The sequence below is a fragment of the Canis lupus genome, chromosome 27 (assembly GCF_011100685.1).
Source record: "Canis lupus familiaris isolate Mischka breed German Shepherd chromosome 27, alternate assembly UU_Cfam_GSD_1.0, whole genome shotgun sequence".
Taxonomy (NCBI): Eukaryota; Metazoa; Chordata; class Mammalia; order Carnivora; family Canidae; genus Canis; species Canis lupus.
The window spans coordinates 38,772,684-38,916,862 of NC_049248.1; the positions used below are offsets into that span (position 1 = coordinate 38,772,684).

The window sequence follows — 144,179 nt, forward strand, 5'->3', positions numbered from 1 at the left end:
AGAGGCAGGGGGTTGTCAGTGGGAAATTCTGGCTCACCTGGGGTTCTTACAGCTGTTATCTGCTTTGTTTTCCTGCACTTCAAGCACAGTTGGATTTAAAAAGGCTGTTTGATGGTCTTTTTGTCCGCACGTGCTTGCTTATGTTTTCCTTAGCTGTGACCAGCCCAGATGGACACCGTGTGCAGAGCTCTCCACCTCTGAGATAGCAATATTATTTCTCTTTTTTAATTTAAATTCAATTAGTCAACATATAGTACATACTTAGTTTCAGATGTAGTGTTCAATAATTTATTAGTTGCATGTAGCACCTCGTGCTCATCACATCACATGCCCTCCTTAATGCCCATCATCCAGTTACCCCGTCCCCCCTCCTCTCCAGCAACCCTCAGTTTGTTTCCTATAGTTAAGAGTCTCTCATAGTTTTTCTCCCTCTCTGATGACCTCCCACTCAGTTTTCCCTCCCTTACCCTGTGATCCTCTGCACTTTCTTATATTTCAAATATGAGTGAAACCATATGATAGTTGTCTTTCTCTGATTGACTTATTTCACTCAGCGCAGTACTATCTCTTAAGTCCCTTCAAAGGAGTGTTTTACAATCTCTGCCCCTCAGCGTTTGAATGTGAGGAAATGACTATTTTAAACAAGCATTGCAACAGACCTCAAATTTGGCACCTGCTTTGTTAGATGTACCTTACGAGTAAACAGGATGGCAGAGTGGGAGACTCTCAACAAGAAGAGCCATTAAAAGAGCTTGATTCAAGGATATGTCCTGATGTTTGCAAACCTTGTCCCTTACAGGGAGGTATATACTTCAGAGTGTAAGTTCTTCAACAATGTTGATACCCATAAATGACTTGCAGCCAAGCAAGGATCCAGCTGTTTTCTCCAACTCGAGTGTATTGCATCCAGCATAGTCAGTGTAACTGACCGATGACTACCTTGTGGGTAGGATGTCCACATATCTCCATTTTCCAGGACAGTCCTGGGTTATGCATATTGTTGTACATTAATCCAGTTAATTGTCCCATTCAATCTCAAGCATGTCTAGGTTTGGATGATAAATTTTATGGATGATAGAGTTTATTTTTAAACAAGAGGTCAGGAAAAAGTTACGCAGGATACACAGCATCTGCTCATGCTCTGTAGAGTTTCTGGAGCCCTGATAAATTGTGGGGATTCATGCTAGTTGAATTGGGACCTTAATGGAAACTTCAGTGACAATGGGGGCCCCTCCTTCCCACTGATCCATACCTTTCTGATTGCTGTGTCCTCCCTCTGGCCTTCCCTTAAAACTGTACAAGAGAATTGGCATTCATTAGCTCCTCTTTACCCACCCCCCCACCTTCCTCTCCATCTCCTAGCTGCTACAACTGTTGTTCCAGATTGTTTTTAAATTACATTTTATTTTTTATTTTTTTATTTATTTTTATTTTTATTATTATTTTTTTACATTTTCTTTTTTAAAAATATTTAATTTACTTATTTGACAGAGAGAGAGAGAGACAGAGAGAGAGAGAGCCAGAGAGCACAAGCAGGGGGAACAGTAGAGGGAGAGGGAGAAGCTTGATCCCAGGACCCCAGGATCATGACCTGCGCCAAAGGCAGATGCTCAACCGGGTGAGCCCCCCAGGTACCTCTACATTATATTTTCTGTGTTGAGACACTTTGCTGAACAATTTCAATGCATATTACAGTTGTCCTATAAGAAATTATTTCTCTTAATTATATGCTGTACTGGTTACTTGTTCATTTCTTCTAGTCTTGTTCTATTCCTTGTGTCCTTTCTTTCTTGGATTGCATTTTTATTTTGAGTAGTATTTTCAGAAGGTTATGTGGGTGGCAAAATTTCTAAATTGCTTGCATGCTCAAAATCCTCTTCATTTTGCCTTCATAGTTGAATGCTAATTTGGCTGGAAAAAGTTTCCAGATCCTTTCTCCTCAGAGTATTTTCGCTATTCCTTTATGACTTTCTGGCTTTTCCATTTGCTAGTCTGAAGTCTGGCGCCAGATTCGCTCTAACTCCTTTGTAATTTTTCCTTTCCTTTCACCCCCTTTCTCTGTTTTTGAAAGTTTGTAACACTTTTTTTATCCTTGGAATTCATAAAAATCACAAAGGTGTTGTTTCTTAATATTTGCATAAAACATATGCATGTCCTTCTTCAGCATATGGAAATTTCTTCCATTATTTGATTTTATTTACCCACTCACCTTAGTGGGTAAATACTAGATCTCTGGATGTAGCTCCATGTTTATTAACTCCTTCATAGTTTCATTTCTTTTTTGAACTGTTCTTGGAAAAGTCCTTCGCTCAACTTCTGGGTTGCTCAGAATGTCTCTTGTCCTCTCTCACCTTCTATTCAATTCTTCTACTGAGTGTTTATTTCAGCAAGCCTTCCAGGAGTTATTTAGTATTCCCATGCTTAAATTCCATACTATCCCTTTCTCATTTAATGGCTATGATTTTCTTGAATTTTCAGACCTTAAAGGTTTTATTTTTAAGATTTTAGTTTTCTTGCATTAATTATGCTTCCCTTGAAGACAGTCCTTCTACTTATTCTATTTATTGGCTTTTCCCCCTCAAATATTGGGGCCTGGCTCTCTATTGGGTAGGTTTGTGTGATGGGTGGGCTTCTTCTGAATGCCAGAGAAGCCCATCTTTGGGGTAGAGGGCTCTATGTCCACAGTGAGGGTGGAAATAATCTGGGGCCTTACCTTTCTCCTCTCTCTACCTCCAGGGCTCATGCTGGGCATTCTCTGAAAGTAAACTCCATTATTCTGAGAGGTATTCTTTGAACGGTAGACTGGGAGTAAATGCTATTGGCAATGGCTGGAAAGTGGATTTCCGCACTCTGTCAGGTTTTGCCAATATTCAAGTCCATTTGCTTCATATTATTCATTCAGAAATTCCTTAATATTTTGGTCTGCTGATGACCTAGCTTTTGGTTTTTCAGTGGTTCTATGGGGTTTTGTTGATGTTGTTCTGATATTTTGGAGAGAGAAATAAGTAGTCCATCCATTTTGAGCTTTAAGTAATACCAATTCAACTATTTTAATCCCATGGAGGGTTTGCCCATTCTGAACTGTATGGACTTTATAGTTGGTAAAAGTGACTGTAAAGCTTCTGTTTATCCTTTCTAATGGTGTCTCCGATCTTATGATTTTTCTAAATTCTAATTCCTATTGAAGGAAATCCTGTCATATCCCACAACATGGATGACACTTGAGGACATTATAATAAGTGAAATAGGCCAGTCATAAAAAGAGACATGCTGCATAATTCCTCTTATATTTAAAGTAGCATCTAAAGTATGGAAACCTTAAAAGCAAAGTAGAGTGGCAGTAGCCAGGGATTGTGTGAAGGGGGAAAGAATTGTTTAATGGATATAGAGGTTTAGTTTTATAAGATGAAATTCTACAGATCTATTTTATAGCAAGTTGCTTATAGTTAAGGCTATAATTTTAAAAAAATGGTTAAGATGGTAAACTTTATATGTTTTTAATAATAATAATAATAATAAACAGAGCTTTAAATCAATTTGAGAGAAGCATTACATAGAACTACTGAACTACTCCAGGAAGAAGGAAACAATTGGCTGAAATTTGGCTGTAGCTGTAAGTGCCTGGTATCAGACCCTAGTCTAACAGCCGTTTCACAGCAGCAAGGATAGTAGAGAGCTTGAATCTCTGGGGCTTTTTTTTTTCTTCTTTGGGGCTTTTGAAAGGGCAGGGTGCACACATGAGATGTCAACAGGTCAGACAAATGCCAACTGTTACACAGTAAAGTCCATGTTCTGAAGGTGAGTGGGGAACAATTAGAGATTCAGCAATGCAAGTTTCATCGGTAGATCACATTCCTACAAAACTTTTGGGGAGTCAAATAATGCTTGGGAGATAAATTTCTTGTGGAAACCTATGTGTAGTTCATGAAGTTATGAGCGTGTTTTGAAGGTTATGTTGTATATGTGAATGTGCTGTGAAAAGCTAAAAATACACAAGGTAGGTATTAATCATAATGAAATCAGCAACAAGAAATTGTTTTGAATAGATGCTGGTGAGGGTGTAGAGAAAAAGGAATGCTCATGCACTGTTGGTGGGAATGCAAGCTGGTGCAGCTACTGTGGAAAACAGTATGGAGGTTCCTCAAAAAAATTAAAAATAGAACTAACCTATGATCCAGCAATGGCACTACTGGATATTAACACAAAAGTTACAAAACACTAATTCAACAGGATACGTGCACCTCTATGTTTATAGCAGCATTATTTACGATAGTCAAATTATGGAAACAGCCCAAGTGTTTATCAATTGATGAATGGATAATAAAGAGGCGATGTATATAAATAAACACAATTGAATATTCAGCCATAAGAAAGAGTAAAATCTTGCCATTTGCAACAACGTGGATGGAGCTAGAGAGAATAATACTAAGTGAAATAAGTCGGAGAAAGACATATCATTTCACTCGTATGAAATAAGAATTTAAGAAATAAATGAGCAAAGGAAAAGAGAGAGAGACAGAACAAGAAACAGACTCTTAACTACTGAGAACAAAGTGATGGTTACTAGAGAGGGAAGGGGAGATGGGGGGAATAAGTGATGGGGATGAAGGAGGGCAATTGTGACGAGCACCGTATGGGTAATGTATGGAAGGGCTGAATCATTATACCATACACCTGAAGCTAATACAATACTATGTATTAACTAACTGGAATTAAAATAAAAACTTAAAAATAATAAAAATGAGCAGATGATTTGGTCTTGCTATTTTTACACCTCTATTTTGACCCTGCTATCTTGACTTAGACATTTTATCTTGGAGAACTTGGATCATACAAAAAATTTTTTTGATTCTGTGCTTCATAAACACTGAAATCAGAAAAAAGAAGAAATTGTTTTGACCTGCTTTTCTTTTTTATATAACCATTTGCCTAACTTGCTAAAAGCTAAACTTAGACTTAATTGTCCTCCCTATTGCAGGACAACTCTTCATGCTGCTGTTCTCAGTGCACGGTTCCCATTTCATGGTAATAACACCACACTAAACATTAAGGAGAAGTCATAAAATATCCAAGTTCCAAGGAACTAACTAATGTATGAAAATTAGGAGATACTAATGTGATCATTTGATGGAAAATCATGAAAACAAAAAACAGATTTTTTTTAAAAGAATTTAAGAATTTAAGAATTTTTAAGCTGTAACTTTATTTGGAATGGGAGATTTTCCTTACACAATGGTTTTTAAAACCTCCAGAAAACTATTTTAAAAGTAGCCTTTTTAAAAAGAAAAGTAACCTTTTATTTTAGAAGGGTGTTGCTTACATAGTTTTCTATCCTCCTATCTTCTCATTATTAATACTTTTTTTCACAAATATATTATCCCTTGTAATCAAATCAGGTGGCTAAATTACTACCTATACTAAGATATGCGAGATCAGAAGCCTTTGTTCAGGTCACTTTTAATTGTCAAAATACTTATTTTAGTTACAACCATGAAAATACAGGTAGACTTGATGAAGCATTTTTAAATCCACAAAATCCTAGACCGTACATTGTAATACAGATTCATTGCTCTGGGCTTCAAGAAATGTTTGTATGCAGGTCTTCCTCTCCAACACCCCCATCCTCCATTTCACCTGTCCCCTGACCCACCTCCCTTCTGGTAACCATCAGTTAAGAGTCAGTCTTTTAGGGTGCTTGGCTGGCTAGGTCAATTAAGCATCTGCCTTTGGCTCTGGTCATGATCCCAGGATCCTGGGACTGAGCCCTGAGCAGGGCTCCCTACTCAGCAAGAGTCTGCTTCTCCTTTTCCCTCTGCCCCTGCCCCCACCCCACTTATGCGTGCTCTCTCTCTCTCTCAAGTAAAAACAAAAAAAATAAAGGGTCTGTTTCTTGGTTTGTCTCTTTCCCTTTGCTTGTTTGGTTCCTTAAATTCCACATAGGAGTGAGGTCATATGGTATTTGTCTTTCTCTGACTTATTTCACTTAGCATTATACTGTCTAGCTCCACCTATGTCATAGCAAATGGCAAGATTTCATTTTTTTATGGATGAATAATATTCCATTGTATATATATATATGTTGGTTGTTGGACATTGGGGCTGTTTCCATAGTTTGGTTATTGTAGATAATGCTGCTATAAACATAGGGGTGCATGTAGCCCTTTGGATTAGTGTTTTTGTATTTTTAAAAAAGATTTTGTTTATTCATAAGGGACAGAGACAGACACAGGCAGAGGGAGAAGCAGGCTCTTCGCAGGGAGCCTGATGTGGGACTTGATCCCAGGACCTGGGATCATGACCTGAGCCAAAGGCAGATGCTCAATCACTGAGCCCCCCAGACCCCCAGTGTTTTTGTATTCTTTGAGTACCCAGTAGTGTGAATACTGAACTATAGAGTAGTTCTATTTTTGTTTTTTTGTTTTGTTTTTGTTTTTGTTTTTGTTTTTGTTTTGAGGAGCCTCCATACTGTTGTCCAGAGTGGCTACACCAGTTTACTTTTCCATCAACAGTGCAAGAGGGTTCCTTTTTCTCTACATTCTCATCAACGCTCATTGTTTCTTGCAGTTTTTATCTTATCCGTTCTGACAGGTATGAGGCGATATTTCATTGTAGTTTTGATTTGCATTTCTTTGAGTGATGTTGAGCAGCTTTTCAAGACTCTTTCTTGGGCTAATGGGGAAATAAACTGGTTAGACTGAGATTATTCCATCTATTAGTTTTAAGGCACTTTTGTAAAGTGGGCCTTATTTCTCTTGTCCGTTCATACTGGGAGAAATTATTAAATAGATAGAAACCGACCTGGATTACTCCGGTCTGAACTCAGATCACATAGGACTTTAATCGTTGAACAAACCCTTAATAGCTACTGCACCATTAGGATGTCCTGATCCAACATCGAGGTCATAAACCCTATTATCGATATGGACTCTTGAATAGGATTGCGCTGTTATCCCTAGGGTAACTTATTCCATTGATCAAAAATTATTGGATCAATAAATTATATAGTATTTTGACAGGTCAGTCTAGATTTTTATCACTCGGGAGTTTTTTTATTTTCCGAGATCACCCCAACCTAAATTGTTAACCCATAAAAATGGTGATACATTATGCCTAGTAGCTTAGTTATATCCATGTATTTGGGTTAATTAATTAAGGCTCCATAGGGTCTTCTCCTCTTATTGTTTTATTCCCACCTCTTCACCAGAAGGTCAATTTCACTGATTGGAAGTAAGAGACAGTTAAACCCTCGTGTAGCCATTCATACAAGTCCTTATTTAGAGAACAAATGATTATGCTACCTTTGCACGGTCAGGATACCATGGCCGTTGAACAGATGTCACTAGGCAGGCAGTGCCTCCAATACTGGAGATGCTGGAGGTGATGTTTTTGGTAAACAGGCGGGGTTTGTGTTTGCCGAGTTCCTTTTACTTCTTTCAATCTTTCTGTGGATGCATCCCTGTGTTGGGTTAACAATGGAATTGATAAAATTAATCCAAAAATAAAATACTTATCTTGTTAACTATCAGTGGATTATCTGTTTCTAATATAAGCTTATGCAGGGAGAAATAATTTTTGTTACTCATATTAGCATTGTTGTTTCTATATTTAAATAGATTAACCCAGTATAAAATTAGGAGTTGATTGAATATTGTTGGAATCAAGTGAGATTGATTGTTGAGCTTGAACGCTTTCTCAATTGATGGCTGCTTTTAGGCCAACTATGGTAATATTGATATTTACTCTCTAAGGTTGTATCCCTTTTCTAAAAAGCTGTACCTTTTTAGATTATATTTTAAATTTACATTAAAATTATAGGGTTTTTTTAGGTAAATTTAAAGTTGAACTAAAATTCTGTTTTCGGGTAACCAGCTATCTATCACCAGGCTTGTTAGGCTTTTCACCGCTACCTATAAATCTTCTCACTATTTTGCGACATAGATAAGTTGATCCTGTAGATTGTTCATAGGTAGCTCGTCTGGTTTCTGGGGGGCTTAGTTTAAGTTCTTTTTGTTAAGCTATTTCTAGCTAATTATACAAAAGGTAAAACGGGTAATCCTTGCTGTTTTGTACTTTTAAAATGTTTTTCATCATTCCCTTATGGTACTATCTCATAGCTCCAATTAAAATTTCTACCTCCTATACCTTTGTGATTTAACTAAATGTTTTGTTTCAGAGTGATAAACTAATGTACTTTAATAATACAGTGATTTATTACACTATTAATTAGTTTAATAATAAACTAATGTGCTTCAAACTAATGTACTTTAGTTTGAAGTTTGTTGGGCTAGCTTTTGTTCAAAGCGGTCATAGTGCATGAAATCTGGGTGTAAGCCAGATGCTTTAGTTAAGCTACACTTTGGTTGATCCAAGCACACCTTCTGGTATGCTTACCTTGTTACGACTTATCTCCTCTTGTGTTTTACTGTCGTTAATATGCATGGAGTTTTTACTTGAGGGGGGTGACGGGCGGTGTGTGCATGCTTCATGGCCCTATTCAATTAAGCTCTCTCTTCTGGACTACTAAATGCTCCTTCAGTTTTTCATTTCATAGAAACTTTCATAAAGTTGTTCTTAAAATAGGAAATGTAGCCCATTTCTTCCCATCTCATGAGTTACACCTTGACCTAACATTTTTATGCGACACGATTGTGTGTACTACTCTTCCTTTGGAGGGTTTGCCGAAGATGGCAGTGTGTAGACTGTATTAGCCAGGGATGGGGAGGTTTATTGGGGTTTATCGATTATAGAACAGGCTCCTCTGGAGGGGTATAAAGCACCGCCAAGGCCTTTGAGTTTTAAGCTGTTGCTAGTAGTTTTCTGGCGAATTATTTTGTTAATGGAATGATTTACGTTTAGGGCTGAGCATAGTAGGGTATCTAATCCCAGTTTGGATCTTAGCTATCGTGTAGTCAGAAGTTTTAAAGTCACTTTCTTAGTTTATTTTATGGTAACTGTAGCTTTTTATGACTTAGTTAACTTTTAACTGTAGTATAATATCATCTTAAACACGCTTTACGCCGTGGGCCTATTAGTTTGGGTCAATCGTATGACCGCGGTGCTGGCACGAAATTCACCAACCCTCTTTAGTAGAGCTTAGTGGGGCTGTGGCTTAGCAAGGTGTCAGGAGCTACTTTAGAGTGGGCTTGAGGGTGCTACATGGGTGGCCCACCATGTAGCACCTGCCTTCGGCCCAGGGCGAGACCCCGGAGACCCGGGATCGAGTCCCACCACGAGCTCCCTGCGTGGAGCCTGCTTCTCCCTCTGCCTGTGTCTCTACCTCTCTTGCTCTCTCACTGTGTCTCTCATGAATAAATAAAATACAATCTTAAAAAATAAAATAATAAAGTGTGCTTGACCCCCCGCTCCTTGAACTGCTAGTGATGCTGGGGGCGTTCTCACTGGGGTGTGGAGACTTGCACGTGTAATCTTACTAAGGACTCACAGGAGGCCTAGGACCACACCCTTGTGTTTATGGAGTCTTATGGCTCACCTGGGCACTTTCAGTGCCTTGCTTTATTAATTAAGCTACGTTAACTGATAGTCTTATGATAGTGTGTATTATGTTGTGGGAATAGAAGTGTGAATTTATTGTGTATTGAAGGGAGGGGTGAAGTCAAGGAAGTCCTACCTATAGATAGATTGCAGATTTAAGCATTGAGGTTGTTTTGTTAGATTAACTTGAGTGACAGGATGACCATGTGAAGTTGAAATACCTTATGTACGTTACATTTACTTAGTCCTGTTTTGGGGGTTTGGTGGGACACGAATAGGTATATTGTAAACATTATAAGTTTATGGGGGAAACGGGGGGTTGGTTGAGTTAATGTCTCATGTGTACGCATTACATGTACGTGTATACCTGTACATATGTACGTGTACATGTGTATGTGTATGTGTGTGCGTATACATGTACGTGTGTGTACGTGTGTACATGTATGTGTGTACGTGTCTATTGCTCATCTGTATGTCTTCTTTGGAGAAGTATCTGTTCATGTCTTTTGTCCAGTTTTTACTTGGATTATTAGTTTTTTGGGTATTGAAATGATTCAGCTCATTATATATTTTGGATACCAACCCTTTATCAGATCTGTCATTTGCAAATGCCTTCTCCCATTCAGTAGGTTACCTTTAGCTTTGTTGACTGTTCCTTTTGCTGGGCAGAAGCTTTTTAGTTTAATACAGTCCCAATAGTTTATTTTTGATTTTATTTCTCTTGCCTCAGACACATCCAGAAAAATGTTGCTAAAGCAGATGTCAGATTACTGCCTGTGCTCTCTTTAAGGATTTTTAACATTTCAGGCCTCACATTTAGGTCTTTAATCCATTTTGAGCTTATTTCTGTGTATGGTGAAAGAAAGTGGTCCAGTCTCATTCTTTTATCTGTGGCTATTCATTTTTCCCAGCACCATTTTTTGAAGAGACAGTCTTTTTTCCCATCATACGTTCATTCCTCCTTTGTCAAAGATTTAACTGACCATCTAATTGTGAGTTTATTTCTGGGTTTTCTGTTTATTCCATTGATCTATGTGTTTATTTTTATGCCACACTATTTTAATTACTATCACTTCGTAATAAACTTGAAATCTGGAATTGTGACACCTCCAGTTTTTTTTTTTTTTTTTCAAGCTTACTTTGGCTATTTGAGGTCTTTTGTGATTCTGTAAACATTTTAGGATTGTTTGTTCTAGTTCTGTATTGGTATTTTGATAGGGATTGCACTAAATCTGTAGATTGCTTTGGGTAGTATGGATATTTTAACAATACTTGCTCTTCCAAACTGTGAGCATGGAATGTCTGTCCATTTCTTTATGTTGTCTTCAACTTCTTTCACCTTTATTTTATAGTTTTCAGAATACATTTCTTTCACTTCTTTGGCTAAATTTATTCCTAGATTTTTTATTGTTTTGGTGCATTTGTAAATCGGATTATTTTCTTAATTTCACTTTCTGCTGCTTCATTATTAATGTATAGAAATGTAACAGACTTTTTTTTTTTTTTTGTAACAGACTTTTGTACATTCATTTTGTATCCTGTGACTTTCCTGAATTCATTGATCAGTTCTAGTAGTTTTTTAGTGGAGTCTTTTGGGTCTTCTGTATATAGTATCATGTCACCTGAAAATACTGAGAGTTTTACTTCTTACCAATTTGGATGCCTTTTATTTCTTTATTTTGTCTAATTTCTGTCACTAGCACTTCCAGTACTATATTAAATAGGAGTGGTGAGGGGATCCCTGGGTGGCTCAGCAGTTTAGCGCTGCCTTCAGTCCAGGACATGATCCTGGAGACCCAGGATCGAGTCCCATGTCAGGCCCCCTGCATGGAGCCTGCTTCTCCCTCTGCCTGTGTCTCTGCCTCTCCCTCTGTGCCTCTCATGAATAAATAAATAAAATCTTTAAAAAAATAAAAAAATAAATAGGAGTGGTGAGAGGAAGGCATCTTCCCCTGACCTTAGGGAAAAAGCTCTGTTTTTCCCCATTGGATATGATGTTGGCTGTGGGTTTTTCATATAAGGCTTTTATTATGTTGAGATATGTTCCTTCTACACCTACTTACAGAGGGTGTTTTATCATGAATGGGTGTTGTAGTCTGTCAAATTCTTTTTCTACATCTATTGAAATGATCATATGATTTTTATCCTTTCTCATATGGATGTGACCTATTATGTCGATTGTTTTGCAAATATCAAACCACCCTTGTATCCCAAAAATAAATCTCACTTGATCATGTGTCTGACGTTTAATATATGGTTGGACTTGGTTTGCTAACATTTTGTTGAGGATTTTTGCATCTATGTTCATCAGAGAGATTGTCTTGTAGTTCTCCTTTATTGTGATGTCTTTATCTGGTTTTGGAATCAGGGTGATACTGGCTACATAGAGTGAATTTCGAAGTTTTCCTTCCTCTTGTATTTTTTGAATAGTTTGAGAATAGGGATTAACTCTCTGAATGTTTGGTAGAATTCACCTTGAAGCCCTCTGGTCCTAGACTTTTTTTTGGTGAGGGTAGTTTTTTGATTACTGATTTAATTTCATTGCTGGTACTTAGTTGGTTCAAATTTTCTATTCCTGTCTCAATTCTGGTAGATTATGTTCAAGTTATTTTAAACTCACATTAGCAGAGTGTGTGTAAGAAACTGTTAATATAGATTAATAGAAAAACAATTCTAAAAAAATTGTAAAGGATATAAACAAGCAACTTTCCAGTGATGAAACAGTGGTTACAAACATATTTCTGAATATGTATAAACTTCAGATTAATTAAAACAAAATACTGTATTTCCCCATCATAAAGGCGACTAATAAATAATGACAATATTAAGGAGTTATCAAATTATAAGGAGATGAATATTGTCTTATACTACCAGTAGAAGAATAAATTGATAGTTATTTTGGAGAATAATTTGACAGCTTCTATTAAAGTTGTATGTGCTATTTGGCCCAGCTAGAGAAACACCTGCTAATGTATATAGGTAGATGTGAATTATGATCTGCAGAATTTTTGTAATAATGAAAGAATTGCAAACAATAAATGACTATGACTTGAGGAATAGTTAAGTATGCTATATTAAACAGTGGGGTTATCTTAGTTAAGGCAATAAACCCAATCTACGTGAATCAATGAAAATTTCAAAAAATTATACTCTTAAAAAGTTATAGAATAAATATAGTATATAAATTTATGTTTAAAAATGATACAAAACAGTTTTATAGTTTTGTCTATGACAAAGGTCTGCAAAGATATGTAGCAAACTCTTAATACCAACTCACCCTGAGAGTGTGGAAGTAGAAACTCCCAGGCCTCTTAAAGAACTGGCATAGGATCATTTCATCTACATGTTTTTGGTCAGATCAAGTCTCAAGACCAGCCAAATTCAAGGGCACTTCATCTCTTGATGGGACAAGTGGCAAGCATATGGGCAGAGCTGGTGCTGGTGGGATTGACGGCAACCATCTTTGTAGACTGAATACCATTTTCCTTCCCTTATTTCAGGCAATTAATATCCTCCGGCTCTTGGTTCTTTTGCCCACTCCTATATCAAAGCTTGCTTTTAAGGGAAGATTTTATAGGATTTTTTTACTTTAATTGAGAATTTAAAACAGATAGACCATTCTAACAGGACATTTATATTTTATCTCTCTCTCTGATCGTGGCAAGAAATAATTTATCTCTTAGGGCAAGTTCAGGCATTAATAAGTGGGTGAAGTGTTTTTCAGAGCCTTGCTTTTGAGTCACACTTCATAGTTTTCTAAGTGCTTCACCTCTTCCACCCTCTTAAAAACTGGCTGGGGATAAAAAGGGAATGTCACCCTGGAGGGCCTGAGCTCTCCATTCACAGATGCTGCCCAGAGCTTGGCTTTGAGCCTCTGAAGAGGTATTCATTGCCTGGAACAGAGGTGTCTTTAACCATGTTTTGTCTGGGCCATAGTTGGTGGCCATGTCAGATATCAGGTAGGCAGAGGGGGACAAGAGGAAACTATCCATTCAAAAATACGTGGTGAGGACCATGTAGCCAGATACTACACAAGATGCTGGATGCACCAGTAGTGAATGAGATGGGCTGAGTCTGCCCTTATAGAACCTGTAGTCTGCTGGACTATATATAGACAAGGAACCAGCAAGTATAATATGCATTAAGTACGATAGAGGGAGGTTATTACAGGAACCTACAGAGGGGTCTAAAAAACTAGACTGCTGCTAAGTCTTTAACAACTGGCTTTACCAATAAAACAAAACAAAACTAAAAGGAAACCCCCTGATTTGCCCGATTTGCCAATTCTCATGGTGTAAAGATGCCCCATCAGTTTCATGCTGCCAACATGATCTCACTGAATGGAGTTATTAAGAGAGTTGCAGCCCTAGCAAGCCAGCACAAGCCAACTGGACTACCCCAGTGGATCTAAACAAGTAGCCCAAATACTTTCATAAAGCTCTACTAAACAGCACTTCATCTCACAGCAGGAATTATATTGAAAATGAACCATGTGATGAACATCCTTCACAGGTAAATTATTTGACAAAATAGTCCATTTTCTTTTCATTTTCCTACACAGCAAGATTATTGCCATCTTAGCAGCAGCTATACTCCTCCAGCAATGGCTGGACTTCAGCAGCTGGCCAAGATGTATACTTTTAGGAAAAGAGCTAAATGCAAAATGGCAACTGGTTTTAGTTCTCCTCAAATTGCTGAGTTTGCACAGGTTGAAGGAAATGCTGATTACCCATCTGGGAACAGAGTTTTGGGCTGCAGACCAGGTTTAGACAATCTCTTACCTAGTAAAACTGGATGACTTTCCAAAATTTTAAGTTCTAAAGCTGGCAGTAATAAAATAAATATGCCTATCACTTTCTGGAGCACAAATTTTCCTTTGAGAATACCAGCAACCAGAGCATAAAATAATCATTCTTGAGTAGCTTATTCACAAGTGATCCTGATAAAATGCTCTGTGATCCAGTGCCAGGGAAGCTGAGCCATGATGGACAGGGAAGAACTGGGTTTCTGTCCTGCTCCCTGTACTTCCCAGGGCTGGTAGAAAAACTTCAGCTTAGGGACACTTATCCTGAATGTCCAACTAAGGGTAAAGATGGCTGTGTAGTCGCCTTATTGCTAGAGCTACACACTGCCTGAGCCAGACTTAGGACTTAGAGACTAGAAAGGCCGGTGCAAAGGTGGTTTTATCACCCAGGGTATGATCTACCTTGGTAAGTGTTCCCTGCCTGCTTGTGGGGATGGGGGTGGGGGAAACTGTGCCACTGGGGTGGAGCATTCTATATGTATCAATTAGAATCTTTTGGTTGATTGTATTCCTCATATGTTCTTTATCTTTGTTGATTTTCTGTCTAGTAGTTCTATCAGTTTCTGAGAATTGGGTGTGGAAGTCTGCAACTAAATTGCAGATTTATCTTTCTCTGGTCAGTTTTCATTTCATGTCTTTTGAGGCTCTGCTTTTTGGTGTGTGTGTAAATTTAGGGTTAGTATGTCTTCCTGGTGGATTGCCCCTGGCAGGTACATAATAAAAGGACCAAAGGAACACCTTTATATCTCTAATAATTATCTTTTCGCAGAAGTCTACTTTATCCAATGTGAATATAGCCACATCTACCTTTTTATTTTTTATTTTTTGCATGTATGTCTTTTTATACCCCTTTGCTTACTTCCAAACTACCTGTGTCAGTGAATTTGAAGTGAGTGTCTTATCAATGTATAGTTAGTTGGGTCATGATTTTTATTTATTCTTTTAATCTATTTTTATTGGTCTACTTAGACCATTTACATTTAAGGTAATTATTGATGTTATTGCTTAAGTCTGCCATTTTATTATTGTCTCTTTGTTTTTCCTGGTTCTCATTCCTGTTTCTCTTTCTTAGGCTTCCAGTGGGTTGTTTAAACATTTTTGAGAAATTCATGTTTAGTTATAGCATTTCTCAGTGTATCTCTTTGTATAGTTTTTGTAGCAGTTGCTCTGAGTATTGTAGGATACATATATGACTTATCACACAGTCTACTGGTATTGACATATTACCATCCGGAGCAAATTGTGAAAACCTCATTTCCATAAGTGCCTTTTACTTTTTCCACTTAAAAAAATCATTGCGTTGAGTATTAGATGATAATGTTTGTTTTAATCATAAAATGTATTTATGAAGCTCATGAAGAAAAGGATAGTCTATTGTATGTACCCATATTTCTGGTCTTTCCTTTGTTCTTTCCTGATTTTCTAATTTTTTTTTGTCATTTTCTGTTTGAAAAACGTTCTTTAGTGCATTATTATGGGTAGGCCTGGAACCATTCACCTGGTTTTCCTTTTTCTGAGAACATTGTTGTTTCTGCTTTATTCTTGAAGGATAGTTCTGCTGGATATAGAATTTACTGTTGAAACTTTTCTCTCAGCACTTAAAAAAATGTGCTGGTTCTTTGTAACTCCATGTGTTTTGATAAGAAATCCTCAGACACTCAAGTGAGAGTTCCCCTATAGGTACTGTGTTTCTTGCAGGATGCTTTCAAGATTTTTTCCTTATCTTTAGTTTTCAGAAATTTTGATGATTATTTGCATGGATTCTTTGGGTTTTCTTTTTGAGAATTCACTGAGCTTTTTAAGTATGTAGCTTGGTATCTCTCAACAAATTTGGGAAGTTCTCAGCCATTATTTCTTCAAATTGTCTTTTAGCTTTAATTCATCTCTTTTCCTTCTGGGACTCTGATAATACAAATGTTGACTTTGTTTTTGTCCCATGGGTCTAGAGCCCAGTTCTGTTCTATTCTTTCCTTTTCTAGTCTCTTTCCTATTTTTTGTTCAAATTGGATGGATTCTATTAATACTTAGGTATGTTGATTCTATTCTCCATTTCCATTCTACTGAGCACATCCAATGAATTTTTCTTTAAATTTCTCTTATTACATTTTTCAGCTTATAACTTCCAGTTGGTTCTTTTTATAAACTTTAGTTTCTTTGCTGGAATGTTCTATTTTTTCATTTGGTTCAAGACAATTTATAGTTGAAGCATTTTCAAGATGGCTACTTTAAAATTCTTGCTAGGTATTTGAACATCTAATTCCTCTCCGTGTTCATGTCAGTTGATTATCTTGTTCAGGTTGTAATTTTCTTGGTTCTCGGTATGGTGGGTGATTTTCAATTGTGTATGAAATTTTCTATTAAAATCTCATTGTAGCAAGTGGTCACTCTTTAGATTTGGCACATAGATCTTGGCCTACTTTGTGGCTGTAGTACTAATCGGTTTAATTTTAAGAATCTTTGTTGTTTTATTTGGTCTACTTGCTTTATGATTTTGTTGGGGCTTGTACCGATTCCTGTTGGAGCTTCTCATAAGATAATGAAATGTGTTTTAAATTACTAAGTGTGTGGTAATTTGTTATAGGAGCAAAAAGAATCTAATACAGATTATGTGAAAAGTGTATGCATACATATGGGTGTGTATGTGTGGAGTGCAAAGCCAATGGAGGAATCATTTTTTTTGTGTATGCTGCTGTGCTTCTTCATCTTTTTTCCTGACAACTTCAATGTCTCCTTTAGAATTCAATGCAACGGGCATCTGCTGCTAGAAATCTGACTACTCTCCCCAAGCTTGACCTGGGCATTCCCCTTAGAGGCTCCATGGCATATGGATATATATGGTATATAGTAGAGCATTTTCCATTTTATATTATAACTATTTGTATACATGTGCCCCTTCCTCTATACTGTAAGCTCCTTAATAGACAAAGACTAATTTGTATTTTTGTGCTTAGGACAGTATCTGATGCATGGTCTTCACTGAATAAATGTTTATCCGTTAATTTATTCAACCTGAGTGGCAAGGTGGAGTAGTCCCCAGAAACATTTGACTGAATCTAACTCATTTTCAGGATCACGCTGCAGAAATCATTGTTGCAAGATATGCTTTGGAGCTCCCCAATGACCTCTGATTTATTGACTGTCAAGCATTTGTTGTAGAGATATGACTGTGCTATAAGGACTTTCTGATTTCCAGTGATCACAATCTAAATCATCTTGGCGATTGCATTACACAGAAATTATACCAACGGAAATGAAAAAACTGAAGCTCAATAAAGTTAAATGACTTGCCCAAACCATGGATTTGAAATCCTGGTCTACTGGCTATGCTATATCATCTTGTTTAAGTCCTTTTCATGTTCCACCTCTGGCAAAGGTCTGCCCCATCCTTCCAACTTCTGCTTCAGTCACCAATAACTATTCCCCAATTGTGAATTGTACTCTCATCCAATTCTGCCTTTAGAGTCAGCTGAAAATACAAAAATGTATAGAAATTGGCAGCACGTTTTATTTTTTCCCAGAAAATATAAAGTGATAGAAAAATGTTTCTCTAAGTTCTTTTTTTACAACTATAAAAAATACAACTATAAAAAATACATAACCTCTGTAGGAAATTTAGAAAATGACAAATATTAGGAGATGAAGACTAACATCAGTTATTACCTTGCTACCTATGATATCTTTTATCATATATGTCTATTTCCTTTTCTTCCTATTTCCTATCTTTCTATTCTATGCATTTTTAATATGTAAAATTGGTATAATAAAGCATTTATTTTGTTTTTTTTTTCCACTTTAATGTCATACCATAGTTTTTCATTTTTTTGGTGATTATTCAAAAACATTTTTAATCACTATGTCCTATTCCAGCCTATGAAGGTCCTAGAATTTATTCAATCATTCCACAGTTTTGGACATTTGGAATGCTTAAAAAATGTAGCTCATTATATGAGCATACATATATGTCTACATTATAGACAGAAGTGAATTTACTTCTCTGATTTCTTCCTCGGAATAGATTCTTAGAAAAGAATTATTGTGGGGCACTTGGGTGACTCCGTCAGTTAAACATCTGCCTTCAGCTCAGTTCATGATCTCAGGGTCCTGGGATCAAGCCCTGCATCAGGATCCCTGCTCAGTGGGGAATCTGTTTCTCCCTCTCACTCTCCCTCTGTGTTAAATAGATAAAGTCTTTAAAAAAAAGGTTAGTGGATCAAAAGACATGAACGTTGCGTTTCCTAGTTTTCTATTGCTGTAACAAATTTCACAAACTTAGCAGCTTACAACAATGCTCCTTTATTACTTACAGATCTGGAGGTCAGAAGTCTGGCTGGCTCAGCAGAGTACTTTGCTTAAGGTCTCTTGAGCTTCAGATTGAAGTGTTGGTGCTCTGGGCTCCTAGCTGGAGACTCAGGAGGAGAACCATTTTCTTGGCTCATTTAAGTCGGCAAAACTCCTTTCCTTCTGTTTCCACATGGTCTCTTCTATCTTTAAGCCACCAGCGGCAGTTTGAGTCCTTTTCATGCTTTGACTCTTTCTGACTTCAGGTGAAGAAAGTTCTCTGATTTTAAGCGCTCATCTGATTAGATCTTTGTGGGGAGCTCTTCTGCCGGCTACACACATCCTTAGGTATCTTTAAGTGTTGCCAGCATGGTTTCCAGAGAAGCTGAGTCAAGATTTCTGCCACCAACGTTGAATGAATGTTCAGCTCCCTACCCTCACCAGCACAAATGATTACCTTTTCTTTCTTAGTAATATGACAGACAAAACAATTGTACTTGTGTAGTTCTTTTTTTTAAGACTTTATTTATTCATGAGAGACACAGAGAGAGAGAAAGGCAGAGACACAGGCAGAGGGAGAAGCAGGCTCACCATAGGAAACCCAATGCGGGACTCCATCTCGGGACTTTGGGATCATGCCCTGAGCTGAAGGCAGACACTCAATGGTTCAGCCACCCAGGCGTCCCTGTACTTGTGTTTTTACTTGCAGGTCTTTGACTCCTAGTGAGGTCAAACTATGTATTTTTTCCTTCTGTGATCTCATGTCCATTGCTCATTCTTCTATTAGTTTCTTAGTAGTTCCCTTATTGGTTTTTATTATCCATTCATTCATACATTAAGGATGTATTGGTCTATATTTTATAGGAGTTGGTGTTTTGTTAATTGCTCTTTCATGCACTGCTATATGATCAACGGTCCATCATTGCCCTTGTAATTTCCTCCACTGCGTCTTACTTCCCCAGGCAGCTGTCACGTTGTTCTTCCTAAAATGCCATTGCTTCTATATTGCCTTATTGCGTTTGTCCACTTTGGTGTGTGGTGTGAAGAAAGGCTCTAAACTGATTTTATTTTCCAGGCAGTTTCTTCAATATGGTCTACTGAATAATTAGTACCCAATATTTTCTGGGAAAAGACAGTCACAAGAGTACATGCCATAGAAGCATAGGCTCTGCAAAACTGCTTCTGCACGTGAATGGAAACACAGAATCTAGAGGAAATGGCATGACTTCCAAGCTGGTTAATAAGAACCACATGAAGTGATTTCTCCTGTTTCATCTGTACGTGCCTATAAGAAAGGGCTGAAAAAACTAATGAAGTTGATTACAAGCAGCCAGAAAGGGTTTTTGATGTCCTGGGACTATCTAAGTAGTACTAGGTCTCCTAACCAAGAGTCAAAGTGACTAGGCAAAGGTTATTCTTAGTCAATTACCTATAACAAAACAAGAACTATATTCAATAAAGCCCACTACAAGACAAGAAAACATACTACCCACCTTCACCCCCCCAAAAAAGAGAAAAAGAAAACTTACTCTCCACATTTGAAAATCTTAGCGTTAATTATAACAATACCATCCTAATTAATTTTATCTCCATAAGACAGGAATTGCAGAGCCTCAAGCTATAAAGACAGGCCCCAGAAAGATAGAATTAAGATACCTTTAGGCAAATGAGTAGGCATGTCATAGATCGAAAAAGGTGTTTGCCATCTGACAAAGGACGTGTGTCTAGAATGTATAAAGAACTGACAAATCCACAATAAAAAGACAGACAACCTAATTCTTAAAATGGGTGAAGGATTTGAATGCACACTTCATAAAAGGAAACCTGAATGGCCATTAAACACATGGAGAATTTTCAATACTCATCACCAGGAAAATGAAAATGGAAATGAAAATCCCAAAGAAATACCATTTCCCACCCACTTGAAAGGCTATAAAGTACAATGCCTGGGGTTGGCAAAGCTTTGGAACAACTGGAGCTCGTATATATTCTGAGTGAAATGAAAATGGTAGAAACACTTCAGAGAACTACCTGGAAGTTTCTTAGAAAGTCAAACACACCACTTAGCACAGGTCTTGTCTCTCCCACCAACTGTTGATTTCTACCCAATCCTCTGCACTCCCATGTTGCTTTCTTTCTTTCAGATCTTCCATGTCTTTATTTTACTATTTTCATATTTCTTCTATTCTTTTTCCATCCCAAGCGAATTCTCCCTAATTAGCCATAAAGAACACATTTTCCCACATCCATTCTAGGAGGTATATATGTGATGATATAAATGAAAATGACTTAGATTAGCTGTGTATTTTGCCAAAATAAGATGGCAACTATTTTTTTTGACAGCTATAAATGTTAGTTACGTGTCAAGAGTAACAATGAAAATGGAACATATACCAATAGACAAAAGACAATATTTAGACTTAAAATGTTTTTCACATGCAAATAATTTATAGCCTTCAAGAATAGAAAGAAATTCAAATCATAATCATTTGAAAAGTTCATTTATTATATACCAATATACACTTTCTGTAATAAAAAAAGCCTCCCAGTACATTGAACCATCTTATAAATGAAATAAGAAAATAAAATTTTCATCTGTTCATAAATGGGGTTAAATTAACCAGTACAAGATACGATATGTAAGTCTGCCCTGCAGTCTATATGAGCTCTAATCCTGAAAATGGCCATGAGAAAAAAAATGGTGCTTCATTATTTGGCACTGTAGTATTGCTCTTGAATATCTGTATAATTACAGAGGTTGATATTTTCAAGTTAGTTATTTCAAAGGTGTAAAACATTCAAAATATATACAGATTTTATGCTTTCCCAATTTTTAAAATTAATCTTTGATATTTACATTTAAATACATTCAGATTAAACTTTTTTTTTAAACACATAGAAGGTGCCTTTTTCCACTTTCTATTTTGGTACACTCTTTAGGTGAATGTAAATGGAAACGTATCTTGAAGATGCTATCTGGCAAATATTTTCCAATAATAATGACTCAAAAGTTATGATAGTTTCTAGTAATGCTCAATTTCCATAACAAAGTGCACCATTTGACAGTATTATACCTCCAGAAAACACTACATAAAACAAATGTGTATTTTCTTAAGGCACATTTTAAAGCAACTATTGAAATACGATTTAATATTATACTTAAATGATAGTTGTATTTCATACTTGGCTTTATACTAAAATATAAAAATATGCAATAAATGTTCTTGCTACTGATTTGGGGGTAAAAAAAGGTGGCACATTCCAGAAATTCTGGGCAGTGAGTGCTGGTTTTTAAATCCATTTCATGTAAGCGTGTTGTAGAAGTGAGCAAGAATAATAGTTTGCTTCTCTCTGTAGTGTTAGCACTTCCGGTTTTGTGGAGAACCATTTAACATAGTGTTAAATGGCAAATGAATGTCAGCATACTCCCGTGCAAGCCAAAATGAACTAAATCCTATCTTAGACATGCTAAGTTAAAAGAATAACCTCAGTATTGATAATTATTTGCAAATAAGGAACTTATTTTCTTGTAGATGATTGTGTTATCATTGTAAACATTGAAGAGCATTACTGAACTATATATAACTTAGGTTTCAAATTTAAAATATTCCTAATAGACAGATCCATACAAATGGATTTTTGAGCCCATCAACTTAATTCCCTGCCCCACCCTCAATAATATAAACGTTTTGACTGTGAAGAGAGAAAACTACACATGTAAAAAATAAAAATCAAATGTACCATACGTTAAAATTCTGATGACTACAGAATAAGATTATATACATAAACATATAAGCAATCACAGTTTCCTGCACTGAATGTTTATCAAATAAAAATGTATCAAACAATACTGGGTAATGTAGCTCCACACGAATCGTGGTCTATCTAAAAATTCTGAATGACAATGGAAGACGAGAGGGAGAGCATTGTTCAATGACAAAAGCATGACAAGAGGACTAGGAATAATATTGAAAAGCAGATGCTTCCAGAACAGGCAGTTTAGCAATAAGCATTATTTTTGTTGTTGCTCTATAATTTAAATAAAGCCCCTCTCTCTGTTTAGTAAGATGTTTTAACGTTTATCAAAAAAAAATATTGAACGAAGAAGGCATTCATTCAATGTCACAAACAGAATGGGCAAAACATTCCTTTACTGTTGACACTAAGGTGTTCTAGCCTGGTGTCTGTTCATTCATGTATGTACCTTACAGGGACAGTTCATAAGACATGCAGGCATACCCCGGAGATCGCAGGTACGGTTCCAGACCACCACAATAAAGCAGACATTACAATAAAGCAAGTCAAATAGATTTTTTTTTTTGGTTTCCCGGTGCATATACAAGTTATGGCTACACCATAGTCTACTAAGTGTGTAATACTATTATGTCTAAAAAAATGTACATACCTTAATTGAAATACTTTATTGCTAAAAAATGCTAACCATATCTGAGCTTTCAGCAAGTCTTAATCACTGATCACAGATCACCATAACAAATATAATAATGAAAAAGTCCAAAGTCCTGTGAGAATTACCAAAATGTGACACAGAGACACAAAGGGCAGACGTTGTGGGAAAAAATGGTGCTTAAGGCAAGGTGGCTGCAAACCAATTTGTAGAAAAACAAAAACAAAAACAAAACTTCAGTATCTGCTGAGCACAATAAAGCAAAGCGCAATAAAACGAGGTATGCCTGTGTTTAGTAAGCTGTTTTAACATTTACCAAAAATCTATTGAAGGAAGAAGTCACTATTTCCACGTCACAAACAAAATGGGCAAAATATTCCTTTACTGTTGAGAATAAGATGTTCTAGCCTGCCGTCTGATTATTCATGGACAGTTCAGAAGACCTGCCTTTTGCCTCTGTTATTAAATAAACCCAGAGAATTTGGTGCTGGATTGGGGGAACGCATTAAGCAGTGATAGCTTTGCCACCAGGGCATTTTTGTTTGATGTTCTCAGAATACAAGTATTTGGTACTTTGACGAGGGGAGGAAGGGTATTATCTGATGACCATTACATGCAGCTACCCTTATTCTGCTTGTACAACAGCAAAAATACATCCTCTCACACTGCTCTAGGAAAACCTGGGTAGAAATGCGCACCACAGATTTTAAACATATAAACAGCCATTCTTGACAAAAATGATGCCTTTCCTCTTCTGCAGGTGCCTGGTGATGTTACTATAAACATCTTTGGAATCTTCCTGTTATTTCCTATGAATAACATTCCAATCAATAGAACTCAAACGTCTCTTGCAGCATGATTTGCAACCATTTCCAATAGAAAAAGTATTTTTCCTTGGGTTAGTGATGCTTGGAATTTGGGGGATTGTAAATCCAGTCAATTATAATGAGAGCCATGCTTCCAATCATGAAGATGATTCCAACCACAAGGAAAATTAAAGCCTGTAAGTCAGAGAGAACTTGTTAGGGGACACAGAAACCATGTTTAGCACGGTTTGCTCTTATAAGTTGTTTACTTATAACAACTGGGCAGCGATCTGATTAGCATATTGAATTGTATTATGCTTTTAGCTCAGATGTCTGTTCCTAGCAGTTCAGTGAATTTAGAACCCAAGAAATGGTTGATTTGATACATTGAAATAATGGAATATCCTGTAATCCTGTAAAAATCAAGTGACAGAAAAGATCTAATGATATTGAGTGTACTCGCAATGTTTTAGGCGAAAAAGGACCGGTCCTAAAAGGGCATATCATAGTATATTTAATAGGATTAAATTTTATAAAGCAAACAAATAAGAACAAGAGCCTAATCTATGTTGTACATTTCTTTTAAAAAGCGTGTGTGTGTGTGTGTGTGTGTGTGTACACACACTAGAAGAGGCCTTATATATTACCACTTAGCCCAACCTCCTCATTCTATTTATGAGGGAGCAACAACAGCTAAAAAATTTTTTTTCACTAGAAAGGATCTAGGAGAGAATTGTACTCATTTTTATGTCTGGTCAAACTCAGAATGGGTCACAAACAGGACTAGTAATCTGCCAAGGTCACACTGCTGTGAAAGTCCAAGCAAGATGGACCAAAGAGGGTAGGAATTCGGGGGTGAGATGATGGGAGGAGCTTTTGATACCAAGTTCCTGAAGTCCCTGAACAGCCTTGAGGGGTGAATGACTCTCCAGAAAAATTCAGTGTAACTCGGCAAGAGGCATTGTTTTTAAGCATTAAGTGTCAGACTTTATTAAAAAGTCATTGATAATATTTAATTATCAGAAAAACAATTATTTCTGGCATATGTTTCCATAGAATCATTTTGGAAAATAACTATGCTCTAGTTTAATCAGATTATATTTTGTATCTAGAGAGGTCAACTGGAAAAGGAGTGGTTCTGTCCTGGATCTCCGTCCACACCAGGGTATTATGGAGGGGGAAACAAAGCAGCATCTTTTCTTTTGGCCTTACACACCTAACGGATATGACTAAAGTGTTTAAATTATTTCTTAACACTGCTAGGGAGCCTAATACCTTCCCACAAAATTTCCCGTAGACAGTGCTATGGTCTTGGTGGTGGAAACTGGTATACATGCATGCCTGCGGAAAACTCCATTAGTGTTGGGCAAATAGAAAGAACTCAACACGAGATCTTTGACAATATGGAAGGAAGAAATCCAGGAATCCTCACCGTACCCGAAATCCACCCCTGTTTCTCTCCATTACAGTTCCAGCTCATCTCTGATGTTTGGTTCTTGTTCATCAATTTTTTGAATCACATGTATTTTCTGCTTTACTGTAAGTAGCCGAAGAGCAACTTATAATGGGGGGAATTGCAAACCTTACTTACCCCAACCTTCTGTGGTGACCTGAAAGGTTCTTTCTTGACAAGTTTAAGATAAAACACTGCTGGAAGAATGAAGATCAGCATAGTGGCAGAAGAAGCCCCTGAGGAGAGAAGCACAGGTCAATGTCTTATTCAGCAAGGCAGAGACTCAAGGTCTTGCACTTTAAAGAACCAAATCCAGGGCACCTGGGTGGCTCAGTGGTTGAGCATCTGCCTTTGACTCAGGTCATGATTCTGGAGTCCCTGGGATCGAGTTCCGGGTCAGGCTCTCTACAGGGAGGCTGCTTCTCTCTCTGTCTATGTCTCTGCCTTTCTCTCTGAATCTCTCATAAATAAGTAAATAAAATCTTAAAAAAACAAAAAGAAACTAAATCTATCATTCCTCTAATCTTTGCACTAAAAACTAATATATATTCACTCATCTTTGTTGCTTATGCAAAGATGATATGTTTATGAGAAAATTAAAATATCCCTAACATCACAGTTGTATAGCACGTGCACATAGCACACAATAAATAACAAAAAGGCAGCCTATTAACAATTCATAGGAAATTGAAAATATAACACCCATTAAGGAAGCTGAACTCATCACACACCCTTCTTATCCACTTTAAACTTTCCAAGTTGCTTACACCTAATCTTTAAAAAATTTTATAGTATATTTAATATTTGAGTAATCCCTCAAATCAGGAGATGAATACTAAATTATTAGGCTACACAGTCAGGAGGATATGCTTTATGAGACCAATCTCCTTCACCTCCAAAGGTGGCCGTCAATGCTCAGCAGATCCTGACAGACTTGAGGAAGCATCCTGAGGGTAAAATCTATCTTCCTCACTTTTTGATTCAGATTTAAGACCTAAATCTAAGTCACAGATCTATTCCAAGTCACTGATATTCTCCAATTTTGAAAGTTCATGTTATGCCAGTTTGCTTTGGGGAAGACCTAGATTAGTACCTATTTTTGCTAATTGGAATCTGAGGAGGATTTTTGCCTTTCAAAAAAAAAAAAAGGGCAACAAGTGAAAATAGCATTCAGAATTTGCTGCACAGTAAGCATGAATAGAGGGGAGCCCACCCTGAGCTGTGAGACTGAGTCACCAGATTCTTTGCCTGGGAGCTGCCCTCCAACTCAGCAGTAAGCTGTCATAGCTTTTGAACGATGTCTGAATATCTGTGTTTTATCTCCATGTATTTTCTGCATTTGTTACCAATACGTATCCTAAGGTATCAGGAAAGCCCAAGGAGTTTATTTTTTTATGTCTGGGATGCTCAAATATTTTCCCATATAAATGGATGGTAAATTGCTTTGGTTTATGCCTTTTAGGCTTACAAAAGGTCTCATAGGAATGTTCGACTTTTGGATGGGGGATGGTGGAGAAGCTGTAGATGACTTCTGTGGGCTCAATTTCCTCATCTGTCAGAAAAGGCAGCTGGACTAGATGACCTCTAAGGTTTTTTTCTGATCCTATGAATAACTTCCCGAGTCACCCGCAAGGGAGGGGAGGTGGCCAGCTGGAGTCCTGTTGGGCTAATAAGAATCCCATGAGCCTAAGATGGACCAGGGATCCCTGCCCTCCCATCCACCAGCTCCCTGTCTGCCATTTAAGGAGGTATCAGCTTGAGTTGACTAAATAAAAGCTTTTCTCAAACTTACCTATGAATCCAAAGATGTATTTTATAGTTGGCACAAGGATGACCAGAACATTATTGAGTGCAAGAAGTATGGCTGCAATTAAGAAATGTCTTATCCAACTGAAGGGTCTTTTGGGAAATAAGAGTGTGGTCACTGATGTACGAATCTGCAACAAGAAAGTTCAAAGTTGATTTTAACTACAATTTCAGATATCCTTGTCACTCTAAAGCATCTTCTGTGTTTTTTCCTTTTCCTCTCAGAAAATATCTCGGCGCTGATTTAGCTTTCAAACTTTCAGTACCGTGGCAAAAAATGCAGAACATTTACCATCTTACCCATTTTTAAGGGTACACGTTGGTTATTAAGTACATTAATATTATTGTGCACCCTTGATTCTGACATTTGTTTGAGAGGGTATTTTCCTTGTGCTCACCTCAGCTTTCAGATTTTTTTCTTCAAAATTGTCTCAGAAAGATATAAAATAACAGATAAGACACAGAATTCAGGGTAAAATCCTTGTTGATTCCTAAACACATCTTTTAGACTGGATTAAGTATTAAGGGCAAGCATTGCGTTGATTTATATACTGCTCATGAACAGAATTTTTACAAATCTGTTTTTTTTTTTAAACTTGGCATTCATTGTATTTAGCATTTTTGCCACATAATGTTTTTTTAAAAGATGGTATTCTTGGTATTTACTCCTCTCTTTTTTTTTTTCCCTTTTCCCTCCCCCCTTCCCAATTCTAGATTATAAATGTACAAGAAGCAAAGAGTAGGACCTAATAGTTTTAACATTCTTTAAAGTTTCCATTCGGTGTCTTGCACGCAGCAGGCACTCAATAAATGTTGAATCAAACTGAACGGAACAAACCCCTTCCCTCCCTTCAGGAGCCTTATAGACTTCAGCCCTATTTCAGCAGCTACAATAAGTAGGTGAAGAGTCAAGAGAGGCTCCATCTGTAGCAGCCTTTCAAGTTACTGTGCTGTAACCGGATCAAAAGATCCTTGTGGGCAGAGGGAATGCCCTGCATGTTTGAACAGCTTAACAAAGTAGAAAATACTCTTATCTTTGGAATCTTTTAGAGGATACTTTTTGACTTAGTGGAATTAGTCTCTTGGCTTTTCAATAAGTGAGCACTTTAGGTAGGCTAGGACTTCACATTCTTAGAAATGCCGGGATTGATTTTTCACTTAAAATTTTACTTCTGAAGACTCTGGTGGAGAGATGGGAACTCATTTAAGACAGAAAATGTAAAATACAGTTAGAAACACATGTAGGAACGACAAAAACTTCGAGCCGGATTGCTTACAGTGTCTAATGTGACATTCCTTTCATACCACTCCCCCCGAAATTAAAGCCATCTGTTTAGGTTTCAAAAGCAATTTCATTTCCAGAATGGCAAACCAGATAGTCTCTGGAAATGGTTTAAGGGTGACTTTGTAAAGGATTTTAAAAATTGGATTAGTGAAAATTACGAAACTCGCTCTGAAAAGTAGGCTTGAAGGAAGCAAATGGTTTGATTACATTTCCCCCAGCTGCCCATACATTCTACATAATGATCCACAGTTCGTGCTTCCTCAGTATCGTCCAAACTGGTCTTATTAGGCTCAAATATGAGCTTTCTCTGGCACATCCACATGGCTTAAGGATCTATTTGTCTGAAAGTGCTAAATTTATAGAGCGAACAAGTAGGATGCAGGTTATTAACAGGCAGAGGTGATACGTATGGGATTTTGCCTTTTGTTAAAATAATACTCCTTTATTCAATAGGTTGAGTTAGAGGTAAACCTATTCGTACAGGGTCCCTGAGAGTGAATGCAGTTTGCTAAGGTCTCATGGCTCCCAGAAAGACCGAGGTTTGGCCTGATGATGTAAGAGTACAGAAGGTTTACAGGAATCGAGGTCAGAACGAGTGGTGAAAACTTGCTCCTCACAGCAAATAAAGAATAGCAAAATCCCAAACCGAACTGAAGGCATACGGAATTGCCAGTGCATTCCTAGGAAGGATAAGAGGGCCCACAGGGAGATAGCAGGCTGCTGCTGGTGGGAGGCGGTGGTGGAAAGGAGTAGAAGAAAACTGCTGGTCATTCTATGTTAAAATGCCACCTTGGGAGGTGAGCCTGGATCAATAGGTCCTCAGCAGTTCTGTTTACCCTATGTCACCCTGTTACCCACAAAGCACTGCCTCCTGTTCCACTTATCTAAGTGCCTTTTCTCTACTGACACAAACTGATAAGAACCTGGAAATGTGGGTCAGATGCTGTGCATGGAGGGGGGGAGGAAGTCCATAGCAACAGCCATGGCCTCTGACCCAGTATGATTCTGGAAAGGTCCTGGGCAGCTCTAGAAAAAAACATCTGTTATTTCCAGAGAGAGTGTTTGGAATAGGAATCTGTTGGGGGGTTGGGGAGGGGGCTATGTTCTACTCTGGGGACCCAATGAGGGGCAGAGTAGAAAGTGGGAACTTTAGGTCTGAACTCTTAAAAAAAAAATCAATCCTATTGTTTAGAAGTGAATCACAGCTTCACTTTCTAAGATTGCTTAGGACAAGAGTGTTGGAAATATCTGCGGATCACTGGAGGATCGCTACTCTATTCCAGTCCATGGCAACATCTGCCATATTTCTATGTCTATATCTAAGAGGGGGTCTGAAGGCAGCATAAATGTAAAGAATGATTTCACTATCAGAAGATAAAATAGAAGCAGCTAGAGAATCTGAGATGTGATCTTTGGTTTTTTTTTTAAGATGTGGCAAATGGAATGTGAGTCTGTGTTCTTGATAAACTCATCAGGATTATCTGGTTTTCTGTTTTTCATGGTGATGTGTGAACTTTACTGCATAAAGGGAAGTACAAGCTGAAAATGGTATTAATAGTCTTTGGGAAGGAGGTACAGCACCGTAATGGACAGCCCTGCCCGTACCACCCCACCCCAACGATGGAAACAGAAATGTTGGGATACGAGTGAAAAAGTAATTCACTTCATTTATTCATTTGTTCGATAATCATTTTTGCACTCAATATGTGTCTTTTATTAAGAAGGGAAACACTGACCTAACTGGAGAAAATAAAGAAAATAAATGGAATCATCAAAGAAAAATCCATCCAACCACCCAAGAACAGCAACACCCTTGTCGTCTCTTCTTGGACTTCTAAGAAAAAGAGACACTTGACATTTGTTGAAAGAAGTAGAATATAAAATTATTCCTAAACTTGAGAGGTTTTAATCCTAATAGATTAGGTTTTATTTTTATTTTTTTTATTATTGGTATGTGGGGATGTCAAAGCAAAGTAAATAAACTTCTTATTGGTCAAGAGTTTCTTAATTCAAAGAAACCACCGGGAGAACCCTGCTGTGTGTGACTCAGTGTTGGGCATGTTGAAAATGTGGCTGTAAATCATAAGGAACAAACACGCCACTAACAACTTCTCTCACCTTAGGGGGAAAGTGTTTGAAGGCAGCCTTGTGGTTTTGACTGGGGCAAGGAGGCTTTTTTCTCCTCCATGTTCACTTTTATGTCCTCCATCATACCCATGGCGGCTTGGTTCATTTAGCCCAGATCCTCACCCAAACTGAAGTTCATGGCAAATGTTCAAGGGGAACAGCCTGTGCTTTTGCCAGAAAAGGCAGTTTGTCCTCCTAAGAATAGGCAAGATTCATTCGGAGACCATTTCTCTTGGCAACCATTGTTGATCTCCTGAGCCAGTCACCATGCACATCCCTAACCTCCAGGACTTTTAATCCAGGGGACAAGGTGGACCCTTACATAGTTCATCTCAATGTAACATTGTAAGGTCAAAGACAGAATTATGTGCAAATGTTTCATAAATGCTAATGTTGGGTGAAAAAACTGTTAAGGATAACAAACAGTTTTTCTGAAATTTGGTTCTCATAGTCAGTTTTGATACTAAGGGCCATCAAATGGGAGATGTTTCCTGATAGTCAGAGTTATACCAGTGTCTTAATTGTCATGAGAGAAAGAACTTCTTTTTTTTTAATTTATTGTTTTATTTTATTTTATTTTTTTTAGAGAAAGAACTTCTATGGGGAGATCTAGGTTTTAAATGTTGAAGTGAAATTACCATCAGTAAATGAAAGGCTAACTTCCACTTCCCATTATCTTGACCCCAGCCATCCGTGTCCTGCTGTGAGCACTGCATGAGTCAACTGTGACTGACTAACTACAAGACCAAGGCCAAGTCCATTAATCTGAGATCACAACATGAAAGCGCTATATTTAGGGTTTATGAATAAAACAATACAGAAGCACGTAACAGATTTCTTTTATAAATTACTTTGATTCAATAATGATGTGAGTGCATATTGTGCGCCAAAAATTAATGAGTGATATCTTTACACAGAAAAAAAGGGCTTTCAACATTCTTTCCTCAGAGACACTGTTTGCTTGGAAATTTTACCCTCTGGTACACTTTCTGTCTACAGCTGTCTTGTGCCTTGTACCCATGATGGAGCTGATTTTAGGCTAAAGCTGTGTGCATGTCATTTGAAATACTTGGAGACATATGAGAGGCAAGATATTATTTAAGAGTAAAATATTAGCCCTCCTGGTAATAAGGATCCGATTTCATGCACTCATGAAAAAGGAATGTGTCAAAAAATATTTTGGCACACAAGCTGCATTTAAAGTGACCACAGTGTCATTATAGGAGTAGTCCTCACATGCTGGGCCCTGTATGGAACATTCTGTACAGGATGGTGCTGGTTACCATGTCGCTTATTTTTCCCCCTAAAATGAATGAGTAAATTCAGTGTTTATGAAAGGAGAAGAGTTGGCAGGAGAAGGTAGACCTGTGTTTATCCATAGGTGGTGGTTTTAACTCACGCGGCCCAAATCTCTTCAACCAGCCCTGCTCTGTGATCTCAGAACAAGTGACGCCAAAGGCAAATGCCAGGAAGGGGAGATCCCAGTATGAGTCTGGTAGAGCGTATATCAGTTTTAGGGATCGTAAAAAAGATATATGATGGATAATATAACTGTTTTTCAAGAAATTTAGCTCTAGCATGTAATTTCCTTAAGAGGATTCCCCTTCTCATTGGTCTTCAAGGAATCAGATTAAGTGACTTTCGAGTGTCACTGCAACTCAACAAACCAAAGGTGGGGGGAATTAAATACCTTCAAAACTGGTGAAAATGCAATGAATTGAAAAGTAATGTAGTTTTGCTTTCATGTTTCAGTAGCTCTGTGAAATCCTACTCATTTCTACAAACCCACAAGATAGAAACCCAGGATCCACTTTTCGAATTTGAGCTTAACAATGAATTTTCATCTCAATAAAGCTGGAAAATATAGAAATATACTTTGTGACTTTTTGCCCCCTATATTTTAAAAGTGTTTAACATCTAAAAGTATTTGTTGTAGCTACATATTAAATTATCCATTTTAAATGGCTCCACAGTGCTATACAAAAATAACATCTTCACGTACTGCAATTGCAAAGTCACATTATAATTAAATCCACATCAAATCAGAACATATGTACTAATTTAAGAGGTTAAGCAGGATTATTTCATCAAAACTTCAGGTACTTACTGGAAACAGGACAATGGGCACTGTTAATGTCACTGCCACAAGGACCGCCAGGCGTACCATGAGGAGAGGGGTGTCAAATGTGTATACTTTGCTGTAAGCATGCAGTAATTCATCTTCAACTTCTCCTACAAAGAGGAAAAAGAGACTGGGTTCACTTGCTATTGTCAAGTCAATAACAACAGCAACATTTTAGAAAAGGAACATAGTACAATGGGATAAAAAAATAAAAACCCAGGTGTGGGAATCTAGACATCTGTTTTAATCCTGTCTCTGAGCTTAATAGTTAGTTGTGTGACCTCTCTTCAAATGAACAAAGGAACCCTGAAGCTTATAAAGTTGCAGAAACTAGAATAAAATTATGAAGGTGACTCTAGCTCATTTGCTTCGTGAGAAGTCCATCCCAGCTATTTGGAAGCCTCACAAAAGAAGTGACAGGCTGAGGTGCTCTGGTTGAAGGGGATGAAAGGCCCAAGCCCCACCAGCCTGTACCTCACATCCTGCCAACCCCCTTCCATTCCCACCTGCCAAGTGAGTCTTGACCTAGCTTCTCTGAACCTCGTATAGAAACCTTAGGACAAATGAACTCTAACATTTTTTCAAGTTCAACAATTATGACTCTATCATGACACTGATACACATACTTCTGGGGATATTTTTAAAAAGAGTTTTTATTTATTCGTTTGATAGAGAAAGACAAAGGGAGCAAAAGCAGGGGGAGAGGGAGAGGGAGAAGCAGACTCCCTGCTGAGCTGGTAGCCCAATGTGGGGCTTGATTCTAAGACCTGGATCATGACATGAGCCAAAGGCAAACCCTTAACCATCTGAGCCACCCAAATGCCCCTTTTGGGATTTTTTTTCAAACTTTTGTTTGACTTATGAAACCTATTAGAGTCGGCATAAGTAACATGTAAAGATGAATTAGCATGATTTTTACAGGGTCTCCCAATGACTATTGATCTAAGATTAAGATGCCACCCACCTAGAAATCTTATTCATTCAGAATTCTAGACACAGATGACATGGAGATGCTTATAGAACCAGATGTAGTTTGATTTTTTTTTCTTTTTACTCCCCTCCAGAGCAGACAAAGGGGGGTAAAAATACCTTCACTGGTACTGATCTGACTTTTATAATTCACAATCCAACAAAGTTTAATGCCCAATCTAAAGTGAGTGTTGGTTAATAGCCAAGTATTAGCCAAACAGAGAAAAACCCAAGTAAATGGTGACTCCTCCCCAGTCTTTTCCTCCACAATTTGTCATGCAATCAATTAAATTTACTGCATCAGGGGAAAAAAAAAAACTAAACTAAAAAGTTAGAGAGCATTATATGAAAGATCTATCTATGTTGCTAACATCAATTAGCAGCAACAGGTCAATGTTAGAGTCCCTGAAATATATCTATAGGGCCATGCTTCATGAAAGGCAGTAACAATCCTATTTCTTGTGAGTATCCATTAAGATGCCACAGAGAAATTGTCTTAGGCATAATCTAAAGTGTCCATAGTCACCTTCCTTTGTTTTTGCTAGTACATTCCCAGATTGAAAGGCATTCTGCATTGTCTTCTTTTCCAGGAAACCATTCACTGTCACAGAATAGAATGGGATAAGCCATAAAAATCGCCTAGTGCTCCAAGCCCCCCGATTCCACTGGACTGTCAACAAAAGCAGGTTCCAACTCCAAGACTTTGTACTTTTCCTACCACTTGCTTGGTAGCTAGTTATTCTATCAAGAGTTTCACAGTACACGATTGGACTCATTGTCATTGCTTCTAGCTTGAGATGGCCTAGGGAGTCAAGTGAAAGAAATATAATCTATCCTTTAGGGAAAATAATAGGCTGATTTTTATAAATATGCGTGAATTCACAAATTGTTGTAACTTGTTAGCCAGTCTAGTTTAGGTTCCATTTCCATAGATCACAGTGACAAGACTAAAATAGCATGTTAATTGATTATATTATAGATCATGCTGCTTATAGAGGGCAATTAAAAGAATTATACCTACTTGGGTTAATGATCAGTCCTACTAGGATTTGCACAAAGAAAATGACCGACAGAGTGACCTACCATAGAAGGTTAGGTAACCAAAGAGGGCAGCAAGCAGGTACATGATGAGCATCCCCGTGATGGAAATATTTGACACTGTTTGCATCTTCCTCCGGGACCGACTGAAAAGAAAACACCAAGCTTTATGTCTTTTTTTTTTTTTTTAACTTGTGAAAGCATCACTTTTTATAATTAAATTAAAAAAAATAGTGAAAGAATGTATGCCTGTGTTGCTATTATAAACTCATATTTCTGGTACAGAAACATAGCTTATTTAGATTTGTATGAGAGAGCTGTGGAGGATTTGTTTCCATTTTTCCTTTTTTTTTTTTTATGTATTTATTTGAGAGAGAGAGAAAGAACACAAGCTGAGGAAGGAGCAGAGGGAGTGGGCAAGAGAGAATCTCAAGCAGAGTCCCATGCTGAGTGTAGAGCCTGATGCAGGGGTCAATCTCATGACCCTGAGATCATGACCTGAGCTAAAATCAAGAGTTGGATGCTTAACCAACTAAGGCACTCAGGCACCCCATTTCCATATTTCTTAAACACTATTCCTTCAGTCTTAGAGACAATCATTTTCCTAGAAGACTAGTTTATTTTGTGTTCATAAATATACTTGTCTACTGATATTCAAGAATGTAATTAAGATAAAGATCAAACTGACTCTCACTGTAGAAAGCTTTCATATTTCATAGTAAGATGGGTTTACTGAGGATACAAACCTACTAGAATCAGCAAAACAGCTTTCATGAGTCCAGACTACCAGGAAGCCTGGACAGCTTCTGGAAACCATTCTGGAGGGCACCCAGATGCTTAAAGTCAATTATCAGGCCCCAGAAATGGCTGCTATCACTTCTTGATCTTTGGCTAAAACCAAGCATAGAGTAACTGCTACATGTGATTTTCCAAGTAAACCAAAGACATCAAAATAATTGAAAGTATTCCAAAAATTTCTTATAAGGTAAATCAGAATTTATGAAGCAAGTTACCACTATTTATGGATAATAAAGAGTGGGGTCATTGATTTCTGGGCTAAATAAATTGGGAATTATTATAGGACACCCTTCTCTAAATGTAAAGGGAAAAACTGTGGTAATGGGCTCAGGCGTACTTCATACCTAAGTAAGATGTCAACAGCCTCAAAGGGAAAAGACTTAATGAATCATAGAATTTCAGCTAAAAGAAACAAGATTGTCTAGCCAGTGTTTCCATTGTACAGATAAGACAATGAAGGCCAGATTTTGGCACATCCCCGTGGTGAATGTCTTCTAGACAAGGTTAGGGACTGACCACAAGTGACATCAATGGCTTAGCAAGGCCACCTTAACCATAATTTTTAGTCTTCATGGGTGTGGTCATTTCCTGTTGAGGTGACATCATTCCCAGCGAAATTCAAATTCAAATTCCTCATGCCAGCCAAAATTCTTCTAGCCATTGGCTCTTCTTCCTCCTGCCCGAAACCCCTCTTGTGGACCATTAGGATGGAGAACTAGGAGTGAAGGAAGCAGATAAGGTAGTGCAATGAAGGGGGTGACTCACACTTTTTGGTTAAAGTACATTACTGATGAGTGATATGTACCACAAACGTCCAATGAAGAGAAAACCATTAACCGTGCTTCTGTATAAAGCACCTTTGAACACATGAGCATATTTGCAAAACAAATTAAAATGCTAAGATGATGGTTGCCTTACTCTTTAAGTTCACTGTAGATGGGTAGGACCTCGGGGTGGCACACAAAAGCAAATGCTAGGATAGGGATTGCGTAGGCCGTCTGAAAAACAAAGGTAACAACACCTGTGTAGCATCTGACACAGATGACAATCACAAACCATCTCAACTTATAAAATAAAGATTCAGCTATATATTAGGCTCATCACTCACCCGGGAGTTGAATACAAAGTATTTGGGTTGGCACTTGTCGTCACTGTGGGCTTCATACTCTACTCCACTGCCATGAAGAGAGCCCTTGGCCTGGTTCTCATCTAGCCCTGCAGGATTCTGGTGGGTGTAATCCATCATGAAGTTCACACCACTACTCTCAGAGTTGTTAGGTAACATTACCATGTGCACTGGAAGGGTATTGTTGAATGTCAGATTTCCAACATTGTGATCCAGAACGGGCAGAGGGCAGGGTATTTGGAATTTCTTGTAAATCACCTAGGCCCAGTCATAAAAAAAAAAAAATAAAAAAAAAGAAAGAAAGAAAGAAAGAAAGAAAGAAATCATCAGCCTTTTAAGGAAAACAATGAAACAAAAATCCATATATGTGATTTATGTGTTAGAGGTGAGGGGCCTCTGCTGAGGATTCCTTTAGACTAAGGGAAAATGGACTAGCCTCTGCTCTAAGGAAAGACTTGGAACAATGGTTGCTCCTGAGAGTCAACAGAGCAGTATTTTGCATGAACCCATCCTAAGCATCGTTCATATTCTTCTGAGAAAGATGATCATTTCCTTACATGTCATATCTTTTAGTTTTTCAAACTAATATAATGTGGGTTATCAAAAATTCTCCTCTCTTCTTTTGCCTTTTTGGGGAAATGCTGTATATGTTTTGGCATCCATGATATTACAAAAAAGAAAACTCCCTTTTGGTAGAGAGTGGGGGCTGTGGGGAGAAGGATTTCTCCTTTAATTCCACTGGGGTCACTCTCTTTTCATGGGTGGAATGTGCAGGAGAAAATGGCAGATTGATGTAGATATGGATAATTCTATAGCCTACTCATTTCTCTTCTGGGACTCTTCACTTCCTCCTCCACCTTTCTAAATGTTAAGTCGTTGTGACATTACTGCTTGAAGGATTCCTTTTGTCCAAATATACATCCAGTGTGCTCAGAACATGCTATTAGCTATGGCCTTGACATTCTAACTCAACTATTTTTAAACTCATGACTGTCCTTTCCTCATTCCAAATTAGAATATAAGAAAATGGCTTGTGATGCAAGAAATATTTCATGCTAGTGAAGTGCTTGAATAAAAATGAGGACACTAATTCAGGGACTAAGTGTCTCGTGCTCACCAACCTACAGGGATTGTGTCAATAAATCACTTACCACACTGACAAAAAACACCATGCAGGTAAGAGAAAATCCACTGGTATAACCAAGGTAACCTAAAAGTTAGCAGAGAAATTCTGGAAGGTGAATACGGTATCTACAATTAGCTTACCTTTTAGAATATGAAATTAAAATAAAAATTAAAAATGACTTTACCTAAATTTTTAAGGAGAGAAAGTGGAAGAATGATTCCAAGAGACACAAATATGACGAGGTAGTTGCCATTGAGGTACCATTCTCTGAAGGAGAAAGAGTGGCAAGGATATTAGGGTGTGCCTGGGTGGCTTAGTCGGTTAAGTGTAAGACATTTGATTCATGATCTCAGGGTTGTGAGACCAAGCCCTGCTTTGGGCTCCACAGTGGGTGTGGAACCTGCTTTAGATTCTCTCCCTTTCCCTCTGCTGTGCACACCCCACCCCTCATTCTCAAAAAAAAAAAAAAAATCAGGATCAGAAAAGACCAAGTAGAATGAGTTAACAGATGTTACAGAGAGGACATAAGACATACCCAGTATTTTCTTCAAGTCCCATGAATGCTCTGATTACTTCAGGTAGTTCATATTTAATGATAAAGAGGTAGCTCGACATTGCTAAAATGGAAAACGTGATAGCTTAGTGGTGTAAATAGCACTAAAGTCACAGGCAAGTTGTGAGAAGTCCCGGCATTTGGGACATTCAGTCTTCTGGTAAGATGAGCATCTAATCCCCCAAACGGAAAGAAAAGCCACCAGTGTATTTTGTACTGCTTCCAAGTTCTTTTCAAAAATAGATATTTGGCCCTCTTGCACATGGACCTCTGCTAACAGTAATGCTGATTCTGTTTTTAATCCAGCTCTGAGGTTTTCAGTGAAGTTGCTCTTTCAAAGTTCCCCCCTAATTAGTTATAAGTCATCATGGCCTGTACTGAGCGCCTGTTTTAGGATCCATCACTTGGGCAGAGGCCTGGCAACAAAAGGCTTGGGCCAGAGGAGAGGCCGGAACTGCAGGCCAGTGCCCTGTAGACTGTGTGCCACTCTGGCTTCCCCAGGAGGGCGCTAGTCTAGTCCTCTGTGTTTACCCTCCCTGAGGGGCATGCAAAGCCTCAGAGCACTGATCATCTAAACTGGAGGCTGAGTAGGTTGATAAAAGAATGTGAGAGATGCCATCTTCTCCCACCTTGGTCAGTGAATTTGTTTTCTCTATATCCCAGTCTCCCTTTGACCAGATAAGAAATTATACAACATGGCAAAAGTTCTTGAGCATCCACATAAGTGATATATGTGTGATCATGTACTCTTCTGAAAAATCTGCTGATATAATCTATAAAACCCTCTCCCTGGGAAAATGTGTATGTATGCATATTCATAACATATAATGAATGTTGCCTGAAGTTGTAGGGATTTATGCAACACCTCTTTCCCAAGTTTATCCATGCTGCGAAGTATAATGCAAATTTGACACATGGTCCAGTGAGTTAAAAATAAAATTCATTTTATTAATTTAAATTAAAAATACAACTGACAAGTTTTGTATTGCAATGTTTAAGTGCGTGCTATATGCGTCTAGTGAATTTTTGCTCATAGGCATGGAAAGCAGCTAAGTTGCAAATTGTACTATTAATAGTTTCGAAGTATTTCTTTAACCTCCAACAATAGTAATAAGAGTGATGACAATTCCCTAGATTGTTTAGTCGTGCAGACTAGTCCATTTGATCAGCTGAAAAGCCACGTAAAACAGCAAGATGTAGGTTATTTTCATTCCACAGCTGAGGATATAAAGGTTTGAAAGCTTACATGACATGTCCAAGATCTCACAGATTGAAAACAACAGACCACATCCAAAATATAAGGCCAGTGTTTCCTCTCTATTGTGAAGTGAAATGATTTTTACAATACCTGATGTGTCTTCTGTAAATATTATTTGGTTAATCTTTACAAAGACCTTGGCTAAAGCTAAATCTTACAGAGCGCAAACAGAGGAGATATTTCTGATTAACTGGCTCAGTGAGGTACCATTCAATTTTAGAGCTATTAATTGCTGACTTTCAGTGATGTCACCACTGTTAATGTGTTTGGTCTTCGAAAATTTAGAATGATCCGGGCCTGTCTGGGTAATGTCAACATTATTCTGCTAATGTTGAAACATCTGTGGTAAATGTTAATTTTTCAGGGGATTGAGAAAATTAAACGTTCTAAATGTGGAGTTGCTAAATACAGAAATACAAGTGATTTCTCTTAGGCTAATATAGCTACTAATCACATAGAATAACCAAAGTGAGAACAGTTTTAGGAATGGTATATGAAATTTTGTTTTATTCCCTTACAGCCGTATTTCCTTCATGTGTGTGCATCTTGACTGAGAGACCATATTATAGTTCACTCCATTTTTTAGAAGCATAATGGAAGCTGCACTGTGAGCAACAGACGGTGCTGTTGCCCTTCAGCTCACTGGGTCTAGGGCTAACTCTGTGTATGTCCAGTTATTTCAGGTACCCAAACAAATAAATTAGATCAGCTATGAGGTGATCCTATTAAATGCCTGACATTTTTAAGTCTTGAAAAGACTGAAGATTTGAACCAAATGTAAAGCAGTCTATTTGATGGGGGATGGAGAGCTTATAAGCTTGTGGCCCCAAACCAGTAAAATGTATGAAGCAATCCTGTATTACTGCCAAATTCTACGCGGGCCTATAGTCTTAATATATACAAACGTGGAAATAAATTAATAAAATCCAGGCATATCTTAATGATTTGTATTTATCTGCTTACCAACCAACCATTAGCAGGAACAGGTATGGTTGGATAAGGTTATTAAAAGAATTGCCGCATTCCAGCAATCCTAGATAGCTCCAGTGATTTTATTTAAGAAGGGTTACCTCTTTGCAAGATCTCTGTATAAATTTATTTATTGCAGCAATTGTTAGTAATAGTGAAAAACTGGAAACACTCCAACATCAATAGGGATTCAGTAAACCCATTATGGTACATTTGTACAACGGAAAATCCAAAAGCTATTTAAAAGAATAATATGCAAATTCATTCAAGGCATATTGTCAAAAAAAAAAAAAGGAAGCTGCAAATCGGTATTATAAAATGATCCAATTTTATCAGTAACAATATACTTATTAAATTTTGCATAGAGGAAAACCTTGGAGTAGTTATTTCTAATGGTGACTTACATAAACATTTCTTTATAATATATGTATTTATGTAATGCTTTAGGTTTTCACAATTAGCATATATTTGCCTTATAATTATAAAAATGTCCATTTAAAAAATAATCAGTAGGGCTCTAGAGACATTGAATCCGAGAACTGGGGTGGAAAGGATGTACTGAACCCTTATTATGTGCCATATGTTATCTGATTTCATCTTTACAATGACCTTGTGAAATGGAATATTTCATTTTCAATAGATGGAAAAAATAGACTTAGAGGAGTTAAGTCACAGACAGTGAAAGAAACACTCAAATTTAGGTGCATCAGATTCCAAAAGTCTATTCTCTACTTAAGGGTTTGAAAAAATTTTTTTTAATTTAAATTCAATTAGCCAACATATAGTACATTACACCCACAATTTCTGGCCGAAGAAACTGGATGCTGCTTGTTCATTGAGAGAAGAAAGAAGAGAAGAGTAGAATGACAAGTTTGGGGACTGGAGAGGAGGAGATGAAGTAAACACCCCTGTGTGATGATAGATTCCAGGCCAGGCAAGAGGACATAGGCAGTAGGACACAGAAATTGTGGATGTGGATGCCTTCTGAGGGTCAAAGACTCCATTAGGACCAGTGAAGCTGATGGGGAAACATATCACCTGAAACACTATTAAACATGTGAATTTATAGGTTCTATTCTGAAAATTATATTTAGTAGGAATCCTAAAAATTTATAGAAACAAGGAATTTGTGGTTTTATTATCAGACTTGTGGTGCCTACCTAGCTTCTTAGGAGATACTCCAGTGGGCTGGCTCTATATAGGCTGTCTCAAGGATCCCCCATATTTGGCTCTGCCTTTCACATACTTTATTTTCAGGTTTATGAAATAAACTCAGTCATACATATGAAACATCAACTGTTCTGTCAATGACAGGAATAAGCACTAACGCCTTAATTTTTTTACATTTAAATTAAAGCCATAGTAGCATTTGAAATAAAAAAAGCTTTTATTCTATATTTTACTTAGTATTTTCTTAGATGTTGTTATTTTCAAAGAAGGACAGCAAATCTACTTAAGAATCCTTATTTTTAAAATTTCTGAATACAAACCAGCTGTTTTTCTGCATGTAAAGTGCTTGTTCATTACTGTAAGAGTTTTCTGATTTATTGAGCATTTTTTAGAAAGTTTAAGTAGTAGTAAAACTATATGCCCTTACCTCCAATGTTCTGCATCGTAATGGAAACAAAAGCTCCGATTTTCCCGGGCCATCCAAATGCCTTTTCCCCTAGTTTTTCATAAATTAAAGACCCTATAATAAAAAATAAAAAACAAAAAAAACAAATAAAACAAAACAAAAAACGCTTTAAAAGGATTGTTTTAATGACTAAAATATTTCTATAATTGTACACTGGAGTCTCAAATATGTACATAAACACCACATAGGAATCATAAACCCCAAAGATGCAATCTCAAAAGCCAATACAAAATATGTTAAATGTTCTCCAGACAAGAAGCAATGGCTTCATTCATCTTCGCTCTGCACAGCAAGTCAGAACTGTTATTTCTGTCATCCATCAAGAGTCCTTTTTCCTATTTGGCTTGAATCTGAGCCAGTTGCCTTTCACTTCTCTTAGATGCCCAAATTACTAAAAACATTGAGAGGCCATGTCATTGGGGTCAGAAGAAAATGAAATGTGAAATTGACTAAAATCCTCCTCTAGTTATAGACCTATAGACTGAACTATACTTCAACAAGAATCAAGATAGAACATTTTGGACTTAGGGTGTAGCATACCTCCTTCCTTGGCGGTCTTTAATAAAAGGTGAACTGAGTAGAGTGATAATATTGCTACAGCAAGCAGCATGATTCTGGGAAGGGAATAGAGAGTAGAAAATAAATTTCTATAATAAATAAGGCATATTCATGTTAGAAGTCATAATAAATTATTGCATTGGTCCTTTCAATCATTAACTTTCTAAAAGTATGTGGATTTTTGGGAAGCTGAGAAATTCTTTTCTGAACCCCACACACACCCTTTACTGTCACAGAACTGGAATTTGCTATATTTTATGTGCTGAAACATACCACCGGAAGTTCTTAATGTTCTTTTTTTTTTTTTTTTTTTTTAAATGTTACCCACTAGTAGAATCTGGTCCATAACTTAGATGTTAAATGTATAACAAAATTAGCAAGTACTGTATCTACTTATTCAGCATATGGCTATATGTCCATCATATTTATGTGCTATTCTCAGCAACATTTATAATCGCAAGACTATTTGACAGCTTGGCTAAGCCTTAAGGTAAAATCTAGAAATAGAGAAGCCAAAGCATGAAGAGTCTAACTGTATTACTACTGATCCTGCACATTAAATGACAAGATACTTTGTGAGCCAGAGGGTCAGGTAGTTGCCTGTATACTAGAGAGAAGAGAGAAGGGAAGTGTAGGGTACAGTAAAATGACTTTTTTGGTATGTGTTCAGAAAGAATCATTTCTGGCATGTCCTCAGGCATGTACAGATTCTTTATGTATATATAGTGATTGGTGTTTCTCCAAACAAAAGAATTGGAAAGCAAAATTAAGAGTGTAGATAAAAGCATCTCTATAATGAATAAAGGAACAATACTAAACTTCATTTGAAATCTAAAAAAACCCCAAAAACAAAAAACACTTATTCTTTATTTTACACCCTCAGAACACATTAAGCATTTTCCCCACAATTGATCTAATTCTTTGGTAATTCCTGATGAAGTCAATGTTGCAAATGTACATTTGGGCCACAAGTTCCAAATGTTTATATATACTCTAGCTATTTTGTGCTCTTGTATTTCTACAAAATACATTTATCAAAACTGTCTAACTAATGACTTACTCATATATGTTTCCATACGCCTCATGAACTTACCTGTTTTTAAAGATGTAATTCAGATTACATAATTTTGTTTCCTGGAAAAATAATGAGCCTCCCCTGTATTCTAACCACATACTTGCTTTGGGCGAAATACTAAAAGTAAAACCAATGAAATCCTGTGTCATTCACTGTGAATTAAGGGAAATGGCCGAATTCAGTCTTGCTCCTTGGATACACAGAGCACGCCCTGTGATGTCTAACAGTTTAATTGCTCTGGACAGTTTAATCCCTTAAATGTTTAGGCCTGAAATGAGGCCCTCGGTTTTAAAAGTGGAATATTTTCCTCCCATGAAAATAATCTTGTGGCCCTAGGATGGGGGTAAGAGCCTCTTACTTCTATTCATCAGTGATCGATGGTATTACCCTAATTGTAATGGTTTGTATAATTAATAAGGAGAAGACAGTCTGTCTTAGTGCATATTACAAAAGTACACAACTGTGTGTATGAATATATCCCTAAGCCATTAAGAATCAAAGAATGAAAAAACTACCTTATTTCAAACATGACCTAAAAAAGTGGTTGATATAAAAATCCATTCTGCTAAAAAATATTATACCTACAACAGATCAGAGCACTAACACGATATAAATATTTATAGTCCTGCCTGATTCTTATCCCTCAAATAGCTGTGTGATTATCTAATCATAAATGATGTTCAAAACATAAATAGCATATATTTATAACATAAGCATTGCATTCTTAGACAGTTATTTAATGCACCAGCATTGCATTAGGGATGGCAATCTGCATTCACACTGATGCCTGACTAATATTAGACTGTATTCCTGTGAAGAATTCCACTACTGCCAACTGTGTCTTGGAAAATACCAGGCTGTACATAATGCACACAAACATCTGTGGCTGTCTGTCATAGACGATGACATCTACCCTCCAGGTCAGCTATGGGATGCTGCTGCCCTTAGGCAACATTTGACCAAGTACCTAGGTTTAGGAATAAACATTGGCCACTCTGCAAATATTTCTGTGCCAAGCACTATACTAGGTCTTGGGGATACAGACATACAGTGAGTCAAAACAGACATGGGCTCAGTCCTCTGGAGATTACAGTCTAGCAAGGGAGATGCATACTAACCAAACTGGACAACTACCCTAAAATATTAGAATTGTGGGGAGTGTCTAATGAGGTGTTTGTGCCAGTCATGGAGGTCAGCGAAGGCATAACTTAGGTGATGATAAGCTTGCTATGAGGAGTTAACTAACTAGATGAAGAAGAAAGGAAAAAGAATTCTAGGACCACGTGTAAAGGCTCTGTGATGAGCAGGGAATAAGGCACCTTCTGTGATGGAGAGAAGGCCAGTGTGCCCATTGTATCAAGCATCTAGAGGGTGTAGGGGATGGGGCCCAAGATGGAACCAGAGCACACAGGACTCTGTATGCTTGACTTGGGATGGGATCCTTTTCCTCACAGTGTGATACAGTTGGATCTGCTTCTGGGAAAGATCTTTTTACGGTGAATCACCCTGTAAAATGATTTCTGTGAACTGGTAGGGCTGCTCCAGTACTTTGGGTGGTTGACCACATATCCTTTCTGCCATTTGGTGGGGACAGTTGGTTGAACAAGCACCAGGATTAGTCTACTGATTAGTCCTCGGATTGCTGTCTATAAGCCAGAGAATATGCTAATACTTTCTCAGATCATTCTTGTTCACAAAGATCAAACTTGAGATTGTTAATAGAGATGGTTAATTGAAAGAACACCAGGTGTGCATGGGCGTTGAAGCAGATATGCTTACATAAAAAGTATGATCCCCGTGTTGGCCATGGCATAGGACAGGCCCAAGATTCCACTGCCCATGATGGCATTACTCAGGTTGAATGAAGACATTCCAAAGGAGGTGGTTCCAGGGTGCTTAAAGAAAAAAAAGGGCACATTTTAAGCAAATATTTGCCAAAGGATGAACCTTTTCCAAATTATTCTTATTCTACTATTATCTTTACTGGAGGAGGTTACAGCTCAAAATCAAAGAATAAGATAAAATCACAACGAATAAAAGCTGTTAGTTCAATAAAAGTATATAATTTTCAAAGGAATGCTTGGTTTCAGCAAGGGGTCTCAGGAAAAAAATAGAAAAGACAGGTTGAATAACGTAAAGAAGGGAAAGCATGTCTGATTGCAGATTACATTTGGGTTAGAATGATTTCTCCAAAAAACAAATGAATTTCATAAATGATTTATGTAGCCATATGGCGAACAGGAAAAACAAGTCCTTATTCCAGTAAGGGCCTGAATAAACAGAGAATGTGCTGATCAAGGCTTGGAAAATTTCAGTCACATTGTTTTCCCACAGAGACTAGGTAGATCAAGCACCCTCAAGTCCTGTTTACTACCCGAAAGCAGAGATTCACTTACATGTTCATCATCATAATCTGCCAGCTTCTTTTCCCCTAAAAATCCATTTGTCAGGAATTTCTGACTTTCAGCATCTTCATTAGTAAATTGACTGGATGCACATACAAAAAAGAAAATAAAGCAAAAACATCGAAGTAAATGCTCTGAATTATATTTATGTTTCAGGTGATCCACGTAACCGAATCAAGGAGGAAAATCAAGGCATTTGAAACTGTTTTTTTTTTCCTTTCTTCTCTTCCTTCACACCAGTGCTCCTTCCAGACCAACAATTGAGCTCCATTTATGAATATCCTTTGGGAAGGAGAAAAAAAGTTGTGAAGGAAGAAAACATTTTTTTAAGCCACATTTCTTCTTTCCCTCATGAACTATGCAAAAACGAGAATAATTACAGCTAATTCTGTTTTCATCTTGGGCCCTCCAAAAGAAAAGGTACAAAGTGGCGATTGAGGTTTCTCAATACTACTGCACCATGATCAGATGATTGTATTAATCAATAAATACTAAGTGCCTAGGCATGTGATCCCCATCTCATTTGATGCTCAAATATCCCGAGGAGAGGAATGTTCATGCCCCTACTCTAAAGATGAGGTGACCCGGGCTCAGAAGGACGAAGTAGCATGCCCAAGTCTAGGGTCTTCCATGGCACCGTGCAGTCCCAGGCAAGACCCCATAGCTCATGTTTTCTTCTTTTCTTGACACTACTTGCTTAATCACATATCCCTTGCTGGAATGTAGTTCAATGGCAGCTCTGTGTTGTGTTTGGTTGTTTTTGTGAGTGTGTAGATTTTAACTACTCTGAAAATATACTTGGGTTGTTTAGATAATGAGAAACTAAGAAAAACATTAAAGAAACCTATGAATTGGTAGAGGAGCTGGGAAGGAAACAGGACATTACACTGTCACTATCTGCAAACATTGTGACTGTCGCCTACTTGGGCAGAGGCTGGACACTGCACAGCGTCATACAATACATGGGTCCTGTGGTTATAAGCCAGGGGTTTTGAGGATATGGATCTAGTAGAACCACATTTCTAAAATGCTTGACTAGTAATTATAGGAGATCTGTACAAATTATCCTTTATAACAGCAGCTAATCCTGAAAATATCTTGTGAGAAAGAGGGATAACAAGGTTACTTTGGGAGAGTACAGAACAATTTTTAAAGTGTAGGTAGAACCAGCAGACAAAATTACTAGGCTTTATTTGCTTTTCTAGATGTTCACTGTGTACAAGTTGGGAACATTTCCTGGCGTTCCCCTCTTCCTCCTAGGAAGCATAATGCCCTCTGATGCTTTCTTCCATTCCTGTACTAACCCCTATCACCCTCTGCTCCCTTTTTGTGCTTTATTTTAATGGTCTGTAGTTAATATACTTGCTGTGTGGAGACTGGTACATAATGTTCATAGTTGGAAATAGACAAAGAGATGAAATGGAGCCTAAAACAGGCCTAAGGACTATAAAACAAAAGTGTCATCTGGATTTTAAACTCTGGAAGGCCAACAGTCTATTTTTTTTTAAAAAATCTCAATCAATAAATTAGAATCCTTTAGTCCATGAGTAGTTTTTAAAATTTAAAATGTGAAAGTAAATAAATTCTCTCTCGAGGCATTCACATGTTTTTATTTTGGCATGAGATGAATTCTACAACATGAGAAGACTGGATAAAATGTATGAGACATGTTTTGAATGTCTTAAATGTTTTGATACCAAACCCAGCATGTATTGAAAATATAAGTATAATGACTCCAAATGAGTGAATTATGTTCAATTTCCTAGAAATTTATACTTAAGGCATCAATCCAAACCAAACATAAGCAAAACCCATCTTTTAAAAATGATTATAAGATTGCAAAAAGATGACCTGTGTTTGAGTCAGGAGTTAAAAGCTCAATCACTGTAAGCCGTCCAGAACACATTGTACGAATCTTAACAAAAGCATTCCTATCTTTCTGTTGCGGCTTTAAGAGGACCAAGTTGAATGACCCTGTAGGACTGTTCTCGAGATGGCGTCCCCTTCAGCCTGGCCACCTCTGCAGGAGTTCATATCTGTGTGCAGCCGTCTCGGAAACAAGAGCCCTCAGAGTTGGTCATTTTACCCCAGTAACAAAGTGGAGGTAAAAGAACCAGAGTTTACTGGGTATCAGCTCTCTTTCAGGCATTCATGTAATCCTCAGAAAAGTAGGTGCTAGTTTGTCATTCCACATTTTTCACCGAGGCTCACAGAAGATAAGTATCTTCTCCAAACTCAGGCAACCACTCTGTAGATTCCAAAGCCCTGTGTTCTGCCTCACTGTGCCCTCTCGAGAGTTGCTCAACCTAGAAAATACCACGATCTACATCTCCATTGTCTCTCTAGTCCAACAGCACGGAAGTCAACTGCACTGGCTCCGTGGAGGAAGAATAGTGCTCCTCCTGATGATCTTTCCTGGATGATGTGAAATGAAATGAGATGTCCTTGTCTGAGGGTAATATTCTCTACTTCAGGTCTAGCTTTAGTAAAAAAATTCCATCTCAGTGTCTTATGTGTTCTATGTTTTATGCCATCATCTGTGTTCTATGCCATTTCATGAGAAATTAATTTACTTTATCAAATGACTATGTGCACCTACTATGTTCCAGGCAGTGTGATACGTGCTGGGGCCACAGATGCCATTACCCTGTTGGTAGTGGAATAAAGATTGAGAGAGGACACACAAAGAAGGAAATGGTCATTTCTACTCAAGGGAGGGCTTCATGGGAGTTCTGATTTTGATCCGTGTTTTGGAGGATGAATGGTATCAATAGAGAAAGGGGAAGGTGAGTGGGTGACACAAGAAGAGGGCATTCTAGGCAGATGGAGCTGAATGAGTGAAGGTACAGGGAGCTGGGAGTGGCTCAACAAGGCTTTCCTACAAAAAGGGAGCAGAGCAAGAGATGGACAGGAGAGCCAGGTCAGGGACAGATCATGAAAGGCCTTATATGCCAAGCAATGTATAGCCCCATTTTTGTCTTACAGCTAATAGGGAACCACCTTTTACCAAAGGAGAATCCGAGTCACTTTGCAATTGTAAATGATTACTTTTTCAGGGATGGGAAGAGCTAGTTGGAGGAGAGCAAAATGTAAGATAGGAAGACCAAGGACAGGAAGGGCTGTTTTAATAGATAGGTGACAGATGATATGCTCCTAAAGAAAGATGGCAGTAGAATGGGTACAGAGAAGAGGGTGGATTTTTAACATTAAAGAGGTAGAACCAACTAGATATAATCGAACACTGGATGTGTAGTTGGGGGAAGGGATGATTCAAGATTGACAGTCAGGGTCTTTTCACTGACTTGCTACAGGATAGTGGTGATTTCCACCATGGTGGCAAGTACTGGAGGAGGAGTAGATTTTGAAGAGAAATATCAGAGTTCAATATTAGACACCACAAGTTTGACTTTATAAATAAGGCAATTCAGACACATGAGTCACCCTGTAAAGATGTGCAGTTGACAGTTGGATTTAGTGCTCTGAAACGAAGTTGAGAAGTCTAACAGGCTGAAGATGTGGCACACGTTCAGTGAGTGAAACCCTGATAGTTGTGAATGAGCTTGGTCACTGGTCACTTTTAGTGACCAAGGAATCCCTACAGAATTCTGGAGATGCAGCAACATTTACAGGGCAGTCAAAGGAAGAGGAGTCGGAGGGAATATAGTCCAAAAGGTAAAAGAAATGATTAGCTAATATAACTTAAAATGTTCTGTATTAATGGGGACAAGAACATTGTAACCTCAATTCTAAATTAGTCACACACAATCTAAATCAGACTGACATATAGTAATGATATAATAATGAACTTTAGGATCAGAGAGTTGATGTGTGAGCATCGATGCCATTGTTATCTCGCAAGTAAGTAATGAATCCAATTCTTCCTGACAAAACCCTTGTTTTACACATCCATAAACCTGACATTTTTCCATGGAACCTGGTCATTTTTAATCCCATACCTGCTCATTGCTGCCTTTTCTAAGTTTCCCATCCCGGTGTAGCTATCTTGAGCACTTTCTCCACTGACACTCTCCTCCTCATCTGGTTCGATGTTGACATTTCTCAGCTCCATAGGATCCATTTGAGCTGCCAGGGCCTCTTGTCCACACACAAGCTCCTTCAGCTTCAGGTTCTTCGACGTCAGGGTGATGTTCAGAACACTCTTTTCTGGAAGCAGAATATGAAATAAATCATAATTTTCTTTAAATTAGATAAATGAATATGAATCACATACTTTGCATATGGTCTCTATAGAAACATGGAAAGAAAGTAAGCTCCTGAAAATGTCCTATAAAAATTTATGTCTGGCATGTTTCCTTTACCCAATACAAAAATGAAAAATCAAAGAGAAAGAAAGTCACTAACAAATTGCTGAATCAGCAGATATTTATAAAGTGCCTATGTATCTGAACATGGCAGGTGCTTTGCTAGACATTGTGGGAAGAAAAAGAAAGAAAAAGACCTAGAAGTGATTTGCAAAAAGGTTTCCTATTTGTAAGCAAATTGCCTGATTTTAAAAGAAGGGAAGATGAAAGTAAAACTGTTGACAAAGACCTGGCAAAGCAGAATCTAACAGTATCTCTACTAGAAGTAACAATTACTGCTTGAATTTGCTAATTGGGTATGAAAGATTTCACATCACCAGAATACCTGATAACATGCAACACAGGGGAGGCTCTTGCTAGGGGAACTGCTTTCCAGGCACTTGGATCATGAAACCAAAGTTAAGAATATAACAAAAGGTAGTCCAGGTTTATCTTTGAACCAGCATCTGTCACCATCCATATAAAATTAAAATTCATTTTAACAACAAAGAGGCTCAATTTTTAGGTTCTGTTAGGCTTTTAATTCATTGGATCCCAATACAAGTTAACTTTTCTTTTTTTTTTTAACTCATTTTCCTCAACTGTAACATGGAAAGGGGTGGACTGACATTGTGATTAAAAAAAAAAAAAAAAAAAAAGCTATGACTCCATAATGGGTGGTTGATACAATTTCTTCTCAAATTTTACTACCAGAATTGGTCAATTCTTGTTGAAGTGTTATAGTGGGAGTAATACTATCACTCTTGGAAGGTGTGGTTCTGGAATATGCACTACCCATTTGGTAAGAAAATCCTGAGCACAGAAACCGACATGAAAATTGCTCTAGAAATGAAATCCACAAATCCTCTGGCAAATCTAAAACAACCACGTGGGAATGCCTACCCAATCCGGTGCCCTGACAGCAAATCTGCAGAAGGCAACTCACACTTGATGAGGTCACAGCCCCGAATTACAAAAGACACAAAACACACATGGAAACTCAGGGTGAGTGTCAGTAAGCGTAAGAAATAAGATGCATACCTGAGTAACAAGAACCAAAGCAAACTAATAGTGACTTTAAAACTATATAATAAAAACTAATAGGAAATTTGATATAAGAAATAACATCCATAAAATAAGAAGAGTGTAAAAGAAGATCGGGCTGGTTTGAAAAAGAGTCAAAAAAGGAATTCTAAATACTAAAAAAAAGTAGTCATTGAAATAAAGAGTACTCAGCTGAAGGGAGAGTCATGAAACTGAAAGATCTATGGAAATCACTCAAATTATATCACAAATAGGTAAAGAAAGACAAATATGAAGTTAAGAGATGTGGGAATGGGGAGAGCAAGAATAAGAAGCTTAGCATACTCTACTAGGCCTCCTAATATGAAGAAAGTACGAGGCCAGGGAGAAGCAAAATAGAAAGAAATAATGGCAGAGAATTGTCCAGAACCAAAAAAAGATAGTAGCTCTCAGGATTAAAAAAAAAAAAAAAAAAGCACATAGTACTCCATTAATACGAGGAATAAATTCATTGATACGAGGTACTATATATATAACATCAAAGATAAAGAGAAAAACTATAAAAACCAACAGAGAGGATAGAAAATAAGCATATGGTTAAAGAAAAAAATAAAAACTTGTATTAAATGAGTAACATTTCTCTTACCATCACACAGACCAGTTTCACCTAAGAGCAGGAACTATCAATTACTGTTTCTATTTGTAGTTCTTTATTTAAAGTTAGTTTTTCTTTCTTTCTTTCCTTTTATTTTTGTTTTTGTTTTTGTTTTTTAAAGATTTATTTATTTATTCATGAGAGACACACAGAGAGAGGCAGAGACACAGGCAGAGGGAGAAGCAGGCTCCATGCAAGGAGCCCGATGTGGGACTCGATCCTGGATCCTAAGATCAGGCCCTAAGTCAAAGGCAGACACTCAACCACAGAGCCACCTAGGCGTCCCTAAAGTTAGTTTTTCTAAATTTAAACTATTCACTAAAACTTCTCTGACATGGTTTATCAATTCTAGATCTGTATGAGGAAATTAGCATAAGTCCCAACTGTCCTTCTCACAGCTCCTAATCGTTTTAGTTAATGAAATACTTCTACAATGTTAACATGCATGATACTTTCATACTATTCTGTAAAACAATGACATCTCTCATAATTTTCTATCAATTGTTTTTGAACGCTTAAAGACAACTATCAACATTTACAATGTTACGATTGTGTAAATGATATGCTCCAAAAGTCACGTGGTATATTTGACTACATAATAAATGATAGAGAAGTCCTCTGTTAGGAAAACTTTGCAAGGGAATTTTCCATATTTTTACTTTCTAAATGGTTTTCTCCTCCACGCTCTGGGTCTCACTCAGCTGCCAATGTCTTCTGAACATCATTGCATCTACTTTCCTTCAATTCATTTTGCATTGTGCTGGAATCCACCTTGAATGACTCCTTTCATACAATGTGTCCATGTTTGTAAACAGAATTTCTGAGTTATTTCATGTTGGAAAAAAAAAATTTACTTTGCCCTCAAACTTTGAAAAAGTATTGAGTAGAGTAGAAAAACATAGTTTACTTTGTTTTTTTTTATTTTTATTTAAGTGCCAGGGTGTTAACATATAGTAAAATACTAGCTTCAGGTGTACAGTATAGTGATTCAGCGCTTGCGTACATCAGCTGGTGCTCATCATGACAAGCCCTCCTTCATCGCCATCACCTGTTTCCCCCAGACCCCTTCCACCTTCCCTTTGGAAACCACCAGTTTGTTCTCTATCATTAAGAGTCTGTTTCTTGTTTTGCTTCTTTCTCTTTTCTCCCCCTTTGCTCATTTGTTTTGTTTCTTAAATTCCACACGAGTAAAATGACATGATATATGTCTTTCTCTAACTGATGTATTTCATGTATTTCATTTAGCAGAATATATTATCTAGCTTCATCCATGTCGTTGCAAATGGCACAATTTTATTTATTTATTTATTTATTTATTTATTTATTTATTTATTTATTTATGACAGAGAGAGAGAGAGAGAGAGGCAGAGACACAGGCAGAGGGAGAAGCAGGCTCCCTGTGGGGAACCTGATGTGGGACTCAATCCCAAGACTCCAGGATCATGCCCTGAGCTGAAGGCAGCTGCCCAATCACTGAGCCACCTGGGCGTCCCGATTTCATTTTTTTTATGGCTGAGTCATAGTCCATGTATAGCATGGTTTACTTTTAAGCTAGATCTATTTTATTTTTCAATGTGTCTACTAATTGCTTTTCACCATCATGTTTTTAATTTGTAATAACTTGGTCTTAATCTTCCTCTTTTTTCATCTTAACCTTTCTATTTTACAGATGCAATATTTTCTCAACTCTTCCCAAGGACATTGACTAGAAGTTTTCAAAAGCTCCTTTTGTTCTGTAAATTAGTTTTTTTTTTTTTTTTTTTTCTGGAGTTAATTCTGTTTGTTCATCTTGGTGCTTCTCATGCTTCCTGGTTTTCCTTAAGTTCTTAGGGATTCTAGGTTTTCTGTTCATCTTTATGAATGAAGAGTATGTTGGTTAACTTAGGTAGTACTTGGGGATTCTCTTAAATCTTGCAGGCCCACTTCATTAATGGGTTGCTCCCTTGTAGGTTCTGTAAGTGGCTTCTCTGCAGATGTCTATGTGTGGAGCATCCTGGAGAACCCAACTCCCAGATGGCAGCTGGCACTTTCAGAGAGGTTTCTATAGGAGCAAAATGCTGTCACGGATTTTCCTCTTGGGTGGAGCTTCTGTTCCTGCTTGTAATCCCCTCTTTGTCTGCTGTGGAGGCCCTAATGCCTTTTGTAAAGTTGGGCTTTCTTTACAGACTAAGTCATAGCCTTATCCTCTGAGCAAAGATGGCAGCCCAAACAGACTGCAATGTCCAAATAAATAAAATATTTTTTAAAAAGTACTATTTTGTTTAATGCTTCATTGCTTGAATTCCTCAACACTAGGTCCCAATCCCCCATTCTTCCCATCTACTCCCAAGGCTTTATATCACAAGTTCCATCTTTGGCCCAGGCTTCTCTGAGCCTCAGCTGCATATGTCCAGTGTCCTAACTGATGTATATGCTTGCATATCTTAAATTTAACATGTCCAAAATCCAATTTGTAACAGTTTCTTCTTCTTCCAATGTTTCCTATCCAAACAATATTGTTACCATCTGAGAAGCATGAATCTTCTATTATAAATTTTCTTTTCTTACCCCCATATCCAGTCCTTTACAAAGTCAGGTTGAATTTTATGAGTAATCAAAGTATATTCTCGTTAATCTACTATCTTCCATTTCTGCCACCAGCACTCTTGTCCAAGCTACCATCATTTTTCTTGCCCTGTCAACTGTTGCCTCCTGTCCCCCACAATTCACTCTTCACACAACAGCCAGAATGATCCTTTTAAAATTTTATTTTATTTTTCAGAATGATCCTTTGAAAACAAAATTTAGATCATATTTATTTGCTTAGACCCTTTCATGTCTTTCCCTTGTTTTTAGGAGAAAGTCTAAGTTCTCAACATGTCCATGCAGTTCTGCATGGCTCACCCTCTTTTCTGGTCTCCTCTCCACTCTACCTCAATGTTCTAGCTATATTAGCTCTCTTGTAATTTCAGGAACTCTCCAGGTTCTACTGCCTCAGGCCATTTGCACACCTGAGCCATGGTGCCTGGAATGCTCTGCATTCCATGCTTTAGTTTATTAACCCCTCTAGAGGGTTACAGGAATATACATGGCAGTAGGCCTGGGGGCTTCAGTTAAATACCATTTCACTTCATACTTATTCAAAGGAGCCTCACTGATCTCATTCATATTAAGGCATGCTAACCTGGTATTGAAAAATATAGCCAATATGGTGGTGCTCACTACGTACCTACCTGCCAGATACTGTTACAGAGCTTCACATCTGTTAACTCATTTAATCCTCACAGCAGTCCTCTGAGATAGGTACTATTTTGGTTCTATTCCCATTTTACAGATGAAGTCATGGAGGCACAGAGAGGTAAATTGGCCTCTCTGCTATGCCACCTCTGTTCTGCTGTCTCCACCACAGAGAACTAAAGCCTACAGGGAACAGAAACTCTGGCTCTGGTGATAAATATAACTGGGTATAAATCTGACTTTTTTGTCTTACCATATGTAAAATGAGGGTAATACCATTTACTACAAGGCAGCATTCAAGGATTTAAATGATATATTTTTAAAAACCATTTCATTTATTTGCAAGAGAGAGAGACAGAGAACACACAAGTGGGGTGGGGAAGTAGGGGCAGAGGAAGAAAGAGAAGGACAAGCAGATTCTCCACGGAGCATAAAGCCCAATGTGGGGTTCGAGCCCTGGACCCTGAGATCATGACCTGAGCCACAGTCAGATGCTTAACTGACTGAGCCACCCCAGGCTCCCAGGGATTTAAATGATATTATGCATTTCATAGTTTGGTATGTAGTAGTAAATTTAAATTCCTCTTCTTTTTAAAATTTTTATTTATTTATTTTTAAAGATTTTATTTATTTACTTGAGAGAGAGCAAGAGAGCATAGAGAGGTTAGGGAGGGGCAGAGGGAGAGGGAGAAGGAGAAGCAGACTCCCTGCTGAGTGCAGAGCCCAACTAGGGGCTTGATCCCAGGACTCTGGGATAATGGCCTGAGGCAAAGGCAGACACTTAACAGACTGAGCCACCCAGACACCCCCCCTTCTTTCTTTTAATAATTAGAATTTAATTGCTGTCTTTATCTGCATGCAAGCCATATAGTATTTTATATGCATATATACAACTTTTATAAAAGAGGACTTTACAATTCTCAAAACTCACAAAAAATGTAAGCAAGGTGGGTACACTTCTCAAATAAGGAAATTGGGACCTAATCTTATGCTGTTTATGCCAGATATAAAACATTACATTCTCTTTGGAAGATGACATGATATAGCCCATGAAGTATAAAACAGTGTTTAAGATTTCAGCCCCAAATCCTAATGTTGGCCCTGGCCAAGGGGCATCTTCGCGTAAAAGTTGGAACACATTTCATAGCTTATATCTTTAGCTCTGAAGATTCCATTATTGACCTATTTTAAGGAAACAATAGCCATAAGCAAAATTTAAAAGGAATTAGAATATTATGAGAAACTAGATATTCTGTACCATTTGCCTACAGCACAAAGTACATACATACCTTGAGACATTCAGACTGTATCATAACTATTAAAATTTATTAGCACGATTATACTTAAGCGTGGGAATATTTTATACTGGTATTTATTCATTCAACAAATACTGAAAATGAAATAGGAGGCAAAAATTATAAAATATGGAGCATGACTAAGACAATCCCACGGGGCACCTGGGTGGCTCAGTCAGTTCAGCAACTGACTCTTGGTTTTGGTTCAGGTCATGATCTCAGGATTATCAGATCAAGGCCCACATCAGCCTTGGCGCTCAGCATGAAGTTTCCTTGAGATTCTCTCTCTCTGTCCCTCTGCCCCTCCCCGCACTCGCACTCTCTCTCTCTGAATAAATAAATAAATAAATAAATAAATAAATAAATAAATAAATAAATAAAATATTTTTAAAAAGACAAAAAGATAGAATCCCTGCACCCAATGAACTGTTTGGTAGAGAAAAACAGATTTTGAATGAACTATTCTATTATAACATAATTTACATTTTTTTCTCTAAACAGCTACTACTTAATGAAAAATTGATGAATCTTTGCATGGGTAGGCTAGAAAAGAATGATGTTGGCATACACTTCGATTGAAAAATATAATAATATATTACATGTAATATATATGATATATTAAATGTAACATTATAATAGAATTAAATGTTCATAGGCGGAGATTCTTCTATGGCTATCCATCACCTTCATTAACCGAATTGCTGGTGGGAGGAATCTGGCTATAGGTATCGACACCTCTCACTCTCCATCCTGAATCTCCCTACCTATGTCCAGTCTATCACCAAGTCCAATCAATCCTTTCAACATTTAAAAATGGGCCACCTGGGTGGCTTAGCGGTTGAGAGTCTGCCTTCGGCTCAGGGCGTGTTCCCAGTCCCAGAATCGAGTCCCACATCGGGCTTCCTGTGAGGAGCCTGCTTCTCCCTCTGCCTACATCTCTGCCTCTCTCTTGTGTCTCTCATGAATAGGTAAATAAAATCTTTAAAAAAAAACAACTCATTCACTTCTGTCTCCATGACCAATAACTCCAAATGACTATCTGCTGAAGGCCCTAAAATGATTTTTTTCATCACTTTTTAGAATAAAGTCAAATTTCCTAATATGCTTTCAGGGTCCACATACTCTAACCCACACTCACCTTTTTAGGTCCATATTGAACCACACCTCCCCTTTCTCACTGGATAAACTAGGCTTTTTAAAATTTTCCTTGCCACTTTGGGACCCATTAACATACTGTTCTCTCTGCCTGGAATGTTCTTCTCCACATTCTTTTTTTAAAAAAGAATTTTATTATATTTTTAAAATCTTCTCCATATTCTTAAACCTAGGTGTCTCCCAAGGTAAAAGGAACCCGAAAATCTTTAAATGCCAGGGGGCCAGCTACCACCATCATATAAACTCGATCATCCGTTATATGCTCTCGTACCATGTTCTCCTCTCCTTCATATGTTTATCACACGTTGTACTTAGGTTTTAAGTTGTGTAATTATTTGATAAATGACCATCTCTTCTACTAGGTAGAGAGCTTCACGAAGGTGGGAAGTGCTGGGTTTGTAAACGTTACATGATTCCCAGCACGTGGCACAGTGCCTGGTGTGATAGTCGACTACGACCATGGCCACTCTATATGCTCCCCTTCATAGATACAAGTATGCATTCTTGTATTACCATTATAGGTTAGTATTTCTAAGTGAAATGGAAATATTTCCCTCTGGCCACCAGGAGGAAGAACAGCTTTGTTCCACAAGGATTGTCCAAAATTATTCTAAAAGAAAAAGCAAATTTGGTTTGACAGAAGTTTGTATAGTCTAGCTTTGCTCTTCGATGAAGCGAAGTTTCTTTGCGATATGAAGAGACCTTCAATGCACTGGTCATCTGCACTGTTGCTTTGATTCACTTATGCATGAAGATAAATCAGAACTTGAAACAAAGGTATTTAGAATACTATCACTGTTAGAAGGCTTTGTTTCTTCATATTCGTTAAGAGCTATCTAAATGTCCTAATTTATATCCAAATTCTAGTTCTTAAACATGATGTCTTATTCTTTGAAGACGTACCCAAGAAATGTAGGATAGGAGATTCTCAGAAATCTCAGAACTTACTTAGGTGGTTCAACTCCAAAGAAAAACCTCAAATCTGGAAAGCAAAACCGTCCTTGAGTCAAGAGGCAAAAGTTATGACCTTCCCTAGTGACTGCAAACATTTATTTTACTGATAAGTGAATGTGAAAAGGAAGCGGACATTGGCAGAGCACTTCCCACTATCCTAGTCTGTCTTTCTTTCATGCCAACCTATTTCTGATGAATCTACTCTGAAATCTGGGCTCAGATAGTAGATCTCCTCCCATGTCATTTACCTTTTGGTTGAGTAAGTGGGAAGTAGCTGGTCATACAACTTCTAAAAGCCAAATGATCTTTGCATCCTAGGAACTGACTTAAATCCACATCCCAAATGTGCCTTAGGTAAACAAACACAGCTTTAAAGACGAAGTCAATCTTATATCAACTTTATATTAAATTCTTTTAAACAATTTCCCCAATGGTGCCATTCTAGCTGCACACAGAGAGTCAGATGGTTTGTTAGTCTGTGGCATGATTTTTCACAGAAATTAGCTTCTGTAAAAACGTTCAGTATCATTCAGCCTGAGGTACATCTTAGAAAAGATACTGCCAATGACAGCAAAACTGTATTTACCTGACCACGTCTTATTGCTGGTGTTAATATTCTAGAATTTCCTTTATTCAGATATAGCTTAGAAATAATATATTTCTAATATATTAGAAATAATATCTAGGGAGAACAGAAAAGTTAAAAGAAATAACCCTATATTGAGGTCTTTTCCTTTTGCTAAGAATATTAAATGCTTGCTCATATGAGTTACAGCAGCCATATGATGAGGTATAAAGGTTAAATCTGAATATGTTAAAATGTTATTTTGTTTATATTTTACATACAAAATATAAATATAAACAAAAAATAAATGTAAATATAAAATATAAGCAAAATAACATTTCTAGCTCTGTTCTTAGAAGGCAACCTAGATTCTCTAGTCATCTTAAACATCTTAAATTCACACATAAATTTCAGTTCCTATTTTCCCCAGCAGTAGTTTCCAGAAATGTAGAAAGATATGTACCACATAGGATATTATCATAGTGAACTCTTCATGCTTCATGTATTAAAACATGTTATTTAAGAACCTAAATTGTGGATACAGTCAATTTCTAAAATGTCTACATCCTGTATAATAGATACGGACCACCTTCAGAGGTAATATTTTTTTTAAATAAATTATTTTACTTTCTCTAAAGTAACTCATGTATTAAAAACAAGAACTTTAGTAATCCACAAAGCATCCTGTATAACGTAATTATAGAAAACTCGAGAGTTTGGTCCTCAAAACCTTACTGATTTAAGGATTAAAAAATAAAGACTTTCAAAAAAACCTTTAAACATCATCTACATATAAATCTGAACAGTTGGAGGATCTTGGACTACAGAACAAATAGTACTCTTTTCTAGAAAACACCCCTAAATATCTTTAGTATGTCAAAAATCAGACTTTCAGCCAACTATCCATGAATGTGATATATATCATCAGTTTAAATATTTTTCTTACTGAGTTAGGAAACACTCTTTGCTGTCAGCTAGGTGTTTAGTTAAAATCATCACGATATGCTCTGTAAGGTACCCAAGAGATGGCGATACTAAAATCCACTGAGAATTTCCACCCCCCATCTGACTGATAAATTTGAGGAGTACAGCTCTAATTGATTCTAGTCCTTCCAAATCTAACACTATGTTTATATTCTCTTCAACTTCCCAGTTTCTTCCAGCAAATCTGCTCTAAAAATACTCCTTCATTAAAATGGACACATAAGAAGACAAGGGGACACAAGTCTTTTCTTTTTCATTTGACAATGGTGCAGCCCATACACTTAGCTTATTCATATCTGCTGCAGTAATGGGATGTTCCTCCTTTCATTAGTTTTTGTGAGTATTTTTGTTTTCACGATAAAGACAATCTTTAATGTTACAGCATTGAGAATGTACTTCTAAAACCTTATATTTTTCTCTAAGACAAATTTTGTCCACCCTTTACTCAGTGATTAACCAGGAGATGTCAATAACTAAATACTTGTTACCTTCCTTTTTTTTTTTTTTTTTTTTTACTAAATGTCTCTCTTTTCTATTATCCCCTGTCCTGATTTTATACTCAAACCTAAAATTATCTGCAAAAGAAAGCTGCAGTCAAGACCTAGGTAAATAATTTCAATGTCTGACATTATACTGAATTCATTTTTTTTAATGAGAAAAAATGTAAGTAGTATTTTCAAATATTTAAATTATAATAAATAAACATTCTACACCATAAAAAGAAGGAAGGAAGCATTATTTTAACTCTACAACTATTCGTGTAAAAAGAGCTTTACCTTAATTATTTATCCAGTCCTGTGCAATCTTTCTGGAATTGTTTGGAATGGCAGACCCCTGTAACAGTGTTGACTTATATGAACCTTTGGGGACCTAGACAATGATTTAAAGACCAGTGGGCGTGAATGAGACAAGCCAATCACACCACCACCACCTTGCCCCAACACCTCCCTCTGTCCAACTTGCGTCAGCTCTTAAAAAAAAAATAGAGAGAAGCTAACTCAGTTTACTGTTGTACATTTGGATTAAACATCGGTTACACCAATTTCTATTTGTTTTTAGAATTTTGGCTTTTATACAGCAAAATACTTACTGAAAGTTTTCTCTTGATTGGTATCCTTCTGTATCAAGATGCTATAGGTTGGTTGATAAAGCTTTTGGAAAATTAACATTTCTAGATTTATGAACTGAAGGCAAAGTTATAATAATACAATAACAATAGTTATGGAGTCAGATTGTTTAATGAAACATTACAATCAGAATGCATAGAAAATAGTAATTATAGAAGAGAAGAGTTGTTTTTCTTTGGATTGCTGGCTTATTCAGAGGAAATTTTATGGGAATGACAGACACTTACAAATGGCACCAACTCCTCAAGGAACCGCAAGATTGAAAATCATCGGCTCTATCCGCCACTGCTACCATTCCAAAGGCACTGTGCTGAGTAAGCAAAACGCTATTTGGAGTTTTTAAAGAATTTCTAAATGAACAATTTGTCCTTTTCAAAGAAATCTACTTGGCTTTTCAAACATCAGAGAAAGAGTTAAAATGTATTGGCATATAATTTATGCTATTGTGAAAATATATCAGTTATATTTATCAAAGTTAGGTGAGAAAAAGATTAAAAATCAATCCAGAATTAAACATTCTTTGCCTTTTAAATATTTATGACACGAGTGAACAAGCTGATGACCAATCAGAAGAAATTCTAGATTACAACAGGTGAGTCAACTCCCAATTTCCATAAAAACACAACTAAACATTGTTCTTTTGAGTAAGAAATTCTTAAGCTAATGCAAGGCATTAAATATTAAGTAAAATGTCCAGTTATCCATTTCTTATTTCCTTTTCAAATGTGCCCATTTGGTTTATTAACTTTTATATGGTGTATTTGCTTGTATTTGTCTCTTAGTTTGTTCTTTATTTTTCAAAATTACTCTGTAGATTTGTCTTTTATTGGATGAAATGTATTATGGCCTAGGAAAAAAATTGTAACAAATATGTTAATCTTCATTTCAGAAAAATTTAAAGAATATTCCTTTTCAACTTCCATTATTGTGATGTTTCCAATTTAAGATTTTTTTTCCTTTTTGCAAAGTTAACAGATGAAGCAAGCAAAAACCTGCACTAATTGTTAGAAGATTAAATAGCGGTATTCTAATAAAATTCTGTTTCATAGTTGGTCAACTGAGAAGAAAAGGGTTCTAATATGTGAATTTCATACTATGATCTCCATATAAAAAAGGATAGAGATAAATGTCTAAATACTTTTACCTCTCTTAAAATGTTGTTTAGATTTCTTCATAATTTAGATCTTCAAGTATACTAAATTATAAACTAGCAATATTAGATTAAAATAAAATGTACACTTAAAAGACTTCTACAAAGTCTTATATTTCTCTTGAGCCTATTCTAATTGCAAAATTCTTATCACAAACTTTCCTAATACACACTTAAAAATCAAATATAGACCTATGAAAATTAATTTGACAAATGTCAGCTGAATTAATATAACTTAGGAACTTGTTTGTTGACTATTTTCTTCCCTTAATTTTTGATACGTTTAGATATGTTGATTGATAAAAAATGTATGGTCTGGTCTTGACAAAACTCTTGTAACTTTCCATTCATAAGGAAAACACAGAAAACACTATAGTTTAATGTTCTGCATATTTCTTCATTTGGTAATGGGTCTGTGCTCTTTTGATTTTTAAAGCATGGCAAATGCAACATATTTATTTAGTTCTGATTTGGTTCCAGTACCACTATAGAAAGAAGTAATGAACCAGAATATGTACCAACTTAAAAAAATGAATAAAATGAAAAATATGCAGGTAGTGAATAATGAAGCAAATCTGAGCAAGAAAATGACAAACACTTTAACTGATCCTTCATATAAGAAATTCATATAAGTGCCACTAGGAGCAAGTATATGAGGCTTGGTCCTTGGAGGGGGTGGCGGGGGCAAAGGGTAAGATATGTCTGGCTTCCCAGACTATAGCACAGTTAATGTCAGCAGAATTGCACAGTATTCCCCAGGACTCCAGGAGATAAAGAGTCTCCTGAGGCTGAGGCAATCCAAGAAAGCATGAGGAAGTCCATAGACCTTGAGGAAGGCCTTAAAAGTCTACATGAGATCCCAACAGGTAGAGAGAAATGGGAAGGGCATCCTGGGGGAAAAACTGTAGATGAGCTAACGCATATTCTGGCAACAGTGAGAACCAGTCTGGCTGCAGCAGACACTTTCAGGGAAAAAGTAGAATAAAATGGAATAGTCCAGACTGTGAAAGCCAAAAAGTCTAGGAAGCACAGAATTTTAGTGATAAGGATCTCTTGAAAGCTTCTGAAAAAAACAATCATGAAATCAGCAGAGAAAGAAGAGATGTAGGTAGGAAGATGGGATGGAGATGGAGGTAGGGACTTGGAGGATGGTGAGGAGACTGAATGGTAGCTTGGCTCTGGTGACTTTTGCTGTTATTCTCAGACAAATTAAATGAATAGAGGTAGAAATGAAAATGAAATGAAATAGATAGAGGACCTAAAGTAATGACTAAGAAACCAAATTACGTAATGTTTAATAATTTCATATTGTGTCTGTATCTGCATTCACTTCCTTTTCTTTGCTCCTACTTCAACTTCTCTTAAGGTCCTCTATTCTCAGGCAAATGAAAAGGCAGATCAAAAGGATTTAAATAGTAGTTCGTGGTAGTTTGATTCTTTCTTGTAGTATTACTTCTATTTATCACTTTCACTGGCTCACAATACAGTCCATGAATTCCATGTGACTATTCTATGAAAAATAAGAAACTTGCAATAAAGTATTTTCCTTTATATACTAAAAGAGACTGTATGGTGATAACTCATCCATTTCAGCACCCTTCCATCCATCTGTGGTTATAATTTTTGAATAGTACAGAGAAGTTCATAAGAGTGTATATCCCAAAATGTTATCTTTTGAAAGTACGTAATTGTTGGCTCAAAATAAATTCAGATCACACCTGTGCACTGAATTAAAATTTTTCTTGCTCATCTTTAAAATCATTGATCGTCTTGTTTAAAATTTCTACCTTTAATGATGTCCTCAAAGACAAAGTTCCATCTGGATCAAGTCAACATGAGTCAACAATTAAAAAAAAAATGCCTTAGCCAGACCATCATGGCATTTTGCAATGACACTGGGAAAGATAACCTCTTGTTCTCATCGGGACTGCACCAAAATTTCTAACATTAGTTATGGGACAAAATAGTACTTAGAAATAGGATCTAGATACAGCCAAATTGGAAGAAGATGGGTAAGAACAGTAATGACTAAGAAACCAAATTACCTAATGTTTAGTACTTTCATATTGTGTCTGTATCTGCATTCACTTCCTTTTCTTTGCTCCTACTTCAACTTCTCTTTAGGTCCTCTATCTCTTTTCTTCTCTGTTTCTTTAACTTTTCTATATTACATTCTTTTTGTGATGACTTATTTTCCAAGAAAGTTACTTTAAAAAAAAAAGATTTATTTATTTATTTGAGAGAGACAGAGACAGAGAGCACGCACACATTGTTTATGGCAGGGGCAGATGGAGGGAGAGAGAGAGAATCTCAAGCAGACTCCCTGCCCGGCATGGAGCCCAACAGAGGGCTCAGTCTCACAACCCTGAGATCACGACAACAGCTGAAAACAAAAGTAGGACGCTTAACTGACTGAGCCACCCAGGCACCTCAAGAAGAGTTACTTTTTTTTTTTTAATCATTTTCAGCCTTTAGCTTCATAAATGCAAAATCTAAGGAAGTAGATTAAGTTCCAAGATGATATGTCTGTCATTCTACAGTCAATGCTAGTGCTTCCAAATATGGATACTTACGTTGATCCAACTATTTTCTTATTGTATTGTAGGTAAATCAGACTTGGTAGACTTGATCTACCAAGTCATTCCCCAAAATGGAAGATACTTAGCACCACTGCAGTTAGAAACAAGATCTTGATTACTTCTTTTTGACATAGGATTTATGCTTTGGATTTTGATTTTCAGGCTTACAGTGTTGAAAAGAAATTGATCTTTTTTTGATATCATGCTTTGGCATTCCAAATTCTTCACTTTATCTCTTTTAAAATGGATACATGCAGAAAAAGAAAATTCCATATGGAAATGGTACAGAACTCTTCCCAAATTATTCAAATAACTGAATTTCATGTTATTCTGAAGGTGAGTTGAGTACTTACATACTTGTGCCATTGTAGTCTCTGTATCATTTGCAGAGTGATGAAAACTTAGGGGTTGCTATAGGTACTTCTTTTCACAGTCATATAATTACTAACCTCAGCTTACAGAATAAAAAATATGGAATAAAAAAGGTAAAATTGAATATTACCCCAAAGAGGCACATGCCAAGTTAATTGTAGACACCAAAGTAAAGATTAATGCTTTTCTAATTCTCCTTCAGCACAGCCTCTCAGATATCTGTGGAATCTTAGGCCACTTCCATTTTTTTTTTTTTTTTGAGGCTCCAAATATATTAGAAAATGTACTTAAATCCAAAACAGGGCTACTAAATTGTAGTACATTGTCAACATGTCTACTTAAAATTAACACCTAAATGCACATATAATACAAATGACTTTCACTAGCCTAGTGTGAGGATACTTTTAAAAAGTCTAAATTCAGGACATTCCCAAATATGAGGCCCCAAAGGGCTTCCCAGCCCGTGTCCCTGGGGGAGGCCTTGCTTTTCTGCTCTAAAAACCTCCTGGCCAAGAAAAATGCAATGACCCATGCATTGTGAGGAAATTGCTTAGTTGATGGCATGCCCCTCTCGTCAACCCAGCCAAAAGCACCTTTACAGTTATACAATGGAGCATTTTGGAAATGTTTGAATAGTCAAATACTATGTTGCAAAATTAGCAAACAAGTTTGGTTCAGGTTGACAAATTTACTGGCTTTGCTACAGACCTAAATAGAAAATTCCTTTGAGCCTCAGCTGACAAAAAAAAAAAAACAAAAAAACAAAAAAAACACACAATTTTAGTTAGGAGACAGCTCATGTCTTGATATTTTTTCTCTGCCATTTGCCTTTGAAGCAACTCAATTTTATGTCTTGATTCCACATTGATATGATGCAGAGAAAAACATATCAAAAGTTCATGCCAAGTTTCTGCCTATGCAGATCTATCTGGGTAAAGAAGAATGACAAGGTCTGTGAGGCTTATTTATGCCTGATTACAACTTAAATAATATATCAAAATTCTAAATGTTAAATTAGAGCTTTTAAAAGTTTACTTTAAAGAAAGATCCCAACCCTTTATGATGCCTACTTGAGGAAACAGCCCTGGGAAGGAGATGTATAATAACAACACTTCCAGCGAAATCACCTTGCTAATTCCAGTTCTTTGTACAGAATGCAGTATTAACACAATGGTAGCGTGAGTTGATTGCCTGTCTAATGAATAGCAATGGATGGCTTAAAAATTATATTCTTTGGGGGGCGCACGACACATTAACTTCCATTGCTCTCTTTCATATTCCATCAATCCCTTTCCTATAAAAGCAAATTCTCTACCAGAACAAATTCTACATATTTTGATTTTGTAATATCATCAGTGATTGGAGATTGTAAACCAGGTGCCCTCTTGCTTGAATTTGGACTCCCCAAAGTATCTCGAGCTGTGACTCAGGGACAACTCTTAATGGACTGCTCTTAGGGAATGCAGAGGATTTCCCGAGTCAGGTCTGAGCAGAAAAAGAGAGGGACAGGTTTCTGCCAGGAATGCTCATCTCTCCTGTAAGCAACTGTGAGCAACTCCACCGCAGGGCAGTGGCCCTCAGAGCTCTTCATAAGGCACTTGTACGCTGATGTATTCATCCTTTGATGAATACAGGGGTTAGCAGTGCCCAGTGCAACAAGACAACTTGAGCTTTTTGTACTTTATGGGTCACTTGAGTGAGAATTTATAAATCCTGGAGGGCTGAGTGTAAAGTTGGTAGCATCAATCTTTCTTTTAATATAGGAAAATTGGGCACCTGGGTGACTCAGTGGCTGGGAGTCTGCCTTTGGCTCAGGTCGTGATCTCAGGGTCCTGGGATCAAGTCCAGTATCAGGCTCCCCACAAGGTGCCTGCTTCTCCCCCTGCCTATTTCTCTGCCTCTCTGTGTGTCTCTCATAAATAAATAAATAAATAATAAATCTTTAAAAATAAATATAGCAAAATTGACTCAGTTAAAGTAAATGTCTTGACCTTACTTAGCAGCAGATTGGAGACATTTGGTCAGATGGTTTAGGAGGTTTGGGGATATATTCAAGTATGTCCAGACAGGCAATGTAGATTAGTTGTAAACAATCTCTTTTGCTTGTTTACCTTGATTAATTTTAGCCTATGCCTGGGTTTTAATAGGTACTGTGTAAATGTTGAATTAATGAAAATCTCTGTTAAGGACGCTAATTCGATATGTGCATCCGAAACCTCTCATTGGAACTTATAAATGAGGTTACAACAAGAAACATTATAATAATTATTTCATTTAATGGATCCTGCACTAGTTCCTTCTGCTCAGAAGGAAGCATTAAGTTCCTTTGCAAAAATGTAAAGCAATAATTACCAATCATGTGTTCAGAGAATATTCAAGGCATAATAAGGGCACAGGAAAATTATAAGTTTTAAAAGCAAGATATAAAATCTAATAGTAATACGATTCTTATGTTTTTAAAATTATGAATATATAACATAAACATATGTATCCAAAGAAAAAAGTGCCTGAAAGTACATCTACCAAAATAATGAATAAGTGGTTATTTCCTGATTATTAAAATGTAGGTAATCTTTTTTTCCCCTCCCATCAATATTTGCAACTAACCTTTAAAAATTATGGATTACAAAAAAAAAAAAATTATGGATTACTTTCCCTCTGAGAGAAACCGTAAACGTTTATTAAAAACAAAAGCAACAAAACCAAATAGTTCTCTCCTCGGTTCTGCAACATATGTTAATCAATCCTGGATATTAGCCACTAGCTAAATGTCTATTTTTAGTGAGAATATTTTGGGTGCTTGACCAGCAACAATCAACTCTCTTAAAAAAATCTTTGATTCTGAAAGGGCACTTATGAGTTATTTAGAGTCCAGACAAAATTATACATGTCCAGTTTGTTCTGAAAGGAAGGATTATTTTTCTCCCCCACCAGCAGGAGGTACATACACTAATAGATCTCAAAATGTTGTTGAAAAAAACGGACATCAATATTTTTTTCGTAATGCTATGAGATACTCAATTTCTATTACAGCATAAGAAGTCATCTTCATTTATTCACTCGATAAATATTATTGAACATCTATGTACTTTGTGGTAGGAGCTAAGGCAATAGAGACAGTAAGAAAAGAAGACCCACTCTCAAAAGCCCTGGTCTCCCAAGGGAATCCATTGTTTATGACACCATAAGGTAGTGGGTGAGATGCCTGTAGGAAGTGAGGGGTAGGAAAAGTGTGGCTCCCGACTCTGTTTGAAAGGGATGAACAAGACTTCCTGGAGGTGACAGCTGAGCTCAAACTAAAAGAATAAACAGGAGCTGGCCAGGAGCAGAGGGATGAGGAGGAGACCACCAGCAGGGGAACAGCAGGAGCAAAGACAAAGGAGGCAAGAGGCAGCTCCCAGGCTGCCCAAATTCCTGGATTTTGAGGCAGGTGATGGGAAGGGGGGAGAAGAGGGGTGGGGAGTTCCGAGGGGATTACAGGGTTTGGGGTACCATATCTTTTAAAGTCGTTCTGTTGCAAATGAGCTCATAAAAAACAGCAGTCAAGCAGTATCAAAACTTGAGATATCTCAGGAAAATGTGTTAGAAATTGTGATAATAAAGATTTACTGCAAACAGGAAAAAAAAAAAAAACCCAAAACCACCAGAGTGGCCCGGAGCAATTCTTGCCTGCATTACATTCTTGGAGAGAGTGTTCAGGTGGGTTGGGGCCTCTGCTTTGTGATTGGACCATAAGGATTGTAGTAGCATAATTTGGCTAAGAACAGAAAAGTTTAGGCTTATGAGGTATTTTGCTTCAAATAGTGTAAAATACATGAGAAAGGAGCTAATTACAACTTTTACAGGAATTGAATTTTCAGGTATAGAAATCTTTACTCTTTCTATTCTTTCCTAGGTATTTGAAGATTATCTTTAAAGTTAGAATCTAAAGTTCAATATATTTAAATTTAATTATTTTAAAATACACCCAAGTAAAGATCAATGCTTAAGTAAATTATGAGTAATTTATCCAGTAATATTAATACTTTAATTTGTAAGCATCTATAGTCAACTTCCTTTTCTATAGTGTCTAGTGTAACGTGATAAGTGAAAACTTGAAGACTGATACTTTTTAATTTGGGGGGATCTGATATTGACATGTGTGTAAGACAACCACAGTAACTCAAATAATTTTGCTTATGCTCTTGAGTTTAAAAGGCTGATGGCATTTCCTTTGAATCTTGCATAAGACTTTAGTTTTTTCAAAGGAGGCCTAAAAGGAGCTTCCCTTCTTTTGTCTTGTAACTGTCCCCCTTCATCTCTTTCAATCCACACCAGAAGTCTTCTGACACCCAAAGGATCTGATGGCTGAACAAGTTCTTGTTCCTTTGTCATGCTAACACTTGACTGGGGTACCATTCAGGAGATCTGGGTTCAAGTTCTAACTCCTTCACTATAGCTATGGGCACTATCAACAAGTAAACTCTCTGGGTCCTCATTTTTTCATTTATAAAAAGTATAAAATCCTGAATATTCCTCAGCCATTAGAAACGACAAATACCCACCATTTGCTTCAACGTGGATGGAACTGGAGGGTATTATGCTGAGTGAAGTAAGTCAATCAGAGAAGGACAAACATTATATGGTCTCATTCATTTGGGGAATATAAATAATAGTGAAAGGGAATAGAGGGGAAGGAAGAAGAAATGGGTAAGAAATATCAGAAAGGGAGACAGCACATAAAGACTCCTAAAACTGGGAAACGAACTAGGGGTGGTGGAAGGGGAGGAGGGCGGGGGGTGGGGGTGAATGGGTGACGGGCACTGAGGGGGGCACTTGACGGGATGAGCACTGGGTGTTATTCTGTATGTTGGTAAATTGAACACCAATAAAAAATAAATTTATTATTAAAAAAATAACAAGGACCACTGGAAGGACCAAATGAAATTCACCCATTCACTTACTGGGGACCTACTATGTGCCATGGAACACACTTACAAACACAACTATAGTTCAAACTGGCCAAACAGTTATTTATTGCTTCCTGTGTAGCTCCTTTTGCCTCTGCTTGGACTATAAAACTTAGAAATATAAGTAGTTGGTAGTCGGACTTATATAGTGGTCAAAGAAATATCAAAATGGTTGCCCAGGAGAGACCTGTTGGACCTAAAACTGATATATTGACATAAAATCCTGATTCTAAATGTTTCAGTTGAACTCATTCCCCCCATCAAAATTTTCAGCCAAGTTAAAAAGTGAGCAACAGAGAATGCATCGTCTCTAGTCTTTTTTGTCTGGCTCCTGTTTTCAGTAAGTCAATGAGGCAGTAATCACTGAGTATCTATTATATGCCCTGAATGATGCTCATCACTGTCTCCATGTCTCTGGGCTTTCCTCCTACTTGTGAGCGGAACATCTGACTCTGTTTCCTTCTGATTGACCACAAGCCTTAGAATGACTGTGAAGCTTTTCAGTTAATTTGCCATACAGAAGAGTTCTGCTGGTAACTACATATATATTAAGTTACGTGTTAAATGTATTTAACCTGTATTACGCAGGTATGCGTTCCCTGTGACGAAGGTAAGAGGGAGATCTGCTCACCTGTACCTTGTCTACATTTATATCTGTTAGGAACCACAGTGCTTTTTCTGTCCCCAAAGAAGCCCAGCCTTTATCTTTTGGCTCATAGGCCGTTTCCTATAAGTGCATTGTTTTCTCACTGTCATTCCAAACTCTTATCAAATATGGGCCTGCCCTGTGTCATGGATAACACGTTGACTCTGGAGTCCAAGTTCACAGATTCACGTTTGACTCCCATTCTGCTCCCTGCCAGCTGAGAGCCTTTAGACAGGTTAGACTTAATCCTCCCTCCTCTGTGCTCTCTGCTTCCTATGAGCTGTACTGGCCCATTTGTCTACACTGTTAGACTTTGAAGTCCTTGGGAGCAGATGCTGTACCTTATTCTGCATAGCACAGGGTCAGCTAATATAGACTGTGGGGCTTGACTGCCTACTTAAATCCAATTCCTGTCCTTTGTTAGCTGTCTGACTTGGGGCAAGCAGTTTGCCATTTCTGTGCCTTCAGCTTCCTCAACTGTAGAGAGGAGGTAATAATAGTACCCACCTCACGCTGCTGTTGTGAGGAATTACGAGTTCAATATTTATAAGGCCTTAGAAGAGTGGCACATAGTAAACATTATGTAAGTATTCGTGTATTTAAATAATTGTCTCTTAACTTTAAAACCTAGCATGGTACCTACTTAATATAGTTTTGTTGAATAAGGGAAGTCATGTAAATATTCTGGAACTCGATTTTTTCTTTAAAACTGGTCTAACAAGGATGCCTGAGTGGCTCAGCAGTTGAGCATTTGTCTTTGGCTTAGAGCATGATCCTGGGGTCCCAAGATCAAGTCCTACATGGGCTTCCCATAGGGAGCCTGCTTCTCTCTGCCTGTCTCTCCCATTCTCTCTCTCTCTCTCTCTCTCTCTCTCTCTGTCTCTGTCTGTCATGAATAAAATAAATAAATCTTAAAAAAAAATAAAACTGGTCTAACAAAAACCATTATGCCAGGTTACTGTGAGGTGTAACTGTGATCATGGATATTTAATCATTATAAACAGAAAAGGCATATGTGTTTGGATTTTTTTTTGGTTTTGGTTTGTTTTTGCTGTTGTTTTATAAGGGCAATATGACAGCAAAACCGATGATGAAATAGTTTCAGCACTGTTGCTTTGGAAGGGTATTGTCACTGTTTAATTAGACCGTTATTCCATTTGTTAAACTATTGATTTAGCACTGTAGAAAAGCTAGAAAACGGGAGGTTTTGACCCTGACCCATGGAATCTCAGAAAACAACCTCGTAAGAAGACACGATTTGCAATATGTGTTTGTTTAACATTAACCAACTTGTGAAGCTGAAAAGTACCACGGTACATATTTATCCCTGAACCTGTCCCCAGAGCCAGTGTTTAAACATGTAAATATACTTGTAGATTTTGGTGGGAAGGGGGCTGGTTTGGCTTTGCTTTGGGTTATTTTTCCTTTTGGTGAGACTGACAACACGTGAAGACCCAAAGATATACCAAGAACACATTTTTCAAATGCCAAAGTAAGTGGCCTACATTTTGCTTCCACTCTAGGATTTGAGATTGCTGGACATTTTAGTACTAATTCCCAACTTGGCCAGTCCTAGTTTTGGTTTAATCATTGTCCCTTAATTCAGTTGCAAGACCCTTTTCACCATCATCAATTAGTGCATGGATAAGAGTGCAACACGAATGGATGACTGGCTCTCTGAGGTAGCTTCTTGGTTCCAACAGGACCCCATAACTTCCATCTTTTACATACACAAAAGTGTTACAAGCATGCATAGATGCTACTTCTCACTAACTGGAAGGTTAACCTGGATGCAACCGCTTGGAATTTGAATTGAAGTCTAAAAGACTGTGCTGTCAAATCCTTTATTAATTCCAGTTCAATTCATTCTTTGTGATTTAGACGTGAGGAAACATACATGCAAATATTTTCAAACAGAACTCTTTACAGAAATTAAAAATAACCTTGATTAAAATCTTTAACATTCTTATAAAATATTCTTACGCTGTTTGGGAAACAAGCCAGTTTTTTTTTTTAACCCATTAGGTGGAATGGGTATAAATGTGAATGAGTGTGCCGCTGATGGCAGCTGGTGATGTGTGCTCTGGTATTTATTTTCTTTCCACCTCTTCCCCTCTTAAATAGTTGGTCTTCCAGTTGTTGACATATTGAGCTCTTCTCACACGAGTGTGAATATACTGATGTGAACAAGTCCCCGTTGTCTTCCAAAACAGAATAATACCAAAGTATATTTATTACGTAAATATAGATGTCTTTAGGTACCAGCCCAAACTACTAAGATTCATGGTCTCAACAACCCACTTTAAATTGTTTTAGGTAAATTTAGTTAAAAAAAAATCAGTCCTGCTATTTGGTGGTAGGATAACAATAGCTAGTCTGCTGAATTAGTCTCTGTCCAATGTATAGACTGGTTTTCCTGTGGCATTTGTTAAGTAAACGGTGTTTTTTTTATCACTTCTGTGCCCCATTGTAACAATCAAAGCAAGATTAAGAAAAGAAACAATAGCAGCAAGAACTACAATATGAAAGAGGAGAGAAAATGAGGCGGCAGTGAGTTGTTGGAAGACTCTCTAGGATTTTACTCAGTATGTTCTGGTCTAAAATATGGATTACAAGAAACATTATTTAAATATTTCTTAAATATCCAATACAGCTTATTTTTATTACACTAATATAAGGATTGAGAAATATGTGGCCAAAAGATGAAAAACATTTTCAGATGTCTTAGAGAACTCTCCTTATGATGACTTCAGTAAACTAAATCATTCCAGCTGGAGTGAAAAACTGGGAGCTCTGTTGATTTGTTTTCCTGGAATTTCAGCAAATGAAAGCATTCAATTTTTATTATAGACATTATCACAGATGTTTAGATATACCCAAGAGGAATATTCAGGTGTATAAATAGATTCATTTTTAGTATGCAGAGATAGATGAGGTTTTGTGGCACCTGAATTTTCGCCTAAAATGTTTAAGATATGATTTTCTTTTAAAGCATCTCATTAACTCACCTAATCACAATTAGTTATTCTATGCTGTGGTCACTGAAATCATTTGAGAATAATTGGCACAACTGATACATAAGAAAGTATGCCTGTATTGGCCAGATTTGGGCCAAAAATAATTGTTCAAGACTTCTTAGTGGTTAGAGTGGTTATCTCACTCTCTACTGCTCTGTGAATCCTATGGAGATGACCCTCATTTTACATCTTAAGTAGATGAGTAAATTAATACCTCTTTTTATTTTTTGGTCCCTACCTTCCTTATTTTTGCACAGAACGATAACTTATTAAAGAAGGTATGTGTATTCTTTATTTACTTTTCTGCAAATCCGATAATAACATGTAAAGGGCTTAGAACAGGACCTGGGATATAACAAGAGCTAGATAAATATTATTTATTGTTGTTGTTGGTTGTATATTTTTAAAACCGTGAGCCACATAAAATAGCCTATGCACTTACAATTTTTATGAGAACCTACTCTTGAGCAGTAGACTATTTTTGATTTAGAAGAAGAATTATCTCCTATATCAACCAAACCACAATTCAAAAATTTTAGTCAGTATTCTTGGCTACAAACCAAATGGCAAGTTTAATTCTTAGGCCTACTGATAAACATTTCAGGAATGGTCTCAAACTTCTGTTATTTATAATAGTCACAGATCTCCAGAAGAAATGGTTTCTTTTTATTTCCTGTTTTAGGGCCCCTTGAAACATTCAGTCACTTGGGCATTAGCATTCGTTGTCTTGTGTTAACTTGTTATAGAGTTAACATTTCAGGTAGGAAACCCTGAAGAAAATATATTTATATCAGAAATGCTGACAAAGTCTTGATGCCTCCAGCACTACCTCTGTCTGCTGCAATATCTGTTTACTCTGGTCTGGTATTTAATAAAATATACAGACTTGCCATGGCAACCACTGCAACACAAAGCATATATGTGTTTCTAAGATAAGGAGAACTTTTTTTATTAAAGGAACATTCAAAAATATGTTAGATGTACATAATAGTGACTTTGGCAAAGAAGACATAATCATAGCAATGTAAGAATTGGGGTGAATGACTATCATTTTACTAAAAACATGATATGTAAATATGCCTTAGTTTTATTTTGTCTGATATTTTCTATATATGTTTGAAGCTTACTTGTTAAAAAGAATACAAAAAGAACCCAGACACTCTATACTAATTTCTGAGGAGCAAATGTAAAACATTTCTTCTTTTCTTATTGTGAGAATATTATTTATACGTTGTATGTCAGATGGGCAGATGACTGGGGCTTCTTTGGCCTCAATTAGTGTATTTGGTGACCCAAATCCCATCACGCCTGACTATTTTTTCACTTTTCCTATTCAAAAGTGTACTACCCTAAATTTATTTTTCTCAATTAATTTTGGTGGAGCATAAAAGAATAATAAAAAATGTACTCACTTGGGCTTTTGAATAGTTTTTCAACATTTTTTGCAAAATTTAAAATGTTTACAAATCAATAAACTCAGAAATATATATATAATATATAATATAATAACAAATATATAAATATATAAAAATATATAATATAAATATATAATATATATATAATAACTTTACTGAAAGAATTACAAAGGGGCACCAATTGGCTTTTTATTTCAATTCTGATTAAAATTTTTAAAAAATGACTATATAGGAAGTAACAGCTCAGAGGCATTGGGGGATCTGAGTATAGAATAACCTCTCACCAGACAAGAGGATCAAATTCTTAAAGTCTATGACAGGAGAATTCCAGGTTGGGTAACTCAATAGCTTACAGAGCTTACGGAGAATATATAGTTTATGGGGTTGGGGCCAAGACTGTGTGAATCTGTACAACATTTTTGCACTCATGAAAGTAAAAAATATTAAAAAAAAAAAGAAAGTAAAAAATATTACCAATGATGTTATTACATATTTTAAATTGGTATTAACAAAGACAATTAAATTTAGGTTTCTCACCTTTTGCTCACTAAAATGTCTTCAGAGCCTCTCCCAGAGTTCCAACAATTGCAAGCTCATACTGCTTTGTTGTACAGAAATACACATCTACCAGAGCACATTTCTAGTGTATGACCTTATTCCAATAAGGTCTAATGCCTTTTTCATCTTATGAATTAGAGGCATTGTCTCCTGCTTGTTATCTCCCAGTGTGATACAGGATTAACATAGATGCTTAAGATGGAGAAACTTCTGGAAGCCTTCATTAACCTACTAGGCCTAGATGAGTAGATATTTCTCAAGCCTATTCATCTGTCTCTCAAAGCAGGTATTTCTAATCTGGGACATGAAAACTACATCATAAGGCACAAGCTGCCAGCCCTTCTGTGCACCGTTTGCAGGTCCCTCCTGTCAAAGCAAGAACCCAACAGGCCTTCCCCTGAACCCTAAGTTCCACTGATGTGTTCCAAGGCTTCACACAAAAGCATTTCTTCTTACTGTGCATCTATTTTTCTTTCCTTTTCCATTTTCAGCCTCAGTTCTTACTCTTTTCCCCTTAATTATCCTCAACTGGGCTGACTGGAAACTTGTATGTACTGTATGGTGCTAAATTCACCCGACTTTAGAGAAGATGCGATAAGTCAGGTCCATACGTGTGATGAATTTTGCAGTTGCATGGCTGATCACAGTTTTAACTGTATTATTTAAATATGATGCTAATGAAACAATAGAAAATTATTAATATAGGCTGTACGTTCTTTAAAAAGCATTTCCTAGTATGTATGGCTAATGTAAGCATAAGGTGTTAAATTTTCTTATCTTTTCAACAGTTGAACAAAGCAAAGAGCAATCAGACTAAAGTTAAATGCTGATAAGTTTCTAAAAAGGTCTGTTTCACCTTGGAAAACAGGACCTGCATGTTGTTCTTCTGGTAGAGTAGCAGGGAGAGCTAGTAAGTGTGACCTTCCTAATCTATTCTAGAATCTTTTTCTTATGGGATAATCAAATAGTTTGAATCACTCCTCTCCTGGGAGTCTTTTGTCAGCAGTTAGTAGACTACAAGGGCATGTCCACGAGCTCTGCCACAATAGAGTCTTAAGAAAGGCAACTTAGACAAATCACACAACTGTGATTCCTATTTTCAGTCATTCCAAGCCATGTCCCCCTTTTATTTAAATATTACTTACATGATGATTTTATTTTACTTTAAAAGTCTTGTTTTTAGGCAAGCCAGACTTATGGAATGGGAAAGCAAGTAGATTGTTCCTTAGGCATGATTTTCTGATGATGTAGCAAAGGTATTAACAACATAGGCCCCTAAATGAAATGTTTCATTATTTAGCTTAGGTAATATAATGTATATAATTTCTATTTCTTTTTTTTTTAAGATTTTATGTGTTTATTTGTGAGCGAGAAAGAGATAGAACAAGTGCGCACACAGAATGAGAGGGAGAAGCAGACTCTGGGATCATGACCTGAGCTTAACCGACTGAGCCACCCGGACACCTCTCATTTCTATTTCTTATTATGGAAAATTTCAAATTTATACAAATGTAGATAGAATAATAAAGTGAAACCTCACAGATGCATTATCTAGCTTGAACAGTTATCAACCATGGCCAATCTTATTACATCCAAACCACCACTCTCCCTCCCGCATTATGTTAAAGCAAATCCCAAGTGTATAATTTCCTAGAGAATATATTTGTGTATGTCCGTAATCAAAAATTAGTTTTTAAAAAGTAGTCTTGTGGCACAATTTTTAAAATCAAAACAACCTAGTGTTTACTGGTGATGTCTTGAGATAAATTAGAGAAAGCTGAGTAAGCACTTGGGGGAGGACAGTACACATTTTGAAACCTGACTGAAGGGCATTCCAGATTGGCCAACTTCTCAAGAAGAAGCATTAGGTAAATCATAGGTATTAAAAGGAAAAATATTTTGGACAAAATTGAGAAAGATATAGGCTGGAAGTTCCTCAAGGAACCAGGCAAAGGAATGACAAGGTATAATTTTTCTTTGAAAGAGAAGCAACTTCATAAGGGTTAGATTTTAAGAAGGCAGACTATTGATGCTTGGCAATGACATTTTAAAAGTCTTGGAACTCAACAAAGTCCAGAATATGGGAAATTCCAGAGGACAAATGGCTTGTTTTCACCATCCAATAAATTGCAAGAGAAGAAAAAAGAGATGAGGCTTAAAGTCTGTTTGAATCCATATCAGCTAGTGAATGTATGAGCCCTGTTTGGATTCTGATTCAAACAAGCTAGAGGTAAAATAAAGAGACCATCAGATATATTTGAACACTGCTGGGATATTTGATAATATTAACAAAATGGTTTATTTAAGGTGTGATAATTTGGTTATTCTTGAAGACTTATCTTTCTGAGATACATATGGCTCATGTACAGATCAAATTATATGATGACTTGGATTTGCTTCAAAATAATTTTGTAATAGTTGTGGTAAGGGTAGCAGGGAGGAAAGGCATGGGAAGGGTTGAAATATAACAGACAAGTATTGATAATTGTTGAAGTTTTGTGCAGACAGAGTGTCATTGTACTACACTAGAATTTGGAATACATTAGAAATTTTCCATATTAAAAAAGTTTAAATTCCCTCGTTTAGAACTTCAACATACATTTTTCTTGATAGTCCTCCCCAAAGTTTAAAAGCAGAAGAAAGACCTATAGATTCTTTCAACCAACCAGAAACTTCTTTTTTTTTTTTTTTAATTTTTTTTTTATTTATTTATGATAGTCACACAGAGAGAGAGAGAGAGAGGCAGAGACACAGGCAGAGGGAGAAGCAGGCTCCATGCACCGGGAGCCTGATGTGGGATTCGATCCTGGGTCTCCAGGATCGCGCCCTGGGCCAAAGGCAGGCGCCAAACCGCTGCGCCACCCAGGGATCCCCAACCAGAAACTTCTATTGCCTAGCATTTTTTAGTTTTACCCTGATACATGAAGTTAACGATAGTTAGTAAGCCTAAGGCATGCTAAAACATTAAATCATATTCAATAAAATTCTGATTTTAAAATGGATCTTGCTTTATTCTAGTTCTTTGAAAATTGACAAGCCATGGCAGGTATAATTTCCTCCTAACCAGAACACTGGACTCTCTAATTGTGTAACAGAGTTTTTCTACATCCTTAGCTAAACAAATGAGACTTTTGAGCAGAAATTTTCTGTTCTGTGTCTCTGACATTTATGAATAGCCATGCATACATATGTGCTTCAGCAAATTTTTGAGGATATCTTTGAGGTTGAGGGACTGTTATTTTGAAATACTTATACACATAGAGTCCAATCACTTGACAAAGAGTAATTATTTAAGAAATGGCCCCAGGAACAAGATAAAATCAGAATCTATATGTGACCCCCCTCTTTCAACCCAAATCTAACCTACTTTGCTATTTATTTAAAGCATTACTATTCTGTTTGTAATCGCATGCTATAGTCTGAACACATCATTTTAGATCTGTAATTCAGAACACAAAAAGAGTTTGTTTAGACATCATTGTAAACAAGAGAGCACTAATGGTTATGCCCTTGATTGGATTGAAGCTTCGCTTCAGTGAAACCATTTGTAGGAGAATATCAGAAAACCTACTAATTTGGTTTTATGCAGATCAAACAACCAGTTAATTTATTGAACTTTTCACTTTTCTAAAGCTACAGATTGTATTTGTAATAGCTTCAAGGATAGATGACTCATCATGAGACTATTTTAATTACTCTTTGAAGCCAATATCTAGTATTTGTTCCCTGCTTCATAGAAGTTTATTCATCATTTGATTACTTCTTACCAAAAATAAAATCTGCGCCAAGCCACACACATTTTTGTTAGATCTAAAAAGAAAATACTCTCTCTGCTTCAGTCTGTGCTCCATCTTAGTAGGTATGGATTAGATACTGGCTCCCTGGTTGATAGGCATAGAGGGACCCTGTCCCTTCTTATGACAGCAGTTATGATCAAGAGACACAGAGAAGCTTTAACAACCAAGTTTTCTAGTCTACATCCTCCATTCAGACCTGTTAATTTTATAAAGTCTGAAATCTCATTTTTAATGTTCTCATTAGTAATAATCATATTCACTACAGCCAGCCTTATGCTAAGCATATCACATGTATCGTATCAGTAATACCCTCACCTTTTGGGTAGGTAATATTATCATCCCCATTTTATAAGTGATGCAGCTGATGCTCAAGAAGATTAAGTAATTTACCCAAAGACCAAAGCTGGTGAACAAGTGAGTGGGCCAGGACTCACAGCCCCACATCTAACTGCAGAACCCAGCTCCTAACAACATTCCATCACCACTGGGTACCTACTCTTCATTGGACACTATTCATAACAGGATCCCTGTCTTCAAGACAGCTAGAGAGCTCAGCATGGGAGCTGGGGCAAGGAGAACAGGTTTCATGAAGGAAGAATGATATGACTTCAGAAAGAAGAGGGTGGTTCCAGGCTAGAGAAATGGGATCAGATGGAAGGGGCACCTGCACCCCAATACTTAGAGCAGCAATGTCCACAATAGCCAAAATTATGGAAAAGAGCCCAGATTTTCATGTACACTAGAATAGGTAAATATATACACAATGGAATATTACTCAGCCACCAGAAAATAAAATTTTGCCATTTGCAGTGACATAGGTGGAACTGGAGGGTATAATGCTAAGTGAAATAAGTCAATCAAAGAAAGCCAATTATCACCTGATTTCACTCATATGCGGAATTTAAGAAACAAAACAGAGGAGTATAGGGGAAGGGAGGGAAAAATAAAAGAAGATGAAATCAGAGAGGGAGACAAACCATAAGACACTTTGAATCATAGGAAACAAACTGAGGGTTGCTGGAGGGACTGATGAGGGTAGGGTAACTGGCTGATGGACATTAAGGAGGGCATGTGATGTGATGAGCACTGGGTGTTATATGCAACTGATAAATTACTGAACTCTCCCTCTGAAACTAATAATACACAATATGCTAATTAATTGATTTAAAAAAGAAAGAAAGAAAGAAATGGGATCAGAAGTTTGGCTCCAGTAATACCAAAACAACTATTGTCTACTTTAGCTCACGTAGGATTATTTGTGTACAGTCCAGCTGATGTTGACCTTGACTGCCAAGTTAAGGAGTTTGAACTTTATGGAATTCTGGTATAAAGAATAATGCAAAGCATTATATTTGGTGTCATTTTTCAGTGTGGACATTGCTATAGTATTACAAAAGTTTTTGAAAATACTTGTACAGCTTTTGGGTTTTGCCTACATTGATATAGTACATGAAGCATTTCTATTCTATTTTTCTTTCAGAAAAGCTCTATTTTTTTCTTTTTAAAGAAAAAGTTTGAGAGACAAATACCACCCCCGCCCCATCACCCCTTAAAAAAAAACAAAACCTGTAATGTTGAGAATAGTGGCCTCTGTCTGCACTTCATATCACAACCTTGGCATGGCTCCCATCATTTACACAAAATAAAATAAATTACCCAGTACGAAGATGCTGTTTCATTTGGAAAGATTCAGGAAAGCTGATTTGCCCATGAAAGGAGTTATACATTATTTTGCTTATGGCAGTTCTATATATGTGTAGGCTTTGAACAAGCATCTGCTACCTACCCTCCATCCCCTGGCAGGGATTGGAATAAGGAATATTTTTCTGGTAACAGAAATCATGAAAACGGTGACTTAGCCCAATGTCTTCACTTAGACTTGGATCTAGGCAGGGCTGGAGACTGATAGTTATTTTGTGAATTGATAGCATGTCTTTGAAAGCCCAAGGTGTGAAATTCTAAAAACACAAAGTATACTTTCAGATAGTAGTGGATATTTTGTTCTCTCCTCCAGGGAGGACAAAGTGGGGGAGAGAACTCTCCAGTAGGTACTGGCTGAAGCCAGGGATTGAGCCTAATTCTTCTAGGTACTATTCAGAAGGGCTGCATTTCCCTTAGCTAGTTACAGCCTTTGGAGAGTGCAGGTTCAAGTCACTTGTGGGTGTTCGGGTGAAGAGTCACAGCCTCCTTTTAAAATCTGACTTAAGTGAACTCTGGGTGATGCTCCTCCCACTGGTGGGTGGGGTGAGTGGCCAAGGAGAGTCTCAGGACCCTCCACAGTTGCCCTGGGGCTAAAGATGTTATTTTGACTCTGGTGACCCTCCTCAAACTAGAGTCACTCATGGTCATTTCCAGCCGTGTCCTTGAGTTATCAGCTATGTTGACTGCACAGACTGGCAAGGGATTCCCTATTGCAGAAGCATTTTTAAAATCAGCTTCAAGAAATCTGAGTTGCCCTAACCAAAGATAAGAATCACAGAATAGATTGTCCTATTGGTGTGGAAATCTTAAAAAGTGCCAGGTTTTGGATCTTAACTGTCTAAATACATCCTTTTCTCTGCCACATTCCTTTTCTCCTCTGCACTCCTCTGGTGGTCTCTGCTTTAAATTAAAACGTAGCTTATATATCCTTTGGCCCTATCACACACAAAGGTCATTTTGAAGTTGAAAACACATTCAAATTTTGTTCTCACACTCTTACTGAGTACCGTCAGTATCCAACTGAAGTTCTAGACAAATATATCAATTGAGAAGAAGAGGAAGAGGAAGAGGAAGAGGAAGAGGAAGAGGAAGAAGAAGAAGAAGAAGAAGAAGAAGAAGAAGAAGAAGAAGAAGAAGAAGAAGAAGAAAGAAGAAGAAGAGAAGAAGGAGAAGGAGAAGGGGAAGGGGAAGAGGAAGGGGAAGGGGAAGAAGAAAAACGCTACCACTAAATGTGGTGAAGCAACTGGAATACTATTCAGTGATAAAAAGGACCCAACTTTGGATACAGCAACGTATCTCTAGACCTCTAGAATGTTATGCATTCGGCATAACCAGTCAAAAGAGACAAAAACCAGTCTCAAAGAGATCACAGTGTGATTCTGCTTACATAACATTTGCAAAAACAATTAAAATATAGAGCAGGGAAACATCTGTTGTCAGGGGAAGGGGTAAGGAGGCAAGTGTGGCTGTAAAGGAATCCCAGCAGGGGGATCTTTCAAGTGATGCAAGTTCCGTACCTTGGTTGTGCTGGTGGCTGCACAAACCTTCGCGTGTGATCGAATGACGTGGAAACGATACATACGTTTTGTACACACATATAGTACCAACATCAAAGTCTGAGTTTTGATCTTATATGAAAATCATGCCCAATGTAACCACTGGAGGAAACTGGGTGAAAGACGGGGGGGGGGGCCCTCTCTGTGCCACCTTTACAACTTCTGGTGACTGTACAATCACTTCAAAATAAAAACTTTAAATATATGTAAGTCCACCACGGATAGCACGGACTCCTCTGTACTGCAAGTATAATTAAAATCAGCACCGTGACACATGCCAACAAAGCGTCATATTTTTAAGTGTGCTGTTTCTACACCATTGCCTCAAGAACCCAAAAAAGGAATAACACAGGGATGATGTGTTCTCGGGCCTATGATAAAATCGCTCCAGGTCTGCAGGGCTGCAACCCATTTGATGGCTTTGCAGACGCTCCCAAAGCCAGGCTGGAAACACAAATGCTCTCCGGTTAGTAGGTCCAGATCGGCTGGCGCATAGGGCCTCAGGCGCATCCCGCCCGCGTGCCCACGCGCCTGCCCTTTGGGGACGATCCAGAGCCCGAGGCCACGGCCCGGGGGCCACAGGCGCACGCAGGAAACCCCTCTTAGAGCCCCGCGGCTGCCCTGCCTCACCCCTCCTCCTCCTCCAGGTCCTTGCCACGTCTCACTCACTCACTGGTTCCTCTGGCGAAGTCCCAGCAGAAGCCGCCAGCCTCGGAGCGCGCGGGCTGTCCCCGGGGGTCCCCGCAGGTCCCCGCAGGTCCCCGCGCACGGCCGCAGAGCAGGACGCGGGCCCCGAGCCGCCAGGCGCGGCCGGAGATGGAGATGCTGCTGGACAGCACCCGCCGCCCGCCGGGCTGGCCTCCTGGGGGATTGCCTCCTTTTTTTTTTTTTCCCCTCTTTTTTTCTTTTTCTTCTTTAACATTTTTATAGCGCCAGGAGTGTACCCGGGGTTATAGAATTATGCCAAAACAAAGAGCAAAGTCCTTGTCCTGAGGAGTATGCGGTGTAAAAGGCGCGGATGACGCAAGGCAAAATGACAGGACAAACACCAGGGTGGGTGGGGAGGAAAAGTGACCCTGAAGCGTCAGGTAGGATCAATACGACTTTCGATGGATAGAGAAGGAAGGAAGGGGAGGAAGGAAGGAAAGAAAGGGAAGGAAGGATGGGGAGGAGGGAAAGAAAGGAAGGAGGGAAGGAAGGAAAGAAGGAAAGGAAGGACAGAAGGAAGGAAGGAAGGAAGGAAGGAAGGAAGGAAGGAAGGAAGGAAGGAAGGGAAGGAAGGAGGAAAAGGAGGGACAGAAGGAAGGAAGGGAGGGAAGGGAGGAAGGAAGGAAGGAAAGGAACGGAAGAAAGAAGGGAGGGAAGGAGGAAAGGAAGGAGGGAAGGAAGGAAGGGAAGGGAAAGAAAGGAAGGGAAGGGGAAGAAGGGAAGGGAGGAAAGGAAGGAGAGGAAGGAGGAAAAGGAGGGACAGAAGGAAGGAAGGGAAGGAAGGAAGGAGGGAAGGGAGGGAAGGAAGGAAGGAGGAAAGGAAGGGAAGAACGGAGGAAGGGAAGGAAAGGAAGAAGGAAGGAAGGGAAGGAAGGAGGAAAGGAAGGAGGGAAGGAAGGAAGGGAAGGGAAAGAAAGGAAGGAAGGGAAAAAGGGAAGGGAAGGAAGGAAGGGAAGGGGAAGAAGGGAAGGGAGGAAAGGAAGGAGAGGAAGGGAAGGGAAGGGAAGGAAGGGAAGGGAAGGAAGGAAGGAAGGGAAGGGAAGGCGGAGAAGGAAGGAAAGAAAAAAAATGGAAAAGCCGAATCACGGCCTTAACTCCTTTGTGAAAAATATAAATAAGGATATGCAATAAAAGCAATAGGAATAGGAACATTTTTGAGAGTTTATTACGTTCCATTGGTATCACACCAATTTTATAAGGTAGGCATTCGTATTGCACCTAATTGGAAAACAAGACTCTTTTAACTGTTTAAAAAACACTCCTAATGCTCTCCATGAGCCATATATAATTCCATTTTATCCTCAAAAAAATGTTCATGAAGTAGGAAATGTGTCCCTCATTTTATAGCTGAAGAGAATGAAGCACTCAGGTTAAGTAACTAGCTCAATCTGGATCGCTCAGGTAGAAAGCGGGAGACCCAAATTGGAAGCCTGGAAGTCCCACCCAGTGAGAGAGCCAAGATCGGAATCCAGGAAGCCCAACTGTGTGGCACAGGGATTGGCATCCATACACCCGGATTCCCCAGCCCGCATGCTTAATTGTGTGCAATAATGCACACTGGATAAACAATTTAATTGAAAAATATTTGTATTGACTGCCGGTAGTGCATAAATTCACTTTGCCAAGGCCTTTAATATTGCAGTGAAAACACGCTTAACTGAAGAATAAACACTATTATAAAGAACACAATAGGTGCTCCTTCCTTCATTCACTCAGCAAACATGCGTGAGTATCTGTTTGCACCAGGCACTGTGTGTGGCACCATGGAGACGGGAGTGACCAAGGAGGGAAAAAGGAGAGAAAGCAAGGGAACTGGAGATGGTGTGCATTTTAATGATGGATACACACTAGACTGATCAAAAGAAATAGGGGCAAATAGCCAACAGGAAGGGAACATTTCAATCTTCTTATACAGGGAATGACGTTATTCTGGGCTGGACTGTCCTTTGTGAGTATTATTTATCTCTTTTTTCATTTCCTCTCTTCTGTTTCCTTCATTTTTGTTTTGACAGAGGAAAACACCAAAGAACCTCTATTATAGACATTCGTTAACATTTCAAATAATGCTTTGGGTGTCCAAGTGATGACATTAACAGTAATGGCTGTCCCACATTGAGTGCTCACTATGAATCAGGCATTAGTCTGAGCATTTTACATGTGTTAACTCATTTAATCCTCATAATAATCCCATGAGACAGGAGCCAGTATGATCTCAATTTTATAGCTGAAGACAATGAAGCTCAAAAAAGATTTAAAAACTTGCCCAAGGATATAACGCTAAAAAGTGGAGGATTTAGTGTATTAACTGAAATTAGGTTTTGGATTATTTGTGGATTTCATTTACCGTTCGAATTCCCTTCCAAATAACAGTTTAACTACGAGAGTATTTTACAAGTGTGGAAATAGTGAAGAGGCATGCAGACTTCTGAGCCTGGGATGGAAAACTGGTATAAAAGATCTCTAAAAAAAAAACAAAAAAAAACAAGAGACTCTGGGAATTGCATTTTCCAAGTCTGTTATCAAAAGCCAGAATCTTAACTGGCATAAACATCTACTTTGGAGCTAAGAGGTTGACATCATTACTGTCACTCCATGCCCGATCTCACTTCATTTTTTTAAAATGCTTTTTTCCTTCCAGACTCTTCTGTAACACACTAAAATAAACAAAGCCACTAAAAACTAAAATAAGGAGAGAAATTCTCCCCAGCTACCCCTCCCTAACCAGAAAAACACAGAAAAGCATTTGTTTGGGAATATTTTTTTGTGATTGTGTCAATTGTATCTTTGTTAAAATAGAATATCCCCCTTGAGAATGAGAAAAATAATTTGATTTCCCCAAACAGAGGACAGCCAAGTCTACTATTTCCATTTGAGTGCAGAGTTTAAAACCCTAACGTGTTAAAGAGTCTGAAACACTAACGTTCTCTAATAGAGGAGTGTATAATAGAAAGATGAAATAATAAAAGGTGCTAATTTCTGTATTCAGTCATTGTGTTCCTCCTTAGCACAGGTCACTTCTGAAAATTCAAGGGTGGGCCAGAGCTTTGGGAGCCTCCCAGACCACACCTCCCTCCCAACCTCCTCTCATGGGAGTTCCACTTCCCACTACTGAACTCCTAAATTCCCAGAGTGGCTCCCACTTTCTCCTTCCTCCTTTCTCCAGGTCTCTGTTGAATTCTCTCCCAGTTTGTTCACTTCTTTGCCTGGCTGACTTTTATTTCTGCTTCATTACCAAGTCTCGAAATGTTCTCTGACCCCTTCCCAAGCCAGCTTCAGGGGCTCAAATCTGAATTTTTCCTGGCCCTCAACATGCTGTTAGTACAACCATTTGCTTGCTTATTCTTTCCTCCTCTAGACTGATTCATTTATTCAACAAATGTTTCTTGGGCACCTAGTATTTGCCCAGGACTTCGGTAGGTATTAGGGAAACAGGGATAAAAGACACTCCCTAACAGGGTTCCTGGAAGATAATGATACTGAGTGATTGTTTGGGGAATGAAGGAATGGAATTAGGTCATTACAAAAATAGAGGGAAGACCAGAGGAAGATGAGCAGTCACAGGGAAGACATTTGGCAGTTCCATTCCTCCCATTGGGCACATCCTACCGTGTTGTGTAACATCTCCGTAAGCCTTTTTCCTCCTTAAGTTTTTGTTTTCCTAGTTAACTTTCATTCTGCCAGCTCTATTGGAAGCAGGAGCTCTGGCATAGAAGGGGCTTAAAGCTCTGATGCCAGTGCTGTCATTTACTAGCTGGGTGACCCTTGTCTCTTTCCTTAGTTCCTATGTGCTTCAATTTCCTCCTCTGTAAAATGGAGATAACAAACACCTATAACAAGGAGGAGTGTGTGAACATTAAATAGATTTCACATTTGTAAAGGGCTTAGCGTAAAGTCTGGCTCGTAGAGAGTTCTTTCCTTTCTTTGTCTCTCCCCTACTCCCACCTCATACCCTTCCTACAAGATGTCACCAGGGCAGCAGGGGCATGCAAGATGACTTCAGGTGATATATGAAGTACATTTTAAAAGACCATATTATTTTGATACATCTAAAAATACCTAAGTGGCCATAAACCCCATTAAACCTTTGTGGGCTTTTTTTTTTTTTTTTTAAATCAATGCTTCAGGTATGTTAAAATTAAAAAAGAAAAAAAAAAGGCTTAAATTGTTTTTAAAAAAATACTTGGAAATTATCAGTAAGTCAGTACAAAGGAGAAGGAGGAAGAGAAAGGAAAAGACTCCTGAAAAACACTGAGGAAACAAACAAGGGCAATGACATGAAAGAAGAAAAACATTTAACCAAGAAGTCTGCATCTGATCTATTTATTATGCTTGGCCTGAGGATTCGATAAACCGATGGGTAACCATAGGCATACTATGCATTTCCCAAATGTCACTTATTGAAAAAATCTAGTTCTGGGGCTGTGGGGATTCAGTCTATAGCTAAATGACCATGTGTTGGCTTTCTTAGCATAGGATTAGTCTGTCACAGGCCAAACGGTCAGCTTTGGCTCCCTAAAAGTCACCTGTCCAGTTCTGCCTCTGATGAAATACAAAGTGAAAGAGAATTGTTCATTTAGATTTAAGAATAACTAATGACCACGTAGGGCTTCCAAAGACCGTCTGTGTTCCTCATACTGTCTATGTCTCTGTCCTGCTCTGTAAAATGAGTATAATAATAGAATCTGTCCCATGAGGTTGTTATGAGGATTTAACATAAAAGAAATGTAATAATTGATATATATGTGTGATTGTTACCATTAATCGAGTGGGGACCAGCCTCCTCGGAGCACCTAGCACTACATACTCTGACGGAAGAGCTCATCTACCGCCGCAGGCTTGAAAACTATCTGTCCCCTTTCACCCATCTCCCTGCTTTTTAATGTTTTGTGACAGAATCAGCCCACTAAAAGCTTTCTGTCTCCGAACACGTGGTATTCAATACTTTGGAAAGTTCATATATATTCTCCTCAGTTTCTCTGTCCTTACAAGCTTCTACCCAGATCATAGATTTTTCTATAGATTCTCTTAGCCCTTCAGAAGCTCTATTACACAGGTGTGTGTGCGCACACACTTCTTGTGCTCCATGTGAGAGAGTCCACCCATCTCTGTGCCTCTTGGGGGACTAGTCTGCAGTGGGGCTAATTCCTCCCACCCTCCCGCTCCCAGAAGTCAGTGTCCCTAAAAAGGCAATAACCGAACAGACCCAGACCAGAGAGCCCTAGCGAACCGGGCCCTGGAAATCGTGATCCCGGTGTAGCAAGTGCTTTTTACAACATGAGGCAATTCACTCATAGCAACTAAGTCTAATAAAGGACTAGGAGAAGCCAGGAAATTGGGGGACTGGCCGTCGGGGCTCCCTCCTCCCCGGAGGAGCCGAGGTCCCAGCGCTCCAAGTGCTTAACAAAGAAAGCGGGTCGTGCAGGGGCGCGGAGCAGCGCCGGGCGGACAGGTACGCGCGCACCTGCAGCACCTGCACGGCCGCCGCTGCCCTGACGCCTCTTTTCTCGGAATCTAAGATGCCCCCGAGACGGGCGGAGATGCACTTTCGCCCTGAGAGAAGGACGTCAACGGCCACCCCATCCTGCGGTGACACCAGGCCCGGGTATCTGAACACCGTGCTTGGAAGCGTGGCTCGGGGTGTCCGGGGCCTCTCCAAGCCGCCCCAGGTCCCAGCTCCTGCCCCCTCCCCGGCAGGTACCCCCGGGCGCACCGGGGACCGAGCCTCCCCAGTTTAGTCCATCCTCTCCCCGTAACCGAGTGCGCCTCTCCGGGGGCGCCCCCTCTCGCTGGGGCGCACCCCGCTCCCTGCGCTGCTCCCCGCGCGCCCCGCTCTCGCGCTCCACGTGCTCCCCCCCCCCCCCCGGGGCTCCCGGCGTCGGGCTCCCTCCCCCCCTTCATTCATTCTCCTCTCCCCGTTTTCCCCCCCAGCCTCGCGCTCTCTATCCCCCCCCCCCCGACCCCGTGCGCTCGACCCCACTTGCCTCTCCCGCTCCGCGCCTCTGCTCGCCCTGCCCTGGGTCCAGCGCCCCAGGCGTCCCCGTCCCGGCGCTGCGGTCTCGGTCCCCGCGCCCCCCTGCAGGCCCCGACCCAGCACAGCTCCCGCCTCCTTCCTCCCCCGAAGGAGCCTCTCCGGGGACTCCCGGGGCCGCAGCCCCCCACCCGAGGGACCGGCTGGCCCGGCCCAGGCAGCCCAGCTGTCAGGGACAGCGGGTCTATTTTAGGTCCAGCACCCAATGTCCCCGCCCTGAGGACACGGGCCCGCAACTTGGGTAGCACTTGCCAGCACTGATCCCCAAGCCGACCCGAGTTAGGCTGGTGGCGGGGCCACGGCTGCGGACGGTGGTCCCGGGACACTCAACTGGAAATCCAAGGGGAGGGAACCCGGGGCTTGGGGCCTGGGGTGGGGGGTGGGGGTGGAGGGGGCCAACCCCCAGCCCGCCCTCCCCCCCCCCCCCCCCCTCCTGGGATTGGGCTACCTGGCCAACCTCTTGGGTAGGTGGCTATCCTGCCACCTCTCTTGCAAAGTCACACGTGAGCCTTCCCAATCGGTCCCCCTAACTCTGCCCCGGTTGACTTCATTTCTAGCCAATCCGGTCATCAGCCTGCAGTAACCCATCCAAAGCGCGATCCTTTGGAAAATCATAAGAATTGGGGTCAATCAACAAACAAGTGACAAAGAGCCTCAATACCTAACCTAAGCCCCAGACGGTTGAGAGGCCGGACTGCACACGTGTGCGTGTCCCTATGCGCTCACGCACACACACACACGCACAAACACCAATCCGGGCTGGGATCCAGCCACAAGTTTGCACACTGACAGGTCTCTAAGCCTAGCAGAAAACAGAAAAGTTTCACTCACCTGCGTCTTTTTCCACCTCTGCCGATTGGGACCCAAGGGAAGTATCGGAAAAGGGTGGATTGAGAGACCCTCCTTTCTTTTCTTTTCGCCTTTCCAAAGAGTGGAAATTTCCATCATGTGATAGGGGGCAGCATCCCCAGTGTCGCGTTTCCTGCGGACCCTCCCTTCCAGCCCAGCCACCAATCGTCAGGCGGCAACCTGAGATGTAAACAAAAGCATCCTCCCAGGTGGGCTGACTTGTCCAGCTGTCCTGCCAGAGTGAAGCCTGGGAGCCGCCAGCCCCTGCTCCCTCTTTTCTGGGTCCCTGAAACAGAGAAGATCTTGGTGTGAGTTGGGGTTTTCGTTGTTGTTTGGTTGGTTGTTGTTTTTGTGATGAAGTGTCTTCATTAGTCAAGGTTGCATTTGTCGAATCTGCCCTCTATGCAGGACTACCTGTTGATCTTCACTTTGAAGTCTGTAAAAAAAAAAAAAAAAAAAAACCTTTCAGGTAGGTTGACTCTAAACTGCCTCCAGGTTTATGGATGTCAAACCCGAGCTTGACATAAAGGGGCAAAAAAAATATTGAGGAAGGGGGTACAAATGAAAAACATGTCGTTCACAGTTAAAGTCACTTTATGTTCCGTGAAGTTGAGGATAACTTGGTAGCATTTAACCATGAGTGGGGATCTTGGTGGGAATTTTTTTTAAGGGACTTCAATTTTAACACAACCCTCAGTATTTATGGAAAAGGAATTAGGATATAATAAATAGCACTGTAATTTTAATTCTGTTTATTAAAGGCATTAGCCTACCATTTTAAGGGACACTGTTTACAGTAAAATAGTAAAACTATTTTCTGATGCTAGGCAAAATTTTTGTTTCAGAGAAGGCCTGTGTAACAAATATGTTCACAACCCTCTGTTTATTTTAGTACTCATTTGTCTTTCTTTGGGGAAAAACTATTCTCCAATGGAGAACTGACCCCACAGTTCAGCAAACTCACCAGGTAAAACGAATTGCTTTCTGAACTCTGACATGTCCAATATCGCTGTATTCAGGATGGTAAGTCTCACTGTTTAATCATACCATGAAAGCCTAGAACCATCTTATCTTACTCAGGGTTCCCATTGACTAAAAACACCAGCGGCACCTTAGCACATTAAAAAAAAAACAAAAACAAAAACAGGATAAGGACAAGAATTACCCAGATAATGCGTAATGATCAGGAACACTTAAAAAAATATCAACTCACATGCATGCGTATGTACATACGTACACACCAGATTGTACTCAAACCATCCAACAATGCAAATTCAACAGAAAGATGATGCAATAAATGACCACTTTGGAGCCTAAACATATATAAAACTCAGTATCTAAAAAATACTTGTTTTGGGGCACCTGGGTGGCTGAGTCAGTTGAGCAGCTGCTTCTTGGTTTTGGCTCAGGTCACAATCTCAGGATCCCCGGATGAGCCCCACAGAGGGCTCCCTCCTCAGCGGGGAGTCCGCTTGAGGATTCTCACTCCCTTTCCCCCACCCTTTACTCTGTGCTCTCTCTCTCTCTCCCTCTAAAATAAATAAATCCTTAAAAAAACATAAAAAATAAAAAAATACTTGTTTTATGAAAGCTGATTATCCGCTGCCTGACCAATAATGACATACCTCTTTCATTTGTCGTAATAAGAAGTTTCCATTCTAAGAAATTAGAATATGTCAGAATAATTTTCAAGTCCCTTTAAACTTGCTGAAATTAGGTTATTTTTACACTATCACGCTTTCCATTGATTGTTACTTAATAAACATGAGGGTATTTTAAAAAGCTACTAAAGTGTCAAAATTGGTAGGATTGAGAAAGGATTAGTAGACAGAGCAGGACAGATGTACATTTCTCTGTGCCTAACCTAACATATATTAAAGACAAAATTCAGATTTCTTTTTTTTATTGGTGTTCAATTTGCCAACATATAGAATAACACCAAGTGCTCATCCCATCAAGTGCCCCCCTCAGTGCCCGTCACCCAGTCACCGCCACCCCCCGCCCACCTCCCCTTCCACCCCCCCTTGTTCGTTTCCCCGAGTTAGGAGTCTCTGATGTTCTGTCTCCCTTTCTGATAGTTCCCACTCATTTTTTCTCCTTTCCCCTTTATTCCCTTTCACTATTTTTAATATTCCCCAAATGAATGAGACCATATAATGTTTGTCCTTCTCCGATTGACTTATTTCACTCAGCATAATACCCTCCAGTTCCATCCACGTCGAAGCAAATGGTGGGTATTTGTCGTTTCTAATGGCTGAGTAAAAACTCAGATTTCTAAAGTGAAAAGCCATTTCCAGAGAAAACCAAATGAGGATGGCATCATGCAATTCTACGACAGATACTAGTTAACTGTGCAACTGCTCAACTTTTTAATGAACTGCTTATTTAATCAGTCCTTGGCATCTATATCTTAGTCCAGAAAAGATATAAAACGGTGTTTCATTGCCTGATTTGCTGGAGTCCAATAGGTTACTCATCTATATAAACTGTTAACGTCAGGTGTGGGTTGAGGTAAAATGAGTTGCACTCATCTGTGAATCAGTGAAGCGCTGAACAAAGTTCAAGTGTATTATCTTTTGTAGCTAACACCCAGCAGAGTTTAAGCAGAGCTCCAAACCATGTCTCGATAGTATGAGGCAACTGACCCCCCTTTATCTTCCCTGCTACCACCCAAACCTTGAGCCAATGACGTCTCTGTTGAATCTTCCCAACAATCTTCAAACGTCTGTTCTAAACCAGTCTTTGAAACAATGAGAATTAGCCCCAACCAGCAACGTGAATACACCTACAAGACCACGGTGTAAAACACATTCTGGTTTATCATCAGATCATTCACTGGCTCCGGAGCAGTTAGCTCAAGTTTGAATGTCAGAGCCACCATCCAAGAGCTATGTGACCTTGGACAAATCACTAAGTTCTTTGTGAATCATTTTCTCCTTCTGAAAAATGGAGAACATTTCTTGATACATTGGTTTCCTATTTTCAGACAGTACTAAAAACTCGCCTAGCGATGGAGGAAAATGAAATGTTTGCAATTGAGAAAAAAGCTTACAGGGCAGATAACATTTACTACCATTTTGACAAAGCTGGCTTGACTGAAACTCTCTGCTCTAAAATTACATGAACACATTAGCACAGATATTAATACAAAATCACATTAACACATCAAAGCTCTCGGCTCTAAAATCACATCAACCTAGAATGGTTATTAGTTTTGTCATGAATACTGTTGTTTTTAAGAAAAGTCTATATGAAAAAATATTCCCCAAATATATTCTTTTGAACCAAAGCTAATACTTGAAAACAGACTTCTGTGCTCCAATGGGGTTTGGAAAACGTTGTGTTGAAAGTTATTGTGGGATTCCTCAGAGGTTTTAACCAGTCTCTCTAAGCTGGGATGGAGCTTGCAGCATTTCTCCATGACCGTGAGCCCTTTTTGGAGAAACATCTCTCAGGGCTGATGATCCAGAGTATATCCATTACCAAATTTTAGCATGAATGAATGCCTGATGAAGGAAATGGAACACAATTATTACTTAACACTGCATGACAGTGTATATAGTTCCTTGGTTTACAGACTATTGTTGAGTAGTTTGATAGCAGTGATTTTAGTAGAATTTGTATAAATTTTTTCCTTTGATAGCAGACTTTTGACATGGATTATTTCTCCATTTAATAATTATTTTAACTAGTAAAATGGCTGTAGGTTACAAAGCACCTTAATATATATTATGGCCCTTGATACTAAAATAAGCCAGCCATAAAATTATTATTTTCCCCATTCAATGAGAAAAGAAACTCAGAGACTTTAGGTAGTTTGTCCCAAAGACACAGAACAAATAAATTGACAGACTCAGCGTGAACCACTGGTTTCAAATTCATTCTCTCTCACAGCTCACCTCCCTTTACTCCTGAGCATTTTCTTTTCCAAGACTGAGAACTGTTTTCCTACCTTCAGTGTAACCAACCCTGAATGGCACGCTCAGCCATAAAATTATGATTTTTTAAAATAATTATTATAAAAGCAATTATCTATCATAATTGCATGAGCCTCTATAAATTCTAATGTCAGTATAATGACTTTATTTTATATGAATTTGAATTTGATTTATGTGAGAAACTGAGTAATCCCAGGATTGTATTTATGGTATGAGTTTTAGTGTTACGTTCTCTAAATGGGCTACTATTTCTCACTAGTACTAGGAAAAAGATACCTGAGTAGATCACTCACCGTTTCAGTTTCACACATGATGAAACAACTAGCAACTGGATCTCAAAACAAAATATCAAACTAGATCTAGGATCTTAGAAGACCCAAGTCTAGTGTCCAATATGGGGAGTCAGGAGCCAGACTGTGGGTCCCATCCAGGAGGTGAAAAGAGAGAGCTGAGCCCACGTGTCACACGCGGATAGCTCAGGGAAGAGAAAGTGCACTGTGTGGTCAACATTCAACACCAGCCCCAGGGAAGTCAACTTCTGTTGGTCTGGTCTGGAAATGGCATTATATGCAGGCATCTGACCGGCCATATTCACCAAGACATCACACTCCTTTTCCAACTTGCCACTCAAGGAAGCAATCAACTATACCCATCTATACAGCTCACATTCTAAACTACTCACTTCCCCCTGACTCCCCAACACCATGGTCTTCCACGCCTTAGTGCTTTTGAATGCATCACGCCCACCTTCTAGAAGCCCTTGCCACTGACTCTGCCTGTCATCCTCACTTTTTATTCATCTTTCAAGCCCCGGCTCAATGTCACCACTTCAGTGAATGAAACCCTTCTTGACTCCAGTTACCTTTTTCCTTGGCAGGCTGGGGACATGGTGTGGGGGAAGGGGAGTTCAAAGAAGGATGGGAAAAGAAAACCAGCATGTTCTGGACATGGAATTTAGTACTTACAACCACCTTGTGAGGTGGATGCTTTATCCCCACTTTTCAGATGAGAAAACAGAGACTGAGTTAAGCAGCTTGCAAGAGGCAGTATTAGAATTAGGACTCAGATGTAGGAGATCCCAAAGCTCTCCTCATTCTGTCCCATGAGTAAACTTGCCCTCATTTGGGTTCCGGAAATATATCATAATACATTAGACTTTAGGCCCCTCAGCAGCCAGTCTCTATTATTCTTATCTGTGTTCCTGGCATTCGCTATAGCACCTGACCCCTAGGTACTCAGCACGTCTATATCCAGTGGGTGAGTGAGTGAGTGAGTGAGTGGGTGAAGAATGCCCTACGATTTGCCAATTGTACCAAACACTATCTATTCCTGAGTCATTAAATAAAATTACCTGTGATTTATCCCTAAGGATAATCTGTATCTTTTCCCTAGTGTTTTCCTCCTAAGTCAAGAGGCATCATGATTAGGTGCCAGCTCCAGTTTTGGTGCCCAGAGAGACAATGATGAAATCTCCCAGGCTACCTGCTACTCTGACGTGCTTTGCACAACTGGTGTTTGAACAGACACTGACATTAATTTGCCATCGCCAGGTAACACAGTAGCATGACAGCTTTTCAGAAAATGATACCAAGTTACTCTAAAAGCAGATTTTACCCTTTGTGACATTCCTCTGAGAGTTAAAAACTTATTCATGTCAATCTTAACTTCATATTTTCTTTGTCTGGATAAACCAAATGAAAAGACTTATCACCCAAAGCCAGACATGTTTAATAGCAGTTACCATGTTAAATACATTTATATGTACAAATATAGGTGCAAAAATGTATTGTACATACTTGTACAAATGTCAGATGTACAGGAGACAGCCATTTGAAGTTAAACACTTGGTTTCTGATTTCTAGAACCAGATATCCTAGGTTTGAATTCCAGCTCTGACACTTACTAGCTAAAAACTACTTACATAATAATTAGGCAAATTATTAGCCTCCCTATTCCTCAGTTTTCTCATCTGTTATTCGAGGATAACAGTTGTACCTAGTCATAGAGTTGTTTAAAAAAGCTTAAAGCTGCCCCAGGGCAGCCTGGGGGGCTCAGTGGTTAAGCGCTGCCTTCAGCCCAGGGTGTGATCCTGGAGACTCGGGATCCAGTCCCACGTGGGGGTCCCTGCATGGAGCCTGCCTCTCCCTCTGTCTGTGTCTCTGTCTCTCTGTCTCTCTCCCTCTCTCTCTCTCTCTCTCTGTCTCTCATGAATAAATATATAAAGTTAAAAAAAAAGCTTAATTAAGTCACTTAGGCCACATATCCTTTTCAAATGGAAAATGCTGATAGTAGTCACATCATTTGTTAGTGAATAATTCTTATAATTACCCCAGAACCCTGTTCCCCTGGGCCTGTTTCCTCATCCCTAGTACAAGAGGGCAGACTATTTGATCCTTGCGTCCTGTGTGATCTACATTCTACAAATGACTAGCTTCTGGGTGTTCTTTTATTCCCTTGCTGCCACTACAAAACCTCAGTTTCCTATTTGACCTCTGAAGAGATGGAGGACAGGAAACAATTATGAATCTACTTCTTAATTTTCAGAAGACTAAATCCAAAATAAGACAAAATAAAACTTGCAAAGTTCCATGGAAGCCCTTCGCTTCCCGTCTTCAAATGTAGGAGAGAGAGGTGTGGAAGAGGTCAGAATTGTACGCTCCCTTGTGCACTGTCCTCTAGCATCTGGCTGTCCCAATGCTGTATTTTTGCTTCATTCTTTCTCATTGTATAATCGCTTGTTTGCCTGGTTCCTCTTGAGACTGTAAATTCTGTGGCTGTTTTGTCAAGATGTATTTGCTGAATAAATAAATGAACGGATGGGTAAATCAACTGGTGTTTCCCTGTTTTTCAAGAGGTTGAAAAGTTGAGTAATAATTTGAAGAATGGACTTTTACCAAACGGAGAATTTCAGGTTAAAATACTACTGTGAAGATGACTTTGGAACTCTCTGGTCTTAAAACTGTAACCTGGTGTTACTGGGGGGCTATGTGACTTCATTCTGGAAGGAGGATATTCCTAACCTATATGGGACATTGGAGAAGTGGAGTCTTACTGAGATCATCGTCTGTCTCACTCCATGCAAGGGGGAATTCTGTTTTCTATTCTTCCCAGGGCAGTGCTTTTCCAGTTCCTTCTCTGATGAGCCTCTGAGCAAAGCAGGTCTGGGCCCTTCTCTTTTGTGGCAATTCTACCTGGTCAGCCCTCAACAGCACCCGCCTCCACAGGACTACGTAGGTAACGTTAAATTCTGAAGAGTGAGGCACATCTCAGAAGGTGATTCCAAAGTGGAAGTTTGAAGGTTGAAATCACGACTAATTCGACTGTAGAGAGGAAGGCTCTGACGCAGAGCCTCCTGAACGCTACCTTCACTTGCAATATTCCTCCCCTCTGGACTCTGCTTACCCACAGGTAGCCCTCCATTCAAGTCTGGTGACCCCATCTCCTCCCTCAGAAAACCCAGTCCTGTCCGTAGCTACTCATCTTCTGATTTAATTACACTTATTGGGTTCCCCCTTAAAGCTGGGTGCCAGAAACAGAACAAACATGATCCCTATCCTCATGGAGTGTATAATTTGGGGAGAGAAGCTATTTTAATCAAAGTATGATACAAATATACGTAAAATGACAAAGACTACAATGAAGGAAGGATGCACTGGGCCCACAGAAAGACTTGCCTGAGGAAATGACTCTTGAGGATGAGTTTGAGGAAAGTTTTTGTTTCTTAAGACAGTAGTGACTTTAGCATTTTCATGCCCATGGGAAGGCCATGCCAGTGTTTGAGCTGGTGCTCCTGAGACGGTGGAGGGGCAGAGCCATCTCAAATAGCAAGAAGGACTTCTCTCCAAGGCAGACATGCTCTGATCTCCCAAATAAGGTAAATGTGGGATTCTGATTCTGGTTCTGGTCTCCCTGCCAGCAAGAGCCAAGGACTGGCTGGCCTATTACTTGGTCCTCTGTGAATCCACACATCTCACAGAGACGTGCTTTATTCACCTAGACATAACCAGAGTTACTTTTCCTTTTGCTTGATTCTTTAAGAATAATAGAGCTTCTCATCCCACCCATTACGGTGCTTTTGATTATTTTTCTGTCCTGCTTCAGGCCAGCCACACCGCAGTAAACATCATGGAATGTTTGTTGTCAGTGGCTACTCCCTTTGCTGTCCGGAAGGAAAGATCCAGGTTGATGGAATCTTTTTGATGAGTTCAGGAGCAAAAAAAGTTCTGGTTCTTGTGAAAAGCCTGACTGTAAAATGGGGGAGTGGGGTGGTAATAAGGAATCAGCCTCAAGCATGGGACACTGAGGACCTCCATTTAGAGAAAGATTTGGTACATGAAACACAGGTTCCTTTGAACCTTAAACAAACAAAAATGGTAAAGTCAGTTTGGAAGTGAGATTTACAGTCAGTCCCTGCATTTCTTCTTAAACTTATGTTGACATATTGCAGCATGTAGTACGTTAGGAAAGATGTGTTGCAATATTCTGCAATATTTAATGTGTAAAGGACAAAGTCACACCTCAATCCCAGGTTCTGAGTTTTGGGGGTTTTGTTTCATTTTGTTTTGCTTTACTCCTTAATCCCCACCACCTGTTTAACTCATCCTCCCACTTACCTTCCCTCGGATAACCATCAGTTTGGTCTCTGTAATTGAGTCTTTCTCGAAGTGTCCGACTCTTATTTTTCCCCTTTGCTTATTTGTTTTGTTTCTTAAATCCCACATATTAGTGAGGTCATGTGGGTATTTGTCTTTCTCTGGCTCATTTTGTTTAGCATTATGCTCCCTAGCTCCACCCATATTATTGCAAATGGCAAGATTTCATTCTTTTTTTGGATGAATAATATTCCATTACACACACACACACACACACACACACACACACACACACACACCACTTCTTCTTTATCCATTCTCCAGATGATGGACACTGGGGCTGCTTCCATACCTTGGCTATTGTAAACAATACTATTATAAACATAGGGGTGCATGTATCCCTTTGAATTAATGTTCTTATATTCTTTGAGTAAATACCCAGTAGTGCAATTACTGGATTGTAGGTTAGTTTTATTTTTAACTTTTTGAGGAACCTCCATACTGTTGTCCAGAGGGGCTGCACCAGTTCGCATTCCCACCAACAGTGTAAGAGGGCTCCCCTTTCTCTGCATCCTCTCCAACACCTGCTGTTTCTGTGTTGATTGTAGCTATTCTGATTGGAGTGAGATGGTAGTTCATTGTGGGTTTTTAAATAATGAATTAATTAATTTTGATAGAATGAGAGAGAGCATGAGCAGGGGGAGGCAAGGAGGGGCAGAGGGAGTAGCCGACTCCCCGCTGACCAGGGAGCAGGAGTTCAATCCCACAACCCTGGGATTGTGACCTGAGCCAAAGGCAGAGGCTTAACTGACTGAGCCGCCCAGGCACCCCTCATTGTGGTTTTGATTTGTACTTCCCTGCTGATGAGTGATGTTGAGCATCTTTTCATGTGTCTGTTGGCCATCTGGATGTCTTCTTTAGGAAAATGTCTATTTTTGTCTTCTGCCCATTTTTTAATTGGAGTATTTGGTTTTATTGGGTGTTGAGTTTTATAACTTCTTTATAGATTTTGGATACTAACCCTTTATCAGATATGTTGTACTTTTTCAAGTGCTGTTTCTGCATCTATGGACATGATCATATGGTTCTTATCCTTTCTCTTCTTGATGTAATGTATCACATTGATTGATTTGTGAATATTGAACCACACTTGCATCCTGGGAATTAAATTCCACTGGATCGTGGTGAATGATTTTTTTTTTTTTTAATGTACTGGTGATTTCAGTTTGGTAGTGTTTTGTTGAGAATTTTTTCATCTATGTTTATCAGGAATATTGATCTATAGTTCTCTTTTTTTAGTGGTGCCTTTATCTGATTTTGGTATCAGAGTAATGCTGTCCTCATAGAATGAATTTGGAAATTTTCTTTCTTGTATTTTCTTGAGAAAATATTTTCTCAATGTATTTTCTAAGAAAAATACATTTTCTTGTATTTTTTGAATAGTTTTAGAAGAATAGGTATTCACTCTTTAAATATTTGGTAGAATTTATCTGTGAAGCCACCTGGCTGTGGACTTTTGTTTTTTGGAGGCGTTTTTTGATTACTGACTCAATTTATTTGCTGGTTATCAGTCCGTTCAAATTTTCTATTTCTTCCTGTTGCCGTTTTGGTAGTTTATTTGTTTCTAGAAATTTATCCATTTCTCCTTGGATGTCCAGTTTGATGGCATGTAAGTTTTCATAATATTCCGTTATGACTGTATTTCCATGGTGTTGTCATTTCTCCTCTTCATTTGAGCTTTATTTGAGTCTTCCCTCTTTTTTTTTCTTGATAAGCCTGGCTATAGGTTTATCAATTTTATTGATTTTGTTTTCAAAGAATCACCTCCTGATTTCATTGATCTGTTCTATTGTTGGTCTATTGTTTTTTTTTTTAGTTCTTGTATCATTTATTTCTGCTCTAATCTTTATCATTTCCTTCCTTCTGCTGGTTTTACATTTTATTTGTTGTTTTTTTTTTTTTCTAGCTCCTTTAGGTGCAAGGTTAGGTTGTTTATTTGAGGTTTTTCTTGCTTCTTGAGGTAGGCCTACATTGCTGGAATCTTTCCTCCTAGAATTGCTTTTACTGCATCCCAAAAGTTTTAGACCATTATGTTTTCATTTTCATTTGTTTCCACGTATTTTCTTTTATTTCTTCTTTTATTTCCTGCTTGACCCATTCGTTGTTTAGTAGCATGCTATTTAACCTCCATGTATTTATGGTCTTCCAGGATTTTTCTTGTGACCGACTCCTGGATTCATAAGAGTTCTGTGTTTTTTAATGTAACCAATTTTTATGCTAGCAACTTAACTTATAACATAAAGGGAAAATCCTACCTAATAAATGTACCCATGTGCTAATATGTAAGTTCGTCATTGTGATCATGACATTTGGTTTCCAAATATAAATTCCAAGTCTCCTCATCAAACCAAGTCTTCTGCTCAGAAGCCTATTTGTACCCTTGTTCTCACTTTAAAATTATCCCACTACATAGGGTCCCTATTCTTTACCAAAGCACACCCCTCTTCAGATCGGTCTTAGAAGAAGAAGAGTGAATTGGATAGAATGTGACTTTGGCACACTGTTCAAATTCTCCTTTGACTGCCCCCTGGTCCCTTTATGTCAGTCCACTGTCCTATTTCCTATCTCTTAAGTGGCAAGAAAGTATATTCTGCCCAAAAAGGAAGTTAAACTCCTTACTTTGCTTCTTGGTGTAGTGTCTTAATCTCGGGACAGCCCATCAAAACTTACTGCCCCTTCTCTCATTTATCAGAAGCTTGTTCTTATTTAAATATCTGCAACTGAATGTTTAGGGCCTTTAGGTACCACCTAAGCAAAACCCACAGAGCTGCTTCCTTGCAAAGCAAACCCTGAAAAGAGCTGTTATGGCAGCCTTCAGAGGCATCATCCTTTCTGGAGCTGACCTTGGCTCAAAAGATGAATGTTTGGCATCTGTCTCATATATCTTCCACTTTCTCTTGCCCCATGAAAGGTATGTGTGTGCTGGTGTGTGTGTGGTGGGGGTGGTGGGGTGGTGAGGCAGGGCTCTCACCTTCTCATCCTTCTCCATATCAAAGCCTGCTCAGAGGACAGGCCTGATAAACCTGCTGGCTTTGAGATGTGAGAATTTAAAGTACTCTCTTCTGTTTATTAAGCAACGATTTACTGAACACTTCTATGCTGGGTAAGGTCTAAGAGACAAACAAATTAGACATTCTCTGTTTTTGAAAATGTGCAATCTAGTGGAGGGGGTCATACATATAAAAATAATTCATATAAATGGGAGTAACCGTTGGTGTGGGGTGGAAAGTTCCTCCCCATGAGGAACATGTATGGGGGAAATGCAGAACTAAGCAGCCTCGTGGTTCTGGTTCGGACATGGTAGGAACATATCTCCATACCTTCCCAAAAGCAGCATGGTAGTGTTTAATGTTATTATTCCTTTTCTCTGGCACTTGAAGTAGGCTTCTTTCTTAATGATGTTTAATATTAACAGAATAATAAAACAATCTTTAGGCCAAAGGGCCTAGGACCTCTAAATTTGAATTTCAGATACCAGAAAGGAACGTTCTGTGTCCCTATGGTCCCAGATCGCTGACAGGTCTGTGCAGAGGTTTGTACCAGATTTATCTAGAGCACAGAGTAAAATAGAAACTCTCAGACTCCATTCTGGAGAAGTTGATTCAGTAATGTTGGGCTGTGGCCTTTGCTTCTATATTTTAACCACATACCTCAGGTCGTGTTAAGGTGTGGCCAAGTTTGACAGTTGTACTATCTCCTGAAATGCCTGAAATTATACCAGGTTGGGGCATGTCTATTTGGAAGGCCAGCTCTCTCCCTTTCCTGGGACCATAGCTTAGTGTCAGAGAGTGACTTAGGCTCCAAACAGATTGAATTCATTGTGTTTCAGTGTCCATATGAATTTCATGGATGCTGCTTGCTCCAGAATACTGGCCCGTGAACTTCAGCAGGATGGGGCCATCTGGCATGGGGCCTGGGACCAGATCAATAGTTTGCATGGCCACCTGAGTAGGAGTTCTACAGGATACTTGTGAAAAATGTCCTAATCCTACCCCAGGTCTGTTGAATCAGAATCTCAGGAATGGGCAGGAATCTAATTTTAACAAGTTCAGTCCATATTTAAGATATCCCTCAAGTGGCTCGTGCTGCTACTGAGGTTATAGACCAGGCTCACCACCGAGGAGACAGATTTGAGGGCTCTGTTGGGAAGGTGACAGGTCCAGCTGACCAAATACAGTATCTAAAGGGTCTGGGGACAACTCACCATAGTGTGGAAGAACAAGGGGTCCATGGAAGGGGAGTAGCTGAGGAGGAAATTCTAAGCGGTGCCATGGGGAGGGTGGAGAGAGACCTGATTTGGGGGATTCAGGAAATACTTTGGTCATGGATTCTCTCAGCAGAAGGACCCTGGAATTGGGGGGGACACCAGTCTCTCCAAGGAGGCCAGGGTCCAAGGCCGATTCCCAAAGAAGAATTTAGATGGAAGAAAAAAATATAGCAACTTGCTATGAACTCTGGGAACAGCAGTGATTCGAGGTGGAGTCTCTGAATAGAAGGTTCCTCTGAACTGAGCTGAAATGGCTTCTGCAGGTGGAAGTCAAAGGGCCACTGTGAGTAAGGGGAGGCGTAAGGCCAAAGAGGGGTAGCACTCGAGGGCCCTGCTGTGCTGGTAAAGCCAAGGTACAGAGGAGGTGGCCACAGCACCCTAACTGCTGCGAGAAAGTCATGGCCCTGAACTCTGGGGTAAACATTCTAGAATGCCACCTTTTCATGTTTCAGTCCTATGAGAAAATGATTATAAGAAAACAGAACCCTGAGGAGTTACAAAAAAAAAAAAAAAAAGCTGTCATTTCTACTTTCACTTATAAAGAGCAGCTGCTTTATACAGCCAATAAAATTAATTTACAAAACTTTTGCCCATTTCAATAACAAAAAGGAATGAAAAAAGAATGTGAAGGACAGTACATAACTAAGTATACAAGTATACAAGGAGACATTAGAACAATGCCATTCTGGGGGTGCTTTTTAAAAAATAATTTTGTCAGTAATTTATGTTATGGGAATTAGACTAAATAATGAGTTTTTAAAATGTGAAATTAAGGGACGCCTGCGTGACTTAGCGGTTGAGCGTCTGCCTTTAGCTCAGGGCATGATCCCAGAGTCCCGGATCGAGTCCCAGGATCCAGTCCCAAGTCGGGCTCCCTGCATGGAGCCTGCTTCGCCCTCTGCCTGTGTCTTTGCCTCTCTCTCTGTGTCTCTCATGAATAAATAAATAAAATCTTTTAAAAATAATGAAAGTAAATGTGAAATTAAGCAAAAGGATAAACTCATCCATTGTCTCTTCTGCATGTCTAATGTATAAAAACATTGGACAGATTTTAGCATCCCCCAAATGATATTTTTCATTCATAGATATTTATTGCCTATCTATCCTAAGACATAGTATCATATCTACACCATATAAGCGTAAATTTAGTAGAGGTTAAATAATACTATATGATACATAATGTATGATATGTACTATAATATATACTATTTTATAACATGTGTTACATAACATTATATTATTTACATGATATGTCACATATATACACATACACATTTATACATGTATTATGCACTGTATGCATAAATGCACATATACAATATATACATATGTATACATATATATATCTCCTATCAAAGTAACAGAAGGAGCTGGTTCCTTTCCTCTCAAAGTGCCCCAGTTACCTCCAAGTATGTCCAAAGGGGACACCTCACACATTTCCACACACCAATCACTGTAGTCTGTCGCAGTCAACACCCTGTTCCTCGTTTCCTCCTGCGGCACCCATTCCACTACAGCTGTCCAAGGAACCACTTGGAAAAGCTCAGAGGACATCCTGGCCCACACTCATAGTGTGGTCTCCAGAATGCCCATGTGTCTGTCAGGGCCCGGATGGGTTGGGTGGTGGTGGAAAGAAGGGACTTCTCTATTCCTTGGGCCCTGGCAGGAAGCAGAGGCCACACCAGCCCCAGCATCCTCTTCCTCCTCCTTTAGCTCAGCCTCTTGCCCGCCAGCCATAAAAGCCATGCCCACATATGTTACTGGCAGGAAATGATTAGTGGGGTAGGGTGGGAGAAGGAGCTGGGACCTGGAAGTTTCTAGATTGATAGCAACCAAGCCCAAAGTGTGACTTTATCAATTGCTAAACCCACACTTGGGATTTGCTCTAGCACAGGAGAAAATAATCATGTTTTTAATAAGCTTTTAGGACAACTACCAAGGATTGAATTCATTGTGTTTCAGTGTCCCTATGACACTGTATTGTCATGTCAACAAGAGTATTGTCTCTCATTCCTATGATCTTTGAGGCAAAAATTGCTTATAGGCAAGTGTTATTTTTACCTCTGTGTGAGGTAGGGAAAGAAGGAAGAATATTAGAAGTGCTTATGATGCTAATGATTTGTTAACTAACTTTTGTCCTTCTAGCAAATCATCTGTTTTTCCTGCTGTGGGAAACACATACAAAGATCTGATATTAAAATTTAATTTAAAGTCATACGGAATGGGTCCCATGCCTGCCTATTACCACCTGACACACAAGTATGGTAACTAGCAACTTAACTGACACCGTAATTGGGACACTTGTGGGGCTGTGATCTGTCTAAAATTGAGAGAGAAAGGTCTTCCCATTAGGAAACTGAGTCCACCAAATCTCAAGTCTGGGAGAGAGAGTTGCCCTCCCTTCCTCTCTGGGACCCTAGTGTTAAAAGCAGAACCAGGGGTGCCTCAGATTGAAGAAGGAGGGCGGGAAGAGCCAGTTCCACTGTCCTGGTCTCACATTGGATGTCCTTGGGGTCTCCTTGGCCCCCTAGTACCTGAGATCTCACTTTCTGGCTCTCTGTGCCCATCAGGGGCAGACCCTCCCCTAAGGCATCTCCCTGAATGTTCACTGTTGTGAACATTCTGTGCCCATCAGGGGCAGACCCCCTCCTAAGGCATCTCCCTGAATGTTCACTGTTGTCCACACCCAGGCCCTATCCTCCTGCACTAAAGGGTAGGCACAGCTGTGCCCTGCAGTGAACAAAACGACAAGACTCATGGCCACTGGAGCCACAAAAAACAGAGCACTTGGGACGCCTGGGTGGCTCAGTGGTTGAGCGTCTACCTTAGGCTCAGAGCGTGATCCTGGGGCCCTGGGATCAAGTTCCACATCAGGCTCCCCACAGAGAGCCCTCTTCTCCCTCTGCCTGTGTCTTTCCCTCTCTCTCTGTGTCTCTCATGAATAAATAAATAAAATCTTTTTTAAAAATTTAAAAAAAACCCAACCCAACACTCTGTGGGCTCTCCTTACAAAACACACCAGAATTCACGGTCTGTAGGATTTCTCCCCCTCTCTCTGTTCCTCTCATGCGGTCTCTGACAAGAAATCTGGAGATCAGCTCTATCAGGAACGTCTTTACCTGAGTGCCTGGCCCTTGTGGTGAACGATGCCTCAACAATGTGGAGATGGCAGTTCCAAGTAGTCACCTCAAATTTCTGCGTGACGGTGCTCATGGAGGTATTAATGATACACTAATATGTGTGGGGTGGGGGGAAGGAAGAGTCTGAGCAACTCAATGAGATAGCTCCCATTTACTTCATTTTTTAGTGCAAAGTTGAAGTTTTTATGCATTCAGTGACTATTTCTCAAACATCTGTCTTCTCTCTACCATGACCAGAGTATCAGCATGAGGAAGGAGCTCACAATTTAATGGGGGAGGTGGGGGGGTGGGTTAGTGCAGGGACAGACATGTGTTAAGTATAATGTGGCCACCCAGAGCCAGACATGGAACTTCACCTGAGGCTGGAGGGAGAGAGAGGAGATGTCCTTACCTGATGCCTTAATGAGGGCTTCTATACTAAAATGCCACAGACTGGGTGGCCCGTTAACAACAGGAATTTATTTCTGAGATCTATAGTCTGAGGTCAAGGTGCTAGCATGGTTGGGTTCTGGGGAGACCCCTCTTCTGGTTGCAGACTGCCAACTTCTCTGTGGGATATGTTATGGCAGAAAGAGGGCCTGTGACCTCTCTCGGATCCCTTTTATAAGGACATTAATCCCATTTGTGAGGTCTCCGCTATCATGACCTGATCACCTCCCAGAGGTAATTATCTTCACATTGTGGGTTAGGATTTCAACACATGACTTTTGGGGAGACACAGTCAGTCAGTAACACCTGAGTCTCGAAGGATCATGAAAGATGGGGATTAAAGGCAGCATGGTCTTGCTGACCGATGAAGGTTGACAGAGAATCTAGAGGAAGCTCTTCCATTAGCCTACGGTTCTACAGAACAAATATTTCTCTGTAGAACATAGAGTTTCAGTTATAGTTCAGAGGGATAATTTTTCTTGCTTCTTGAGGGGGCACTTACTGGAATGTGTCTTCATCAAACAGATTTATTTAAAATAGTTCAGATACAGTTTGTTGACTTCTTAGTGAGTTGGCAATGGAACTACATCTGAGAAAACCTTGTCACTACGCTTAGTGATTGCCAAGTTAGAATGAGAAAGACAATATGACGGCAAAAAAAAAGAGACTTGCGGAGAGCCTGGATGACTTAGTCAGTTAGTGTGTGACTCTTGGTTTGGACTCAGGTCATGGGCTCAGGGTCATGGGATGGAGCCCCTCATCCTTCAATGGGATTCTTTCTCCCTTTCCCTCTGTCCCTCCCCACTCTCTCGCTCTCTCTCTTAAAAATACAATACAATACAATCTTAAAAAGAGAGAGACTTGGTTCTGTTGATAAATAAGGTGAAAGAACACCTGTGGAAAATAAGTTTCCTAGTTTGTAAATGCTGCTTAATCAGTTGTAGTAGTAATGAAACTGTCTCTGGGGAGCACTGTGTCCTTCCCCAAATGCTTTTCCTGTACCTTCTTTAGTTAAATCTGCTGATTTCACTGAATAGCATCCCCAGACAAGAACTTATGTATATTTACATTTGTTTATTGGCTGTTTACTATGAGTTGGGCACCAGGACAAACATTTTCCATGCTGTTCACCTTGTCCTGATGCTGCCCTGTGAGATAAGAGCTCTACTGTCCCATATTACAAGGTCCACACAGCAGACTCCACCAGGGGAACCCATCACTGCCTCTTTCATCCCATGACTACGTCTTTGATATCATCCTTTTAACATTATGTACCCCATCACATCTCAACTATTTTTAAATACTTGACATACCTACTCTCCCTTCACTGGTTGTTAGATCAAATACACCTTATGAGTCTGAAAAGAATCTTCCAATCCAGTGTCTCACTGGATTCTGAGCAGCTGTCTCCTGCAGTGGCTCTGGGTAACCCATCTGGGGCGTAGCTTGGTTCCACCATTTACTACCCTAGCAAGCCATTTTTACTGCCCTGTGCTTCCTTGATAAAATTGAGATAGTAAAAAAAAAAAAAAAAAAAAAAATTGAGATCATAATGGTGTACCTCATGGGGTTGTGTGAGGGTGGAAAGACAAAAACCTAAAATGGAACAAAATCGTGCCTGATGTAGTAAATACTCAGTAAACATTAGATTTTAATATTATTGTTCTGATTGCTGTCATTGATTACCATTACTTTCTCACATTTGCATTTGCAGCTAATACTCTATAAATCTATTCTCTTTCCTGTATTCTTATTAGATATGTTCACATAATATATTCATATTAAATATTATTATTATTATTTACACAAATAAAGATAATTTGCTCTCTTTCCCACCACCTGCCTCTAAACTTGTTAGGCATTGGCAGGACTCAGCTCCAGTTGGATTTTCCTCTTTGAAACCCTTCCTGACCCACACTCCCTTTGGAGTCACCGCTACGCTTTGTGACCTACATCTTCAGCATCGCTCATGGCACTCATTATAGTAAGTTGCTTATATATCTAGCTCCCTAATAACTCTGGGCTCATTAGCATCAGGGAGCATGCCTTATTTATCCTTTTGATCTCAGTCCATTGCAGATTTCCAATTATTTTCAGTTAATGAATGGATGAGTGAATTAATGTTAGAGGGATCTTACTCATTTTTAAAATAAAGTCTACACATCAGAGCAGGAAGAGGCTCATAGAAATAACTAAGTCTGTCCCCTCTATTCCCATTATCCCTTCCTTTAGAGATGAAGAAGCAGAGGTACAAAGGGGTAATTTCGCCTACTGTCACACTGACAGTAAGTGGCCAGAGTATGCATGTGGAAGCGTCTGGCCCTTGGCAGACAATCAGAAATAGTTGCCAAACAAGAAACCAAAATCCAAATCCTAGGTCTTTTTTTTTTTTTTACTATGCTTTGTCCCTTTCCATCATGAGTCATTGTATCAGCAAAGATGCTTTTAGCTACAAGTAACAGAAAATGCAACTTTACAGGTTGGCTTAAATAATAAAGGCCCCTATTTGCTCTATGATTTTTAAATCTAGAAGGTAGGGTCGAGTTCAGGGCTGGTGTGATTCAGCAGCTTAGTGAGATCATGGTTTTCTTTCTATGTCTCTGTGTTGCATCCTGCAGTAGGAGCTTTATACTAAAGCCGCCTTCTTAAGGGTGGCTGCCAATTACTCTCAGGGCTATGTGCTTTGACATCCACATCCAGAAAGGAGAGAAAGTGAGTGAGGGAACAGTTGTGGATGGGGGTCGGGGTTAAGAATGTGCAGAGAAAATGTGAGTCACTGCTAATGGGTATGAGGTGTCTTTTGGGGATGATGAAAATGTTCTCAAGTGGATTGCGGTAACTGCTGTACAAGTATGTGAGTATACACCATTAAATTGTACACTTGAAGTGAATTGCATGGTATGAGAATTATATCTCAATAAAGCTGTTTTATTGTTATAAGTCAGAAGAACAGCACTTTACCTGATAGCTCATTTTCTGCCAGTACCCGAGAAGTTTTGTATGACCTCAAGTGAAATTTAAGCTTGCTTTATCCCAAGTTATGTATAATCTTCAACACAATATGAATGTGGACACAGGTGAGATGTATGACTCTGCTGCCATGAAGTCTGAAGGCCATTAGATGAAGACAGGAAGAGAAGAGGACATCAGGGACACTCCTGTACCTGAAGGGGAATTCTATTGAAACTCAAGCATCAGTTTTCCCTCTCCCTTTGGATTACTTCCTTCTAGTAGCATTGTTGGGGAAGTGGGAGGACTTAACTTAGGTCAATTTCTCTTTTTCTTTCTTTCTTTCTTTCTCTTTCTTTCTTTCTTTCTTTCTTTCTTTCTTTCTTTCTTTCTTTCTTTCTTTCTTTCTTCTCTGATTTTATTTATTCAGAGAGAGAACAGACATGGGATGGGGGTGGTGCAGAGGGAACAAGAGAGAGAGAATCCCAAGCAGACTCCCTGGTGAGCATAGAGCTCAGTGGGGCTCAACCCGACAACCCTGAGACCATCACTTGAGCCAAAATCAAGAGTCAGATGCTCGATCGACTAAGCTACCCAGGCGCCATGACTTATGTCAATTTCTAAGCAGTCTACTTGACTTCTCATATTCCACTCTGTTTCTGAGCTCTTGGTCACAGGCCACTGTCTACTTTACTGCTCTTTACAGCTCCAAATTGAAGGATTCCAGTCCCTGTCAAAGAAATGTTGCCACCCTCACAGGGGCATTTGTGGAGATGAGCTAGTTTGCTAGGGCTGTTGTGACAACCTGTCTCATACCAGGCAGCTTAAAACAAAGAATTTATTCTTTCACAGTTCAGGAGGCTAGAGGTCTGACGTCAAGGTTTTGGCAGGGCTCGTTCCTTCTGAAACGAATTCCATGCTCCTCTCCTAGCTTCTGACGACTGCAGGCAGTCCTTTACATTCTTTGGCTAATGGGTCTCCCTAATCTCTGTCTCTGTCTTCACATGGTCTTTTTTTTTTTTTTTCATCTCTATGTTTTCTTCCTTTCTCTCTTATAAAGGACACTAGTCACTGGATTTAGGGCACACCCTATCCAGGATAATCTAAACTAGAGATCTTTGCCTTAGTTATATCTACAAAGGTTTATTCCAAATGATCACATTCTGAAGTTTCAGGGTGGCATGGATTATTGGAGGACACTATTCAACCCACTATAAAAAGTGAAGGAATCCTTCCCTATTGAGCCTGTTCTTTTTTACTCTCTACAATTCATTACACACAGTTATGTGGGTTCATCAGATTTTGCTGGAAGTTTGATGAAAATATAAAGGAACTATAGCATATAAGGGAAAAGCAACTATATGCTAATTATGATTTTTTGGAACCTAATAAAACATTCCTTAAGTAATTAAGCCTTTCATAGTCATCACTCCATGAATAACAGACCTTCTATCTCAGGCCCATGAACCATGGAGAAGGGCTTCCTTCTTCAAACCCTCATGGTACAGCTGTCCCTTCAGTACTCCAGGGATTGCCCTTACCCTAGAGCCCTTCCCTTTCCCCAACAGGTAGTTCAGGGGACCCAGTCATTATTAACCATTTCCCTAAGTCGAAGTTATTTACTACTAGAGGAACACCATAAGGATGAGTCCAACAGGATGGTCCAAGGTGGGGTTGGCAAACCTGCAGTACAGTAGAAAAATCAGGACTGGGTGTAGCACTCCATATACCACTCTTGTGAGTTACAGCTATGCTCCTTTCTTTTTCTAATTGTCCCCACATCTCTCAAGAATAGTTTCTCAAAACAATAGAGTTTGTATTCTTCTAGGTACTTGCGAGAAAAGGTCCATCACTGGGGCATGTATCCCTTAATATAAGGGCCAGAGTATGTTTTTAAAGGTGATATTCTTCTATATTCTTTCCTCACCCATTCTTGGGGGTAGTGGAGAGGAAGGGTTGGTGGTGGTTGTGGTAATAGGTAGTACTGGGGAGGCAGGCAGTGGATTCATTGTCCTGTTATAATACCAAAGTCATTTCTGATTAGACACCAACAAGATCACTAGTCTTGTTTCAGACATAGTTCGTTTCCAAATTTTGAGTATATTCTTGTGTATAGAGGGCTCACAAAGGTACCGTCAATTCATTAAACCAGACTAATGACTTTTATGTGCAGCCAACACAAATAATATTGACCAACTTCTTGCTTCTCATTATCCTGAAATATAAATAAAGCCAAGATTTTATTCATTATGGTTTCTATAATGTTGGAAATTCTTACAAAATATGTCAGCAAAGTCTTTTAGAGCACATCTTCTTAGGTAGGGCCTAAACCTTTCCTACTGGAGCCAAGTGACACCTTGGCCATATCTCTAATCCTTTATTTTTCCCTTAACTGATTCTGGCATTTAATGTTTTGGCCTGATTTAGTCTTTAGTTCCTGGAATATTTTATTGTTACTGTTTGTTTAATTATGAAACATGTCATTCATACAAAAATTACAGAGACATATAACAAGCACCTGTGTATGCACCCCTAGACTTCACCAAATGTCAATAGCTTGCATGCTTTGGAATTTTTTTTAAAAACAAATAAAACATTACAGATTCATTTAGGGCCAAGGAGGTGTAGGCTTTTTGGTTTTTTTTTTTTTTAATCTTCTTATTGATGGTAATATTTTAAAATTCGGTCAAGAGAAATTTTATTTCAAGAAGGTACTAAACTTCTTCTGAAAGTGTTTTTCTTTTAAATGACTGGAAAGTGAGTCTTCTCAATGATGGCTTTCTGGATATCTCTATCCCAACCTTTTTTCTCATTCTGCAGTTCTTCTCGACTTGTCCCATTAATGCCCGTGTTTTGATTACTACTCTGATGACTCCTTAGTTCCTATCTTTAACTTAGGTCTCTCTTTGGAATACCAGAGTGGTACAGCCAGAGATCACCTTGTTGTGCCACAAGCCCTTCCATCTTAACATAATCCACGAGACCCATGATTTCCTCTAACTGCTTTTCCCTTTCTTTGCAAATTGCATCATCATTCGCTCAGTTAAGCATTTCCAACCCCTGAGACACCTTGATGCTTTATTCTACAGAGCACTTCTCTAAATGCATCAGCATGTCCTCCTAATTCTAGCTCCTCAAATAGGTATCAAACCGACTTCTATCTTCTTCTGTGACCACCAGCCTAGTCCAAAGTATCATCTGCTTCCATGATAGCAATAGGTTCCTGATTCTTCTCTATCCTTCCTAGGGCCCTCCAGCAGGTTCTCCACATGGTAGTAGATTTTCAGAACACAAATCTGATAAGACCCCATCCTGCTCGACTCTGATTCTTAAGCTAAAAAAGAGTTGTGCATGGTCAGCATAGTCTGCTGCCCAGACTGTTCCTCTTTGCCTCTTCTGTTACCCTCATTCTATGTCCCAGTTGCCAGGTTTTGAAAGCAATATGCCTCTTCTTCTACCCAGAGCCTTCGCATGTGCTGTTCCCTCCTTATGATGTATTTACTCACTTATGGAGTTAAGTTCTATTCATTACTTAGATCTCAATATTATTTCCTTAGGGGAGCTTCCCTGACCCTCCACAATCTGGGTCAAGTTTCTTTGATATTAGTTTGTATTCCACTATATTCTTTTCATCCTGGGACTTTTCTCAGATATAATAATAAACTCTTTTGTTTATTTGATTAAAATTGATCTTCCCATCTCCCTATCCCCTAGGAATATATTGTAAGATCTAAGAGAACATGAATAAATAAGTGAATCTCAAGCTACACAATTTATAGGTAGTCTCGCCCTGCCTGGATCAAGTGGAAACAAGTGTGGTAGTGCCGATAAACAAACTTATGGCATTCTGGGTTTCCATTGTCATGGTCTCTCCCTCCACTGTTTCAAAAATAACATTAGGCCATAAGCAAATAATACCATTTTATAGTAAGGTGAAGGAGGGAAAGCTCCTGACATAAGATGCTTGATGAAAGATAGACTTATATTTTGGTATCTTAGTAAAATGTAAAGAGCAATGAATCCAAATTCCTTAACTGTTCTTAAGTGTCAGCCAGGAGGGACAATGGCTAGCCTCAGTTTCAGCCTCTAAAGTAACAATATGCTCCTTCTAAGTGAGTTGTAATAACTAAAAATTATACATCCACAGCACCCGTACCATAGTAAGAGTCGGTAAATATTTGCAGACTAGAGAAACAACTGAATGCATAAATTAGCGAAAGCGAAATACCCAAATAACAAATGCTCAATGAATTGTAACCATAACAATATTATAAAATGACAGGAAAGAATGCTTTCTTGTAAGTAAAAGGAAGCAGTGAGCTGGTGTGGTAATGAAAGATTGAAACTCAGTGGAGAGCAATCCTGGACAATAATCCAGAGCAGGTTTGGGGTCCAGGTATGGTGCCTGGGCAGCTTGGCTATGTTAACCACTCAAGAATAGGAAGACTCCGACAGCCTGTTGTCTACTGTTACCTGATGTCCACAGGCAGCTGTAGATAAAAAGGAATGGAGAAATAGGGCCTCACAAAAGAAAGGAAGGGATGAGCCACAGACAGAGGGGTAGAACCAGCAGAGGGGTGGGTGACCTCTGAGGTCACCTCTGAGACCAAAAGGCAACTGTCAGAACTCCAAAGAGTCAGTTCAGGTGGGAACAAAACCATGTCCTCCGTACCTAATGATAGCAATACAAGAGTCAAGGATGACTTTGGCAATGACGATTTTCAGCTAAGTGGTGGGGCTAAAGGCAGAATCAACTGAGCCGGGCCAGGAGCAGGAGGTGAGGTACACAGACAGAGAGCTTGCATTCTTCTTTCAAGAAATTTGTCTGGAATTGGCAGAGGAGAGACTGGGTGGGGTAGTGCGAAGTGGAGACAGGGTTGAGAGAGAGGCTTTTTTGTTTGTTTTGTTTTTAGGTGAAGATGCTTAGCATATTTATAGTCTGAGAAAGGAATTGGAATTAGTGTTCTGGGGAGAGAGGATAATTAATTTTTTTTTTTGAGAGGACAATTAATTCGTTGAAGTTCTGAAGAGGCGTCAGGGTGCTTGTCCAGCCCTCATCAGCCCCCAGGACACCCCAAAATTTTTTTTAAAATGCATTCTCGATATCCCCTCTCCATTCATCCATAAGGCCCTGGACCCTCTCTCTTAGTCTGGGCTTGTATTTGCATTCTTGACCTCCTGCTGGATTCCCCTGACCTTTTACTTTGCCTCTTATTTTCTTTAGCCTGCTCTCACCCTTAAGATCTGATGACGGATTTAGCTTGTCTGGCACACAGCCACCATTCGCCTTGGCTGCACTACTGCCTTCACCCTTAGCTGTTGCAACTCTTGGCCACCCTGGGTAAAGGCCCTGCCAAGCCCCCCTCCCAGACTTGTCCACGTGGAGGAGAAGTGCTTCCAGGAGGAGCTCACAGCAAGAGGATGAAGTCTGAGTGCAGAGGGAAAGTGAGCTTGGCCAAAGGCTGGCAAGGAGGAGAGACAAGGAACCAGTGGAATTTCCCAGGAAGGGCGACTTGACTGTTCCCTTTAATCTGATTCTGTACTATTCTGTTTTGTTTTGTTTTTTTAGCCATGACAATATACTATGTGAAAAACAAAGCTTTTGTTTTTAAAACAAAAACTGATAAATGAGGAGAAGGAAGTGTGTTCATTCATTCATTCATTCAGAGATACTTCCAGAGCCCCAGGTAGACCACCTGCTAGGTGCTGGGGACACTGGTGAACAGTCTCCATCCCCGATCTCAGGGAGCTTTCCACTAAGCAGGATTGATGAGCAGACATTAAGCAAATAATTACACACTTGCTTGCGTCAGTGCAGAAGTTGGGACTCTGGGAGAGTTCGACCCTGAGCGCTTCTGCTTTCCCTGAAAGGTAGGAGGCAAGGTCATTTGCTTGGAAAGGGACTGGAGCTGGGTAGGGGGCTTGAAAGCTACGAGGAAGGTTAGGGAAAAGGGTTGCAGGAAAGGGGGGGGGGCATGGAAACAGGAACAGAACTGCGCAGACCTTTTGCTTGAATGTCTCCAAGCTCAAGTCCCAGAGCCTGATTTTAAGCTGGCCATCCATGTCACATGTGTAGCAAATTCCTTTTCTTTCGACTCTGTTAGTCACCATTCTCCTTTTAGCATTGCCAGCAGGGATCTCCTTTTGCAGAAGTATCTTCAATTCACAGTGATCATACTGGTAATAGCCAATCCTTATCTTCAGGACTATTAAGTGACAGGATAGACCTTTAGATTAAAAGCAATATGATAAAAATAAATAAATAAATAAATAAATAAATAAATAAATAAAAGCAATATGACTGTGGCCTTATTAGGTTCTTAATTAGACTTTAAGGCCCTACTCTTAAGAGTCACTCCGCCCTCGTCCCCTGGGCTTTGGCAAGCTCAGAACCATTGCCTTCCCAGGACATTGGCACCATAGCCCTGATGAAGCCCCAAATATATTACCAATAAAGTGACTCCAGTGGTATCTATTGTTAAACAACAACCCTTTAATCACAGTCTTATAAATTATAAGTGCCTTGGAACTTTTTTTCCCTTAATCTTACGTGCACATTTCTTAACATCATTCACTAACCTACAAGCGTATATTTTCTGGATATTGGAAAAGAGAATTAAAAACAAGACAGGCATCTCCTCACATGTTTCTCTTGCAGAAAGCAGTGCTTTATTTCATTGATCTACAGGGTCTACCTTCTGTGCAGTGAATTTTCAAATGTATGTGGAGTTTCCTCTTGAATGCTGTACTAAATCAGGGCGTTTTCAGATATGAAAGAGCAAAACAAGAGGTTGTGACAAAGAGAAGTATTTCACGAATATGTTCTAGATAACGGATTCACTCATTCTGTGCACATCTTGCCTAAATCCCTCCATTCATTTTGTTTGTTTTTACAGGAGATGTCTATCTGGGGCAGCTCGATCTGTTACGAGCTGTGAGGAGGGAGACAAGGAGAGACAAGATTTGTTGCTGAGTTTTTTAAAAAAAAAAAATCTGCATATGTTTCACATAATAGGCAAATAAATGTTTATTAAATTGAATTAAATTGAACCAGGATCAAGGACGTGTGGCTTATGGTTGAAAAGCACGTTGCTATGGTACACCGTTGAATCAACAGTACTGGGATGGAGTGGGGGTGAGGTGGGGAAGAGAAAGGAAGAAGGCAAAAATCTAAAAGTGAGGACACAGAAGCAAAGTGAACGGAGCACAGCTGCAAAGATGGAGATCGGTACCTTTATGCCTTATTTGTATTTTCCATTTGTATGTGTGTAAGTGTGTATATGCAGCAGTGTCCACATGCGTGTGTGGAGCTAGGATAACATGACAGGGTCAGACGTTAATAAATAAGAAATCGAGTTAAACTTCATCGCATCTCTTTCATTTTAAACTAACATACCAGTTCCCACGGCTCCCCATGCCACACAACCCCCCCTTTCCCAGCCCCACGTGTGAACAGAAGGCCCATCGGTAGCCGGAAGCAGGTACAATTCCTGCAAACTACTTCCCCCTTCAACTTTGCACAGATCTCCAGGGTAGGCACCATGGCCCCTGTGTTCTAGAATGCCAGGGTGAAGCCCAAATAAAAGGTTCAAAGAAAACAGCAAGGACAGGAAACAGTAACCATGAGTGCGTGCTGCGGTGTTCCCCTTGCCCCGTGTCACCCCCCCTTCCTGCGTTTGCAGAACTCCCCACCTTTGAGGGTTGGTTGGGCAGCTCAGACACTGCTTATTATTAGAGTTGAGTATATCAGCGACTGGCTTTCCTCACCTCCTTTGGGGTAAATCAGGAGTCCCCCCAATGCTGGGGCAGGGAGACTGCGTGGGGGGACCCTAACTCCCGCAGCAGCTGCAGGACAGCCGGTGGTGTGGACAGAGCCTGTGCTCGCCTGGTCCCCCCCTGGGCTGCCCTGCTCAAGGAGGTGGTCCTGATGGCTTAGACCAGCCCCCTGGGGGAAGTGGGGCATTTTGGAGATCTATTACCCTACCCTAGAGCTTGTGGGAGGCCCTTTTGTGCCGAAGAAGAATCTGCCCCCATCTGGCAGGTGCACGTTCCTGCCAGTCATCCTGTCCGTGGCTCCAGAGCTATCAGCCCTCCTTTCCCTAAGTTTCTGTTCTGTCAAAAGCCACCAAAGTTTGCCTCATTGCTTAACAGCTACCAACCCCTGGTGGTACAATAAGGCTGCCACACGTGTCCAGTTACATCCATAAGCCTTTTCATGGTATTATGCGCCTCTGAAAATATAGAAGTCTTTTATGAAGATGTACTCTTGTATTATGGGGCATTACCACAGGGCCTATTATGTCCTCCCACCCACCCCAAAACAACAGAACTAGCACATGTTTCTACTTGTTTAGCCTCGGTCTACTAACCCAGAGAAAATCATTAGCTTACTTATACTTTAATTTTTTTTAAGATTTTATTTATTTATTCATGAGAGACAGAGAGAGAGAGAAAGAGAGAGGCAGAGACACAGGCAGAGCGAGAAGCAGGCTCCATGCAGGGAGCCTGATGTGGGACTTGATCCCAGGACCCCAAGATCATGCCCTAAGCCAAAGGCAGAAGCTCAACCACTGAGCCACCCAGGCGTCCCTTACTTATATACTTTTAAATGTACATATTCAACATTAAGTGGCTCAACCGCCAATACGTAAATGAGATATTTTAAAAATTAAGTTTATGTCACCCTGGGAAGGAGGAAAAGGAAAAGACCGTAGTTATCAGCTTGTAGATAGGGGACCCTTAAAGTATACACAATGCAAGCCCATTCCTGGGAAGAATAACCTGGGTCACCTGTGACCCCACTCCCTTTCCCACTGAGAGACTACAGCTTCACACTTGCTGTGCATCTTTTCCGACCATTCTGTGGTCACAGTAGCTGCCATCACCAGTGAAGGCTCACCTGGCTCCCAGTATAGTCACTGGGCTTACTTCAAGGACAAAGCCCAATCCTACTAAGTCTTGGTGCTCACCTCCTCCTTTATGCCTCCTAGTTGAGTTTATGAGGGTCACATGCAATGTAGGCAGGCATCTCTGGTCACCTACCATCTCCTGAGGGCTCCTTCCCATACAGTTTTCTACGTCCTGCCTGTTAACTGAACCCTGAGCCTCTCCTCACTCTCCTACCCAACCCCTGTGACCTCTAGAATTCCTGCACCATAATCATTAATCTTCCTTACCTTTGACTTCTTTCCTGGACATTTGCTCCACTTCCTTGTCGTCATTAAAATAACCCCCAGGTGGCATATCCCCTGCAGCCTTTTCACCCGGGGGCTGTTTCTTTTTGTGCTTGCCAGAGTCCTTTCTGTATTAACAGAGGTGTTACGGACAAGTTTTGCCATGGTTATCCAAAACAGCACTCCTTGAGTGCGCACATCTTGCCATCCCAAAGACCTTGAGCTACTAACAGTCACATCTCTTTTTATGTAGGTTCTTCTCAAGAGGAAACTCTAGTCTCTCCCATCTTATTGATGTGTCATCAATATCCTCTCCCATGTGTGGATTGTCATTTCACTCTTTGAGTATCTTCTGATGAACCCAAGCTCTCAACTTTAATTAAGTACATCAATCTTTTATGGTTTATGCACTTTATATAATATTTACAACATGACTTCTGTTTACAATTTACAGTTGACCTTTATTTACTTAGGACTAATATCCATAATTTCTGATCTTGAAGTCCTAAAGATAGTCTATTTTATTATCTTCATAAAGTTTAATGATTTTGGGCTTTCACATTTAGATGTTTAGTCTACCTGAGAATTTTCTATGCATGGTGTGAGGGAGGCACCTGACTTTGTTTTTGTCTGGAAGGATAGTCAATTTCCCAGGATGACTTATTGAAAAGATCATCATTTCCCTATTGACCTGCAATACTACCTCAATCTTATTTCAATAGCCCACTTATTAATGCATCTGTTTGGGAAGTCTACTTTGTTCTACTGGTCTATGTTTTTCTCTGCCTCTACAAACACCTTATGGTCTTAATTATTTTAGCTTGATAATGCCTTATGTAAATGATGTCTACTTGTCACCTCACCTGTTTTTCTTTTTTCTTTTTTTTTTTTCAAAAGTGTCTTAGTGATCTTTGGCTCTTTGCATTATGCAAAATTTACATCAGCTTATTAATTTTCTTTTTTTTTTTTTTAAGATTTATTTATTTATTTATTCAGAGAGAGCGAAAGAGAGGCAGAGACACAGGCAAAGAGAGAAGCAGGCTCCATGCAGGGGGCCCGACGTGGGACTCGATCCTGGGTCTCCAGGATCACATCCCGGGCTGCAGGCGGCGCTAAACCGCTGCACCACCCGGGCTGCCCCAGCTTATTAATTTTCAAAAAAGAAAAACCTGTTGGGTTAAGATTAGTATTTCTCTGAATCAGTTTAGAGAGAGTTGACCTTTCTTAAATATTGTGTTTTCCAATCAGTGAACATGGTCTATCTTCCCATTTACTTAGACCTCCTTAAACATCATTCAGTTAAGTTTTATACACTTATCCAGAAAGTTCTTGCCTATCTTGTCATTTTTATTATTATATGCTTTTTATATTAATTTAAATAGTATGTTTTAATTTTATTTTTCAACTACTGCTAACATGTGAAATAAGTGCCAAATTTTATTTCCAGCAAGTTTAATAGAAATAATAAGAGAGTTTATTTAGCAATTTTCTGAAGCATCTTTTGCTGAGTATATGCACAAAATCACATCATTTGCATTTGCATTGTTTCTTCTTCTCTAAGCTTTGCAGTTTTAGTTTCTTCTTGTCTTCTTTGCATTTAGGCAAGCTAAATTTGAAGGAACTGTGTGGTGTTGTAAGCAGCTGTGTTACACAAATTCTACCTTTATATGTATTTATTTACAATAGTTCATTGTTAGTAAGTGGAGAGGTAAACATATAATGGTGACTGTTCAACAAAACTATTAAATGTTAATGAAAACTTCTAAGATGCTACAGATATTACAATGCTATCTCATCTTGATGCCAGTATGTAAACTTTACAGAAATATCAAATTATGCCTCATTAAAAATGCCATTTGAAGACTGTTCATTGGCAAAATGTTGACTACCATAACATCTGATAATCTTGAACTAGCAAGCAAAACTTCGATGTTAATAACATTTTTTACAACATGTTAGAGAGCAGGCATTTGCATTTGTATTGTTGATGTTTAGAGAAAAAGGACACTGCATCTTTCAACTATTAAGTCAAGCCGTGGCAATTTAGGTTCTGCAAAACAGTATTTTCTGCAACAGTGTACTAATGTTCTAAATCTGAGTTCTGTTTTTCTCTGTGTTTAATTTGTAAATTTATTTGCTTTCATAGTGTTATAAGAACTACGATTATACATTGTTTATGCTTAATTTTATTACATATTTTAGTAAAATTGTAATTAAATTAGTTTAAAGCAATCCTGGCTTCCTGTCTGAAATAGTCTCTTATTTTATTACTTACATCAGAGAAATTCTGTTCTGATGAATAGGAGACTCTCCTTTGTCTCACTATGGAAGACTCTGGCTTTGCTGATGTTCTTAAAATGTGTACGTTATCTACTTGCATTTGGGTACATGTGCCTGACTACATCTTTCCCCACTCTGAGGGCTCCTGAGTGCTCTTTTTTAAATGCAGATATTATTTAGCCTTTGTCTACTTAAAAGTATTCAATAACTTTATTTTTAAGATAATGTTAAAAATTCTTTTTTAGTTTTATTGACATATAATTAACATTCAACACTTATTTATAAGTATAAATACACCACATAATGACTTGACATATATGTATATGCAATATATATATATAGCAAAATGATTACTACAGTAAGTTTAGTTAACATCCATCAACTCATACAGTTACAAAAAATTTTTTCCCTTGTGATGAGAAGTTTCGGATCTTACTCTCTTTCAAAATTCTTAACATAACTCAGAAAGCTCTGTATAGTGTAGCTCCTACCCACCTCTCTAAATTCACTTTTGCAAACTGCTCCATTCACAGTTGACTCTAAGTGGAAACCTCAGCCTTCCAATTGCTCAGACAAAAATCCCCATAGTCACCCTCGGCTGCTCCCAAGGATACACCATATCAGCAAATCATTCAGGCTCTACTTTCAAAATACGTAGAAACTGACCGTTTCTTATCACTTTCACACTGTCGTGTGGTTCATGCCACCAACATGTAGTTACTATTCTGCAATAATTTCTTGATTAGTGTCCATGCCCTTACTCCTTCATTAATTTTCTATTGCTGTAACAAATTATCACAAACTCAGCATCTTAAAACAACACTAATTATTGTCTTGCAGTTCATAGCAATCTGATAGATTCGGCTGGTTGGTTTTCTGATCTGGGAACTACAAAGTCAAAGGTGTCTGGAAACTCTGGGGAGGAATCCACTTTCAAGCTCATTCAAGTTGTTGGTGGAATTCAGCTCCATGTGGTTGTAGGCAGCCTAGTGTTTCTGCTCAGAAACACATTCAGGCTGGGGATCTCTGCAGCATGGTGGGCGATGCTCCAATGGCTGCACTGGCTCTCCTTGAGCATGGGGGAAACACACACAGCCACAATGCACTGCTTTAGAGTGTTTTATACATAATGTGCTCTGTGTGTATGTATCTTTGAAGGAAAATGTTTCAGATATAAATGGTGTTACAACAAATAGATGCTGCATGCATAGGCTGGCTTTAAAGGATGTATGTATGCTCTCGTATGACTGTTTAATATTAGGCTCTTCCCCTGCTAGATTATAAGCTTCGAGAGGGCAGAGGCCCTGCTTATGCTACTCTATCCTCAGGGCTACACACAATGCCTGGCACAGAGGAAGTACTCAGTAAGTATATGTTGAATAAATACTTGAACAAGAGTTTTGTATTGGTCAGTAAGCCAGACTACAAAAATGTTTTGAATCTCATCATCAGTTAATGTTATCTTCATAATCGAGATAAAATAAATTGAGCCTATAATATTACTGAGTGGATTTAGGAGAAAAGATGTCTATCAGAGGTCAATTTCTGCTCCTCATGCAATAGTCCTGGGGTGAATCTGCACCCCAGAGAGGCGCAGGCCCTGCTTGGATATATAGATGGGGGCTAAGACCTGAGCCCATGGCAGACTGGGGCTGCGTTATACCTAGCTCACTGGTTGGCTGATACTTTGAGACAGGCCTGTTCTGTCTTGTCCTTCTGGCAGGGATGCAAGGATGGAGGGAGATCCAGCAGCAAGCAAGCCTTGGTCTGACAAGGAGGTCTAATACCTTATTCAGTCCAAATACAACTACCCCAAGGGAGACTAAGTAGACTCTCAAAATACATTACCTTCCACCTCATAGAGAAGGCTGTATGGGGGATGGGCTAGTCAGCCTTCTTCCTGAATTTTTTTAATTAATTACTATTCCCTTTGAATAGGCCCTTCTTCCCTTTGTGAAGACCTGATATTGAGGGCTCAAGTCCACCTGACAATGTGGGTGGGTTACAATGACTGTCTTTAAATCCACTAAATAGGTAAAGAAAATATCCAGATTAATTTGTACAAAATAAAGAGAATTAATTCCTGTCATTCGTGAAGATTTTTCTCCACTTTCAGTATTATGGAAGCTATAGGAAGGGTTATACTAATCTGTGGAACCTAATCTATAAACCATGAAACATTCAGTAAGCCAGTGATGAGCAAGACTCATAATAAGCCTACCTCTTTAAAAAGGAATACTAGTTCCACATTTAAAACGCTGGCTTCTATTTGTTCAATTCATACATTCAACACACATTTAAAATAATCATCATTCGATTTTTGTTAATGGTCCAAAAAAGAAAGTTGTATTGGATAACCCCTTCTGGGTGTTCCCTGGGTTTCATGGATTTCCCCAATACACATCAGGGTCAAAGCCAAGTAGACAAAACCACTTGTGGTGAGGGCTGATGATTTGCCATGTGATTTGAGATGCAGTTTTCTGATCTATTTGGGCTCAGTTCCCTGATCTCTGACAGGAGGTGAACATTTCTCCTTCGGGGTTTTGAGAAACAATGGAGTTAATTATAAAACACTTTGCCAAAATACCATGCTACACACAAGTGCTCAATAATAAAGGCTGCTTTGTAACTTCAGGATGTTCTTTTTTTTTTTTTTTTTTTTTTTTTTTTTTTTTTTACTTCAGGATGTTCTGAAAGTTGATCAGAGATGATGTGGGTGATATTCACTTTGGAGTTAAGGTTTTGTTTAGATTTTATTTTTCTTTTCCTAGGGGTGGTCCTGTGAGGAGTGCTGCAGGTCCCCAGGATTAGTGACTTTGGTCTAGCCAGCCATACAATGTGGCAGGCATTTCAACAAGCAAAGGACAGACAGCAATGAATAATAGTTGTTGCCTTCAAGGAGCTTAACAAATGGGGAACACAGAGAAACATGCACTTCTAAGTCCATGTGATAAGTGCTTTGAGAGCACAGATCCTAATGCTGTGAAATAGAAGGGGAACCAGAGTAGAACAGCTAAAACCTGAAAGAATTTATAAAGGGGAGAAGAAGATAGGAGAGTATGGTCCCAGAGGAGAGAAGAGAGAGAAAAACAGAGATCTTAGAGGAACTAAAAGTAGTTCTGTCTGGCCAAAGAGCAGAGAAGAGTAGCCTCACAGTGGGGTAGTGAGGGCTTTACTCCACATTAGAGATTTTAAGCTTTATCCTAAGGGCAATAGGTAACCATTAAAAGGTATTAAACAGGGAAGCAACATAATCTGATCTGTGTTTTGAAAGGTCATTCTAGAAAAGTGTTCTGAAAAGTCACTATGTTACCTATATTTTACCACAATACAAAAATACCCTCATGGGGCACCTGGCTGGCTCAGTCGGTGGATCATATATAACTCTTGATCTCGCGGTTATGAGTTCAGGCTCCATGTTGGGTGTAGAGAGTACTTTTTAAAAAGTCTTAAAATAATTTTAAAGCTCACTATGGACAATTTTTCCATAAAAGAAAAAATTGGACATTATCAAAATTAAAAACTTTATTCTGTGAAAGCCTCTGCTAAAAGAATGAAAAGACTGGAGGAAAATATCTGCAAACTACACATCCAACACAGGATTCACATCTAGAATATATAAAGAATTCTTCAAACTTGACAGTAAAAATAGCAACAACAAAAAATAATGTGATTAAAAAATAGACAAAAGACACGAGTAGTCATTTTACTGGGGAGATACAGATAGCAAATAAGCACACAGAAAAAGCCTCAATATCATTAGCCATTAGGGAAATATATATTAAAATGCCAGTGAGCTATTACTACATACCTAACAGAATAGCTAAAACAAAAGATAATGAGAATACCAAATTCTGGTAAGGATGCGGAGAAACTGGATCGTTCACATTTTGCTATGGGGAATGTAATTGGTACAACCACTCCAAAAAATAGTTTGGGAGTTTTTCACAAAACCAAACATGCAACTATGTACCACCTAGCAATTATATTTTTGAGTCTTTACCCCAGGAGAAATGAAAACTCATCCTTACACAGAAACCTCTCCATGAATGTTCATAGCCACTTTGTTTGTCATAGCCAAAAAACTGGAATCAATCTAGATGTCCTTCAACAGGAATGATTACACAGACTGTGGTACATACTTACCCTAGAAACTATCCAGCAATAAAAAGAAACAAAACTATTGATACACGCGACTTGGATGCATCCCCAGCTAATGGTGTTGAGTGAAGAAAGCCAGTCCCAAAAGGTTACGAACTGTATGATTTCGGTTATCTAACAGTTTTGAAGTGAGAGAGGTTTAGGAATGGGGAACAGATTAGAGTTTGCCAAGGGTGAGGGACAAGCCAGGTGCAGGCTGTGCTAGAGGAGAGCAGGTACAGTTAGAAGGGATAAACCGAAGGGTCTTTATGGTGTTGGAACTTGTCTTTGGTGGTTGATGCACGAATACACATAAGTAATAAAACTGCATAGGGCTTAATATGCACATGCGTGCCTGCCCACCACACGCACTACTATAAGTAAAACTGCTGAAATCTGAATAAAATAGGTGCGTTCTCTCAATGTTAAAATCCTGATTATGACATTATCCTATAGTTTTGCAAAATGTTACTATTGAGGGAGCTGGGCAAAGTGGACAAGAAATCTCCCCATAGCATTCCTTACAATTGCATGTGCATCTACAGTTATCACAACAAAAAATTCAATTTAAAAAATTCGCTCTGACTGCCTTGTAGAGAATGGATTTAAAGCAGAGGTTGTCCCACTTCAGTGTCTCCGAGGAGCTTGTAGAACAAATTGCTGGGCTTCGCCTCCAGAATTTCTGAGACAGGTGGTCTTAACAAGTTCCCAGGTGATACTGATACTTCCGGTTGAGGAACTGCACTTTGAGAATCACTGAACTAGAGGGTCATTGTGGCTTACCCCCACTTAAGGGGAAAAAACAGTTTGGCTTTACCTCCAGTGTTGATCAGGCTCGGGTCTCGTGATAGCCTTCTGCTAGGTCCTTGGGTTCTAGGGCAGCTTTGGAGCAGGAGAGCTCAAAGGATGGCCCCCAGGCTGGTAGCATTAGAATCACTTGGGGACTTACTAGAAATGCACAATTTGGGGTTTCCCCCTCAGATTTAGTGACTAGGAAGCTGCCAGGGTGCAGCCCTGCAGTCTGTGTTTTAACAAGCCCAGCAGGTGATTCTGACGCATGCCAAAGTTGGAGAAACCTTGGATTAGACAGAGGCAAGCGAGGATGCTGGGAAGCTATTTAGGTCCTTTTGAGTTAATATTAACAAGCACGAAAGGCTTTCCAGGTGTATCTAATTCCAAAACACGATGTGGCAAAGGAAAAGCAAGGTGTGGTCTCTGTAGGGCAGCGGTTATTGACTTCTAGTCTCTTAAGAGCAGACACAGAAGGCAACACTAACTTACTGCCTTCACTCACTCAGCCAATGCTGGTCTAATTAACCAATTAAGGGATCATAAAGCACACAGAAAGAATAAGTCTAAGATTGACATTAAGTGGCAATTAGTGGTATTAGGCAGTGCCCATTATATGCTCATAAACGTATCAACAGGTTGATCTTAAAAGGGAATACAAGCAGACAGTGTTCGTGAGCTGCCAGGCTTTCAAGGGCATCTTATTTACTGTGAGTCACAGGATCAATTGCCCCTTGAACAATACATTTCAGGTTGGTTAATTCCACCATCCCAAAACTTAAACTTAAAGCCACTTATTGAAGGCCTACTCTGGTTTTTCCATTATGTGCTGGGAGGGTTCTGGAAGTAGAGAGCAGTATCTGATTTCTCAGTCCTCTTCTATTCCTAGCTGTGATTTTAGATGTGGCTGGCTGTCAACATTCAGAGACCCGTTAAGTCACTAGGGACCACAGCTCAGGGTACATGTGTGAGCCAGTGGGTTTATTACCAACTCTGTGCTCATGAGTCATCACTGCTCTATTTGTGGAACGAGGCAAAGATTGCCGGGTCATGGTCAATGCCTGACTTGGCTCAGCAGCTCTCTAAGTAGATATTAATTTGGAATAAGTTTACTCATTTATTGCTCTGCTTGCAAATTAACCAATAAAATGTCTAAAACACTTTTTCAGTACGTTGTTAGCAGAAAATTGACAGCTCTCAAAAATGCTTCTTTGTTGAGAACTTCCCGACCATCTTCTGAAATTTCTAACATCTGACTTTATAAAGAGATTATATGGTGTAGAGGAAAGAACCGAGTGTTGAAATAAAACAGATTTATATTTAAATAGCAGCACCGTCACTTAATAGCTGTTTGGTCAAGTGCTTAAATTCTCTAAGCCTCAAGTCTCCATCTGTAACATGGGCTAAAATGCCTTTCTTGTGTGGTTGATTTGAGAAAAGCAAATGACAATGTACAGAGCACAGCTTGCCTTTGACATAATGCTCTTTCCTCCTAATGTTGGAGCTAATTGCTTGGTCTTGGTGTGAGCCTTTCCCCCATAAACTTAATAATCTATGGAAAAACTCAAATGACAGTATGACAGATTCATTTTTCTTTTCCTTGTTTTCTTTTCTCCACTGTTTCGGTCAGCATAAGATCAGTCCTTCCGAGGTTTGGTCAGCTCTAGTCCATTTGCCAAGGATCCTGTCACTCCTTTTACGGTCTGAAAAGTGATATTCATATCTGGAAGGCATCCAAAACATAATGATACTCCAGCTCATGTTTGTCAGGCAGGACTACAGAAAAGCAGACTATAAAATATTAAAAGGAACAGAATTGTTTTCCTATACCCTCAAAAGAGCTGAACAGAAAAACAACTGAATGCTTTCCCCAGTATTACCCAAATCATGCTCTGATATACGATTCTAACAAGATGATGTAGTAAAATACAAGTGGCTAATATTCAGCTCCACAGATAATAGTAAACTTACAACAATAAGGCGTGCATCAGGCCTCTGGTAAATCTGAAAATATGTTTTCCTTTAAAGTGAATATTTAAAATATTTGGGGGAGTGAAAAACCAATAGACGTAGAATCTAGCTGAAAATCTGTCTTATTAAATAGTATTATATTTTGTAAAATTAATGCAGAATGCCTTTTGGTTGGGTATGCATTCTCCAGCTAGCCATGGTTCCCACCACCCTTGCTGTTCCATGCTCACCAGCCCAGTGGCTTCATACATTACAGGGCTTGCCATGCCCCTGTAGGCATTTAAGTTTGCAGACCCCAGTCCCAATTATTTATTTTATTTTTTTATTTGTTTTTATTGAAGTTCGATTTGCCAACATATAGTATAACACCTAGTGCTCATCCCATCAAGTGCCCATCACCCAGTTACCCCAACCCCCCACCCACCTCCCCTTCTGCAACGCTGTTCTTTTCCCAGAGTTAGGAGTCTCTCATGGTTTGTTTCCCTCTCTAATTTTTTCCCACTCAGTTCCCCTCCTTTCCATTATAATCCCTTTCACTCAAATAACTGGGTTCCTGCTCAGGCAACAGCAGGAGCCTTAGCAGCACATCTGAGCTAGCCTTTGGGTAAGGTTTTGCCTCAGAGATGGTCACAGTTTCCTATAGTTATTAATCTTCAAGTAACTTGATTCTACCATCTTTTGCTCCTTCAGAATTTCCAACAATCTTGCAAAGAATCTCTGTATTAAGTTTGATCTATATTAATGTTTAAAATAGTTAGTGTGGTTTTTTGTTTTCCTGTTTGGACTCTGACCAATGTGGCGCCAGATTGAACACAGCTAACTACAAAGGAAACCCAAGCTCAGTATGTGTACTTCCCAATCTTCATAAACATAAAAAGGAAAACAATAGTTACTGAGCATTTAAAGAAAATCAACACCATGAAAGAGAAAAACCAAGATGAACAAAGAAACACTAACCCTAGAGAAGAGGAGATGGCTTGGTGAACAAACAAGAGCTTACACTTAAAAAAAAAATATATTAGGGGAAGTGGAGGGTGCGGGGCGGGGGGGCGGGGTGGGGTGGATGATGGGGATTAAGGAGGGTCCTTGCTATAATAAGCACCGGGTGTTATATGGAAGTGTTGAATCACTATATTGTACTCCTGAAAACAATATTACACTCTCTGTTAACTAACTGGAATGTAAATAAAAACTTTAAAACAAAATAGTTTTTGCCACCAAAAATGAGAACAGGCTGCAATTCATATGGAACGATCAGAAAATGGGAAAGATAATATTGAAATTAAAAATTAAAATTAAAAATACAGTTGCTTGAATGAAAAAATAAATGGTCTGAATAATGAATTGGACACCTAGAAAAGTTGATGATACAGTAGGTAAATTCAAGGAACTCTTAGAATATATGAGTAAAGAGCCAACAAAGTGGGAAATAATAGTAGTAGTTAATATGGGCCAGATTGTTCTAAGTGCCATAGTTGTTACATATTTAATTTTCATAACAACTCTCTGAGCTGAGAACTATTATTATTTACAGAGAAGTTAAGTAACATGCCCAAAATCACACAGCTACTGGGGCAGCAGAGCTGAAATTAAAATCCAAGGACTCTAACCCCAGAGACCTTGTCCTTAAACTAATATTCTCCATTGCTTATTTCAAAAATAGGGGAGAAATTAAGAAACATGGAAGATGTATTTATGAAGCCCAATAGCCACCTAATTGGAATTCCAAAAGGACAAAACAGGATGAGTAAAAGGAAGGAAATAATTGAGAAACAAGAGTAAAAAATGTACTGAGCTGAAGAAAGACCCTAGTTAGTGTCAAGAATAATGACTAAAAAATTAATATATTTAGATACATACTTGTGAAATTTTAAACTCGAGGACAAAGGGAAAAACTTAAAAGCCTTCAGAGAAAAAAAAAATACTTAGCTACAGATTACTTGCACCAGGTTAACATCAGATGTTCCATATATAGCAATGGAATAATAGGTTTTTAAATTCTGAAGTTTTGGATTTAGAATTTGCACCCAGACTAATATTAGTTAAGTGGGCAGGCAAAATAAACACATTATTGGATATATAAAAATTAAGAAAGTCTAGCATTCATTGCAATTCAAACAGAGAAACCAAGAAAATATAAAATGCATCTTAGTCAGTTTGGGCTGCTGTCACAGAATTCCATAGACTGGGTGGCTTATAAATAACAGACACTTATTTCTCATGGCTCTATAGGCTGAGAAGTCCAAGATCAAGGTGCGGGTGGATCCAGTGTCTGGTGAGAACAGGCTTCCTGGTTCTTAGAAGCTTCTTTCAACAACCTCTTGTGGTGAAGAGGTGAGGGGGCTCTCTGAAGTTCCTTTATTAGGGCACTAATCCCATGCCTGAGGGCTTCACCCTCATGACCAAATCACCTCCCAAAGGCCCCAAATCCAAATACCATCACACTCGGGCTTAGGTTTCAACATATGAATTGGGGAGGATATGAACATTCAATTTACAGCAAAGATGGCTCTAAGAAATGGACTTGAGATACAAGAAACATCAGCGGTTGAATGTGAATGCAGAAATGAAAGGCTCCAGAACAAAATTAAAAGCAAACTCCTTAGTCTGGAGCTTGTGAAAGATTCTCGTTAGAAAACTGTAAATGACAGTACTATATTTTACTTCTTTGTAACTCCAAGCTCCATATCTCATTCCACCAGCAAAATATTTACATAGCCCTAGTATAAGTAATATAAATGGCATTTCAAATTATTTGAGATTTTTGAAAATTACATTCATGTAATTTTTAAATATCTAATGAATAATGAAGAAAACCAGTAAGTGTCACGGTTATGAAGAGATTTAAGCCAAAACAAACAAATAAAAAACTCCAAGAATAAAACAGATAGTATCAAAGAGAACTTAATTGAGATCAAACAACTTTCCCCCACTTTGGAGAGGAAAACACTTCGCTTCTACATTTTTTTTTTTTCAGAATAATGGGAACATATTCTTTTCCTAATCATGTCTCAACTGATTCTTGAAAGGGCAAGCAACAACATCTTCCCGAAATCCTAGAGAAATTGCTAGGCAGCAACCTGAGACATAGGCAATGGGCTGACACCAGCTTAACAATTTCGATGTGCTGTATCTAGAGTTATCTGAAACTTTCTCCACAAGCTAAGCACTTTGAGAAGTCAAATCACCAACACCTCCTACTTGGCGTTTTCCATTTCCAGAGTTTACTAATAGATTAAATTAAAGTGTAGTAAAATATGATGAACAAAGTCATATAAATTTATAATCATACAGTATTATAGTGTTCTGTCTATTTTGCTTTTGCCTCCTCAACTTGAAATAACTTACTTTTTTTGGTAACCTCATACAAGAAAAATATACTCAGAACAAACACTTCTAGGTGGTACGAATCTAAATATCTTAGGATTTTCACAATAAGATGAAATCAAAGTTCGCCCCAAAGAAACAGTCATTTCATCTCATATATCTCAATGGGTTTAAAAAGATACATAATTTCAAAGCAGCAGGGTAATCTACTAATATCCTATTATAAGTTTGATTATCTTTTATAACCACCAAAATAGATTGAATGTATTCATTCAATTTGAGTCATATTGGTGAACAATGACACTTTGTCTTCTGAGTTGGTGGGAGGAAGAATGTGGGAAGATTCATTTAAGAGTACGTTTAACTTGCTTTGAAGTCAGATTTCTTTGAACTAGTTGTAAATTCTTATACTTCATCAGTCTGTGTTGACTTGCATATGAGTAAAATACAGCTTAGCTTTGGAGCAATAGTTGAGAAAATAACATACTTCATCTATCCACCCCCCAAGTCAGGATATAAAAATTGGTGAAAATCGGTGTTGTAAGTGCAGAAAAAAATTACCATATATCAGGAGGCTACTCATGGTAATTGGGAACTTTGATCACTGTCCTATGGCTTCTCATTAATCCTTCCATTCATTTACAAAACATTTATTGAGAGCTTTCTATGTATTAAACAATGGCCTCGCCTCTGAGAACTTAAGAGGGAAACAGAGACAAGGTGCCTGCCATCAAGGGAGGTTAAATTTGTCAATGGAATGGCATCTAATATGGATGATAGACTCTAATTTAGAAAGATTATTCTCTCTCTCTCTCTAACTGTAAATTTCCATTAACAAAATCAGAGTCTCCTATTGAAATTAGCTATATTCTGATTTGAAATGAAGTTCTTTAGAAAGCTGTGCACAGTCTGAACTGAAGAGAAATTTCCTGTTAAACATGGCATAGTTATCACATGGTTATCTTCTTTTGCTCCTGAACACCATTAAAATGATAAATGACCAAAACAAGAAATGGAGATGAGTCATCAGCAGACAAAGTCTTTCAATAGATTTTCAGATGGTGCAATTAAAAAGAGGCATGGTAAGTGACTTAGAGTGGAAGAAGCTAAAACTCACATGCCTCCTGAAAGGGCCACTGATGAGGAATGAGTCAATTTGCTCCCCTGAAACTCATAAAGTGTCTCAAGACTTGAAGGCACCAAGGTGTAGCAAAAGATTAAAATCCAGGGAATAAGTTGGAAATCTGCATGTGATGTGGTTGAAACCCACAGATCTTCTCTAACTCACATCGGGTAAGTGTCAACCTTCTCCTACCCACCCACCTATCACCTCTTTCCAAGTGACCATATGCTAAATTTGTAGAAATTAAGCAAGAGGTGTTCTGGAGCTGAAAGCAGCAATGGGGGAAGGTATAGGGTTGAGAACAGAGGCTTTGAATACTAACTCTGGAGGAAACTCCAGGAAAAGCCCAGCTCACTGCCCAGTAACCCTAGAGGAAAGCTTTCTACTGACTAGCTCCTCTCATGCTCAGCACTTCCAATTAGTCTTTCAGTATTTCACTCATAAAGATGGATAAACAACTCTTTTCAGGAAATGGTGTTGGGACAATTAAATGCTCACATGCAAGAGAATGAAATTGGGCTTCTTCTAAATGCCATATACAAAAATAACTCAAAATGCATCATAGACCTAAATACAAGAACTAAAACTGTCAAAGTCACAGAAGAAAATATAGGATTACATCTTTGTGACCATGGGTTAGGCAAAGCTTGCTGAGATATGATACCAAAAGCACAAGGTACAAAAGAAAAAAAAATAGATACATCAGACTCAATTAAAATTAAAAACTTTTTGGGATGCCTGGGTGGCTCAGTGGTTGAGCATCTGCCTTTGGCTCAGAGTGTGATCCTGGCCCCAGGATCGAGTCCCACATCAGGCTTCCTACAGGGAGCCTGCTTCTCTCTCTGCCTATGTCTCTTCCTCTCTCTGTGTGTCTCTCATGAATAAATAAATAAAATCTTTTTTAAAAATTTAAAACTTTTATGCTCAAGAAAATGCAAAGATAACCCACACAATGGGAGAGAAAAACTTGCAAGTCATATATCTGATAAGGGACTTGCATCTGGGATACATAAAAAATAATTGTACAACTCAACAATAAAAAGGCAAATTACCCAATTAAAAATGGATAAAGGATCTGAGGAGACATTTCTTCAAAGAAAATATACACATGGCCAATAAGTACATGAACAGATGCTCCATATCATCAGTTATGAAAGAAATGCAAATCAAAACCATGAGATACTACTTCATACCCACTAGGATAGCTATAATCAAAAGGACAGATAATAACAACTATTGGTGAGAATATAGGGAAACTTAAACCCATACACATTGCTGGTAATAATGTAAAATGTAAATGCAGCACTTTGGAAATATTTTGGGCAGTTTCTTAAAAAGTTACACTTAAAGGGGCACATGGGTAGCTCAGTCGGTTAAGTGTTGGCTCTTGATTTCAGCTGAGGTCATGATCTCAGGGTAGTGATACTCAGCCCTGCATCTGAGCACAGGGTCTGCTCGAGACTCTCCCTGTCTCTTTGTCCTTCCCTCTGCTTGTATGCTGTCTCTCCCTCTTTCTCTTTCAATAAAGCTAGAGTTATCATATGATCCAGCAGTTCCATTCCTAATTGCAAACCCAAGAAAAATGAAAACATATGTCTGTAGCAAAACTTGTACGTGAATGTTCACACAAGCCTTATTCATAAGAGTCAAACAAGTGGAAACAATCCAAATGTCCACAAATGGATGAAAGGAGAAATAAAACATGGTATATTCATACATTGGAATATTATTTGGCAATTAAAAAAATGAAAAACTATACACGCTAAAACATGGATGAATCTTGAAAACATAATAAGTGAAGGAGATCAGTCACAAAAGACCACATATTGTATAGTTCCATTTATATGAAATGGCCAGAATGGGCAAATATACAGAAGGGGAAAGTAAACGTGTAGTTTCCTAGAGCCAGGTTAGGAGAAGTAGGGGAGAGAAAATTGATTCAGGGGAAACAGGAAATGACTACTAATGGGTAGGGTTTCTTTTTGGTGTCATGAAAATGTTCTCAAGTTTAATGTGGCAATGATTGCAAAACTCTGAACATACTGAAAACCACTGCTTTGTTCACTTTAAATGGGTGAATTGTGTGGTATATAAAGTATATCCTAGTAAAGCCATTACAATAATGTAAATGGACAGCCACAGATTACCAAACATTTGTGGAAAGCCTCCAGCATGAGAGACACTTATGAAACAAACAAACTATGAACTTGGAGGGAAAGGACACAATATAAGAAATGGAAGAAAAGGTAAAATAAAATATTTTTATTAGCATCCTCAGAGAGATAAGAGAAAATACTACATCCCATTTTTAAAAAAGATTTTATTTATTTTAAGATAGAGAGTGAGTGGGAGAAGGGGCAGAGGGAAAAACACAGAGAGAATCTCAGGCAGACTCCATGCTGAGAGCAGAGCCTGATGTGGGTCTTGATTCCAGGACCCTGAGATCATGACCTGAGTCAAAATCAAGAGTCAGACGCTCAATTGATCTAGCTACCCAGGCACCCCCATTGCGTCCCATTATTTTCATAGCAGACCAAACTGCTATGGGGAAATAAAGAAAGATTCCCTGGAAGTACAAATATGATTACAACCAAATCAAAGAAACTATTTCAGAAAGTAAGACAAAAGATAGAGTTGTAAACTGTTAGAGATGACAAAATTAGAAAGCAATCCAGCAATATCAACAATAAGATTGCTAGAAAAAAAAAAAGAGGATATGGATAGCAAGAAAAATTCCTATGGCTAAAGGACATGAGCTTCCAGATTAAAAAAAAAAAAAACTTCACAGAGCACTCTGAATAATGGATTTTTAAAATATTTATTTCGAGGCATCTTGAAATTTAAGGATTCCAGGGTATATATGTGTGTATATACATATATCTATAAAATTCTTAAAGAAGGTTTAAATACCCTGAACATATGCATGAATTAATGTCTTTAATATCTGAGGAGGAGAAAAAGACTTTAGCTCAAAAGTTCTATACTCAGCCCAACTATCAATCAAGTATGTCAGCAAGACATTTTCATGTACACTCGGACTAAGAAAAATCACCACCCATGCACCCTTTCTTAGGAATGTACTAGAGAATATGCTATGGAAAATGAAGAAATAAACCAAGAAAAAAGAAGTTATGTGACCCAGGGACCTGGGGACCCAGCACAGGAACACAGCAAAGGGAAGGGTGAGAGCTCCACTCAGGACTAGAAAGTAACTCATGTCAACTGGATCAGAAGGGAAGAAGACTCAGGGATGGAGACCTGAGGGTGAGGGGAGGGATGAAATGAATGAAGAGGTATTGTAGGCATTTGGCTAATTCATTAAGTATTTTACAGCTCTCGTGGAGCAGTTGGATAGATTCATAAGAAACTACAAAAAAAGGAAGGAAAACTAAAGAACTATTTGTACAAGGAAGAATGTATCAAACAACAGTGTTTGACTCAGCAGTGGTCAATGTTTACACAGCTATGGTGGTGCAATCATGAACTGATCTTTTTAATTCTAGAGAGTGTGATATATGGTAATAGAAACAGTAGGGAGTGGCTAAGAGGGATGAGACTTGCAAAATGTTTAAGTAATCTCAACAGTAAATATTGGCCAAAGTTGAAAAAAAAAAAAAAACAAGAGAAATTATGGTTTTAAAACACAACAGGAAAACACAGAAGAAGCAGTTAAATTGAACGTTACTGCAGGAGGGGGGTTATGAAGAGAGGTGGGGTAACCAACTGCTGATTTTGACTAGAGATGTTTTGACGCTGCTTGGCCATGTGCATATATTTATTAGAATAAACTATTTTTAATTCATTTTTTAATGACAGCACTGAGAAAGCAATGTGAGGTGTAGACACAGGCTGTGAGAAATTTTAGAGGAGAGAAAAGACATGTTCTTTTCTTTCAAAGACCACCATCAAACTGAAAGCCAAACTGCCATAGTTTAAGTTTTCACCCTGAACTACCTTGGAAGTGCTCCTTACTCACAGGATATCTAAACCTTTCACAGAGGTCTTTAGCATCCAAGGACAGTAGTTCTACCTTGCAAGAAAGGTATCCCACGAGAAATAAAAATTGTACCAATGCTGTTTCTCCAAATATGTTTTACAACCAGGAAATGTTTTCCCATAAACAGCCGTGTATTTGGAAAGGAGCCAAGAAATAAGAAAGGCCAATGTTCCTGTGCTAATCTCAAAGCCTGGAGCTGCCAGGTGGAAAGGTTAGCAAGAGAGAGTGAGAGTATTTCCCAGCTGTTCTGGGGAATCGACTCAGGGGTGTCGCCAGGGGCTGTGTTAAAGATACCAAGGCCTCGGGACAGAGGCTGGCCTCATTCGTCTGCTCTGAACCTTGCAAGGCCATGAGCCACAGAACAATAGAATTCTCCTCTCTGAACCAAATCTTTGAGATCACCCGAGATTAATAATCATATTCTATCCTTTTGACCTCTGCTTTCATCCTAAATCCCAGCCTGTGGACAGGGTACAGTCAGTTCTGCTACAGCGTAAGGAATTCCCTGGGAACAAACCACATCCAGCTCAGCAGAGCACAGGTGTTCGTGGGAGCTAACACGCTTACCTGGTTCTGGAAAGCCCTGTTGGCCAGTTCCACAGGTCTAGAATTTGAAGACCTGCCTTGGCCAAAGTGCCAGGTGTGGGGTTTTCCACAGCTCCAAACTAGGAGGGAAGATGGAGATGTTCTTGACCCTTAGTCCCCTGGATGCCACACTCTCTTAAGGCCCCCTATCTACCTACCCCTGTCAGGGTCCTATCTTGTCATTCTCAGGGCTTCCTACGTTCTTAGTCTCATGTATGTATTAACCTCTTATTATCAGAAGAGTGGGCTGCTCAGACCAGGTTCTCATTTTATACTTTCTGGGGCTCCCAGTTTCCCTCTTTGAGATGTCCTGCTTACTGCAAAATAATAGAAGTCGAAACCTTTATGTCCATAGAACCCGATTGTGTGGCTCTTGTCTAACGGGGATAGGGGCCGAATTAGAGCATTCATTTAATTATCCAGCTAAGCCAGAGCACAGGGCTGTAAAGAATCGGTCTTGGGGGGTTGTGGATGCTCCGACAAGAGTTCATGTAGTTCCCAGGCATTTACTTCATCAGATGTTTTCCCAGTGCAGTCCTTGTCCGCAGATTTAGTGTATTGTCAATCAAATAAGGTCCCTAACATGAAGGACTTTATGAACTGTGGAGACGTCTCAAGATGAGAGAGTAAAAATGGTAGAAAGAGAGTCAAAGTGAGCTGTAGAAAAGCCACGCTAAATGTTGGGGTGCTTTGAGGAGAAACAAAGCCTAGCCAGTCCAAGGTACAGAGTGGATTGAGAAATTTGACGCAGCATTTGGGCAGCATCTGCTGTGTGCAGCGCTAGGTGCTGTACTAGAGGAAACCAAGAGCATAAAGACAGTTGTGCCACAGGGATGAACAAGTGCCAGAAGGTCGCAGGAGAGGAGCTGACTCATTCTCCTGGGTGTGGGAGGAAGGGTGGGGTGGCAGGAGAAGCTCTGTGGAGGATCCTGGGTTTTGAAGCAGACCTTGAAACCAAGTGGGAGGCCGATGGGCAGAAATGCTGGCGTACAGCATCGCAGGCACATGTCGCAGCATGAGCAAATGCTCAGCCACTCACCAGTAGCTGTGTTAACTCCAGGCAAATCATTTAGCCTCCCTGTCTCCTGCTTTCCACGCCTGTAAAAACCAGGATGAGAAGGACACCAAACACGTGGGCTTCTGTGAGATTTCGATGCATCGTACACATGGAACGCTCCGAACAACACCTGCCACAAAGGAAGTGCTCGGTACATGATGCCTGTTATCATTATTGTCCTTATCCTGGGGAGAGAACGTCAGTGCTGCTGAGCTTAGCGACTGGTATATATTCTAAGGGCGAAAAACAGAACTTCCAAAACCAGTTCCAGTAGAATAATTCAAGGTTTCTTAAAAACAGCACTCAAAAATCGACTTGTGCGAATTAGAACTCATTTCCTAGGTTGCTGACGCAGCAGTTCACATGAGATCTAGCAAGCCTATTTTCACGACTACTGATGAGCTTAGAGAGATTTGCATAGAGTGAACTTTGTGGAAGCTTCCATTGGTGAAGGTGGTCTTAGAGGCTGAAGGATGCCCTGGCCTCTGGAAGTGGCACCTCGTCGCGGTCTCGTCTGTCCACTTGGATTGGTTTTGCATGTGGCAGAAACGTTTGTAGCATCTGAAGCTTTTTATTAAACGTGGTTATTTCATTTTTTTCAGTACGTTGAACAAAATGTGGTGACAAAATTCTTGCACTTAGGGCAGATTTCCGCCACCACCACCCCCCCGCCCCCGGTTCATTTTGTACTGACTCATTCTGACAGGGCCTGATTAGCCTGTGGCTTTCTAATTCCAGGAATCCTAACGTTGAACCAGATTCCTGTCTCGTGTAACTCCCTTAGAGGCTTTGCCTGGAAAGTTTTCTCTGATCCTTTTTCTGAGTGTGTCTCCCTCTGGCTTTATTTCTCTGTCTCTGCCTCTCTGTGTCTCTTCCTAAGCCCCCCTTCATATTTTCCCCCACCACCTCAATTTGCTAATTCTTTCCAAATAGTTTGAAAATTCTAGTCCTACTAACACTGCATTTTATAGCTGCCTACTAAAGCCCCTTCTGAATTGCAACACCTCCGGCCAGTTGAGTACTGATGGGGTGCTGGTGGGCCTAAGGGGTGAGGAAAAGGGTTGCAGCGGGAACCGTGTCCCCTTCACCTTGCGACCTTGGACGCTCTCAAGTTTGGTACTTTCACTTGCCTCTCTGCTTCTTTACAGCCATTCTTGCCTCTCCTCCTCTCTTCCCCCACCTGTCTCCTCTCTCAAGACAGAAGAAATATTTTCTTATATATCGCACCTGTGTACAATGTTGTTATAATGATGATATTGATAGTAAATTGCTGTAAAATACCTTTTATTTCAGACTTTTTGATTAACGATAGGTAACACCTGCCATGCCATAGTGAGACGGTTGCAAAGACTCCCAGGAATAAAATGTTTGCTATGCAAATGTCACTTAGCTATCCTAACCATTAGGACTTTCCTGACTGTCACTTCTAAATACTCGTAAATATGGTAAGATCTCCTTGAAGTTGCAATACGGCTTTCAGATGATAATTATCCCACTTGTCAGTTCCTGAGTTAACACACGTTGAAACTTTGTCAAGTTTCATTAATAAAATCCATAGTAACATAAAACAGGTTTTAAAATAAATCAAGATTTATAAATGTCATGAAGAGTAAAGGTTCGTATCTCTGACATACACACTTGGTAACCAATTTGGTTTAAATTAAGGAAAATGAGAATAATTATGTTTAAAACAGGCAAAATAACTGGGCTAGAGATATAAATTATAAGCAGTGTTAGCACATGGATGGGAGTGGAAGCAATGGAAATAGGTGAAATCATTCTGTTAAAGTAAATCCAAGGAGAAGAGAGTAGAGATGGAACCCCAGAGAACATCCACTTTAAGGGATGGAAAGCAGAGCCAGGGAAGGAGCCTGAGATGAAGCAGTAGAGAGAGGAGAGTGTCTATACTCTAGGAGACAAAGGAGGCAAGACTGACATCACTTTTATTGCTCTCCCAACTTCCAAATATGAGAAGTTATGGAAAGAAATAAATAATGGAAACTCCCAGGTATACTGTAAAGATGAAAAAAGAAGAATTTCTGCTATTTTTAAATGTTGATGAGGATGCGTTGAGAGATAGAATCAGAATTCCAAGTTGACCCCTATGATTCCTGCTCTTGTGTACACTCCCTCTACAGTCTCCTCCCCCTGAGTGTAGCCAGGATCTGTGAGAAGGATGGCTCCCTTCTGGGATTAGGTTACATCACATGGCAAAGGTAATCAAGTTATTAACATTTTTTGTCACACGAAATATTTGAATATAATAACTAACCCCATTTTCAAAGAAGTCACTAAATGTCACATCAATTCATACAAATGAACATAATTTTTATAGAGGGGGGAAAATCTCAAGATATAATATATGATAATCCTGACTCATAATGGGCCAAGGATACAAGTGAAGAGATTCAATCAGTCTGAAGTAAGATGTAGACAGCTGTATTGATATAAAATTCCACACCTGAGTCTGATGCAGATCCCCAGCTCAGAGCCACTGATGTAGAAGGTGCTACATTCAAATTAAGGGAATAAGATTATGGCCAAGTAAAATTTGAGACAATAGCTGGAATTATGACTGATAACACTGTGGTTGCCTAGCATCATCAGGTCATGAGGAAGAGCAATATTCAGACTGATAAATACATGAAAACACAACACAACTATTTCTTAGAGTTTTGACCAATGTTTCCCCTGGAGGTTGAAATGTCTCATGGACAGTGAAGATACTGAAAAATCACCATGGATTTCCCATAAGTATACAATTTCTCATAAATTTATATTAATAAAATTTTCCCTATACCAAGTTAACATGGAAATGAGTGTCTCTCCTGATTTGACAGCTCTTCCCATGCAACTCATCAAACAGACCTAATTATTTCTAGCACGTCTCTTTCTATAAGGTGAAAGAACCAATATTTGTAATTTTTCAGGGGCCATCTGAGTGATCTCAAAGGTGGTTTTAGTTATGAAAAATAGCTTGAGAATTTTGAGTTTTAATATCTAGGATTAAATTTTTGGAAGACAAAATTTTTTTTAACTAAAACACTTGACAATTTTATTTTCACATTTCACAATACAAATGAAAATTGCCTTTTTTTTTTTTTTTTTGTCTCACTACTCCCCTGCAAAAACTATTCTCGATAGGAAGGGGAAGCAAATCTTCCTTGTCATGCTGTTAGAAAACACCCAGAGTCACAGCACCATGATCTCCTGGTGAAGTAGAACAAGTAATATAAAATGAATATAAAGAGGTTCCTGTCTCTCCTTATCTGTCTGGTCGAGTCATTCCTGGCCGAGTGGGCACCATCATGGGACAAGCAGGAGGTCTCATCATTGGGGGCCCAAGCATCATTGGCATATGGCCTCCCATAGGTGGCCTCATTCCAGGAGCAGGTCCCACTGGCATCATCCCAGGAGGAGGAGGGCCCATCATTGGCATCATGGGAGGGCCCCCCATATGGGGGGCTGGCATCATACCAGGGTGAGGAGGACCCGGGAGACTGGGGGGAGGTGGGATCATTGCCCCTGCAGAAGGAGGAGCAGAAAATGGAGTAGGAGGTATCTTTCCTTGTTGAAATGCAGCGGTTGTTTTGTTGATCAGGCTCTGAGCCTACTCTTCCATCCATTTCTGATAGTAGTCTTTCACATTCTCCTTGTGTTTCCTACCACTGCAGTGTGTCTTTCTCACAGATGGAGAGTCATGGGTGAGGTATGTGTCGCAGTAGTCACAATAAAACTTAGGCATGTTACTCTGCAGGCCATTGGCCACTCGGTCCCGCACCACCCGGAAATGACCTGGAAGACAAAATTTTTTTAAAATGTCACAGTAAATTGGTAATGGGTAAAGATAGTAATGGGTGACTTAGCAATAACACTTGATTGTCTATTTAATCATAGTGACATATTTAAAAAAATAAATATAGACGGTAGCATGATTGAAGAGGACCTTATCTCTTTCAGAAGTGAAAGTGGAGGACCTTTGTTCTTTGCCTCCCCTCTTCCCAAATAATCAAAGATTCAGGTAGGAGGAGACTGTGGGGAGGTTGGGTAGGGAGAGAGAAAACCAAGAGCAGTTTGGGGTGGAGTAAGGAAGAAGATAGATGACCATAAGTTTTGCAGTGTGGGCAGTGATTCAACACGGCAAGGGTGTGGAGCTGGGTGGGATTAACAAGATACAAAATTCCCAATGGAACTCTGGTGTCAGGTCACTGGTAGGAGAGCAAGAGTAGACTATGGAATCGGAGTCAGATATTTAAGGACTTGGATAGGTGGGGCCAGATTAGAGCATTCCAGCAACAGACAGGGTTTCAGAGGTTATGTTATGAAGACTTAATGTGTTGATTAAGAAACCTTAATTCACGATGTCCTGTACATTTTTTTTTTCCTTAAGACTATTTAAAATCTCTTAAAAATTTTTGTCCTGGGTGCCTGGGTGGCTCAGTTGGTTAAAAAACTGTCTTCTGCTCCAGTCATGATTCCAGAAACCCCAGAATCAAACTCAGGAGGAAGTCTGCTTGTCTTTCTCCCTTTGCCCCTCTCCCTATTCATGCTTGCTCTCTCTCTCTCTCAAATAAATAAATAAAATCTTAAAAAAAAAATTTGTCCTGACGTTACTACTTAAAAAATACAATGTTTATTTCTGTAGCAATATCTGAGGATTTGTCTATTTTGTCTATCTTTTTATGCTCCCCTTCTGATTAAATTAAATAAGTAATAAAAGTCTGAAAAATAATTCCTGCTTGAAGAGTAACCGAAAAGAAGAAAAGATAAATCTTTGGGACACTAAAAACCCTTTACAGAGTATATCAACCTGGTAACTTTGGATAGAAAATGTTGTGATTTTGGCTCTTAAGCTTAGCAAATCAGTCTGCAACTGTACCCTGCCAAAATATTTTTTTTAATGAAAAAAAAAAAACCTTGATGTTTCCACAGATTGGGATATTTGGCATTATGTATTTGTAACATCTGCACAATTGATTGAATTCTTCATCTGGATATTTTGGCATCATGACACCAATGGCTTTGGAATCCTTTCTTTTCCACCACTAAACACACACATACACAGACACACACAGAGACACACACACACACAGTTCAGTGCTTGAAGTGTGAAAGTCAGGAGGTATTGCAATCCCATTTCTTTTCCCACTGAAATCTTTTTCAGAAGTTAGGCACAGAGTGGATAAATTAATACACTTCCACATTTCTCTAAATAAAAATATGTCCATCCAAACTAGAGGGTATTATGCTAAGCTAAGTCAATCAGAGAAAGACAAGTATCATATGATCTCACTCATGTGTGGAATTTAAAAAACAAAACAGAGGATCATAGAGGAAGAGAGGGAAAAATAAAACAAGATGAAATCAGAGAAGGAGACAAACCATAAGAGACTCTTAATCATAGGAAACAAACTGAGCGTTGCTAGAGGGGAGGGGGGTGGGGGGTGAGGTAACTGGGTGATGGACTTTAAGGAGGGCACATGATGTAATGAGCACTCAGTGTTGTATAAGACTGATGAATCACTGACCTCAGCCTCTGAAGCTAATAATATGCTATATGTTAATTAATTGAATTTAAATTTTAAAAAATATCCATCCATCCCATTTTCTCTTCACCCTTCCTCCACCTTGTTACTTTTTAATCCTCCTAAAGATTCTATCATCTTGGTGTTA

At 39.0% G+C, this 144,179-nt stretch overlaps 1 protein-coding gene, 1 long non-coding RNA gene and 1 pseudogene across 5 annotated transcripts; 1 reads left to right on the forward strand and 2 right to left on the reverse strand.

Moving 5' to 3' along the window:
* Positions 1 to 21,058: 21,058 nt before the first annotated feature.
* Positions 21,059 to 105,173, reverse strand: SLC38A4 (solute carrier family 38 member 4). Of its 3 annotated transcripts, XM_038577439.1 has the most exons (17): positions 104,950 to 105,173; positions 90,672 to 91,125; positions 50,046 to 50,253; positions 46,081 to 46,171; positions 45,464 to 45,579; positions 42,592 to 42,665; positions 42,013 to 42,105; positions 38,171 to 38,252; positions 37,820 to 37,902; positions 37,661 to 37,719; positions 36,492 to 36,767; positions 36,302 to 36,381; positions 34,631 to 34,731; positions 32,564 to 32,688; positions 27,031 to 27,175; positions 25,377 to 25,474; positions 21,059 to 23,980 (listed from the first exon to the last, which is right to left on the reverse strand). In XM_038577439.1, the coding sequence occupies exons 3-17, from the start codon at positions 50,165 to 50,167 to the stop codon at positions 23,879 to 23,881; spliced, it is 1,647 nt and encodes a 548-aa protein (XP_038433367.1). In that variant the 5' UTR covers positions 50,168 to 50,253; positions 90,672 to 91,125; positions 104,950 to 105,173; the 3' UTR covers positions 21,059 to 23,878. The 3 variants fall into 3 exon arrangements, with proteins under 3 accessions (XP_038433367.1, XP_038433368.1, XP_038433366.1); XM_038577440.1 differs by lacking the exons at positions 90,672 to 91,125; positions 104,950 to 105,173 and adding an exon at positions 89,794 to 89,918; XM_038577438.1 differs by lacking the exons at positions 90,672 to 91,125; positions 104,950 to 105,173 and adding an exon at positions 61,014 to 61,109.
* Positions 90,837 to 117,425, forward strand: LOC111092749. 2 transcript variants are annotated; one of them, XR_005380087.1, is made up of 4 exons: positions 90,837 to 90,997; positions 97,739 to 98,501; positions 108,974 to 109,099; positions 116,961 to 117,425. It is a non-coding gene; the product is annotated as an uncharacterized LOC111092749 (long non-coding RNA). The 2 variants fall into 2 exon arrangements; XR_005380086.1 differs by lacking the exon at positions 116,961 to 117,425 and adding an exon at positions 115,289 to 116,952.
* Positions 117,426 to 141,620: 24,195 nt separating this feature from the next.
* LOC100688220 lies at positions 141,621 to 142,273 on the reverse strand (annotated as a pseudogene).
* Between the last annotated feature and the right edge of the window lie 1,906 nt (positions 142,274 to 144,179).

Bases quoted from the DNA above. Each gene is read 5' to 3' on its own strand.
- SLC38A4 (XM_038577439.1), bottom strand. From the start codon at position 50,167: ATGGATCCTATGGAGCTGAGAAATGTCAACATCGAACCAGATGAGGAG. The intron at 45,580-46,080 runs GTAAGTGAATCT...TTTTTCTTTAAG, and splicing joins CAGATTATGATGATGAACAT to CACCCTGGAACCACCTCCTT. The intron at 38,253-42,012 runs GTAAGGGCATAT...TTTCCATTTTAG, and splicing joins TACGATGCAGAACATTGGAG to CAATGTCGAGCTACCTCTTT.